Source organism: Pezoporus occidentalis, unplaced genomic scaffold (assembly GCF_034315485.1).
Source record: "Pezoporus occidentalis ecotype Australia unplaced genomic scaffold, CSIRO_AGI_Poc_V1 ctg63, whole genome shotgun sequence".
NCBI classification, from domain to species: Eukaryota; Metazoa; Chordata; class Aves; order Psittaciformes; family Psittacidae; genus Pezoporus; species Pezoporus occidentalis.
In genome coordinates this window covers 3,270,383-3,412,619 of record NW_026915977.1, presented here as the reverse complement: position 1 = coordinate 3,412,619, position 142,237 = coordinate 3,270,383, and the positions used below count along the sequence as shown (strand labels likewise).

The following is a 142,237-nucleotide window of genomic DNA, read 5'->3' as shown; positions in this document are numbered from 1 at the left end:
GCAGATTTTTTCCCTGTCCCTATAACAAGGAGCAGCAGCCCCTGCTTGGGAGCAGAGGGGCAGAGGACACCTTACCTTGGCAGTGGTAGCAGGGTGTCTGAAGCAGAGTCTTAGAGCCTTAAAAGTGAAGCCAGTCTCCTGCCCTGTTCTACTCCCTGTGAAGTTTTTGCTTTCGCATTGCTGAGTGCTAAACACACATGAACCTGGGCCCCACTTGTTTACAGGCTGCTGTGACCGGCTTCCAGAGTGCGTTTATAGAGAGCCCTGTACGTGCTGCATGCGGGTGAACTTTTCCCTCCCCCCCAACTCTCCCATTCTCCCTGCCACGTCTCTCCACCATACGGACACAGCTGAGCAGCTACTAGATATTCAGAGCCGTGAAGGTTGATAAACAAAAGTGAGATAGGACATGGCACCAGAAAGACCTCAGCTAATGGAATTTTTAAGCTACTTAATTTGGGGGCTTGTCAACCTTGACAGCAACCCTTTAATAAATGATGTGTTGTAATTCCCACCGAGCTCACTAGGTGTGGGGACCCGTGCTCTGCAGAGATGGATCCAGCCGCCGGAGACCCCCGCACACGCTGAGCCCAGCGGTGCTGTGCGGGGGTTCCTGGGCTGCGGCGGGTCTGGCTGAGGCTCAGCACCGCCCCAGCACTGGGACGGGGGAGCTCCATGGTGGGTCTGGTGGTTGGCAGCGAGGGTCTTGATGAAGCTCATCCCCGCAGCCTTTGGCAACGCTTCACAAGCGCAAAGCAAAGGAGACCCCGAGCGTCTGTGTGACTGCTCTGACTTCGCTCCCTGCTGCTCCTGCACCGGACACGGACCGGCGCCCCCCGGCTGAATCCCCCCCTCCAGATCCATGTGCTTTCCTCCGGAAAACAACCCCGATGTGCCAAGGAGTGCGAGTGCCATCCAGTGTCTGCCGGCGGGCAGCGGCCCCGGCCCCAAGCAGGGACAGCGAGGGGACAGCCCCGGCAGTGCTGCGTCTGCAGCTGAGGGCTGGGTAAAAGCGGGTCCCCAGCCCTGGGCTTCGCTTGGGTGAAGGCAGGGGTGGAAGTCACCTCTCTGTCTGTGGTATGATCCCCAGCCCCGGGGGATGTGGTCCCACCATGTCCCCACCGAGCCCAGGTAAACCAACAAGCAAACCCCCAGTCTGTGGTGTCCCCCAAAAGGGGCTACAGCCATCACCGGGGTGTCAGGGCTGCCCTGACAGGGAGACAGCAGCAGGGTGCTGGAGAAGGCTGTGGGCAGACCACCAATACTGCAGGGTGGAAGTGAACTCACACCCCAGTGGATGTAGTGAGGGTCCTGTGCCCTAGCATCTCTGTCCTGGCTTTCGGGGTTGCAGGGTGTCCCTCTGTAGAGCCAGAGGACCAGAGGGCTCAGATCTCTTGGATGTGCAGGATGTTTTACATCTCCCATCTGCTTCCCCCCCAGCACTGCCATCTGGCTCTTTCCCAGCCGGCATACTTTCTTCCTAATGCCTTGCATCTCCACCAGGCTCAGCAGCTCCAGCACAGGTGGAGCCCCATCTTCTGCTGTCATTTCCAAATCTTCAGCGGCCCAGGGCTCATCTCTGTGTTCTGGCTGGGACAGTGCTTGTGGCTACCATTCATGAGGGGTTAGTGTTATTTTCTACTTTTTTCTGCTTTCTGCCCCAAATGCTGCCACAGCATCCTCTCCCTCCTGGGAAACCCCTGAGCAATGTCCAGCAGGTCTGCTGGACCTCCTGCTTTACTCTATTAAACTGAGCTGTTCTGTGTTATTCCCCATGGAGCCTTTAGGGCCCATAAAAAGAGCAAGACTTCCAAAAGAGTTGATAGGGTTTGGAAGTGGAGAGTCTCATAGCATGACCATGTGTTCCTCTGCTTATCCCTTTCAGCTCGGTCTGGTGCAGCAAGGCCACAGAGCTGGGGAAGGGCAGGTTTGTGCATAACAGATGTGAGCCTGCATCCACTCTGTAGAATGTGGGCTGAGGGGTCCGGGCATGAGAGGACAAAAGGGCTTCCAGGGCTGGGTGCCACCAGGATGGAGATTAGAACAACTCTGAAACCAATTTTCAGTCACTTGCTGGAAGCATGTGCCACAACAAAATGATGAGGAGCAGGCCAGAACCCATTAAATCCCCACATTCAGCTGAACATGTGCCATGCCTGCATTTTGCCAGGAAAAAAGGCTCATGTGGAAGGGTTCAGAAAATCCTTGCCTTGTTTTCTCCCCAGATGCTGCCTTTGAAAAGACGGTCTCACCCCAAGGTGCCCACCAGCTTTGTTCCACCAAAACACAGCCATCACCTTGCAGAGCTCCACTCCCATAAGACATTGAGGATGGGCTGGAAAAGGGTCTCCTGTATCTTTGGGATTATACCCTATTCCCCAACCCCTGGGCTGCAGGGTGCAAAGCTGCCAACATCTCTAGGGTCACTCTGTGCCTTTAGCCCTGAAGCAAAAATGTCTCCAACTAGAAGTATTCAGCAGAATTAGCTGAAATTCCTGAGTAGGTGTGAGACGGCTGAAATCACATTTTAAAGCAAATTTCTCATTTCCCAAATCACTCTTGCCTGCATTTAGAAATGTGAGCAGGAGGCCCTCAGTTTTGTGGGAAGAGGGGAGTTGATGAAGAGCCAGAGGACTGGGCAGGATCAGCAGCATCAGGACCCATGCCGGGCTGGGGCTGGAGCTGCCGGGCCAGATGGCTCCAAAGGCTGCAGGGCTGCATGGTGCTGCAGTAGATCCTGCCCGGAGCCATGGCCAGCTGAGCCGAACACTGAATTGCACTTTCTGGGGCTTTATAGCTGGCAAAATTAATTTTTTAAAAGTCCCTCTATGATCTCCGGTATCAAGCGTTTGGCTGAGGAGTCAGATGGGCTCCAGCCACCTGGCCCCGCATCCAGATGGCAGGGAAAGGCAGGGAAACCAGAGCCCGCTCCAGCTGGGAGAGATGGGGGTGGCAGGGCCACAGTTACCAGTGTGTGCTGGCAACCCTCGTGAGAGTCCAAGTGGAGAGGGACAGGCAATGGTGGGGATGGATGGCAAACAGCTCGGAGAGCCCTGAGCCTGACCTGCCGCTTGGCTCTGCGCTTTCCAGCTGTCTGGAAATGGGTAAATCCCTTCCTCACTCTGGTCTGGCAGTGGGGATCTGCACATCCACCTCTCCAGTGTTTCTGTAGGAGTCTCAATGCCCGGGTGCTTGCTTTGCAATCTGCAGCAGCTTTTCTCCTCTTCCTGTTGTTTGACTTAAACTTTCTGGAGAGGCCTGATGGACGTTGCTCATCTTGCAGGAGGGGGGAAAGCGCGCATGAGCTTCCGTGATGTGCCAAGTTCCTCTCTTCTGTGGGTCCCTCCATGGCCTTCCATGGCTGCCCAGATGGATGGCATGCTCGCTGGGAAATGCCAGCCTCTGCTTTCCCAGCCAGGGTGGGTCAGAGCACAGGGGGAAGTAAAATTTCACCAGTCCAAGCAATTACTCAGGATTTTATCACTTGAAACTGAAAACAGAGTCTATAAATAACCAGGATCTCTGTCTTAATAGCTGTATTTCAGCGTATTTTTAATTACCATTTTATGAATGGGTGCATTAGAGTATATTTAAATACCAACTTAGCCATGCTGTTAATGAGGCAGGATTGTTAGAGGCCAGGTCTGGCTATATATTACTTTGGTATATACATATGCTTCGACATCACATTTAAAAATTAGCTATTTCAAGCGTAAAATTATAATTGGTTTGTCTAATAAAAGGATAAATAAATATCTATTTAACTTCATTACTGTCAAAAGCAGGAGGCTTTTCTCCATTGTCTCCTTAGGGTTTTATGGCAGAAAAGCTAATTAGCTGTAATTGGGTGGATCCGAGGCGAATGAGGCAGGCGCAGCAGTGGTGCTGGCTGGGAATGGGGCACCCGTGCCTTTCCAGGACCAGTGCCCCCATCTCTGTAGGCCAGCAGTCCCCCATACCACAGACAGGCTCTGCCCTGCATCCAGCTCTACTGTTCCACTGTGCCAGTGTCTGTGCAGCAAGGCAGGGCCAGGCACTGGTTTGCAAGGTTACTTTGGGGTCCATGTGCTGCCTTTTCTGCTTAGATGGCTGACAACAGCCACCTGGCCATGGATAAGGATGCAGCCAAGACCCTGTCAGCCAGCAGAACGGGTTAAAATGTCCTTTTCAGACAGCTTCTGACCCAAACAAGGGGTTGCCGTCATCCCTAATAAAACCCCAGGCTGAGCTGCTGAGCCCAGCTGGGTTGCAGTTCCTCTCTGATCCTGCTTTTACTCCTGCTTCTTTTGCTTCCCCTTTCCCCTGTGGCTCACAGCCCAGAAACCTCCCTCCTGGCCATCAGAAGATGGAAGAGTCTTGTCCCGAGGACCACTGTATACGGTGATGCTCGTGTGCGTGTGTATAAATTTCCTTTGCATATGTTGTTTGACATGAGGAGAGAGAAGCAGGCCTGACACCCATAGCAAATAACCAAGCTGCCAACAAAATCTTTCCTTTTTTTTAAGAAAGGGAGAAAGATGGAATGCTAATAATTGCACAGTCACCTCCTAATGATAAATGCTGGGCTGGGGGGAGAGTGCCTGCACGGGGGGCATTAGCATGGAGGATGTTGTCTGGGTTTTGCTTATCAGTTCTGCCTGTTGAGCACGTTCCAGGGATGGAAGAAACACCAACAGACAGCGTGGAAAATTAATTTTTAATGCAATTTATTAGTGCTTAAACCATTCCGAGAGGATGAAATAATCCCTGTTTAGGTAGAGTGGCAAAGGTCTTGGAGGGCTGTCAGGAGGCTGAGTCACTATACCAGCCAAAATTATCCGAATGCATCTTCCCAGTCCTCCACAGAGGCTGAGAAACTTGGGAGCCCAAACCCCACATATCCTGAGGTCCTGCAGAATCTTCCTGAACGGCCACTCGCAGCAGGCAGAAAGTTTTCCTCACGTGGAAGGAACAAAGAGCCTCCTGTCTCCCTTTTGCACCCTTTCACTGTGTGCCACTGCTGCCACTGCCCAGCATGGTGACAAGCAGTGGCACTGGTCCCTGGCAGGCTGAAGGAGCAGCTCTGCATCAGGATGATGCCAGAGAAACAAGCCCTGCCAGTGTTTCCCCATTCACCAGGCACTGGTGAGAGCCTCTTAATGAAGAAGGAAAACATAAATAAGTCCAGGCTCAAGGAAGGGAAGGTCTGAAGGGGGACAGGGCGAGCTGGCAATGGGCAGTGTGGGGCTGTTATAAACAGGTTCATTTGCCTGCAGACAGCACTCCCTGCGTGATCACAGTGATGCCATCTGGCTTCACGCTCATTACAGCATCCTGCTTAGCACGGCGGGTGCCTGTAAGGGCCAGGCTCTGAAGAGATGGCCATGCTTAGCTTTCCCAGACAGAGGCAGTGGCCACCCCCCTCATAGCGGTCCTCATCACCTTGGGCATCCAGACAGGGAGCAAGGCAGCTGGACCAGCTGAAACTCCTCAGGTACACTGCTTGCTCAGGGCTGAACTTCCACAGGAAAATTCCAGCCATTCCCCTGAGTGAATGGGAAACTTTTAATATGCCTCATGCTTGAAAGCTGAAGACTGCCGTGGCAGAAGGCTGCTCCCTTGTCAGAGATGTGACCCTGTGGGAAGGCCAGCATGGGTTAGGGTAATTAAAACCTGTATCATGACACATGCTTACAAGAGGGCCGAATTAGACCTTTACAAATGACCCCTTTTGTTCTTGTAATGCATTCTTTTCTGCCATCTACTTGCCTTTCAGTGCATGTATTAAGCACTAGTAATATATTCTCTGCCCGCTTCTAATGAATTTTATCTCTGTGAGTGCACATGTCTATGTATTACATATGCAGGCAAGTTTATCTTTATGTAACGTGCATGTGTGGATATATTACACACTTGCCCCAAATGCCTGAGTGATTCACCCAAGGCAGGAGAGGATCCAGCTGTGCCAGCTTGGTGGCCACCACAGGGCTGATGTCCTGGGAACAATGCTCCATGCCTGCTCCCTGCCTGCCTGTCCCCACATCCCTGGGAACTGTGCCAGGGTAAGAGCAACGTCCATGCCCACCACTGAGCTGCCACCTTCCCCAGCATCTCCTGGGCTTGGACATTCATTCTAGGATGCTGGAGGAGGTAGAGGTCTCTCCCCAGGAGAAAGGAAGCTCCAAAGACCCTCTTCACACAATGAATTTTAACATTTCTTTCCATATCCAGCGCAAGCACAAATCCCTTCAAAGCACCAGCCCAGTGCAGCAGAACTAATTTGAAATGTCACAAAGGTCAAGCCCGGCTTCCCCAGCCATTAACCTGCCTCCCTAGCTCCACACTTTGTATTTATTTACATAGTCACATATTTATATAAGCCTCAGATCCCATATATAAGAAGGGATGTGAGGTCTGTGGAGGGGAGGATGATCTCTGCTTGCTGGGACCTGAGCTGCTGCTTCCATGGGGAGCAATTCTGTGAGGCTCCGCATCTGGAGCATGATGGGGAGCATGAGGAAGGGGATCCTCAGAGCACTGATTGTTCCACCTTAGCTTTTCTGGTTGTGCTTTTCTTCATTTTGTTCCTGTCCAGAAACAGAAAACGCATCTTTTCCTTTCTGGACAGATCTTTCACAGGCATAAATCAGGGTAAATTTACTCCATTCAATGATGCTGATTTACAGGAGATTTGAGTCCCCCTGTATTTTCCAGCTTTTGCTTCTGCTGCCAGACAAGTGACAGAGTACAGGGACTGGGGGAATGCTTCTGCAAGTGCATTTGCTGCCAAAGGCTGGTAATTTCCCCATTTTGTGTCCTGTTTTTCAGCCACCATCATGGACTTGGAGAATGTCTGGAAGAAAACTCCACCAGACTCCACCTGATCTCAGTTCCTGTCCCCCTCACCACTGCCCTTGGCATTACTGCAGCTCTGTGCTACCTGTGGATAAAACCAGGATCCTATTTTCCCCACCCACTGCTGCTCATCCCTCTCAAAGCCCTTAACACCAGCCCTCAGGTGCCCTGTCCCCAGGGATCTGGGCCGTGCTGAGGACAAGCCCCACTGGCAGGGGTGCAGACAGCCGGATCCCCACTGCACAGATAGCGCAGCAACTGCCAGAACATGAACCTTCATGAACCCTTTCATAGAACAGATAGGGTTGGAAAGGACTTTAAGATCATCTAGTTCCAACCCCCTCATCTAGTTCCAGCTCCCTTCATGGGAGAAAACCCCCTGAGAGCACCAGTATCTTTCTAAATGCTTTTCCATAGGGATTTGCCAATTAGGAGATTAAAGCTTCCTGCTGAGACAAGCCTGGAACCAGCTGGGACTGTTAATGGGTGAGTGGGTGCAAATTGGGTCGCTGGGAAAAGGGAGACCCAGACAGATGCAACAGTTGCAGGAGAGAAGGGAGGCTGGGATCATTTAGTTATGCTGTCCTGGGTAGGACCGGTGCATAAGGATGGTTAAATATGGGAATAGGTTGCCCAAGTGGATGTGCCATCCCTGGAGATATTCAAGGCCAGGTTAGGTGTGGTTCTGAACAATCAGCTATAGTTGAAGGTGACCCCTGAAGGTCCCTTCTAACCCAAATGATTCTATGATCTCTGATGCTGAGCTGCATTGCACTGGAGCTGTTTCCCCCTCCCTCACTGTGCCAAGCAGGTGCTGTGATGGGGAGGATAGATGAGGTGGGCTTTTCACCACTTATTCCACATGTGCTCCCATGTCCTGTTGTCCCATGCCACATGGCTTGGGTGGCTGTGGCAAGGCTCCCACTAAGGCGACTGTCTCCCCTCTGCCTTCCTGCTGAGCAGTAGTTTTGTGCATTGTGAAACACAGCCTGACCCTCCTTTTTTAACATTTCTGTTCTCATTGCTCGCTTGCATGTTTAATTCAAGGCTGTGGAGCTGGCTAGCCTGTGGTTTAAAAAAAAATATGAATTTGAAAGCTCTGGCAGGGAATTAAAGGAGTTTGTAGTAACTTGAAATTAGCAGGACGATCTGAGACAGATGTTGTGAACAAGATGTCTCCTCTCTGCTGTTGTTTGAAAGATACTAATTTGATGCTTTTCTTTTATTCTTAAAAGCAGGCATCTCTACATTAGGCTAATGAAAACCCGTTGTCCTCTTCTGATATTCCAGCACCTTCTTCTTTTCTTGCTTTCTTCCTCCTCCAGCCTTCCCCACCCCTGACCCACGGAGCCGCTGGTGCAGGCATGCGTGGCACCAGCTGCCACAGCTTCATCTCCTTGCAGTGCCCCAAGCTGCTCCCTGTCGTCCCCAGGAATCCAGGCAACACGGTGGACTTGCCACTACCAGCAAAGCATTGCACTGTGGTTTTGCTTTTGCTTGTGGGCAGGAGGGTGCAGCTCCCAGGGGAAGCTTGTTCCTTTGCTGAGTTATTAACAGCAGCATGGTGGGGGGGGAAGCAAAAGGGGGAAAAAATAGGCAATGAATTTGGGGCAATTCCATCTCTTGGCTGATCCCTCTGGTGTGGTCAGAGGGAGGATGGAAGGGTGGATTCTCACCAGGGATATGGATACTCTGTCTTCAGCACCAGCATCTTTGGGAGATTCGTGCTCAGAGGGATGCACAGAGCATCTACCTCTTCTCAGAGCTGTATTAGTTCACCTTTCAAGGGTGCCCTGTAATCATAGCCTGGCTTCAGAATAGCTGCAGAAAGGAGGGAGGTGTGAGTCTCTTAACGATGTTAACCTGCTACTGCTCCTCTTAATGAGGTTAACCTGCTGCTGCTGCTCCTCCTCCTCTTGACGGAGGCTGTGACTGGGCAGGTGGAGAGCAGCCTGGAGCAGCTGTGACAGCGTGGAGAGGGATATCAAACCCTAACAGAACAAAAGACAAGACAAAGGGTTTTGAAGTAGAAAGCTTCTTGTCAGCAGTGCTGTCAGTGGGCGAGATGAAAGAGCCCCTGCCAGGCTCCCCAAAGGTTGTGTTGTGGCTCTTGGAGGTGAGGCAGGAGGGAGCTGTGCAGCAGAGCTGGAAATAGCCTCTTGTGCTGGCCATGTGCTGGGGCTGAAGCAGGGGTGCTCTTCCCTGCACACTCAGCCATGGCCTTGTGCACACCAAGCCTGTGCTCCCGCATCCTGCTCTGCTTGTGATGCCTCCTCCATGCTCTAACACCCCCTCTCATTTGAGTGCCATAGCCCTGAGCTCTGCCTTCGCAGCTGTGGGGTGGGCTTGAAAGGATGCACCAGCTCACAGCCAGCCAGGAAGGATCTGGACAGAGAAACCTGTGGGTTTGGACACTGTAAGTGTCCACAGGCTCAGGCCCGTAGATGGGAAGCTGTGTGGAAGCCTGGCAACACACATCCTCAGCACCCTTCTGCTCGGGTGTGTATCACCAGCACTACCCCTGCAGCAGGGTGGTCATGCAGAAGGCACGGCTGTCTGTGGGTGTTTTACGCATTACTTCAGTAATACTTCCAGTGTGTCCAGAAAGGTCATGCCTTGGAGATCGTCCACCAGCTGTGTGCAAATTCAGCCTGACATCATCGTCAGGACAGCTGGGTTTGGGCTGCCTCTGCTTTTCCAGCTGCTCAGAGGGAAACGTTTCCTGAGGGTGGGGGGGGAGAGCATCCTTTTCCTGGTGCTATGGAGAGCAGGGCACAGGGGGAGGCATGGATCTGCAGTGCTGCAGTGCTGTTCAGGTGTGCTCCAGGGCTGGATGCTGTGATGGGAGCCTGGTGCAGATGGGTCAGAGCTGCCGCGCTGGTAATGTTGTGTGTTATTAAGTAAACAGGGGCTGGAAAGGACCCATGGTCACAGGCTGGAAATGTGCAAAGATAATCCAAAAAGGCAAGTGTCTGTCAGCCGCTCAGGTGTTAGCAGAAGCTAATGAGAGTCTCGGTGTCTGATCTCTTGCAATCAATTCCACTTCCTATCACTCTGCAAGAGGTGAATAACCATGCTGCTGTGATGTTGTTAACTCTGGGTGACGTGCCCGCTTTCAACTTTGATGCCAAAGGAAATTGCTGGATAGCATTGCTGTGCTGCTCGAGGCAGGGCTGCGGCAGTAAGATTATTCTTGTGGATGGCCCAGCTCAAAGGGAAGATTTCTATTTGAGGTACAATCACCTAAGAAAACTGTTCCCTCTCCTTCCACAAAATCAAATCGCCCCTTGGTTAGGAGAAAATGTGCCAAGCAATCAGGGAAGATGGATACAGTGAGGAGCATATGTGGTGGGGGACATGGGGAGCTGCCGGCTTGCTTACTAAAAGCAGGAGACCTGCCAATTTTTCTTCTCTGAAGTGCAGGCTTGTTTACAATGCCTTAATGCAGGGTGAGGGATCCCTGGACCTGTGCTCTGCCGCTGTGGCCCTGGCACTGTAGAGGCTGTGCTGGGCGAAGACCAGTGTCGGGTGGGATGCTCCTGCCTGGGGAAGGAGCTGCTGGGGGAGGTGGGAGGCATTAAAGCCTCTAGAAACGTTCCCTTGCAGAAAAAGCAACAGGACAAGGAGAAGCACATGCCCAAGTTTGTGCTTCAGCTGTTTTCCACCAGTAAAACTCTGGGATGGATTTTCATTGCTCACCATCAATTATTGCTTTGCCAGCCTTAAATGGTACCTGCAGGCACTGAGATGAATATGCTGCCGTGGAGGTGCTCTGTCACATTCAGTTCCTATTGCCTGCTACCAAAGATGGACCCAGCGGTTAAACTGCAAGTTTGCATGAAGCCATGGAGGGGTTACTTTCCCCTCCCTTGCTGCTCAATGGCATTGGGAAATGAGGTGAGGGAGCAGTGAGGCACCAGCACAGCACAAAGAGACAAGGCCAAGACGGCCAAGCCCACCAGGCAGGAGGGATGGGGATGATGCTCCTTGCAGTGAGCTGGATGCAAATGTGACAAGCGGAGACGTGCAACATCGCACCCGGCTGCGGGCTCCTTCTGAAATGCAAATCCTGACAAGGGGCCCGCCGGAGCCGACTGCAGCGGTGGTGTCTGCCGGTACAAGACAGCCGTTCTGTATACAAGCCAGCGCCAATTTGCTACTGGTTACGGCTGCAGGTGACGCTTGTAGCTTTGATCAGAGGAGGGAAAAGCAGGCAGGTGGCTCCTAGAGCCCAGATCTGCTCAGCCAACTGCAGCAAGAGGCTGCTTGGGCATGGAGGAGCTGGCAGAGACCAAAAGAACTTGTTTGTGAAAAAGAATCATTCTTTGGATCCTCACTGCAATGTAAAACTCATGCTCTGAAAGAGATGTCCCATCCCCAGTCAGTCTCATTGCCTGAGTTGTCACCATATGACCCCATCAGGTTTTAGCAACCTGTTTTTGAGCAGTGTTTCACTTTAGCTGTTGAGACACATTCCTTCTAGAAAATCAGCTGAGGTGAGAAGCTTCTTCTGAAGGCGGGTGACTTAGGGTCCTCAGGACATGCCCAGTGAAAGGTTAAATGCCGCTGGCACAAACATGCCCAGTGATGGATGACTGCTCCCCACCTCTAAGGTGAGCAAAGACATCTCCCTCTGTCCCTGGGGTTCTGCAGCCTCCCCTTGGTTTGTGCAGTGTAAGAAGCTGCAAAATCCTCGTTTTTACATGCATTTGCAGACCTGCCCTGCAGAGCCCCAGCTGCCTCCCAGCGCCCTGCAACTGGCTCTGGATGGCCCCAGATCAGTCACTCTTGCTTGTTGACTGGTTTATTGGAAACCCAGCCAAGATCATTTTTCTGTAGCCACGGGGTAGGCAGTACTACCTTAGATGGCACATTTAGTTTCAGCAGGATCCAGCGAAGTCAAACAGCCCTCTGTCAGCTTTAGGAATTTATGAGATGGTTTTGTGCCTTAGGGAGCCCAGGGCCAAGCTAACACAAGAGGAAGGGCCAGTGGATATAAATTACCAGGAGCTCCACTGGCTCCGTTTTACCAGCAGAGAAACCAGTCCCTTGGCTTTGTGATCTTCCAACTGGCCACGATTTAGCAGCATTGGGTCCCTGAGTACTGGTTCTGTGTTGAGCCCATTCTGGGCTGGAAAGTAAGTCTGGAAAGTGTGTTTGTGCGCTGAAAGATCTCTTCCTATATTTGTGTAATGACACATAGTTAAGTGTTTATAAAAATGTTTTGCAGAAGCCAATACTTGATCCAGCACAACCTCCAAGTGTTAATCATAATAAATGGGAAAAGGAAATAATTGCTGTTAATAAAGGGGGAGGTGTTGCTGTGCTGGTGGGGTGTGTGAGGTGGTGCTCAAGCTGCCTCCTCTCCACTCTCTCCTGGCCCAAAGAGCTCCTGGGCTGCTCTGCTGCAGCCCTTGCAGCCCATTCAACCTCCTGCCCCAGTCTGAGCTGGAGCACTGGTGGTGAATGGGTTGTGCCATCCCAGTACAAGCAGTGCATGAGCAGGGAGCTGTCGCTGCCCACTGCCTGCCATCCTTCCCTATCGACATGGCAGTGAGGGGAAGCATGACCAAGCACTGCCAAAGAGGGCTTAAACATCTCAGTAATTACATGAGCTCCCCTAAGACCATGCTCTCTTGAACTATAGCCATTTCCCGATGATTCGTAAAGACTCTTTGGGGACTTGGAGAGGACCGTTCAGCCGTAATTACCTTGGCCGCCTGCCACTGCCGGCCCGCCATCAGGTGCCAGGGGACCATGCGGCATCGCTCCAATTAAACAATGGGGAAGCGCGTGGTGTTTGCTGCTCTTCCGGTGCCACGATGGGGAGGGAAACACAGCCCCCCTGGCTGTGCTGTGCTGTGGGGAATGGGGGACCTGCGGAGGAGATGCATGGTCTCATTAACACAGAATAGAAGTGAGTTGTAAAACGGCTCATACCTATTCATCGCTAATGAAATGCAAAGAGCACCTTTCACTTTTCCCCTTTTTGGGCCCATAAAACAGGCGCTGACAGAATTATTTGGCAGGAAGCAGGCAGCAGCCTGGGGCTGACTAGGTGGCCCTGTGATGCTGGGCTGTCCTGCCTTGTATTCCCTACAGCTCCCCTGGCTGTGGGAGCATGGAATGGGAGGGAAGGGTGTCTTGCCCTGCAGTAACATCCATGCTGTTTTCAGCACAACCCCAAAACACTGTCCCATACTAGCTACTATGATGAAAATGAGCTCCATCCCAGCCAAAATAGGAAGTGTGTCATTGATTGCTTTGATACTACAGTGTTTGCTGCTTTAGAAAACCTCACTGAGAGATACAGCGGTAGCACCATGACACATTAACCATACAGACAGTAGCAGCAGCACAGGGACATGGTTATGGGGCATTCAGGGGCAGCAGCAAGACAGACAGACAGATAAAACACAGTGCATTCCTCCCCACCGTTAAGAAGGGGCATCAGTAAGACAGCCAAGTGAAACAGCATTGAAAGGGAGAGAGATCCTCTTGGAGATCTTGGAGAATAAATCAGGAACAAAAGGCACTTGTGGAAATTCAGAGTGCTGTTTCATATATTTGACCACACCAATTCTTAACAAAAGAAAACCCAGGCTCATTACATAGAAACATCAAACCAGCCAAGATAATTATCTCTAATTAGTGCTAATTTAAAAGTGAGGTCTGTTCTATAGCTGAATTGTTGCATATTTCATTAGTTCATTAGATGCTGAGCAGACAACGAAGATAAGAGCATCAGTTCATTGGGATGATATGAATTTCATCCTCCCTTCACCAGAAACAGCTTGGGGGTCCATCTTCACAGCACAAATCACGTGCTGGGCCACACAGCCCAAACAGTCCCACCCCAGATGACTCAATGGTTCATCCTCTGGGGAAAGTTCACTGAATACTGTATTAACTTTGAAGAAAACAAAAGAAGAGGGAGAGAAAAAGGTTTTTGTCAGTCAATGTTGTTGTCTTGCTATCTGTGCAAATACCATTCAATTAATTGTAGGTCTCCTTCAGTGCCTGGATGAGGAAGAAAAAGTTTGTGCACTTCAGGTTTACTCCTGTGAAAGCAAAAAGTCACCAAAGCAGGGAGTGGGCTCCAGGTGAGGGTGCACTCTCGGCTTCATCCATCTTCCCATGGGATTTTGTCCGGAGCCCTGGTCTCAAGGGGAGAAGACTTTGACTCATGGGTGGCTGTCTGGGTTCCGGCACAACCCACGTCTCTATGAAAGGGGGATTTCATTACCATAAGCAGTCTTCTTCATCCTCTTTCCTATCTCTTGCCAGACTGCTTTGCTTTGAATTGGGTCCTTCCTCTGTCCACCACTAAATCACATGCTTCAGCTGTGCCTGGGAAGCCTCTCTGTGATGGGCAGGGTCTCTCCCCATGAAGAGAGGATGGGCAGGCATGAGCTCACCTTTATAGGTTCACTTCATCCCCTGCTTCCTTCCCCAGGACAGAGCTTGGCAGTTACTACTGTTACTGGGGAAGCAAACAGCTGGTTTGGGAAAAGTTGGATTTTCAAACCTCCGCTCTGGCTCACTGTGGAGCTGGATGCCGAGGGACTTGCAGTCAGCTGGAGGAACAGCTCTGAATGATACACGTAATGATACCTATAAAGGACCATATAACAAGGGGGATTTCTAACTCAATGAAGCTGTGCCTCACTCAGACAGATCAGTGGCATCCTCTTTTGTAATAAACATGAATGCCAACTCTTCCCTGAAGAGCATCTGGAGGAGACTGTGCCGTGATGCTGATGTGTTGTGCACCTTTCCCTATCAACATCCAGTGCAGAAGCCCCCAGACTGACTTTCACATTCTTGAACCATTTACCTCCTGCCACAATCCTGTCTGGCCCAAGGAGGCTGTGACTTATGGGATGAAGAGCAAAATTTGGCACTTAAGTGATGATGTGCGAGCAGGAATAAAGCACTTGACTTTCAGATCCACTTTGAGATTGCAGGACAATTACCCTTTCATACACAGGCTAGGACCCTTGCAAGACAATAAAATACCCCTTCTCTTCACAGTGCAGGCTTTTAATCAGATTAACCTGACTTTATGATGCTTTCAGCTGCAACTGCCGGTGGAATGAGGGCCTAGCTCAATGCAAGCAAAAGGCAGGGGAACTTTTAATCCTCAAGAAGTTACTGAGCAGGAATACAGTAATTGAAGAAAGTTACTGCAGGTGTTTGAAGTTATAATTAATCTCTGAGAAGAAAGCTTCAAGTTCTTTGAAGGAGCAAACTTTGGAGCTTTAAAGCATTTCAGAAGAGTAAATTGAAGGGGGATGAAATATGCAAAGGAAGAAGTGCTGCCACGAGGTGCAGTTACAGGTGGCAGGTTTGGGAAATCTGAACAGGAGAGAATCTGGGACCAGGGGGCTGGTGGGAAAACCCATCCCAGCACCCTGGAGTGAAGGAGCCCAGTAGTGAGCACAGTGATGAGAAGGTGAGGTAATGACCTGGGGGGCTAATTGACTCATCTGAAAGTGCCATTTATCAGCATGTTCCTGGAGTCAGACCCAAATCCCAGTCTTGATTAGCTGTGAGGTTCCTGATGGGGAAATGTATTTTCAGAAGTGCTGCTGAAGAGGCCAGGCATGGCTAAATGAGTGCACACAAGACAGGCAACAGAAGATAGCAAGTGTGTAACTGAGAACAGAGAGGAAGAGCCCCAGGTACAGTACCCAGAAGAATCAATTAGGTGATGTCTGCCATTACAGACTGACAAGAATTGTGGAGATTTAATGAACGGTAATTTAACTTATTGATTATTCCGAAACCTTTCAGCTCTCATTGATGCTCACCTTATTAAGCAGGCATCTCCTTCCCGACAGGTCCCTGCTTTCCCTCACTGTCAACTGGTGCAAAGAGCAGGAATTTGGAGAGCAAGAGCTCAGGGGACCAAGCATCCGCTCAGTCCCATTCCCACAACACTGTCCCCAGGGCTGCCTCATTCCTTCTGCCTCCGAGTTCCCCATACTCCCCAGCAGATTACCCAGAAAATTGCTGCCTCCTATGCAGCAGTGTCCTTTACAGCACTGCCTGGTCTCACATAGAGTCTTGCCCTTTCCCTCACATCTCGGAGCCTTCCAGTAGCTGATTAAGCAAAGCTCTACACATGCTCCCTCATCTCCACCCTACAAGAAGATTCACGTGTACCATAACAATTGATTTCATGTAATTCTTCTTTGAACGTGTGTGTGCGTCTGTGTGTGTTCAGAGAATGTTGTTAGAGAAGTTGCACTCTGAGAAGCCACCACTGCTAAGAAGGTGCTCAGGTTTCTGATGGGCTCTTAGATTTTGGGGGTGTTCTTTCCACAGGCTGGAAACACTCTCCAAAACTATTCTCTACCAGCAGCCCTCTTGCCTCAGCTGGTAGCACAGCCCAGGACTTGGGCCTCTGATGTTTGCAACCCCAATAATGTGAAAAAAGACAACCTCAGAGATAGTTCCAAATGTGGATCTGGTTGATGCTGTGCTCCCCCCAATTGTACCCACAGCTCTGTGTCTCCCTGGTCCCCATGCTGCTGTTCTTCGTGCAGGAGCTGCTGCTCTCCCTGGGGTATGGTACGGGTTCCCTTCATGCCCCCCATTATCCCTCACTCTGTGTCTCCATCAGCTGTCACCAGAAGTAATGTTTAGATTTCATGCTCAATATTCTCGATGCAATTCAAACATCAAAACCTCAGCAGGGTGCCTGGGAAAATCTAAGAGAGAATATCAGAGGAATCTGTTTCTACAAAGGAAAAGAAATCAACAAAGGCTGTGTTTGGGCTTTTTCTTTTTTTTTTTTCATCCTGGACTATACATACAATTAATAAGTTTAGACTCGTGGGTTGGTTTCTTTTTGTTATTATCACCCTTCCTGATATCAGTTTTTCCGTTTCATTATAATAAACACTTATTTGTGCATTTAGAAAACAACTTCTCCTATCTGCTGCTCATCTTTCTGCTGGGGTGGCACTGGGAACATGGACAGCGGGACTTCTTGTCCCCAGGAACAACCACCCTGCTCATCCCCACCTATCTGGGTTCAACTCTATGGAGCTGGGCTGCTGAATATAGCTGTGATCCTGAGTATCTGATAGGATGGTTAAAAGAGTTCCTTGTAATATTGCTTCTTCCCTTCCTCCTGCCACAAAGCAGGACAAATGCCTTTATAAACTGCTGATGATGGTTTTTCTTGTCAGTGAACATTTTCCTACTCTGAGGTGTCTTCAGGGCAATGGCCTCATTCCTTTGGTGTGAGCGTACGGTTCCTGGCACAGCTCTTGTGCCACATTAATCATCTTCCACGTGGAATTTGTTTCATGCCTGCAGAAATGAGCTCAGGTTGGTATAAGTGAAATAAAAATTGCTCCTTTCCCCAGAATAGCTCCCTGGTTATACAAGATGAATAAAAACCCAGAGAGAGGAAAGGTTAATGCCACAGGCTGGTTTGTAAAGCAGCTCTTGGTGAGCAACCCAGAAGAAGTTCAGTTGTAAAGAGTGTAGGTATGGAAAAGGGGACAGCTGGGAGAGCCTGGAGAAAAGAGCAGTGGTTGGGAAGAAAACTGCAGGCAGCTGGGAAGAGGAAGAGGAGGGAGAAGAGAAGGGGATGAAGAGCTGTGTATCACCACTGAGCTCTGGGTTCAATCTGCAGCCAGGAGGAGCCCGTTCCCCGTTCCCATGGGAGATCCATAGCTGCCAGGTTGTCAGCATCCTGCACCGCAAGGCAGAGCACCCACAGAGCTGCTATTAACGTGGAGCACCTCAGCCATGGACCCCCATCACCAGGGTGGGAGTGTCCTCCCTTCTACCCCGTCAAAGCCCTGCTGGGCTGGAGATGCTGATCACAGTATCACAGTATCACAGTATGCTGGAGATTGGAAGGGACCTCAAAAGATCATCTAGTCCAATCCCCCTGCCAGAGCAGGAACACCTAGATAACGTTACACAGGAATGTGTCCAGGCGGGCTTTGAATGTCTCCAGGGAAGGAGACTCCACAACCTCCCTGGGCAGCCTGTTCCAGTGTTCCGTCACCCTCACTGAGAAGAAGTTCCTTCTCAAGTTTAAGTGGAACCTCTTGTGTTCCAGTTTGCACCCATTACCCCTTGTCCTATCATTGTTTGCCACTGAGTAGAGCCTGGCTCCATCCTCGTGACACTCCCCCTTTATATATTTATAGACACTTATAAGGTCACCCCTCAGTCTCCTCTTCTCTAAACTATAAAGACCCAGCTCCCTCAGTCTTTCCTCATAAGGGAGATGCTCCACTCCCTTAATCATCTTGGTTGCCCTGCGCTGGACTCTCTCCAGCAGGTCCCTGTCCTTCTTGAACTGAGGGGCCCAGAACTGGACACAATATTCCAGATGGGGTCTCACCAGGGCAGAGTAGAGGGGAAGGAGGACCTCTCTCGACCTACTAACCACCCCCCTTCTAATACATCCCAGGATGCCATTGGCCTTCTTAGCCACAAGGGCACAGTGTTGGCTCATGGTCATCCTGTCGTCCACTAGGACCCCCAGGTCCCTCTCCCCTACACTGCTCTCTAGCAGGTCGTTCCCCAACCTATACTGGAACCTGGGGTTGTTCCTGCCCAGATGCAGGACTCTACACTTTCCCTTGTTATATTTCATCCCGTTATTCCCTGCCCAACTCTCCAGCCTGTCCAGGTCTCGCTGGATGGCAGCACAGCCTTCTGGCGTGTCAGCCACTCCTCCCAGCTTAGTGTCATCAGCAAACTTGCTGATAGTACACTCAATTCCCTCATCTAAATCATTGATGAATATATTAAATAATACCGGTCCCAGTACTGACCCTTGAGGCACTCCACTAGTTACAGGCCTCCAACTAGACTCAGCCCCATAGACTACAACTCTCTGGCTTCTCTCCTTCAGCCAGTTCGCAGTCCACCTCACTACCTGGTCATCCAGTCCACACTTCCTCAATTTAGCCGTGAGGATGCTGTGGGAGACTGTGTCAAAGGCTTTGCTGAAGTCAAGGTAGACCACATCCACCGCTCTGCCATCATCCATCCACCGTGTTATTTCCTCATAAAAGGCTAAGAGATTGGTCAAACATGATTTCCCCCTGGTGAAGCCATGTTGACTGCCCCTCATAACCCTCTTATCCTTGATATGCCTTAAGATGGCACCAAGGATAAGGTGTTCCATCACTTTCCCAGGGATGGAGGTGAGGCTGACCGGTCTATAGTTACCCGGGTCCTCCTTCTTGCCCTTTTTGAAGACCGGAGTGACATTTGCCTTCCTCCAGTCCTCAGGCACCTCTCCCGTTTCCCAGGACTTGGTAAAGATGATGGCGAGTGGTCTAGCAATGACTTCCGCCAGTTCCCTCAGCACCCGCGGGTGCATCCCATCCGGACCCATGGATTTATGGACGTCCAGATTGCTCAACTGATCTCTAACCCATTCCTCATCGACTAAGGCAAGTCGCTCCGTCGACCTGACTTCATCTAAGGTCTCAGGGGTATAGGGCTCTTCAGGACTGCCTGCAGCAGAGTAGACAGAGACAAAGAAGGCATTCAGTAACTCTGCCATCTCTGCATCTTCTGTCACCAGGGCACCCATCCCGTTCATCAGTGGGCCTACATTGCCTCTGGTGTTAGTTTTGTCTGCCATGTATTTGAAAAAGCTCTTTTTGCTGTCCTTGACCCTTCTTGCCAGGTTTAATTCTAAGGAAGCCTTAGTCCTCCTAGCTGCCTTCCTACATCCCCTAGCAGCAGCCTTATATTCCTCCCAAGTGGCCAGCCCCTCCTTCCATGACCTGTAAACTCTCCTCTTCCACTTGAGCATACCCAGCAATTCCCTATTTAGCCACACAGGTCTCTTGGCCCTCTTCCTTGACTTCCTACGTGTCGGGATGCTCCGATCTTGAGCACGGAAAAAGCAGTCCTTGAATGTCAACCAACTATCCTGGGCCCCTTTTCCTTCAAGCAGCCTTGCCCATGGGATTTCCCCTAGCAATTGCTTGAAAAGGCCAAAGTTTGCCCTGCTAAAGTCCAGGGTTGCAATTCTACTTGGTATTCTACTAGTCCTACCACACAAGATCCTGAACTTCACCATCTCGTGGTCGCTGCAACCAAGGCAGCCCTCTACCCTTACTGCTTCAACCAGACCCTCCTTGTTAGTGAGGATGAGATCCAGCAGCGCTCCTCTCCTGGTCGGCTCATCCACCATTTGCAGGAGGAAGTTATCATCCACACACTGGAGGAACCTCCTGGACTGCGGCTGGGTTGCCGAGTGGTCCTTCCAGCAGACATCAGGGAAGTTAAAATCCCCCATGACGACCACGGCCTGTGACTGTGAGGCCGCTCTCAGCTGCCTGTAGAAGGCCTCGTCAACTTCCTCACCCTGATCTGGTGGTCTGTAACAGACACCTACAACAGTATCGCCCCTGCCAGCCTGCCCCTTAATTCTCACCCACAGACTCTCAACTCGCTCATCATCTGTCCCCAGACAGAACTCGGTGCATTGTAGTTCCTCCCGCACATAAAGAGCAACCCCACCACCCCTCCTGGCTGGCCTGTCTTTCCTGAAAAGGACATAGCCCTCCATGACTAAATTCCAGTCATGTGAGCTGTCCCACCACGTCTCTGTAATTGCCACCAGATCATAGTCTCCTGACTTAACACAGGTTTCCAACTCCTCCTGCTTATTTCCCATGCTGCGCGCATTGGTGTACAGACATTTCAGGGAGCGAGCTGAGCACACCGATTTCGCCCTAGGATTATAGGAGGCCTCCCAGTCTTCATTAATTCTGAAGCGCTGCCCCACTGGGGCAAGCCCAGCAACAACCCCATCCCCCTTCGAATCTAGTTTAAAGCTCTCCAAATGAGCTCTGCTAATTCGTGCCCCAGCATCCTTTTGCCTCTGTGAGACAAACCTTTCTCACTTGACATTGTCCAGACTGGTGCCCTATAAAACCAGCCATTATCAAAGAATCCAAAGCCCTGCCTGTAGCACCAGTCTCGTAGCCAATTGTTCATGAACTGAATCTTCCCATTCCTTCCCACATCATCAGTGGAAGATGGAAGGAGTGCGGAGAAGATCACTTGAGCCCCAGACTCTTTCGCCATCCTCCCCAAGGCCCTGTAGTCTTTCTTCATCCCCCTCAGACTGCTGATGTGGAAAACACAATTCCCACCTGGCAAACCTCTGCACTGCCTTTGGCAGAGGCTGGGGATAAGGGAGCACAGAGATGGGGTTGGCAGGCCAAAGATTACCAGTCTTCTCTTGGCATGAGAAAAGCATTTGCCCTCATGTATCAGTACTTCCAGGCTTAACCATGAGTACAGCCAAAATAATTTTCATGAAATATCAACAAGATCTACATGAATAAAGCATAACAGTGTTTTCTTCAAATCCAGGGAATCTTTTTTAAAGGCAGAACCTCCGTTCAGAGCACCTGCCAGCCTCAGAGCAAATCACAGGCAATTTCTGCTGCGGGAAAAACCAACAAACCCACTCGTTTCATTACCTATCTATGCCCTCAGGCACTCTCAGGCTACACCTGAGCCTGGGGGCCACAGGGAGGGAGGGAAAACAATTGTGTTGCATTTAAAATAAGTGATTTTTATCAGACAGCTTTTATTTATCAGCTTTGTTAAAGTGCCATCTCCCAGAGCCATGGGGTCATGGGTTATTCTCAGCTTTCAATTAACTGAAAAGACACATTTCTCACTGTTGGAGCTGAGAAGTTAGCACAAGTGAGGAGGACCTGGCAACGTTTCCTGCTTCCCAAGGCCCCAGTTTGGGGGAGGCTGGCTTTGGAGGCCTTGCAGCTGGTGGTGCACGATTAGGCAATTGGCTTTAGCTCTCAAGAAAGCTTTCAGCTGTGGTTCTGGGTGCGGGTTCATGCTTGCTCCTGCTGTACCCAAAATGATAGCATCTCCCCATCCCCGGGCTCAGACCAGCACCAGCCCTCAGTGTTGCTCCCAGCAGCCTGGGCATCGCGGATCAGGCTGTTAATAGAGATAACTGGGGGAGTGTTTCTCCCTGAAGGGTGTTAACAAAGTGAATTTGAGGAGATTTACCCCCTGAAGGGCACCCTTTGCCAACGCATCTGACCAGCCATCCCAGCAGGGAAGGCAGCCCCGTCCAGGGGCCCCTGAGCCCAGCCCCTCGCTTCCCGGTCCGGCGCAGGAGCAGGATTTGTAAGCTGTTGACATGGACATCCTGTGTAGGCGATGGAGGCTTTTCTATCAGAGAGCAGACACCTCCAGCAGACGCTTTCACTAACAGATTTATTATTGCTGGTGAGGAAAACGAAACCATGTGGAGCTGGTGCGCAGAGCCCAGGAAAGAAGCTGCCCACTTGGAGGCAGACGGAAATTTCCTGAAAGGTAAATATGGCAGAGCATTAAAAGACAAATAAACAACAAAAGCCTTGCTTAATTCCTTTGTCTCAGCTGTGCTTCAACTTGCCTCAAAGCCCAGGTAATGTAAGAGCCAAAGAGCTGCCATAAAGGCCAGAGCAGAGCTCCACTTAGTCCAAACTCCTGTCTCTCCTCATGCCGGCTAAGAGATGCTGCAGGAAAGGCCTGAGAGATCCCATAAAGAACATTGATGGGGCAACCTGCACAGAGAAGGGATTTGTTCCCAGCTCCAGGGAGCTGGAGGATGCTTTAGGGGCTAAGACAGGGAAGTTAATCTCCCCCATATTTTTCTCCTGTTTGCCTACCCGGTGGTAATACAAATGTCCCCAGTGAACCCACAGCACAGCGATTCATAAGAACCATTAGGGGTTTTTATCTCTGAAGCATTTTCATCTGGAAGCCACAGAGAAGCAGGATCTCACCTCCCTGCAGCAGAACAGGGGGCAAGACCCCTGGCTAAAGGAGCCTGGGACACAGAAGGCCGGGAGGTGGGCATGCCCAGTGCCAGGTCTGAGACTTGCAACAGATGCTGCCTTGGCGAAGAGGAGAGATGTCTCCTCAATTCCCCACAGTGACAGTGTTTTTCCTGTGCATACTTCTCCCTGTGATCATCTCTGCTCCTGCTGCCTCTTCCCTGCCTGCCACATTGAGCCCAGATGTCTCCTTTAAAGGGGAACTGCAGAGTTTTGTTTAAAATAACACTATTTAAAAAAAAAAAAAACAACAACCCTTCCAAGATCCTCAGCAATTAATCACCCTACGTGCAGGCTCCAAACTTGCAAACACATTTGAAAGCAAACTACTTGAAGTTTAGCTTCCCCCCCTTCACCTGCCAAGCCCCAGCACTACAATTTTGGGTATTCCCTGCCAGAAGCTGATTGTGCCTCACTGAAAGCAGTGAGTCAGACCCGTGTCCTGGGCCCAGCACTGCTCCAAGTAGATACAGAGGGAGGATTGCGAGGCAGGGGATAGTCTGGTCCTGCATTCCTTCAGCACAGAGCTTTAGATGGGCAATGGGGAGAGATGAATATCAGGAGTGACAGAACCAGAACCCTGTTTGCAGCATGCCACTGTGCTTGACTGCAGGATGGATTTGAGGTCTGAACAATGAGGATTAGGTCTTTTTCCCTTATGCACCCCTAAGTCTGAAGAAAAGCAGTGAAGGGAGGAGGGGGATCAGCAAGCTGGTCCGTGGTTGCCAGTCAGCTCATGCTTCTGCTCTTCTCCTGCCATTTCTTGCCTGCTCTGCCCCCACCTCTCACGTCCTCCCTAAAATCAGCCCTTGCGCACACTGTGACCATGGGAAACAGCAGAGTCAGCCTGGTGCCCAGCTCCTGCAGGGCTGCCCTGGGATCCCTGTAGGCAAGAAGCACTTTGCTCCTCATCCTTGGCCACAAGGGCAAAAGCCTGGGCTTGCTGGCGGCAGCCCCATCTCAGCCCAGGATGGCTTCTCAAGCCCTGAATCTCTAAACAACTCCCTCCTTCCCCTGACCTGCTCCCCACCCCCCCGCCCTAAGTTTTAATTTATCAGGAGAATTATTAAAACAGCCATTTCTCAGCTGTCTAACGTTTCAAACCCCTGCTCTCATTCATCTGATAAATATTTACAGAGCTTGACATTGTCTTCAGCCCATTCCCTTCTGCGCCAAACAATTCCAAACACTCGCTTCCCTTCTCCTGCAACTCCAGGAGCAGGACTGCGTGCCCCAGTATGTCCAGGCCCATGCGCCTCCACCTGCATCCCTCCTCAGGGATACAAGAACAGGAGGAATTACCCATCCCTCCTTCAGACTTGCCTCCCCTCCTGGTGATGGGGCTGCAGGGGTGCCAGTTGCTTATAGCACAGGTCCCTTTCATGACCCATCCATCCCCATCAGCATCACCAGCTTCGCACCACCCACCCACCCTGCCCTAGCCATCGCCCTGACTTGCTCTTGCCACATCCTCTGATGGGGTGAAGGAGCAAGTGCCATTCAGTACCAATGGCCCCAAGGGTCCTCTTTGCTCACGGCTGCTCTTTGTCACAGCCAGTTCCCTGGGGAGCATGAAGCACTGTCAGAAAGTGCACATGCACAGCAGCACTCGTGCACGCTGATGCAGGCCCATGTCCATGCTCATAGTGAGCCCCATGGGGCAGAGATTTGTCCTTCCTGCCTGCCCTAGCACAAGGAAACCAAAATCATCCCTTCGCCCGTTAGAATGGGATGTCACATCCTTGCTCCTCTGTGGTCTTTCAGTTGCCTCAGCAGGGCTGGAAGAGCAGACAAACTGGTGGGAGCATTTCTTGATCAAGTCTATTTTTGTCTAAACACAGGATTTCAAGAGAAGTGAGCACTCTGGTGAAGGCACATTGATTTCAGTGCTGTTTTCAATAGGTTAGGTCAAGGACTCTGCAGTCACCTCTGAACAGAGAGTGGGAGGCAGATGCTCTCAAATCAAAACCCCAATTTTTCTGATTTGGAAATGGATGTTTCAACATCATGCCATTCAGTAAGGCCTTCCAGGAGGTCAGATTTTGTTTCCAGCAGAAAAAACAATCAATTTCAAGCTCTTGAAATTGTCAAGAAGCAGAATTGCCATCCCCTGCCAGTTTGATCATAACAATAATTTCTTTCCATGTATTTTTGGGGTTAGAAAAATGAAGTCTCTTGCTGCTGCTTCTCGAAACATTTTCACAGGGACACATCACATATGGGAAGCGCCAAGTGGTTGCCTAAGGAGCCTGAGGTCCCAGACAAGGGGAACATCTCCTTCGAGCTGCACAATGGACTTCTCAGGCAGGCCCGAAAGTCCTTCAAGAATCCTGCCAAAGCAATCAGCTGGTTCTAAGAAATGCACTCATTGTTTAGCACAGGGTTTTGGGGGTTTGGGTGTTTTTCTGGCCAGCACATTTGCTGAATTTCCACTCCTTTCATTCCTGGGACTGTGCAGTGACATCTCTGAAAAATAGGCAATAAATCTTTTCCAGCAGTGACAAATGGATGTGCCAGCCTGGAACTGCCCCCGGGGCCAGGGCCTGCCAAGCTGCCCGTGGAATTTGTGCTCTGAGCATGGGGCTGGCCACGGCAGGAGGCAGCACCAGAGGCTCCGGCTGGGCACCTCACAGGAATCATCCCACCTCTGCGTGTGCAAACCCAGGGATGAGAGAGCAGAGCTGGAGGAAGACTTATTCCATCCCATAGACTCTCTTCTGCAGATGTTTACTGGGGCTGGCTGGACAACGCAGCCACCCTCCTGCACACTGAACACACATAGTTGCTTTCAGAAGCACAGCCATCAGCTCATGCATAGGATCCACCGTCAGGTCATCAGTAGCATCCACCTTCAATTCAGCCCTAGGATCCATCGTCTGGTCATCCACAGGATTTTCCAGCCCTACACCAAAGCTCTTTTCACTGTGTTAGGGAAAAAGTAGGAGAAGGAAGAAGGTGGAGGGGAAAAAGGAAAAGCAAAGGGAAAAGTAGAAGGAGAAGGAGAAGGGGAAGGAAAAGTAGAAGGGGAAGGAAAAGGAGAAGGAGGAGAAGGAGAAGGAGAAGGAGAAGGAGAAGGAGAAGGAAAAAGGAAGAAAGAAGAAAAAGAAGGAAGAGAAAGAGGAGAGACCACATTTGACTTTTCCCACATGTGTCTACCCAAAAGTCAGTCAAGATCTGCAGCAGCACTTAGGTCAAGAGAGCTGGTGCAGGAGACAAAGTGCTCAGTAGGAGCATTTATGTGCGATATTTTTGTTAAATGCTGGAGGGCTTCAGGAGTTTGTGTTCACTGAGCAGCCTGAAGAACTGCAGCTCAAAACCCTTGTGATGCAGCCTCGCTCCAAGGGCTCTTCCGGCTGAGTGCAGGGCAGGGCTCTTGGACTACATTTTCCAGACTTCTGAATGGGAAGTTGGGCTGGATTTTTTTCCAGGCATTCATGCGTGGTGAATTGTTAGCAGCAAACCTTAAATTCCCTGCCTTCCCTTACAATAACTAAATAAATGCCACATGTCCACGGTTCCCCACAGCCTGGGCAAGACTTGTTACAGATTACCTGGTCCTCCTAAGTCACTGAAAGTTGGGGAATGTTGAGGAAACCGGTGATGTGTCACCCCACTTGAGGAATGTGTTCCGCTAGTAGAAAAGCAGTGCATATTTCACGGGAATGTATTTCCATTTTGAGATCAGCCTTAGCTGTGCCCTTTTCCTTGGGGAAGGCTGGTGCAGAGCATCCACAAGCCCCCTGAGTTCCCCCCATGGGAGTCCATTTGTGGCTCTTCTTGCCCCACCACCATTTAGTGGTGAGCTAAAGCCTCTCTATTGCCTTGAATTGCACTCCTGCCTCGTCCCTATATCCCTTCCCTGCCTCATCCCCAGACCTTCGGCACACCCAGCACTCAGTCGTCATACAACACAGTGCTAAAAGGATGTCTGCTGAAATGGGCTTGGATAAGAAAGGTAAGCCCCATCTATCAGGCTATCACCAGCCTTTCCACCAGCTTGGCAAGGTCAAACATTCGCCAGCATCCTATGTGTGGCATTGCTCCTCTCCATCTGCCCTGGGGTTTGCAGTTACCCCTCTCAGAGCCCATTGTCTGCAGGGCACAAGGGTTTCATTCCTTCATGGCTACTTTTGCCACCCAGTACCTGATTACTTCTGCAGGCGAGGGAGAAGTTAAGAGAAGAAGAGGATTCACTCATTAGACACCGTGCAGAAGCCAAACCTCATGAGGTTTATCTGACCGGCTCCAAGGAGCAAAGTGCAACTTGGTGGAGCCCAGCCAGGACCCGAGGAACCCCACGGGGCCCAGGTCTGTGTCTCCTGTCCCCAGCCAGCCTTCACTCAGGAGGTTTGCCCAGATCTGCCCTTTGGCTTCCGATGGCTCCTGAGGGGTTCACTCTTAGGCATGTTCTCCAACACCAGCTCCTGTCATTCTCCTGCTGTTATTAACTTCAAATAACACACATAACCCACTCACTCACACTTACACCCCTCACACTAACATCTATCTGTTTGAAAGGCTTGCTTAGCCCTGTGATTGACATCTAACAAGACAACTGTGGAAACAAAGCCATCAATTGACACGTGAAGTTTTTAGCTGCAGATTGGTATTTGTAGCACTAAAGTGATGTCTCATTAATCTGCTGTAGTGATATTGTTAAATGCCAATTTAAACCCTGATCACAAAAGAGTGGAGCACCAGATTCCAGCCTGAGGAGCAATGTATCACAGGGAAGAGCAATCTGCAGCCTTCTCTGTAGTCCTTCACTGCAATGCCATGGAGAGAAATGAAAAAAGGCCTTTTTATCTTCTCACTTACCCTCCATGGGCAAATACAGCCTGTGCATTAACCTCCAGGGCTTCCTTCAGTCTAAATTTACACAGCTCAGGGTTTCCATCGCTCCCTTTAGGACACTGTTCTGAAGTCTATGAAGTTGCTCTGCTCTGTGAAGTTTCCCTGGAAGTCAGCCTAAATACTTTACTTCTTTCTCCTTTGTCCTAATTACAGCTAGAAAAATAATGAGAACATTATTTACAAATTATTCAAAGCTAAGATTTGCACACAAAAAATCTGTATAGATGGAGAACGTGTATGGGGACCACGTGTGTGCTGTACACAATGCGTATGACCCTCACATCACTCTATTATTCAGCTGGCCCTGTTTGAGTTCACTCCCCAAAGAACTTCCTGGACCATTTGATGCTTACACCCTTCCAACCCTCAGACAAACTCTTCTGAAGGGGTGTTCAGCCCTCTGGAGGCTTATACAGTGGCTAGCATGCTGTTTCCTGATGCTCCATGGTACCATCACAGCCAGCTGCAGGGCACACAGGCTCCTTTCCCACACCCCAGGCACAGGTCTTGCTTGGAGCCGGTCTGTCCTGGCATGTGTCTGGGGCTCTGTCTCCTCTGTCATGGTCCTTCGAGGCTGCCACAGGGAGGAAGGGTCCCTGCCTGCTTAGGAACCCACCACAGCACCTCCCAGCACGATGCAATTGGTGCAAGCAGAGCTGTGATGCCACAGGAACCACTGTGAGTGTCTAGAGGGTAATTTTGTCCCTGTCGTGGAAAATTCCCTTCAGAAGAGGACTGAGCAGGATATGAGCACATAACAATCTACCATGTGCTGCCCTTGAGTGGAGAAGGTCTGTGGAGACTTGGGTTATAAGCCCCTCTTTCAAAGGGTTTTATTACATACTTAGTCATAAAACCTCGCCTGGGGCTGATTTGGCAAACAGGGCCTCGGCCCGGAAGCCAAACCCTTTTTATTTTTTAATAACATTTCATGAAAATCCATTTGGCCCTTTGTAACTCGGACAGGTGGGAAAACAATAGAGCTTTCTGTTTCCAGCCCCTGTCGTGGGCTGGGCAGCATTCCCATGGGCTGCTCCACGCATGCAGGGACCCCGGGTCTCCCCGCAGCCACAGGCAATGATGTGACCACGCTGGCTCCAGTCACCAGGACCGCTTGGCAAAGTCCCATGTTACTGAGAAGAAGGTGAGAAAGGCACATTGCATCCCAGCCCCCGTTCAGTCAGCGGGAAGCTGGGGCTGTTCCAGCCTAGCCTAGAGCTAAGTGCATGGGGAAGGATGGTGCTGCAAGCCCATGGTGCCCAGGCACTGCCTGCACCACCTCACTGCAGGAGGAGCTCCTGGCACCACTGGCAAGCATGAAGCCCCGGGCTTGTCCACTGGCAGATGTCCACATTTTCCCCCCAAGCTGTGACCAGGACACTCACACTAACCATCACAAACACATCAGGTGCTGCCAGCACTGTCAGGAGCCTGTTCTAGGGAGAGAGGTAAAACCTGATCCCCCACCTACTGCACTTTCCCCACCCATCCATCACAGGAGAGAGGGCCCCTGTTGATATGGTGAAAGCCATGCTGTTTGCTGGAGCATCCATGCAACCAGCTTTTGCTCAGTCCCAGCCCTCCTGTAACCTACTTCCCCAGACATCCTCCCTTCCCTCCTGCCCCAAATCTGGCCTGAAACCAGCTCCTGGATATGGGAAGGATGCCCTGTGCTGTGCTCACCTTCACCTGCCTCTCTTTGAGGTGCGTTGCAAGCTGCAGATGCCTGAACCCATGTCCCCATCCTGACATGTCCTGCTGAGCCCCCACTCCCCATGCTGGCTGGGTCACTGGGGATGGAGCTGCTCTGGGAAGCAACAGAGGGGGGGACCTGCAGCTGCCGGCACGCTGACATAAAGTTCAAAGACGTGTTAGATGGGTCTCTTGGCATCAGGCTCTATTTTTACAGCTTGTACGTTAATGCTACCAAAGTTTAAACAATTGCAAGGGACCAGCAGCTTTGAAGGGAAACAGCAAGTCAGGTTTAGTGCAGTCAGCACGTGCTGAGCCCTGCACACCCAGTGCTGCGGGATCAGAGCATGCAAAGAAGCAGCCCTGTGCTGGAGAAGGAGCAGGCGGTGGCCCAGAATGGGCAGAGGGGGTGAGCTTCCCCCCCAGCTCCACACTGCTCTGCCCGCACCTCCTTCAGCGCATGCAAAATGCTGTCACCAGAGCACTGCTCCTTCGAGGGCTGTAGGGGCAGTTTAATACCAGATCTGTGTTTGAAAGGTTGGAGTTATGAGTCTGTCAGCATTTCCATTACAGGGCCTGATTAATTGGGGGGGTATGGGATAGGGTTAGTAGTTGTCATTCCAGATGTGAATTTTTGTTTTAATTCCTCTGGAAAAAAAAAAAAAAAAGGAAAAAAAAGGAAAAAAAAAAAAAAAGAAAAGGGATTTAAATCCTTTAACTTTGTGTTTTCCCTTTCAAAGGAAAGAAAATATGTGCCGTCTGGGTCTGTTTTGTTTTTGCTCCAGAGTTCCAAATGCTGTTTGCCAGGTTCATGGCCATAAGCTCTTTCATTTGAACTGGGTTCACTCTCAGTGCTTCTTTATCGCATCACCCCACTTTCAGCGTGGGGATGCTAACCAGCTTACCAGAAGATGGATCTGCCTGGAAATAACCAAGGCTCGTGGGAAGGAGCTGCTCCGGCACCTGGGAGCAGTGCTGTGATGCTGCAGCAGAGTTGTGGGTACCTTTTCCCAGAGGATGACCTGTGAGAGAGGGATGCCAGGTTTGTGGAACCACGGCCCAGCCATGCTATAAGCAGAGAGTGGGGTCAGTCTCTTGCATCTGACTGAGCTACCTGACCAGGATCAGCTCGCTCAGTAACAGCACAGAAAGGCCTGTATTAAAGCAGCACCATGCCAGCATCTCTGACCACACCAGGCAACAGAGGAAGAACTAAACAAACTAAAACTCTGTGCTAGAGGAATGCTGAAGTGTCCTCACTGATGCTTTAGTGTTTCTGAAAAGCAACTTCCCAGCACACCATATTCAAGACAAAACCAGAAGCTAAAATAATGGAGTTTCCCCACCAGAGAAAGGCAGGTTCCCCCTCCTGCACACCCTCTCATCACCCCTGTAAGCCACTCATGCCCCCATGATTTCTGCTGTGCTCCCCATCTTGCTCACACACCAAGCTGCCCATGTAAATTCTGTCCTATACAGGAAGTGTTTTCTGTTAGCACGTATGTCTTTCACCCTCCTAAATGCTCCCCGGACACCCTTCCCTTGTTTTTACATCACAATGAAAGATAAGGACTGGTGCACTTAAGTATTTATATTTTCTGAAGCCTCCAGGACATTGCATGCGTGTGCTGTGTTCCCCTCACCGAGCACATTGTGGCAGGTTGCAAACAGTCCCTGAAGAGCAGGTCTTGTCAGGTAAATGCTGCAACTGAGGTGAGCAGCCCAGCTCACACCAGGGATGCAAAGGGGCACTACAGGCAGGGGAGTGCTCTCCTGGAAACCAGAGGAGTTTCCCCAGCTGCCCTCTTCCACTGGTGACTGGTACCACCATCTGAGCAAAGCACTGGAGGCCTCATTGCATAGTTACTCAAGCAAACTTGTCCCTTTATGAGTTTTCCTGGGAAAACAACCTGTCCCAAGGAAGGAAAGGGGCTGTGCTGCACCTGGCAGTGTCCTTCCCATTCCCATTCCTCCCTCCCTGGGATTTGCCTTCCCCAGGGGACACCTTACTTGCCTGTGGGAGCAGATAGTATCCTTCTGCTTTCCCATAAGAGACAGAGGTAAAACCATACTTCAATCCCACCCACTGCTCTTAAGCATGTCTAATTTATTAACTGTTCTCCTCTTACTTCAGTGGGAGGGCTTGTTAGTTTTCACGATTCAATCACTGCAAGGACCTTAACGCTCGATGAAAGCAGTGCGTTAGAGAGATGAGAACATGTTTACTCTGACAATAAAGCAAAGGCAGAGCTTTTCACGCACATAGGAAGAGGGGTCTAATGCCTGTGGTGAGCGGGTTTGCTCCGATCTCCTCCACTCTCTGCGGCTCTCGTCACATCCGATTCTGCTCCCCAGCCACGTGCTGGAACATGACTCGGAGGAGGGATCCCAGCTGCTGTCCCTCCCCACTGCTGCAGCTTTGAAGGATAATTAAGAGGTGGTGGACGCAGGATACAAGAAACGGGCACAGAGCTCTGCAAAGATAAAAGCAAGAGCACCAGGATTCACTGCAGCTGCTTGGTGAGACACAGAGGGGGCCGTGAAATGGTGAATTTCCTTTTATTGGCATCTTTTCACTTGAAAATCTGCCTGGCAGCTTTTCAGCTCTTTGCAGAGAGGCTGTTGTTGTTGCTACTGCTGCTGCTGTTGTTGCTGCCAGGAGGAGACTTGCAAATAATCTTCCCATTAAAGCCGACTTGGTATCAGACTTGGTATCAGCATTTTTCAGTGAGGGTTTGCGCGGCGGCTGAAAGAGCTGGGTTTCGTGTGTCAAGTGGCTGCATCTGCTTCTCACAGCCCAGCACTGCCTGGGCAGGCAGGGATGCCAGGAAGCTGGCAGGCGAGCCCACACCAGCACATGGTTTCCTTGTTCCAATCCCCCTCTGCTTGAGGCCTTCTTGAGTCCGTGGAGATGTAACGTGTTCACTCTTGGGGAGGGAAGGACAGGGAAGTCTGCTGTCCTCACTGAGCGCTCACTGTGTGTCTTCTACCTTTGTGAGGATCTCAGTGATGGGAATTTTTCACTTAAGCAAAGGCTGAGTTCTGATTTCCAGAGCTTCTCTGTAACGGGGCTAATTTTATTCAAGCACCATGTCTCTAAGCACCACACTCTCTCCTCATCCAAGGCGTCTTCCATGTGCAGCCACCAGAGCTTTCCTTTCCATGCAGCAGAGCTCATCCCAGGTGAGGCTCTCAGGGCTGTACTGAACACATGTACCTCCACAGAAGCGTTCAGGAGGGAGGCAAGGGAAGCCCTTCCCCATCAGCAGTCACAGATTTGAGCTCTTGCAAACCAGCCACACTCTGCCCCCTCTTTAACCCACCTCCGTGCTGGGGTGGATAGCTTAGGCAACTCAGAGCTGGAAAGCCAAGGTCTGCCAAGGGAGACAAAACCAGGCAGAGATAAGACTAGAAAGGAAGAGGAAGGAGGTGTGGACAGCACAGGTAAATCTATCTGCTCAATGATAGAGATGAGAATGGCTGAGTCTCTCTGGGCTGGGCAGCTGAGAGGTTTTGTCATGCTGTCCTTCGCTGCCCTGTGACTGACTGCCGGGGTGGGAACTGCAGGGATGAAACAGATAAAGCAGAGAGTTCCCTGCTGCCCTCCATCAAACTTTGCTTAAGGGCAACTAAAATTGGTTTTTTAAACTGTAAAGAAAGCAGCTGGAGAGGCCCAGACACCGCAGCAGCCTTCCCTACCAGGGCATTCTGCAAATGTGTCTGCACAGGGTGACAGTGGCTGCCAGGAGTCCTAAAACTTCTCTGTCTGTAGTGGCCTGTTTAATAAATAGCTACAAATATACATTAACATAATGGCACTAAGAGGTGTGCAACTATGTAGGTAGCTAGCTGCATTCCTAAAAACCTGCTGCATAATGCCAACTCACAACCGCTGTGGTCACATCCATCCCACAAGTGCTCTGTGGGCATCCTCCCTGTGTGCCCAGCAAAGCTCCAGCCTACCAGCCCCTTGCATCCCACGTGTGCTCCTGACCAATTTGCTTTCAACATAACCTATTAACTTTCTTCCCAAGGAAAGTCATACTTCTTTATTAGGAGCAATAGATTAATTGCTGTCATAAAGAAAAACTGCAGGAAGAACACAGTTAAAGAATCAAAGTATGACCAAGGGAAAGGAAACCATATCCAAACACAGGGTATCTTTGGCAGGGATCTGACATTGCCCCTCATCTTGATGGCTGCACCTCTGCCTTTATTTACTGAAAGTCCCAGGAGCAGCCAGCCTCAGGGAGGCTGTGTTCCAGAAATGACTGCTGATGGATGGGGAGCTGCCGGAGTGCAGGGAGGAGAAGGAGGAAACCTCACCCTGACATGGAGCCCTGGGCTGGGGCATGATTGTGCTTGAGCATGCCCATGCCTGCATGTGGCTGTAATGCAGGGGCTGTCCATTGCCTTGCTCCCATTCCTGGTCCTTGTCCCAGCCTTCATCCCTAGTCCCTGAGGCAAAGCACTCATCTGAGCCCATCAATGGGCAGATGCCCAGCAGCCTGTGCCCTGATAGTCCACCCCTGCTCCCTTTCAAATGCAACAGCAATTCACAGGGCCATTTCACAGCTTTTTAAGAATAATTCTGTTCGTCTATATTATTTTATACAATTTAGGAGCTTACTAAGGGAATTAAATGTTTCCAGTACCCCTCCTTCCTGAGCATCTTGCCAACACAGTGGGATGTGGTTATAGCTAATGAAGTACATGCCTGGAAGAGAGGTTTAGTGGAGACATGCAGATGGCTCTCAGGATCAGCCCAGGGAGGGCAGAGGGCAAAGTGAAGGCTGGGGCAAAGGATGTGTGCTCTTCATTGTGAAAATTAATACCTGGGCTCTTCATGGAAGAGCAAGGATGCGAGCAGGGAACCTCCTCATTTTTGGGCCAATCACAATGGAAAGCGAGTGAAGATTAGACAGGACACCGAGGGCTTCCAGGGTTTCGCTGTCTTCCATTGCCCTCTAGGACCGAGGCATGAAAACAGACCCGTGTGGGATCAGGGCTTGGCAAACTGGGATGAAAGGTGGTGCTGAGGGCAGGGACTGCTGGTGGCAGTACCTCCCATGGCACAGAGCAAGGCAATGGACTGGGCACAGGCTTCATCAGCTTCTATGGCACGTTTTTCCAGTCAAACCCCAGAGGAGCAACAAGGAGATGCTCTGTGCACTACCCCAGCACCCAGCATTCAAGGCTAAGACGTGAATTTGGAAGACCATGGCAGAGTAAGGTGCTGAGGTGGTGGCTGGGGGCAGTCCAGCAAGGCTCGGGCCAGCTCCAGCACACCAGAGCTGTTAAGCCCGGCTTTGCAGAGCTGGGTTGACACTCGGAGGTGACAGAGCCTCAGCTAGAAAATGAAATTTCCAACACCCATCACACATTTTTTTCCACAGTTTTTGTGTATTTCCCCATAATTCTCTCTTTTTTTTTTTTTTTTCTGGCTGTTTTTCCCTGCTTTTTCTGGCCAGGCCCGGAGTGTGGGGAACAGATGTAGGTGGGAAAGAGTAAAGAGGAGGGGGCTTCTGTGTGCAGATGAAATCAGTCATGGAAACGCAGACAGCATGTGCATTCACACGTCAGCCTGAAAAAAAAAGTGTGCATTTTTATGTTTCCCAAGTGAGGCTGGGAAGTGGACAAATAGTTGTGTCAGGGTTTGGTTTAGTTAATTGATTTCATTTTTTAGGTTTTCTTTTCCCCGGCAAATTCTCACCATGTGGGAAGCTGGAGCAGCCAGCCAGCTGAGAGGATGCTCATTCAAGAGCAGCACCCCAACCCAGGATGGGTGAAACCTCAGACCAGGGTCTTCTGCAAGCCAATCTCTCATGTCTCCTCCATTGCTGTGGTCCCCATGGGATGGGCAGGACAGCACAGGTCCCTCCACCATCCCCAGCTGCCCCACACCACAGCGATGCCCCAGGGATCACAGTATGCTCTAGCGTGAGCAGGACCATCTGTCACCCCCACCTGCCCCCCGGGGATGTAGTTGTGACTTCCCCTGAGAAGCACCATTAATTACCAGCAGCCCTCGCTGTCAGAGCATTGCCCGGTGGCCGCGGGCAGCACAGGGATGAGGAGGAGGAATCCAAGGAGGGAGAGAAACCGGGTCATTTTTCAAAGTGATGAATGGAAGGAAAAGAGAGTGGAAAGGCAGACAAGGGGAAGAGAAGGGAACTGATTTCCAGATAAAGTTTTCAGGACACTTAAATAAACATCTCAGCCAGCAGAGCAATGGGCGGGCAGCAGGAGGGAGGTGTGTGAGCTGGGCAATGCTGGAAGCATTTCAGCAGGACACTTCAAATAAACAACATTTAAAACAACATGCGTGCTCTCCATCCCACGGGGTTTCCTCTGAGATTCCCCCTCCACAATTCCCACCATGCCTTCAGCCTGGCCTGAAGCTTGCAAGCATTTCCAACACCGTTTTGCTCCATTAGCAAGGGGGGGGGGCAGCCGAGGGGACCCTTGCCGCTGCTGCAGGGTCCTTCCCCTCACCCAGCCCTTCTTCCCGGTGTGAGAGAGTGGCTGTGGGACCCCAAGGCCCTTTGTCCCTGGAAGAGGAGCCATCCTGTCCCGTCATACCCTGCCGCATGCTGCCTTTTCTTCTTCCTTTCAAGAACAAAAGAGCAAAGGGAGAGAGCAGAAATTGACGAGCCATTAAAAACAAAAATGAAAGCCTATCAATGGATTAACACAGCATTAAATGTTAATAATTAGGGGATCATAAACATTTATGGGAACAGATTAAAGCCAAGTTCTGCTCCATTAAGTTGCTCATGTGGCCTCTGCTTTCCACTCACCTCAAGGGAGGAGAACAAATGGGAGAGGTTTGCTCATGAAGGGCTTTTGCTCCCTTCAGTCACATCTGCTGCCCTCAAGGTGCTTGGTGCTCCATGTCCCCATCAGCCCCATCCCTGCCAGTACCTCTGGGACATCCCTGTGAGTGGGAATGGCAGCTCCCACACATGATGCTCTGGGGTGGGATTAGCTCTGAGAGACAGAGCCTGCACCCACTGAGAACCCTCAGCATCTGCAGTGGGCAAGCTGGGATGTGGCAGCCGTTCCCTGCCATGGCCATGGGGAAGCTCACATTGGACATGGCATGCTTTGAGCTTCTAAGCAGTGTTAATGCTATAACTCATCATCCACATTGAGCCCAGTGATCCTTTGTATTTATTTGGGTTATTTAGGAAGTATTTGAAGTCAGGTGGTCTGAGATGACGTGGTTAAATAGGTAAGCTTATAGCAGGGCAGAGGAAAAGAAGTTACCTGGGGCAAAACCCTGCCCCAGTTGTCTTCTGTGTCTGCAGCATTCCTGTCCCCACTTTACAGAGGCAGATGGGCCAGCAGCGTGCACCTGGATGGCATCTCAGGGAGGTTTACAGCAGCCCTCAGCAAGCAGCCTGAAGAGCTGTTAATGCTGGGCATAAGGGCTGTTTTTTTCCCACCCCATAGAGAATAAAAATGTGTGTGTGTGTGTATTATTTAAGTAATTGTTTCTTGGGAAAAAGCTTCTATTGCTTTCAGTGAAGATATTGTTCATTATCATGTTTTTCTAACCAGGTGTTTTAAAATGCCAAAGCTTTTCTCAAAATATGTTTTTTCATGAACTTGCTTTCATTTACTAAAAAGCACACTGAAATTTTTGGCAACATAAAAGTAAATAAAAAACAACTTTCTTTTTTCAGTAAAATACTTTTTGAATAAGAAACGTAAGTAGATCTTATACCTCTTCTTGGGATGCCTGGCCCCGAGCCTGCCTCCTTAAGAACTGATTTGCCTATCCACCACTCACTGCTTCTACAAAACCAACCATTTTCTGCAGCTTGTGATGGGATCACCAGGAACCTGTCAAGCATCATCGTGATGCTGGGAACATGTAGCAGCAGTTCTCGCTCATCGTAGTGCCACCAGACCCAGCCAGGGAATCAGTGAGAGCATCCATAGCTCCATGATGGGGGCAGGTCACCTCTGCTGGGACCCATTGTTATAGGGAGGCAGCTAGTGAAGGAGGAAAGCTCCCCACACTGACACAGCTGGAAAAATCCCATTCTGGGGCCATGCTGTTGGGAAGCTGCCTGCCAGCCGATGGGATGCATAGGGAGATGGGTGGCTAATGGCTATTTCCCTGGAGCTTGGTCCTGCCCTTGGTACCACAGCCCTGACATCCTCCTGGCAGGCAGGGGACAAGAGCTGGCAGCCAGACCGGCCCTTTGCTTTAGCTTTAGCCTTAGCTGGATCTGCAGCTTCCATCGCTCACTGGTGCACCCCAGAACAATGCAGGGCAGTGCAATCATGGGCAGGCAGTGGGCAAGAACACAGGCAAGACCCACAGCGGCCCCAAAGCCCAACCCAGTGGGATCATGTTGTTGTTGGCTGCCCCGCATGGCTCTGGCCATGCCACAGGCTGGGGCTGGGGGTCTGAGGCAACGGGGGCCCTTCGCAATCGAAAGCTTCCTGCTGGGGACCCTTCAAGGGCAGCCCTTGTAGCAGATCTAATTATACAAACAATTTTGTTCTGCTTCTCCAAATAAACACAGCGAGGTCTGCGGGACACGGCACGATGGGAAATTAGAAACGAGAACACTTGCTAATGGGCTCCTTAGCTGCAGGGGTAAACAGATTATTTGAAAAGGCTCCGGCTGCCCCTCAGACAGATCCACTCGCTCCTCTCCCCTTTTCCCTCCCCACCTCCTGTCTCTCCCCCCTGTTGCACCAAATATTAGCAAAGCTTGCAATTTAATCAAATCTCTGAACTGTGAAAGGAGACTTCTGCAGATTCGATTTCAAGGTTTTTCCCTGTTAAGATTTGCATTGAGAAAATTAGATTAAAATTCTGCATGTAAAAAAGAAAGGGTTTGGGGGGTGGGGGGGGTGCAGAACAGGCATGGAGGGGAACCAAGAGAGGAGGACAGGGACTAAGAGGGGCCCTGAAGTCTGGCTGTCAATGGGCTGAGTGAAGTGGCTGGCTATGCAGGGAGATGGGGACCCCCTTCCCTCCCCAGCACCCAAAGACCAGGACTGGGCTGGGACACCCCAGCTGCACCGCTCCCCATGTGAGAGCTGCTCTGATCAATACCTGGGTTGGAGGAGCCTCTGCAGACAAGTGGCTTGGGGTGGGTGACACCAGGATGTCTCCACTGGCATCAAGCTGGTGCTTTGGGTACGGGGAAATACATGTACCATCAGTCAGCAAGCCCTAGGGATAGCCAGAGAGAGATGTCACAACCCCACCTCGCTGCAGTAACCCAGAGATCTGAATTGTCCTCTCCCAGGCTCTGCCTAGCTCCTCACTGGAGCCACACTGGTTGTATTCAAGGACAGCATGCCCGAAAATGCACTCACACCAAGAAGCTGGTCCATTTGCATGGGACCCTGAATCAAGCCTGGAAGGGTCCGTGTGTAAATCATAGCACGAAGGGTTTGATCTTGCACTCCAGGCTACCTATAGAGCCTTCACATGCATTTTATCAGAGGTTTCCCACAGGTGATAAGCCGTGACCTGCAGCAGTGACACCTTTTGAGGCATTTTGGAATACCAGGCACCGACGAAGCTCTGAGGATGAGGAGGGTGTGGGAGCTGGAGCAGGGTTTGTCTTCCAGTGAATTGTGTCACCATGCAGCATGAGGCTAGTGTTTGAGTCAAGCTATCTGGCTCAAATGCGTGTCCTGGGACTCGCCAGCGCTACTGCATCCTCGTGCCCGGGACGTTGTGGCTGAGCTGGAGAGACCCCGGCGCAATCCCGCCGTGCTGCTGGCTCGTGCAGGTTCTCTGTAGCCCTCCCATCGTGTACACACACAAACGGGGTCTATCAACACCCTGTCACCAGAGGAAATCTAATTCGAGCCGGAGCCCCTCAGTGACGGCTTGGCAGGAACAGGCTGTTGGCCAGGACTTTGTTTTCATTACTACTCCATGTAATTTATAATTGTATCAAAACTGAAGAACTAATTGCAGTTGCTGTCCTGGTCTGTGCCTGCCCACTGCTACCCCAGTCCCTGGCAGCGGCGGGATTCCAGAGGGCTCATCCCAAAACACTGCACTACACCAGCTACCAAGAAGGGGAAAAATGACTGCTACTGCTGAACCCAGGACAGGTGTAGATAGAACATCATGCCTGGGGCAGGGATGGGGTCTCTCTGCCCACCAGGGTTGGACGTGCTTTGGGATCTTGAGGTGACACAGACCTTGAGCTGAGGGTGAAGCCCCTGAAATGTGACATTATTCTGACTGAGTACAAGTTTTTCTCAGCCAAACACACCAGTTCTGCACTTTCTGAATTCATTTTGGCCACCCTGAGATCTTGAAATTAAATTTTCTTTTCTCCGGTTAAGAACCTTCCTTTGACATTTCAACAATGAAATGTGTCGATTTTTCCCTCCAAAATCCTTCACTTTTAAAACACCCTTCAATTTTACTTTTGAAAACTTAATGCTCTAGAACAAAACAAATTATTTCCCTGCAAGCAAAATGTAACATTTCATTAAACCTGGATCAATTCCTTTTTCACTTTCTGATTCCCTAAGACTGAGTCTTTTCCAGCAGCAGCTTTCACTGAGGCTCCTCTGCCCTGCCTGAAACATCCCAGCATGAGGAAGCTCCGGGGAGCCAAGTTATTTGGCATCTCAGGCAATGTGGCTTGAGCCTGGGAAGCCAAGCCCTGAGCATCTAGGTTTGCTGTTGAAAGATGAAGTTGCACACTAAAATCACAGCTCGCTGATGGAAGCTGGACCCTAGCTCAGGGTTCTTGATGGCAGGACAGCGCCTCAGCAGGGTACCCATCTCCACAGGCAGCCTCTGTTTAAAGTTTTAAACCTCTTGTCACATTAATTCATTTTTTCCCCTCGTTTCTTGGCCTTTATTGCAGCTAGTGCATCTCCCCTCTCCAATTTTGCAGAGCATGGTATTACACTGATGCAGCCCATTCACTGCCACACTGATGACATGTCTGAGCTGGTCAGCAGCGACTTGCTGACGGTGCCCTCAGCACCTCTTCATACATGAGATCCCGCTGCTCCCAGGGCTGCTACACTTCCTGCCTGGTGCAGCTCCCTTTCACACAGCCCATAGAGGGAGAAAACCTGCCCGTGCCCTTGGCATTGTTCCTCCCTCATATCAGGGTAGGGCAGGAAACAGCCCCACAGCTCAGGAACCCGCTCTATGCCAAGGTCCCTCATTCCATCCCTGGTGACCAGGCATCAGCTGGAGGGAAGTAGAGGTTGGGTACCACCACCACACATCACCCAGGGCATTTCTCACAACCCAGAGGGATGGTTTCTGGTCTCATCTGCTGTCCTGCAGCAAACAACTGCCTGAAAGCAGCTGGGGGAAACGCACGGCTTCCCGGACACACGTGCTAGCAAAAATCACTGGGGAAAAGAAGGGGGGCTGATAGAAGGAAAGAAGAGCAGTAGAAGCTGTTAAAGGAAATCCAATCTGCCGACCACACCAGGGCGGGCGGCAGGACCCGCCTGCATCTGGGGCTATTGAATCACAGAGCTAAGTGGTTTCCTCTCCACCTCACCGGGGAGCGGCTTTTATGTTCCGTTGAAAAGGTACCCTGCTCAAACAAGCGGAGACATAATGGGGAGAGCATCCATTAAACAGAAGGAAACGAGGGCATGTTAAACATGAAATATTCATGGGGGCTCTTGCCAGCTTGTTAATGCATTTGTGTTTGCAAAATACCTCTGGCTCATGAGCAGGGAGGAAGGGATGTGCGGCTGGTCAGAGGGACCCCGGGCATGGTGTGGGCAGGAGGGAGCTGTGGAGAGGGGGGCTGAGAAGGGACAAAGGCAATTTGTGCCTGGGAGGAGAATGGTTTGCTCATAAAAGACCTGCTCAATATTGCAGAGGTAAATAAGAGCAGGTAGCAGCTTCTGCTCAGGGTGACCCATCGCCATCACAGGGATCTGTAGTCTTGGGTGCCCTCTGCCCAGCTCAAGCACCAGTCCCGAGGGGCTCAGGCACTGTCACCCACCCCAAAGACTTCTCAGCATTTCTTAAGCTTCATATTAGATACCGCATTACTTCTACAAATCTCACTTCCATATATTTACTGGACATTATGAGATAGCATCAATAATTAAAAATAAACCACAATTGTCAAAATGGGTAAAAAAAAGTGCATCTGGTGATGAATTACCCTGGCTATGCAAAATGGTATTTGTTCCATTGGTTGCTAAGCTGTAGATTTCATTAACTGGCAATGGGTCTCGCAGTCATTTAGTGTAAATTAGGGAAGCTCTATTGTATTATTCCTGTTAGTATTATTAGTAGTATTGTTTTGTAACACAGTCTCATGGGTGAGTGTCACTAGCTTGAGCATTCTGAACAAAGGGCTGCCTGGAGGCAGCATAGTGCCACCAGGAACCAGGACGGTCCCACCAGGGCCAACTCTGGGATGACTCTGAGCACTGAGGGGGATAACAGGATGTGAATCTGCCTCTTCACAGCTCGGGCAGAGTTTTTCAGATATACATCCTTTCCTTGTTCTTTCTACTGCCATCCCTCCAACCCACTCTATAGAAAGGGGCTTACGCTCCAGCCAAGACTAGGAGGATTATGCTGCTGTGCCAAGGGTGCACACCTTTGATATTAAACTGGAAACAGAATCAGCACTCAGCAAAGCCAATCTCAGCTCCCCAGAGGGGCCTGACTGCTGGGTACATTCCTGTCATGCCTGGCTGCTCAGCCCTACTTCCACCTGATTTTGGTGATTGTGTTTGGAGCTGGGCAAACCCCCGTGTCCCCTGCTCTGCTGCAGGGAGAGGACCTGGTCAGGGGTTTGAGGTCGGAGGGATGCAAAGGGACTCTTCATGCAAAAGATGGAGTGGTAATAGACAAGAAGGACAGATGGAAAAAGTATAGTTAGATGAAGAACAGTTTTAATGATTGCTATTGTTCACTCCTAATTCATGAAAGCAGGCTTGGGATAGACAAGCAGGAGCAAGGCAGAAAGAAGGATTAAAGTGGTTTTGTCGCTGGTGTTGCTGGAATTGGCTGGTGTCTCAGCCCTGCAGTGAAGAGGAAGCAACATCCAATGGGCCTGAGCTGAGAGGAGTGCTTTGTGGTGGGAAAAATCACCATGTAATAGAGCTGTAAAAATGTTGTTTGTGCCTTTGTAAAGATCTCTTGCTCAGAGGAAGAGGCTGGGAAAGGAGAAGACCTCACTGAGGAGCAGGAAGGATGAGGCTCCCCTGACTAAAAGGCAGGGATCGGCAGACAGAGAGCTGGAGGTTTTGCCCAGGGTGGAGACAAAGCCTTCTCAGGTGTGAACTTTTCAAACCTCAAGTCCTGGGGAAATGGGACCAAAACGTAAAGGAGAAAATGTCAATACAGATCAGGTTTATGCTGTGCAAATACAGTCTTACATTGGCATTTGGGAAACACAATCACAGACTTGGCCGAGGAGTAATTAACAGCAGGTTCAAAGGCAGCTTGGGTTGAATAATATTTTATCAGAAATTGTCTGTTTCTGTAATGGCCACCTGATTTATGTTGCAGCTTTTGCCTTCTAGCTCTCTGCTAGGGGGCAATCCATCAGAGCCCAATGCCATGCACCAGAAGATTTTCCCAGGCTCATATGGGGTTCGTTCTGCCAAAATCCAACTGGAATAAAACCCAGTGATGTAAATGGCCCGGGGGGGGGGGGTTGCCCTGAATGGGTGAAAGCATTCCCTCTCCCTGTGAGGGATTTAGGTGGTCCAGCTGTGCAGCCTGAGCTGCAGCACTCAAGGACCCACAGTCCAGCGCTGAGCATCTCCAGCAATGCTGGGGGCTCTTTGGGAAACCCAGCCTCGGTCACTGCTCCTGAGTTTGGCCTTTACTTCAGACAGAGCAACATGCTTGGCCCGACATATAGTTCTGGGCTATTAATCCATCTCCCTGTTGCAAACCTCCCAGGACCTTGTTTTCTGAGGGGGAAGTGAGTTGATTATTTCAAATTGATGTTCAGGGTCATCAGCAGAGCTCCTTCCCACAGACAGTAATTCCAGACAGCTCCCTGCTCACTTCGTGGTCTCAAATCCCATCAGCAGGATGGGGTCATGTTTAGAGCTTTGACATCATCAGGATGGTTTATCCCTACCCTCCATGATCTTGTGCAGCTCCCCACACTACAAATGAAGTTTGCTGGAACATCGATTTAAAATCTCTTTCCCTTTTTGATTTCAGGTCAAATTAGCCACAGCCGCCCACTGACCTGCTCTGTCGCAGCTTACCTCCTCTACTTGCACAGGTTTATCCCTAGAAAAAGTAAGTTCAGCAACCTCCATGTGTCTATGGGATTTGTTTCAGCTTTTCCTTACTCTTCATGGGAAAGAGAGGGAGATGAAACAGTCTTTCCCCATGTTTTTAAGAGAATCATTTTTTTTCCACTTGAAATGGTCATGCCTTCTGCTCTCCCTTCTATTTTATTTTATCCTTCAAATTATAACAGCAATAATATTCAAAGTCAGAAGGAACTTCTTACTTGCTGTTGGAATAGTGTTCAATCGTGCCTGAACGACACACGATGCAAATCATGAAACAAACACCTCCTTGGTCACTGCCTGGGGAAGACCCAGGCTTTTGGCCTGGGTATTCATTGCAATAGGAAAGCAGGCAGCTGAGCTGCAGCAGTAGCAGCAGGCATAGCAGGAAGGGATGCCTCTCTGTGCATTCCAAAACCAGGGCCAGCCCCAGTTGGGAGAGAGCTGCTTGCAGGTCCCCTTGGTTTTGTAGTGCCAGCAACATGCCTGCCCTGCCAAAAGCGGGGACAAGCTATCCCTGCTGTTAACTGTCTTAGTATAAGTGAAAAAAAATCTCCCTTTCAGACTCTGCTGCCTCTGGAGGGGAGCACCTGGGCTGGGACCTGCCCTTACAAGGGCCTTTCAAGCAGGAGGTAACCACACACTGCGGCCAGATGTGAATCTGCTCTAATTATCTCCGGCTCATTAGCACAAAGGCAAAGGCAGGGAGGTTCCTCTAGTGAATAGCTCTGCATCAGGAGCTCACTGTAAGGCTTTGCCTCTCTGGACGTCCCTTATTCTTCCTGAGTTGTGCTTCTCTTGCCACCTCTATCCTGGAGCTCCCCTTGGCGACAGCAGCTTCTTTGCCATGGAGGCATGGACCAGGACTGGGAGGATGAGGAGCAGGACAGCCCACCTGTGGGATGTGAGGCAGGACTTGTGTAATGGGAGGGCAGCAGAGGACAGGCAGGCTGCAGTACCCATGCACCCTGAGTGTCCAGCATGAATAATGGGGTTGCATCCAGGCCATCACTGAGCTTGAGTTCCTGTGTGACACTAGTGTATGCTTCCATGGGCTGGACACTTCCAAGCACTCCAGTTACTCACCTAGCCCTGAGACATGTCCCAAGCCCTACCCTGTGAGAGGAACCAGCCTGAGACTTGGGTGCGTGCACCCCCATGGCTGGACCTCAGATGGGAGTTCACCAGGGAGAGCAGGTCCAGATGTGCCCTCACAGCTCACCCTAGTCCCACCCAGGCCCAGGTTATTCACTGTGAGGTATATACTTCCTTCTTCTTTCTTCTCCTCCTTTTTCTTTCCCTGCACTGGTATTAAGAGACTAAAAATATCCATGCTTCCCATCTCAGCCGGTAATGTAAAACCAGGTTAACATAGCAGTGCTGTGTAACAGCAGCCATCTCATTTGCTCTGAAATCAAATTTATTAAGGCACCAGTCTCTTTCTCTCTCTTTCTCCCTTCTCTCCCCTCACCACAGCACAGCTTTCCATGCAGCCACGGCTGCAGCTCAGCTCTGAGAAGAAAGCAAAAGGTGATGTGAGGTTGTGGAGCTGGAGCAAGGGACAGCTACTGCAGAGGACTCAGCAGTGTTCCCCCTGGGGAAACCAAGTCTCATCACTCCGGTTGTGCAGGAGAGAGGAATGGCTTAAAACCAGGCAACCTTCAGGCTGGGCAGAGGCAGAAGGCAGCGGGACCCTCTGAGGGATGGAAGAGGCTGCAACAGAAACTTGCTGCGTCCTCCGACTGCAGGTCGTTACAGACCAGTGGGATCCTTTATAAATAATGAACCAATATTGATTGCCTTTGCCAGTAAACACAGAGTGACCTTTATTAAAAATACAAGAAAAACTCACTTAGGGAAACTCGCTGACTTCTTGCTACAGATTTACACAAAAAGCTGATTTGTCCCCCCACAGTCGGAAATGCGGTAAGTGAGGCAGGCAAGGGCACCAAGGCACCGGCACTGCCTGCTCCTGCTAGCAGCTACAGACCCGGGGCAACCTCACCATCCCCTGGCAGAGGTGGAGGACCCACCACCGCCCTGTCAGTGCCTCAGGGAGAAGGTGCAGGTCTCTGACTGGAGGAACCTGCAGACATGGGGTTGGAACTAGATGATCTTTCCAACTCAGACCATTCTGTGATTCTATGACATGAAATACTGGGCCCTGATGCAGTTATTTGGGAAAGACGAGATGTGGAACCCCCCTTCAGGGTATATCACACAATAACCCTCCCAGGCACTTTTGATGTAGTGGTTTGGAGCTGGCCCTTGGACCTTGCAATTTGCCTTAAATTGCCCACTCAGCACACAGCACCATGCACACTGAGCACCAGAGCTGGACACAGCTCTGTCGGCCAGTGGCGATGGAGGTGGCTCAAGGCACTGTGGAAATCTGGCAAGTCACCTCAGAGTTGCCCTCTGTTTGATCTCTCAAGGGTTTGGTAACAATTATCTGCTATACAATAGCAAGATCATTCCTCCTGGCCAAGGTTAAACATCCCAGTGCTGCACAACAGCATTCCTATTAGCCCAAAATAAATCTCGCTTATTCCCCAGGCACTGCTGCTGCTCTGGATTCTTTGTGCATAGATTAGAGAAATGGGCAACAGTGCTGCTGTAGACACTGGCAGGGAAATTAAGAGCTCCTCACCCCTTGGCCACCACTTGAGCAGTGAATTACCGCTTGGAAACCTCCTGCAGGCAAATTGCTCATGACCCCACAGTGATTTTTGCCAGGTTGTGGCTTGGTTTGCAGCCATTCAGAGCCCCATGGTGAGCTTTGCCATGGGTGGCCTTCAAGTGCTGGGTGTCGGGGCAGTGTAGCCTGGGACGCGGATGCTGCTCCTGAGCAGATGCTGTGAGGATGTTAACATGGAGGATAAGGGGCTGTGAAGCCCCAGATGGCTCAGGCTGTCCTTTGTCAGCAGGGGAGTGATCCTGGCTCTGGGCTAAAATAAGCCTCTGAGGTCTAGAGGCTGCACAAAGAAAAACAAGTAGAAATGGCACTAAAAACTCAGATCCCCAGACTTAAAAGCATCTGGTTCTCTTCCCAGAGGATCAGACATATTCACTGTCTAGTAGGTGGTACATCCCATTAGCTCTCTTACGTGGCTGCTTGTGCAAAGTGACTGCGAGATATTTCTCTCTTTGAAAGTTATTTACACACAACACTTTTGCACATGGGAATGTGACCACATGTGCACAACTCCAGGTATCTCCATGGATAAAAGCATTTTGAGTAAAACATCTGCTTTAAGAGGTGCGCGTGGGACGCTGCAGTGGTTGGGCAGCCTTCCCAGTGCTCTTCCACCAGTGCACCTCCTGAGCCACCCGTGTGGACATGTGGGCTCCCCAGGAGCCAAGGAAGAGCAAGAGAAAGTCTCCCTCCATGCCCTCTGATCCCAGTGAGGACCTACTAAGAGTGCAGGCTGCTCTGACACAGGTTGCTGTGGAGCAGTCAGGGCTGTAGTGATGTACTGGGCTGGGAAAGTACAATGCTAAAAAGCCAGCATGGACCAGAGCCAAGTGACCAAATGTCTGATTAATTGCAGTGTGGGTAAGTAGCATTGATCACTAGAGTCTAGGGGAGTACATTACTTACAGCTTTTGAACAAATGCTCTTGAAGCAAATGTGTCTGGCTGCTTAGTTGATTTGGGGGGTTATTTCATTTATTTTTTCCCTCCACTCTTTTTGGAGAGGCATGGCGAGGCTGAGCATCCAGCCCCTGCACGGTGTGCTTTGCAGGTTTCTCGTACCAGAGCATCTCATTTCACATTCTCATTTCCACCTCCCTTACCACCCCCTAGCTCCAAGGAAGAGATGTGTAAGCAAAAGCCACTCTGGTATCATATTTTGTCCCCAGACTGTCTTTTAGACTCTCCTGGAAGGGTAGTAGATCCTCCACTCCTCCTTTATCTTTCATGTATTTCAGTTGAGCTGAATCACAGAGCAGAGCAGCCTTCCCTGGCATCACCCTCTTGACCAGCACTATTTTATATTTAACATTGGCACTGCCCAAGCAACATGGCAACACAAGAGATATGCTCTGGGGCATGTTCTGAGAGCAGCCTGGCTGAGTCCTGCAGTAGTCAACTGCATTTTCCCCGGGCAGGCAGAGCAGAGGAGCTTCTCACCAAGTTCTCAGAGGTCCAGCAGCTTGGCAAGCACTGCAACATCCTCCATTACTGCCCTAGACAAGAGACCACTCCAGCCCATGCTTGTACCACAGCCCCACAGTCCTATTAGCAGCAAAACCCATTGCACCGACTGTCGATAATCTATGCCAGCAAGCTGACTCTGCTTGCTGCTACAGCCCAGACTGCCAGGAGAGCCCCAAAAGGGCAAAGGCATCTTCTCACACTGTTGCGGATGGGACAGAGCTCCTCTGGCTGCCTTGCCACCCTGTCCTGCTGCTCGCCCAGCCAGGACTGTCAGCTCTGTGCTCACTAATGCTCACTTGTCCCTGCACAACCCTGCCTGGAGCCCGAGCAGTGGTCAGTGAGCTCTCTGCTCCCAGCAGCTGGATCCTGCTGCTACCCAAGGGAAAGCAGGTTAACCTGCTGGGTAAGGATGTTACTGCACCAAGCCAAACAAGTCGGGATTTGCAGTAGGTTGTCTGCTGTAGTGAGGCACCGTCTAAACCAGACTGACCTAAAAACATCACTGTGCTCAGTTAAGATACTGAAAGCACAGGTTTGGAGAGCGGCCGTGCTTCTTCAAACTGCAGACAGCCTTCATGTAGCTCCTTCTCTGAATCTGACCACCCAAAAGAAACATTAGATAAAGGCCAGTGTTGACTCCAGGTCTCCTCCAGGCTTCTTTCCCTGTATGCACTCCTGTAGTGCTGAGGATCAGAAACTGGGGGGTTTCTAACCAGCGGTGCCTTGGCACAGCTTCCCCAGACAGGCAGTGAGCACACAAAATCCTCAAGTGGATCTAATATGAAATGTAATTAATTTATAAATGGAAACACATGGCTGCACTGCCCGAGGGAGCAGAGGGCTGCAGCTGATCCAGGTGTCCTAGGACACCGCTCCTGCCCCAGGCATCCTCGGCTGTGGGTCAGGACTGGGGAGCAGGGACTGGTCCCACAAACAGATCCACACGCATTCCTTGCTTCTTATTTTAACTCTATTATCCAGGCATCAGAGAGAAGATGGGGTTAAGGGCTTGTGGTTTTCTTCCATAGATATAAATGAAATGGAGCATGGTTTTAATGATCAATCATTCATTCAATTTGCACTTGTTTTTCCAGCCAACACACTAAGGAGAGATGATCTTAATAAATATGTAACGACATGATCAGTCTGCTCCCAAAGCAGCTCAGGTGTTTGGGAAGGTGCAGATACATGGGGCTGCATTTGCCTCTTCACCTCTGTGACCTGCACTGCATTGGTGTTTAACATTGGGGTGCTGGAGGGACGATACTTGCATTTTGAGAAGATTTCCCAACTTCGCATGTTGACTGTCCTCAACTTCCTGCAGAAGGCTCTTGACAGAATGGCACTGACGGAAGAAAAAACCAACATTTTTCTCTAGAACCCTCGAAATGTTCCATTTTGGAGAAGTTGAAGCAGATTATGAAAGAAAACAGACTCTCCAATCAGAGCCCAGGCAGGAAGGCTGGAAACGAGCGGATGCAAGCATGAAATGTGATGTGCAGGGGGATGAGATAAACTCCCTATCTTGTTTTGGCCCATTATGGCATATTATTCATCAAAACACTTTGTTGAAATCAGCTAGCTCCGGGTTTTGTTAATTTTCTCTGTTTCAAAGAAATCAGGCTTTGGGGAAAAAAGTGCCAAAAATAGATGTTTAACTAGCTGCAGCCAAATGGTCCTTGAGTTTAGCCTGTCATCCTGGGTTATTACTTCACTTATATCCCCATGATAATTTGGGAATGGCTTCTCTGAGCCGAGAGGGGAGGGAGGCGGGGAGGGGCGGATAACATACCGCCTTGTTAAAACATTTGGGATATTTTCCTGGATGGCAAGAAGCAGCTGGGATTAAGTCCTTATCCCGTGTTACTGCAGTATGCCTGGGTGAACTCTTTGCATAGACAGAGGTGATCTGTGTGTCCTGTGGGAGAGAGTCCCTCACCCTGTGGCAGAACTGCCAGAGAGAAATGAATGAACCCATAGGAGCAAACCTCAGGTGTCTTTGGGTGCCAAGTCCTCCTCGTATGGTGACACAGAGATGCTTTCCAGGTGAGGAGGGCTGGGGTCCCAGCACCGGCCACCCTCTCACTGCCACTCCCAAGCATTTCAATGTGCAATCAGAGGCAGAGGCAGGTGTGTGATGTTTGAAGGCACTCTTGATTTTCAAGTACCAGCCACAGGCTTGTTTTGTTTGGGTGAGCTGGGTGATCGCTAGAGTTTCTTAGCAACCCTAATGGGCTGCTGCTTTCCATTCCTGGAATTGCATGCGGGAGATGATACCCTGGTGTTCCTGTTAAAGCATCCTTTGCATGCCTGCCCTGGCAGTAGCACCCGTAGGGGTGCATGAGGGGTGTCCTCGAATGACATGGGACCCTCTGCCTGCAGTGACTTGTAGGGTCCCACTATGATCTCCCAACCCCTATCTCCCACTCCTTTTGCTACATTCAAGCTTGGCGTCTGGAGCAAGGCCAGCCAGGCAAGGATGTGCTTTATTTCTCACATGTATTTATTTAAATTCTATAAATCGGTCAAAGCCACACTTACTGTTGTTCACATTTCTTTACATCAGCCTCAGGGCAAGGAAGGGCAACTCAGCAGTGCCCTAAAGCAGCTTAGTGGTTTTTACACCGTGGTGAAGCAGGATGAGACCAGCAGTGAAGGACATTATAAAGGCCAGGCCATGCTCATCTTGGTGCAGCTCTGGACTTCAGAGGGTTTATACAAAATCACATTTTGCTTTTGTATGATTCAATATCCTTTCAGTAAGATTGTGAAATGAAAACACCACCCTACAAGTAGCATTTTGAAACAAAAGCATATATGTTGCTTAATCATCTCACATGTTTAGGGTTTTGCTCTTCCCCCATTTAGGACAGTGACTCCAGGCCAGCTGGTTTCATGTTCCATCTTTTGTTATTTTCATTGTCTGTTTCTCCCCTCAGAAGTCAGCAGATCTCTGTGAAACAAGCACTGAGGGATGACCTTTAAGGTGAGAAGGAACCAGCCACTCACCTCCCTCCATATGTGGAGGTAGAGGAGCCACCTCAGGGACCCCAGGAAATCCCTCTGGATACCCTGACTCCTCATTGAGCAAATCAAGGCTCAAACACAAGGCCAGATTTTTGACATTTGGGAAGAAATCATGTCTTTACCATTAAGACTTTTCAGCAACAGCAGCAAGGGTGCTGCAACACGTAACACCTGGTGAAAATCACTAAGACTCCGTGCTGAACCACTCATGTCCCTCATTAGCTTGCTAGCACTTAGTCACTGACTAAAAGGTCCAAAATCTTGGGGCTATGAAGCATCGCTGGTAGAAATTTGGTCTTGCCCCTTTATGGTCTCTCAGCCCAGGGATGCTCTAGTGCCAACCACATCCCCCTGTGCCACCGCAACAGAGATCAGCATTTCCAGGCTTGATACAGCAGTGTTGGTTATTTTTGCTCATGAAATCATTGTGGACCCATTTCAGTTGTGACCTCGAGGATAAAGTTGGGCTTCCATGGAGGACATGGGAACAACAGTGACAATTTTGGCTGGTTTGCTGAGACCCGCAGCTATTCCTGATCACAGGAACTGCAGTTGCCAGCCAAGCCTGGATTTGGGGGTTGAAACCTTTCCTGCCCAGCAGGTCACAGGAGCTGGACCAGCACTGGCCAGGACATGGGCATTGGTCTGGGCTGAGCCTTGGGCGCACTGGCACTTCCCACACCCCACACCACCCAGGAAAGGGGGTTCCAGCCCCCTTCTTTGCAAAAAAAAGCATCCAGAGAAACATAAAAAGAAAGGCTCGACTGGAATATTACAGGGAAAAGGACAAGCCAAAGGGTGAAAGTATGGCGGGCAGGACTTCAGGGGAGCCATGCAGCCTCCAAGGCAGCCCCTCCAGATCTTGGCAATGCCTTGATGCACCTTTTTCAGAAACAAATGTGTACATGTTGGGAGCGTGGGCAAGGCTGTGGTGGGGGAACTCGGCCAGCCTGCATCTCTTCTGTCATCTTCTCCTGCTCCCCTCGTAGTGCCGGGCAGCTCCCGAGGGCTGCTGGACGTGACAAACTGGCTGAAGCAGCAACTGCGGGATGAAGCCAGCGATCTGGTTTCAATAAAATCAGCAGATTGTTTCATGGCTGGATGGGAAAGTTGTGAGGCTCCAGGATTTGCTCCTCTGGCAGCTGGATCCTGTTTGTCCATCGCCGTCTCCCTGGACTGCAGCTCCCACCCCGCATCTCTGGAATAAGCTTTCTGGAGAGGCAGTCAATGCCCCACGCTTGTCAGGGTTTAAGAGGCATTTGGACAATGCTTGTAATAACATGCTTTAAGTTTTGGTCAGTCAGTTGGGCTGTTGGAGGCTTCCTCCAATTGAAAATGTTCTGCTCTGTTCTGTTCCGTTCCGTTCCATTCCATTCTATCATTGTGCTGATCAGAGCACAGTGCCTGTTTCAGGACCCAGTGTACCCACAGCCCTGATCTACTCTGCAGAAGCAAGAGAAGACTGTAAAGCAGAAAATAGTAGTCCAAATTATCATAAAATTCTGCTGCTGATTAGCAGCTTTCTAAGTCTTTGGAAACACAGGCAGATTGGGTGGATGTGAGGGTTTCCAGGGAGAGCTTGGCTGGCTTCTGGGGCTACAGGAAGCCTCCAGCTCACGGTGCATCATCCTCTCAGGACATCCAGCTGACCCAGCAGAGTGGTGGTGTATCCTCTGCTTCCCAAGAGGGCACATCTGGAAAGCGCTGCAGTTACAAATGGTGGAGAGGGCTGAGCTCTGGGATGAATTCACAGCAGTTGTGGAGTGCAGGAGGCGGATACGGGAGCATCTCCCGACTCCAACTCAGCGCAGCGCTTTGGTATGCAGCTTTGATGGGGATGTTAAGTGTATGCTTAAAGCTGAGCCTGTGCTCCGAGGTGCTGCTCAGCCAGGACCTGGGTTCATCCAGGCGGGGGCAGATGAGCACTTTGAAATACTGGGTAGTTTGCTGCCCTATAGCTTACACGTACCCCATGTTACAACCTAGGTTACATGTAGCCTTTCTCTGTACCTTTAAATTCCAAGAGAATTGTGACTTCTAAGGGAAAAAACAAGCCTCTAAAGCAGTAAACAGCTGTTTTCCCTCTTTCTATATAAGAGCAATCTTAAAAAAAACACTAAAAAATTTAACAACCTAATTTTTTTGAGGGTTTTGTTGTTTTGTTTTTTTTTTAAACAAAGCCATTTCAGGGGTCTGTCAAGCATACTTGGGAACAGTGTGACGTATCCAGTAATGGCATCACCAATAATCTTCTTGGCCTTCCTCCCTAGCTTGGCTTTATTAAAGTCCCTAAACTGGCCCAATAGGAATTTCTGCTCCATATTTAAATGAACTTGCAGGCAATAAAGGACTGTGCATAAAGAAAGGGGTGAGTATTGTGTCAGTTTTGTGTGTTGTAACCCCTTTACTTACAGCCCCTATATCTTCTAAGTTCTGGCAGGGGCAGAAGCACTAACTTACTCACTCCCACTGTCTCCATCCCCAAAGTGTGCAGTTAATCCCAAATCTGAGGCTGCAATATCAGCTTGCTGTTCTAGCCAGGACAGAAAAAAAACAGAGCAGGACAGACCAGCTGCATTTAGCGCCCCATCAGCTAAATTTCAATGAAATCATTTTGATGAATTGTTTAGGAAGGGAAAAAAAGCCCCATTAACTGTACATTTGCTGTTAATTAATCGTCTGCTTTTTTTCTCCTCCTGAAACAGCACTTCCGAGCTGTTTCAGGCTCTGCTGTGAGCACAGCATCTTTGATAGGCGCAGCAGCAGTGGGTGCTGGGGTGGGCGATCCAGCCAGGCATGAGCTGTGACACTGGAGTGAGTTGCTCCACTGTTACTCCAGTGAGGATGATTCCTCTGAGCACCATGCCCTGCTTGGAGAGACAACACCGAAGTCATACCAATGCTTGAGGCATGCTAAAAGCTAATGGCTCCATTCTGCTCCCAAAACCTCTGCAGGGCTGCTCCATCCATCCGGATGCAGCCCCTAGGGCAGCTGCACAGCATCAGCAGGGCAGGCAAGGCATTCCTCAGCTCCTTGGTTTTATTACTTTTAATAAATTCTCTTTTTGTGTATTTATTTTCTGTACATATCTTGTAAATATCTCTGGAATGTTATTTGAGAGGAATGTTGGCTGATATCCCCCAGAAAAACAGATGCCAGAGTTGCTGGGGGACGGGAGCAGAGCAGTCCCCTGCCTCAGGGGTGGTGAGTGCCCCAGCTCCTGGCCAGGGCTTACAACCAGCGGCAAGCACACACAGCAGGCAATTGCAGTGAAGGAGAAGTCTTTTCATTCATAAATGAGCAGAGAAGCTCTTACATGGTACAATTCCTTGGGCTACCCAGGTCTGTGTGAGCTCAGATGTCCTTCCCCCATTGCAGCCTCCCAGGATAAGTCACCCTGTGTGGAAAATATAAAATACCCAGAGGGTGCTGGTGCTGGGCATTCAGTCCTGACCAACCTTCCAGCTTTCTTCCAAACCCTTCATGTAATTCTCTGAGTATTTAATTCCCCCCCCCCCGTAATTAATCCATAAACTGTCATTCCGGTTGAATTTGAATTTAGGAGAAACCAAAGGCTGTAAACATGGTTTCTTTCAACCCGCCTGCATCACCTGGACTCCAGCTCTGCTAGAGAAGGAGACAAAACCTCAGGAACATGGTTTGTGTTTTACTAATTGCTTTCCCTGCTTATTGGAGAGTGCACTACCAGCTCCAGCACCTCCAAATGGGGCACAGGGCAACAGGAGAGGATCAGATGCCCAAGGGCAGAAGTGCTTGTGAGCCTGCAAGTTTTCTTCTTTTCCAGCTGCGCTGACTCTTCCGACAGGTGCCATCATCCAGGACCTTGTCTCATGGCCATCCTCTGCTGTGATACAGGCACTAAAACTTGCTGCTTGACCTAGCAGCTCCACACGGGGCACGGAATCCCAAATCTGCCCACAACAAGCAGCTGACCATGGTGGAAGAGCAGCCCCACAGAGCTTGCCGCCTGTAACCCTTCAGCTCCAGATGCAGGAAAAACTCCTGCTCTCCTTCCCTCCTGCTGCACTACACCCCATTCCCTCGGCCAGTGAGGTCCCCACACACAGCTCCTGCACCCCTTTGGTGGCACCCACCATCTCAGGGGGGGTGGCCCTTGTTGGGCCATTGCTTAGCAAACACATCCACTCACCATCCCGGCCCAGGACTGGGGGTGCAAGGTGATGAGTGCTCAGAGCCAGCAGCCTCCAAAGATGCTGCATTGTCCAGCACATCGAACCCAGAGTGATGCAAGGGAAAAATGGAAGCTGGGCTGGAAACGCAGGCTGTGCTCTGCTCTAGGTGCATGAACGGAGGTGAACACACTCCCAGGTCCCATCCTCCAAGTCTTTAGCGAAAGAGAGGGAAGGAGCGGTGTGCAGGCAGGGGCTGGAGGGAGGCAGATCGCTCAGCTTCAGCAGTGCCTTTCCATTCTTCCTAGTGTTTGGGTTTCCTGCAAATAAGCTCTGGATTTCCTGGGGCTTTTTTATTCTTCTCAAACTACTGTGGCCTCCAGCTTGTGCTGGCAGATCCTTGTGCCTGCACAGAACACCACTGCTGTCAGCCAGATCTCCAAGTCTGTGCAGGAATCATTACTGGTTTGGGTCTGAAAGCTTCCCTGGGGGATTTCTCGTCCTTAATTTTGGATGTGCATGCTCAGCGCAGGCATCACCTCTGGGATACCTTTTCTCTAGGGTACCCCACAGCAGCCATGAGCTCTGGTGCCAGCAGACGAGAGGGGGTGCATCACCCCACTCTCGGGGCTACAAGATACATTGCAATGAGCTGCTCCAAACCCCAGGCTCCACATCCCTCTGAGTCACCACCTCAGCCCAGAGGAAAAAGCTAATCTGGGCCTTCACCACCATGCCACATGTTTAATTATCCCGACTAGAAAGAAGAGCCCTAGTAACATTTGGTCCATATTAATGATGGTTTGTTTTGAAATGCAAATAGTTTTTAATCAGAGAGGGAAAGGTGGAAATAGACACTACTTAGTTTCTACATTTTAATTTTTTTAATGAAGCCATGCATTTGTGGGGGGATTTTTTTTTTTAATATATATTTCTTTTAATAAGGAGAATAACTTTTGTGTGGGCTGAATTAGCTCTAAATGAAAGCAAACAAGGCATAATTAGAAACCGGTTCACTTTTCTTCTGCTGCTGCTTTTCCTCTGTAAGGGCAGCATTATAATAAGGTGTGCATCTGGGAGGGGAGGGAAAGCACCCAGCCAAGAGCATGCCCAGCTGCAGGGGGCCTGGAGGGACTGCTGTGGAGGAGGAGGACAAGGAGGGAGAGGTGCTGCGAAGCACAGATGGAAGCAGGAGCTGGGCAAAGGCAAGGACTCATCCCAGCTGCTTGGAGGCTCCCAGAGGAGTGGGGTTTTGGTGCCCCCCATTTGGCAGCCCCACCAGCAGTGGTATCACCCCATGCCCAGACACCCCTGGCTACTGGAACCTGCTTCTGCCGGGAAGAAGGAGAGAGGCTGTGTCACCAAAGGTGGCTCCACGTGTGAATCTGGGAAGCTCCCATTTGGGAAGTGCATGAGTTTCTCATTTAAGATGCTGCATTTGTTCTCTATAAAGAGACCTCATTTAACTTTAGGCATGTTTATACATCTAATTAAAAATTGGTCATATTTAATTGATTGCATGTATCATTACCGCTGCCTCATTGCATCCGCGAGCACGGTCTAGCAGCAGTCGCCAAGCCGCTTCCCCATGCTGTGGCGCAGACACAGAACACTGCCAGGGCCTGGACAGTTTCTTTCTGCTTTATCCTCATTTTTCAGCAGTGTTCGCATGCTGCCTGGCGTTCCCTGACTTTGGAGCTCCCACTACCCGGCTGCGGCATCTGCTGCTGTCCACGGAGCATCCAGGAACAGCAGGAGGGAGGTGTTTGGCCAGGTGCTCTGTGGCTTCTCTCTCATGATCATGCACATACAAAATACCACTCTGGGATGGTGGTTTCCAAAACCCTAGGGGCTGGGGAGGAGAAAGCCATTTTTAAGGCAAGGCAGAAGCTGGAGAGCCCTCTCCCGTGTCCCTGCCACCACTGCATCGGCATTGAGCTGGGTGCTGGGACTGGGTTGGGGCTGTGGCACTCCCTGTATCCCTTTGCGGGGTGCCCTGCACATCCCCTGCTCCCACAAGCTCCACAGCACATCTCCTGCTGCAGGAACAGGGTGAGCATGGGCAGACAGCAGAAAGCATTGCTGGAGAACAGCCACCACCCCAGCCATTGATGGAGAGCCCAAGCCTTGCCTGGCATATGGAATCATAGAATCATAGAACAGTTAGGGTTGGAAAGGACCTTAAGATCATCCAGTTCCAACCCCCTGGCATGGGCAAGGACACCTTGCACTAAACCATGTCACCCAAGGCTCTGTCCAGCCGGGCCTTGAACACTGCCAGGGATGGAGCATTCACAACATCCCTGGGCAACTCATTCCAGTGCCTCACCACCCTCACAGGAAAGAACTTCTTCCTTATATCCAATCTAAACCTCCCCTGTTTCAGTTTTAACCCATTACCCCTTATCCCATCACTACAGTCCCTAGTGAATAGCTCATCCCCACCATCCCTATAGCCTCCTTTCAGATACTGGAAGGCTGCTCTGAGGTCTCCACGCAGCCTTCTCTTCTCCAGGCTGAACAGCCCCAACTTTCTCAGCCTATCTTCATACAGGAGGTGCTCCAGCCCCTGATCATCCTCGTGGCCTCCTCTGGACTTGTTCCAACAGTTCCATGTCCTTTTTATGTTGAGGACACCAGAACTGCACACAACGCTCCAAGCGAGGTCTCACGAGAGCAGAGCAGAGTAGAGGGGCAGGATCACCTCCTTCGACCTGCTGGTCACGCTCCTTTTGATGCAGCCCAGGATACGGTTGGTTTCTGGGCTGCAAGCGCACACTGAAGCCGGCTCATGTTCATTTTCTCATCAACCAACACCCCCAAGTCCTTCTCTACAGGGCTGCTCTGAATCTCTTCTCTGCCCAACCTGTAGCTGTGCCTGGGATTGCTCCGGCCCAGGTGTGTAGGACCTTGCACTTGGCATGGTTAAACCCCATGAGGTTGGCATCAGCCCACCTCACAAGCGTGTCAAGGTCCCTCTGGATGCCATTCCTTACCTCCAGGGTATCAACCGAACCACACAGCTCGGTGTCATGGGCAAACTTGCTGAGGGCGCACTCAATCCCACTGTCCGTGTCAGCGACGAAGATGTTGAACAAGTCTGGTCCCAACACCGATCCCTGAGGGACACCACTCGTTACTGGTCTCCAGCTGGACATGGAGCCATTGACCACAACTCTTTGTGTGCGGCCATCCAGCCAGTTCTTTATCCACCGAGTGGTCCATCCATCAAATTGATGTCTCTCCAATTTAGAGACAAGGATGTTGTGTGGGACAGGGTCGAACGCTTTGCACAAGTCCAGATAGATGACATCAGCTGCTCTACCCCTGTCCATCAGTTCCGCAGCCCCATCACAGAAGGCCACCAAATTGGTCAGGCAGGATTTCCCCTTAGTGAAGCCATGCTGGCTGTCACCAAGCACCTTGTTGATTTTCATGTGCCTTAGCATGCCATCCAGGAGAATCTGCTCCAAGAGTTTGCCAGGCCCAGAGGTGAGACTGACTCGTCTGTAAATCCCTGGGTGATCCATTTTCCCCTTCTTGAAAATGGGGGTTATATTTCCCTTTTTCCAGTTGTCAGGAACTTCACCTGACTGACATAATTTTTCAAATATGATGGCCAGTGGCTTAGCAGCTTCGTTTGCCCGTTTCTTCAGGACTTGCAAATGGATTTCATCAGATCCTGTGGACTTGTGTACATTCAGGTTCTTAAGACGGTTTCAGACCAGATCCTCTCCTACAGTGGGCCCAAGGTCTTCATTCTAACAGTCCCTGCAGCTGCCTTCCAAGACTTGGGTGGTGTGGTCAGAGCATTTGCCAATGCAAAATGAGGCAAAGAAGTCACTAAGAACCTCAGCCTTCTCCAAATCCTGCGTAGCCAGCTCTCCCAAGAGCTTCCGGAGGGGGCCTACATTGTCACTAGCCTGTCTTTTATTCACTACGTACATATAGAATCCCTTCCTGTTATCCTTAACATCCCTAGCCAAGTTTAATTCTAACTGGGCCTTAGGTTTCCTAACCTGGTCCCTAGCTTCCGGACAACATCCCTGTACTATTCCCATGCCACCTGTCCTTGCTTCCACCTTTTATAAGCCTCTTTTTTCCTTCAAATTTTCCTCAGCAGCTCCTTATCCATCCAAGGAGGTCTCCTGGCCCTCCTGCTGCACTTCCTTCTGGTTGGGATGCAACACTCCTGAGCTTGTAGTAGGTGATCCTTGAATATCAACCAACAGTCTTGGGCCCCCTGCCCTCTAGGGCTATGTCCCATGGAACCTTACTAAGGAGGTTCCTGAAGAGGCCAAAGTCTGCTCTGTTGAAGTCCAGGGCAGTGAGCTTGCTGCACGCTCTCCTCACTGTCCTGAGGATCTCGAATCCGACCATCTCATGATCGCTGCATCCAAGGCTGCCCTGGAACATCACATTTCCAATGAGCCCTTCCCTGTTGGTGAGCACGAGGTCAAGCATGGCACCTCTCCTTGTCGGCTCCTCTATTGCTTGCAGAAGGAAGTTGTCTTCCACACAATCAAGGAACCTCCTGGATTGCTTGTGCAATCCAGGGCTGTACTGTCCCTCCAACAGAAGTCAGGGTGGTTGAAGTCCCCTGGCACTGAGCACTGCAGCAGCGATGGGCACTGCATGTCCTCCTCCCCTGTCACACCTCTCCTGAGTAATTGAATCAAACTGTCAGCAGAGAGGGGATGATGATTCAGCTCCTACCACAGGCTAGACTATTACCTAGCAGCTTAATAATGAAAACTGTCATCATTCCTGCAATAAAGAAAGATAAATAAGTTATTAAATGCAAGAGCCTGCCACCCTCCCCGGGCAGGGCACCACGCCAGAGGAATATTAACTTCTGGCCACAGCCTATCAGTTCAAGGGATGGAGCAGGATACCCTGAGCACTCAGAGAATCAGCTCTTTCTCCTCTAGCCGGCTTTGAAAGGGCTTCTGCTTGCTTTGTGCCACTGCCATGTGCTTGGCAAACCAAGAACCACTGCTCTCTGCTCCTTCTCAAAGGCTGAACAATAAACACAGTCCCAGAAATGGAGACCACTGGGGAAGACTGAGCCTGAGGAGGGGCCAGAATGGGGCCTGAAGATGTACATTACTCATGCAGGTCTGTTGAGCCCTAATATGGAGTGAGGAGTGTGTTATCCAGAGCTCAGCTGAGCAGCATTGGTGAGACCTTCTACTGCAAGACAACCAAGGGGTGACCGATGCAGTGGTGACAAATGTGCCCCGTGGTGGAGGGGCCGGCTCAGCATGCACACCAGACCAGAATGGCTTTCCTCTCCCTGGCTGTGCCTCGACTTCAGTGCCTCTCAATACATTACAAAATGAAAGGCGCATCTAATGTGGAGAGGAAAAGGTGAGAAACAGGAATTAAAGGCATTAAGAAGCGGCCTTTCTTGCCCAGCTGTATTTTACTGGGAAAAAATCCATGTGCTGTTAAAAAACCTGCCGGGAATAGAAGGGAGTGAGCCCCAGTGCTGCTTTGGCTGCAGCTGTGTGCTGCAGAGACCCGTAGGTGCTGTTCTGCAGAGCTAGCCATAACAAATGACCTTCATAACGCTTTCCCTCTAAAATCCTCCAACTTTCCCACTAATAAACAATGTGGTTGTCTGGGTCGTCCTATCGTTTTATCTAAAATTTGCTCCTTCCTTCCCTTCTGAACAATCAAAGCATCTTCCACAGAGCCAGCAGCAATACATTCCACTCTCCTACCTTCTTCTGGGGGTGAGTCGTTCCTGGACTTCACCCGCTTCCCAGGCTGTGACCCCTTCCCCATTGCTGGTAGCTCCCAGGAGATTCAAAAGGAAAGTATTTGCTGATGCGGCACCTCTCTCTTTGTCTCCCAGCTACCTCAATGCCATTTTTAGCCTCAATGCAGCCCCTGGAACCGTATTTTTTAATCACCGTGTTTACATGCACCTTCTGGAGGCTGCTGAAGTGTCCTGACAAGCCTCTTGAAATCAAAGGCTTGGAGCAGCCCCAGGGGCAGGGACCAAAGGGAACCATCACCTGGGCTCCCGCCGGGATCGCCCAGCAAGGGCTGCAGGAACATGCCTGGCGCAGGCAGGTGGGCACCCTTCCATGCAACCCGCAGCTACCACCCGCCTTCCCACCCAGCCACCCACGGTGGTGCAGGCCCTGGCATGCCGTGCTCCATCCCCACCCCGGCAGCCCGAGCCCACAGACGCCGCCAGAGACCACAGGCAAGTTTCCACGCTTGGCCAGAAAGGAATCCATAAAGTTAGCGAACATCTTAAAAATTAAGCATCTAATGAGCCCCCTCCTGAAGCCAAGGGCTTGGTTCCAGTTTGGCACAGGCTCTGTACGGTGCCCTTCCCATAACGGCAGACAGCTCTGCTTGGCTTGTCTGCTGAATCCCATAACACACTCTCCTTGGTGGGAATGGAGCAGGTCCCAGGACACTGCCATGGGTTGGATGGCAAATGAATGCATGAGGACACTGCAGAGAACTTGGGACCTGAGAAGATGTGACCTGTAGGGAGAAGATGTGACCTGTAGGGAGAAGATGTGACCTGAGCCCTCATACTGTGCTTCACTCAGCAGATCCCCTTGCTCTTTTATCCCAGAAACATTTTATTCCCTGAACATCCATTTTCATGTCTTGTGCTGTCAATGGCTTACCTTCCCTCTCACCACTACCTGAGAGAAGGGGTAGCTCCCTGGTAAGACCATTCGCCTGCACCCCCAGACTAAAGCTCAGGACTTGCCCGTGTTGTAGACACCTTCGTGTCCTGCATCCTCACCGCCGCAGAGCCAGGCCAGCCCCTCTCCGAAATGTAGCAGCAGCAGAACCTGCAGGCAGCACAGAGGGGACCCCAGGGCCTGGCTGAAAGCGGTTTGCAAAATGCTTCATAACTCTATGCTTCTCTTGCTCTTAACAATGCAGCATGCAATGAGTGGACAAAAAAGACCTCAGATGTATTTGGTCTTGCTGCAGGAGGGGACTGCCTTTTCCAGACCCACAGCACAGGGATTTCCTTCACACATCCCTCCTGGGCAAATCTAATTGGGGCAGTTCGTCTGCTTCAGTTGCCCCCCTTTTCCCCCATGTCTGCTCTGGTGCTCTTCACCCTGACTCATCCCTCTTGCAGACGTCTGGGTGCTTCACCCACTCCTGCCCCACTCAGCACCAGGCTGAACCCTGGTCCCAGGGTACCTGCTGCCTGAGGATGCTCCTCTGGAGACTCCTTCCCTACTCCTTCCCTGCTGCTGGCCAGCCTTCTGCCTCTCCCTGCCCTCTACTGCTCTCCTGCTGGCCATAAAAATATATAGAATATAGAACATTATTTTATGACGCACTATAAAAAAAATAAAATCCTGGAACGACAAGACACGTGCCAAACCTCAACAGCACATGCAGGAATGCCTTTGTTCCAGCTGTTGCTAGACTGCCTGAGTTCCTCCCAGCATAGTTTGAAGGCTTTTCAGGACAGGAACCTTGTTTTCTTGATGTATTTTTTTCCCAGCATCAGGAAGCAGAAGCAGTCATGGCTATCCATAGCCAGTGATGCAATCTGTCATTTACATGCACCTTGTTGGTGTCCTGTCTCCTGCACCGCTGCCCAGGACTCCTCAGACCAGAGGCACACATGAGGACTGAAGTGTGTGTACAGACTGAGCCCAAAGGTGTGACGAGGGCTGTGGGGCAAGGCCCTCCTTTTTCACACCAAAGATGCTGTCTACTCTTACTGCTCCTCAGATCTTGTCCCTTCCTCCTGTAAGAGCCCTCTACTTCCTTCCCCAGGGCAGATCATCCCCACAAGAGCCCTCCTGCACCCCTCAGTGCAATGCAGCCCTTGGCTGTTCTCAGGCCACTTTCCAAGCCATTTTGGGAATAGAAGAGCAGTCTGTGTTTCTTATCATGTCCCATGACAGATGCACAGATCTCCAGGGGATAACCTCCTGTACTAGGACCCATGTCTCAAGGTGCCAGCCGGCCACCTCGAGCTGCCAGCCCCTGGTCCTCATTTCTCTTCTCCTTCTGGGCTGGTGAAACTTTCTTACAAGACCTGCAAACCAAGCTCCATAAAGCTCCCGATTCATTCTGCAGATATTTCCTGTGCTGGGTCTTTCAGCAGCATCTGCTGGTTTGAAGTACGCTTTTTATTCGTCCTAGGGGCACCATTACTTTCTGCTTTAGCAGTTTTGCCTGCTCTGTAGTCTCTGCCAGGCTCCATCCACGGAAGAGAAAATTGGTGAAAGAATAATAATTATGATTGTTATAAATATATATTTCATTGCGGTGGCCCTTTGTGCATGTGTTCGCCACTGATGAGGAGAGCAGAGGGGAGAGCGGGTGATGCTCAGCCTCTAACAGGCTCTGGATTGCCAATGCCACGTCCTCCCCAGGCCTGGCAAGCAACAGCCCTCCTTTTCCTCATCTTCCTCCTCCTTCTCCCAAGGCACCTAACCCTAACCCAAGACACCCTCATCTCTTCTCCCTCGAGGGCCTGTAATGTGTCAGGGGCAGAAGAGCTGGACAGAGGCTGGAGCCCACCAGACATGCCCTGCGGCAGGGATGAGCCACTTCCATGCTCATCCATCCATTAAGATGGGGTGCAGGGGGGGAAAGAACAACTGGGTTTGGAATACTAGGGGAAAAGATGTATAAAGTGGGGTAGAGGGAAACAGTGCATAATCATGTCTTCTGCACTCTTCCTCAGTTTCTCAATGGATGTCTGGTCCCTTCCAGATGAGCTGAAACACAGAGGACTGATAATTTCATCTGTAAATGATTCACATCCGCAACTAGCAGCAAGTTCCTCCTCTCATCAGGGATTTATTTGAACAGGCATTTTGTGAGTGCGTGTAGAGGATCTTTTCCCATGTCTTAAAGGGAAATCTTTTTCCCTTCTTCCACGAGCTGTGGATGATCACCTTCCCTTTGTGTCCAGCCCGTTCAGACAGAGGTTGCTCCCTGGGTGAGTGTCCCAGCCCCTCGCTGCTACTCAACCTTCTCCACTTTCATTTCCTGCTGCAGAAAGCTTCAGGTATTTCCTGCAGCCACTTCAAATTTCCTTGAGGGTTTCTTCATTTCACCCTCAGTGGGATGGCCTGAGAACAAGATAGTAGGAACCGTGCAGAACAGGGTACGAGGGAAGGCTTTGCACTAATCAGCATTTCTCGGCTAATTTTTCCACTGGCCTTTCCACTGTGAGCAGCCCTCCCTGCCCTGCAGATCAGACTAGATAATTATATACGGTCCCTCCTGGTTTTGAAAATCAGTAAATGCAATTCCATCTGCAGGCAAGTCTAATATTACCTTTGTTAGATCCTCCCCACTCCTGAGCTGCAGCTCCTGCCGGAGGCTGCCCGCTGCCGCTGGGGCTCCGATGGAATGTGCAGAGGGAAGGGGCCCGCGGTGGATACTTATAGCTATAGATGGAAATTCATCTCAGAGGTACTTGCTCTTCTGTAAACTCATTTGCCAGGCCTCTTCCAGAGGAACTGGAGCAGATTGCTCTGGTTTGCCTTTGCAGCAAGCATTTTGCCCTCACCTGCTCCTGACCTAGAGGGGTCTTCACTGGAGCTATAGGGCAGCCTTGTCACTGAGCACCACAACCCGGCCAGCAGCACCCCAAAGACAGACAGTGCAGGCAAGGAAGGAGGGGAAGGGATGATGCAAGGGGGAAGCAAGATGCCTGATGAATGCTAAGGCAAATTTTGGACCTTTTCTGAGAGCCTGCTCATGTTCAGTTCAGTCAGGGGATACAGCCCTTTCCTGTTCCTCCATGGGGTCACTGACTCCTTCCCTACCTCCATGAAGCTCCGGTCAGGGTGCCCTGAAGAGGACGGATGTCTGCCTACACAGGTTGAGCATCCTGCTGTGGTCACCTCCATACTACACTTGCCAAAAGAGCCTTCCCAAACACCTTAATAGCTGTCTCCAAATGTAAACAGACATTTCCATGGAAAACCCACAGCTCAGTTCAGACAGCAGGGCAGGGATGGTTTCTGAAAGTCTGTTTTCTGAGCCCAGAGAGAACCCATGCAGCCAAAGGGTCTCAGTTTCCCTTGTTTGCACACGAGGAAGTTGTTCCTTATGGTAATTTGTGCTTCAATGAAAGTGAAATAAAATTCACTCTGCCCTTTCCCAGCTGGCGTCATCACCATTTCCCTCTGTTTATCACATCAGAACCATCGCCCCGGCAACCATGGTGAGTCCCAGGCAGGGATGTGGCTGCAGGTGGGGTGAGCCCCAGAACAAAGACCCCACTCCAGTGAGTGCCTCCTGTGGCACAGACAGGAGGGAGAGAGGGAAGAGGGTGAGAAGCAAATGCGAGATGGGAGCAAAGCGGCTTCCAAAGAGGATGCCCTTGGCATCCGCAGGCACTGAACCCAGGCAGCACCAATGAGTCTGAGCTCTGGAGGTGCCTGCCCCACCAACCCGCAACCATGGGCAGCCCCACTCTAGCTCTGGGTATCACAGAATAACAGAATCAAGCAGGTTGGAAAAGACCTTTAAGATCAACAAGTCCAACCTTTACCCTAGGACTGCCAAGTCCACCACTAAACCATGTCACTAAGGGCATCTACAGTGTGTGAACACTTCCAGGGACAGTGACTCCACCACTGTCCCGGGCATCCTATTCCAATTCCTGAGCACCCTTTCGATGAATAAATTTTTCCTCATATGCAATTTAAAAGGAAGGAGCCAAGCAGAGAAGCTCTAAAGAGAGGGATTTGGGGTATGGTTTGGTGACCTGCTGCAGGTTCACCTCTGCACCCTCTCCTGCTCTCCCATCCTGATGTGCCCATCCTCCCCTTGGGCCTCCCTCACCAAGCCCTGCGTTCACCCCTTTGAAATCAGTCAGGAGTCCATCCATCCGCGGTGGGGGTTGTCCCTTCTCACCCTGTACCGGTTTGATTTCAGAACCCACTTTCGATCCCCGAGACCTCCCCTCCCGAGCGGCGCTGACCCCTCTCTTCCCCATCCCCGGCCGCGGAGCTGCCGCGGAGCCGGAGCGCTGCGAACCCCTCCGGACCGTGCACCCGCCTCCCGCGGTCTGCGCCTGCCCCCGCGCGGCAGCAGCGGGCATCCACGCCGGGACCCGCACCCGGACCCGCATCCTCCCGAGGAGCCGGGGAGGTGACCTCGGCCAGGGCAGTTCCCCGCTTCTGCAGCAGCAGCCGGGGGCCCTAACGGAGAGCTCCTTTGGCTTTGCATCCAGTGGTTCCAGTGCCATTAACACATACACACACACACACACACACACACACACACACACACGGAGGTGTGCGGGTGGTCCCCAAGCCTCCCTCAACACCCCTAGGAAGGTGTTGGCACTGCACAAGGGGTGAGGCGGTGGTGAGGATCCTGGCTGGACAAGCCGTTATGGGAAAACACAGGGACGTGTTCTCCCGACAGCTTGTAAGCAGTGAGAAGGTAACCAGGCAAGGAAAGCAGTCAGCATGTTCTCAAGAACAAATCGTGTCAAACCGAACCAGTGCTTCTTTTTATGACAGAGTAACAGCCTCATGGATAGAGAGAAGCAGGAGTTGTCCTATATTTTGCCTTTCGTGCCTTTTGATGTTGTCTCTGGTGACACACTTGTAAGCAAGGGGGAGAAAAACTGAAATGATTAGGAACTGGGTGCTCCCTGCCTGAAACTTGCAGTAGCAGAGAAGTTACTCAGTGCTCACTGTGAGCATGCATGGAGCAGGATTCCAGAAGGGCTGTCTCTGGGCTCATGCATTCATTAATGGGTTGGTTGATAGAATGTCTGCCTATTCTGCATATGTGATGGAGCAAGAAGGACACAGGAACAGGATTTGAATTTGAAATTATCTTAAGAAATAGGAGAAATGGTCTTGGGGGGAAAGTGAAGCACGGTTCAACAAGACTAGATGAGATGTTCTGCCCTTAGCACTGATCAAACGCACAGAAATGGGAGGCGGTCTGGCTGGCAAGGCAGGCTTCAGGGATTGCAGTGGACCTAAAGCTGATCACGAGCCACCACACCACCCTGGAAGTCAAACATTGCCCTGGGTTCCTAGAGAGCAGCAGCATTTCTGAGATATGCGGGGTATAGGCTCCCCTCCACTTCACCCTGGAAATATGTCAGGAAGAGCAGTTTGGAGCACAGCAGTCTGAGAAAGATGGAGAGAAGGCCAGAGGTGAAGGGTAAGAGGGATCTGAAGGAAATGCTGAACTGTTAGGGGAGATTAACTCAAAGGAGAAGACTGCAGAGGAAACTTAATCATCTTAGACACAAGCTCTGGGGCTCATACCACCCTGACATCAGCCCAGGTCCTTTAACTTTCTGACTTCGGCTCTTCATGCCAGTATGGATGAGATGGGTCTGACCTATGGTGAGAACAGAACCAGATTTGGCCTTGGCCGGGCCCAGCCCTGCAGGGCACTGTCATCTCTGCCTGCCCCTCACCCTGAGAAGCCTGTGAGCACCAGAACCCCACTGCATGCTCCAGAAAGGACACAAAGACTGGCCCAGCAGCCCAGGGAGGGGTTTGCATGCCGGGGTCCCCAGGGGACCCTTGTGCAAGGCACTCAACTGGCAGAGTCAGAGAACGAAGATTAAAGAGCCAAGTAAAGTTGCTTTGCCTCTTATCAAAGAGCTCTTGCTCTCCCCTCCACTTGCAATGACTCATGCTCTGCTAGAGCACTTTCCCCAGCCTCATCTGGGATGTATTACAGCCTTGGACCCCACTCCGTTTCCTCACAGATGTGGATTCTCCTGGAATGTCTGCCTCCTCCTCCTCCTCCTTTCTAGTGTTTCTGCTTCTCAGGTGTCCCTTGCCCAGGAAACAATGCAGTCCCCAAATTGGGGCTCCCTTGGCTCATGCCCAGCTCCAGATGTCCACCTGTAACACGTGCCCCAGCACTGGCTCTGCTGCCCTCTGTCACACGGGCTGCAGGAACTGTGTCCCTTCCCTGGACACGTCCCTAGGCGTGAGCTCACACCCCTCGGGGAGAATATAGATGGGATCATACTGGACCACACTGTCAGCCCACCCGGAGGCTGCACCTGCAGAGAGGGGTCTCAGCTCTACCTGGAAGAGGGCCTTCATCCCATTGACAGCAGAGCTGGAGTGGAAAGCCAAACCACCTTGGCAGGAGTAAGCAGCAGTGAGGAAACAGCTTGGGATGTGACGAACCTCGGTCATCATTTGAGATGTGAAAGGAGAGAGCTGCTGGCCCCAGCTCTGCCTGCAAAGGGCTTGCTGCAGGCACCAGAGCCACCATCCTCTCCAGGGCCCGTCTACTGCTGACCTGCAGAGAGGAGGGAGAAAGACATTCAGATTCAAGGCAGCGAGCACAGATTCATTGGATCTTCATTACGAGCTGCCAGCTGACATTTCAGACGGGGTGATCACATACCCCTCTGTTTAGTGAGGTTTAATTTAACCATCTCAGAAGCCCATACATCTTTCAGTGCCTGGGACAGTGGTGACTCAAGGAGGCAGCAGAGCTAAATCAGATGCCAAATACCGATTCCTCTGCACATCCCCAGGGACTGACAACTGGAGTTACTCTTACCATCTGTCTTCCCACATACAACCCCTGGAGAAGACGCACGCTCCTTCAGCTAACAGTGAAGACAGCAAAAGGACAAATGCTTTCATTTCCAAGCGTATGGATTTTCTGTTCAGGTGTTTCGGGAATGCGCTACATTAGGGGAATATGGTTTGTTCGTCTCCATAATGGGATGTAGCTGCTGCACTTTGCTGTGGTTACAGGTGCCCATGGGCCCATGCTTTGCTGCACGCCACAGACAGCTGGACGATCCTCCACATTCACTGCCCGGGGCATCTGTCAAGGAGGGGTATGTGTGCTTTGAGATCCTCGGGGGAAAAAATACATAAATTAGGGTATTTATTGTTCCTTGTGCTCTCACACTTTCAAACTTAGAGGTTGAATGGGTTGGCCAGAACCCTGGGACATATGATAAAAACATATTCTTTCTAGATAGAGCACATCTTCATGGGAACAAGTCCAGCATTAATAAACCATCAACTAGCAGCCAAGTTTGTTGTGTTAACTCGAAAGTAATGAGGTCGCTGGGAATCGCTGGGAGTCTGGGATGTGGGGGTAGAAACCAGCTTGGAAAAATACTAGATAAGGCCAAAACCTGGAACTGAACCCTTTTTTTTTTTATCTTTAGGGTCGAAACTGTTTAGCAGTTTATATTCTTCACATTAGTTTTCCATTTCAAGCTTCCAAGAAAATGCAACGGGAAACCCCAGGTACAGCAGAATCCACCCCAGCCCAGGGGATATAGGAGCTCAGTAGGGACCTGTCCTGAGCCACCAGCAGCATCACCAGCTGGCAGGGGCTGGAGGAGGAAGAGGCTGGGGCCCTATTCTCCTCCGCCACTCACCTCTGCAGCATCAGTTCTCAAAGGCTTTTTGCTCCTCAAGGGGCAGTCAGTGGGCAGGGAACTCCTGAAACACAGGGAAAACATCCACTTGCAGAAGGTTTCCACGTTACAGGTGTCTGGGGACTTTGGGGAAACAGCTCAGTGGAAGGGTGACACCTGAGTCAGAGGGGTTCTGACAGAGAAAGACAGTTACAGAGGGAAAAACCCTCCTCCACAGCTTTGCATATTCATTATTACGATGAACAGGCTAATCCAGTGCTGCTCCCTATGCTCTGACAACATCAATCTGCACTTCAAATTACCTTTTTCCCCTGCAAAGTCTGGCTCTTCGGACCACCCACAGTATTGCCAGTTTCCTCTTATCCCCCTGCCCTCCCTGTCTCCCACGAGCTGCCTTCCTTCGCACATTACCCCAGGGTGCCAAATTCATCTGGGAGCAAAACCCCAGCTCCAAACACTCGGCTGCTTGGGGAAACTCATCCTCAAATCCAGACAACCCAGTGTAGGCTTCTCTCTGCTCTTTTGTCTCCGCACAGTTGCGCCCTTGCCACATTCTTCCTCAGTTCTTCCCATGCCCCCTATCTGGCAAGTTGTCCACATCTTCCTCGTCCAAGCACCCTTCTTCCCCAGCCCCTAGAGATGTGCAAAAGCATCTCTGTTTGCATGGGCATGCCAGGCAAAATAGCATCTCATCTTCCTCTCATCCTCCCTGCAAGGAGCCACCTCTTGCCCCTTGGCTGTGCCATGAGGGGCAGCCACGAGTTGCATGGGCACTGCTCAGTGTGCCAGCAGCAGCTTGAGCATCCCAAGGGGCTGGTTCCAGTTAGCGAAAGGTGCTGTAAGGGCATTGCCCACTGCCCTCTAGCCCCAGGAATTCCCTATCTTTGCTTCAGAAATATTCTCTGGCAATCCCAGAGCTGTGGGGGTTAATCCATCTTCTTGTAAGTGAAAACTGAAATGAGAGAAGGAATATATAAGCTCTTCAAGACTGTGAGATGCAGCAAGCCCATTGGATTGAGGATTCAGAAATGCCCCACTTGGGCCATCAATGTTTTATTCAGCACTAATTTGCAAGTCTTTGCATTCAAAATTATACTGAAATTACTCTAGTTTCCAGCAATGGTAAAACCAGAGCTTAGGCAGACCTGGAGGAAACTCGTCTGCTTCCTGGCCAGATAGGCTCCCATGACATTTCTGAGAAGAGCAAAGCAAATTCTGCAAAGAACCAGCTGAGAAGTGACATGTTCACCCTCCTTTGTTTTCACTTCCATTAGCTGAAATCTTCCTCTTCCCTGTGTCCTGAAAGACCCTTCTTTTTGCAATTAACTTCACAGGAACAAGTGAGCAACATGATACTGCAAGCTGCTCAGCAGAGGAGGCAACAACCAGACCAGCCTGCAGGAAACAGGGACCACGCTGCAACAACACCTGAGCAATGGCAAGAGCCCAGGCATGGGGTGATGCTGCTTCCCTCTTCCCAGTGTCTCCCTGCTTTTGTGTCCAGCAGGACATAGGTAGGCTGTCAGGAGAGAGCAGGAGCCAGCATACACAGACACTGAGGCACATGGAGCCCCCGGCTGCATCCACTGCCACCCTGTCCCAAGGGTGTTGTTCATTCCAGGGTACACTTTTTATTGAATTTTGATAAATTAAACATATGATCCCATATTATCTGACCCAGCTCTGAAATCTCCCAGGCACAAAAAGCTCTGCTGTCTCAGCTTTTCATTTGTGTGTTTATTTACTGCCTTTCAGATCACCCAGTTTGCACTGTGCAGCCTCTGATGAATAAATAACCAGTGCCCTTGTAGGCCAGATTGATTAAATGCATTTAATTAATGAGCCCAACTCCCCTTGAGGACTCTCCCCACTGAAACACTGAAACCAGCCTTTTGTATATGACAGCACCAGGACCTATTGATTTGCAGCAATATGAAAGTGGAATAATTCAGTAACTTCATTGATGCCTGAACAAGGACATCCCTGATGGTGGGAAAGGCTGCTAGGGAGTGGGTCACAGGCTCAAAGCCCAATCCAGCCTGGTCTTGAACACTTCCAGGGATGGGGTATCCACAACTTCTCTGGGCAACCTGTTCCAGGACCTCACCACCCTCACAGTGAAGGACTTCTTCATAATGTCTAATTGAAATTTCTTCCTAATATCAAACCAAAATCTACCCACTTCTAGTTTAAAGCCACTGGCTTGCTCCCAGCAGGTATCAGGGTACACTGGCCCTGGAAACAACAGGAAAGAACAATTGTCCTCCAAGGGGAAAAAATGAGCACCTGTGGTTTGGAAGGTGCTTACTGCTTTGCTCAGGTCAGTAAAGAGCAGTCCAGGAGAACTGCTGTGTGAAAGCAGCACAGAGGCATTGCTGGAAGCCAGGGGAGACATGTTGAAAGGAGGCTCGCAGCCCACCTGAAATAACCACAGGAAAAGGAATGGAGGAAAGACTTCAGCATGGGCTCGCCACTGGAATCGTGCAAAGCAAGGTGTGCCAGGAAGGAGCCACAGAGCCATGCATGCAAACATAGCAGTGTGACGGTGCGTGAGGACCAAGGGGAAGGGGAACCATAGGTAGTCCCAGTGCAGGGACAGCGCTGGGGTGGCAGCAGAGACTGGGCAAGGACTCAGCTCTCTGTTCCCATGGCACATATCTGCACCCACAGACACCATCTCCCCAAAGGGGAAAGCCCAGCCTGGAACAGATCAACACTGCTCCCTGGTACCTGCCCGCTGAGCTCGAAGGATGACCGCTTTCCAGGCAGCAGGCAGGGAAGGCAGACAGAGCCCTAAACCCCAGACCTGGGGACTCATCTCCCCACTGCGAGCAAAAACGCAAAAGCTGCAATGCAGGCAGAGGCAGCACTGGTTTAAAGGAGAGGGCTTCAAGGAGCCAGTGCTGCCTGTGGTCGGTGATGCAGTTCTGGGTCTCATCCTGCCCAGCCCTGGGCACCAGGGAGGGAGGTGGCAGTGGGCAGAAGGAAATGGGTGCAGGAATGGTTCTGGCCCTGTGCTTTCACACTGACAGATGCCTGACCTGCAAAGCCTCCTGAGCAGCCTTTCCATAACCCACCCTGAACCCTCTGCCCTAATTTTCCGTTAGCAAATACAATGACAAGCAGACGTTAAGGCTCCCCTGGGCCACTCCTCACCAGGCAGGTTGCTGAGACATCGTAATCCAGGGCTCAAAGCCTGCTTCTGTGGGAGGCAATGCTCAGGTGCTGCAGGCTGGGGACCAGGGGAGCATAGGGGATGCTGCAGCAGGACCAGAGGACCACAGGGGATGCTGCAACTGGACCAGGAGACCGCAGGGGATGCTGCAGCCAGGTTGTCAGCGCTTTGCCAAGGGGTGAATGACATTTCCCAAGAGGAGACAGCTGAGGTCGCTCCTCACTGAGGTCAAACCCAGAGGAGTTTGAGAGGAGAAGCTGCGGCAGGGCTGAGGAGCCATGCATGGAGAGCTGCCCAGGGCCAGCCTAAGCAGCACATGTTGAGTACCACGCAGCTTCTGCTCGCAGCCATGCACTCAGGGCGTCCAAAGGAGCTGCCTTCATACTCCCCAGCTTTCCTTGCCCAAAGGCAGATGGCAGATCCTGCCTGCACCTCTCCCTGCCCAGACCAGCATCATCCTAGAGAATATGCCGCATGGGTTTATTAATTAGTCCATTAAATTATTGTTGCAGCTAATTGAGACCCACACGTTCCCCCTCCAGCTCCCTCCCCACCGGCCGTAGCACGGGCAGGAGGATGCAGCGTTACAAAGGATCAGGAGCATGCACTAATTAGCTGCTGTCGGGATCCAGTGCCAAGTGTGCCACGCGTCCTCCGCGCCGCCCCGCACAGCCGCCTGCCAGGCTCATCTCGGCGACGATCATCAGGTTTTAATTAGTCTCAAACACGATTCCTGTCACAAACACTCTGCTGGGGGTTGTTTGTTTTAATTTGATCAGGGACGAGCGCAGAGAGGGGAGAGGAGGAAGGTAATTAAATTTGACTAAAAATCTTGGAATGCCATTAAAGCGGATGGCCTCATTTGCATAATGTGCTACCCGCAGTGCCCAAATACTTCCACCAGCTGATTTTGGGTACCATTCCCCCAGGCAGAGCCAAGCCAAGGCTGGAGCCCCGCAGAGCTGGGTGTGTGCAGGGAGGGAGGGTGGCAGATCGGTGGGGAAGGGGAGAAAAGGTCCTGGCTTTCTTTCTGCAAGCTGGGGGAGACTGCAGGTGAAGTGAATAAAATACCATCACCTGGGTTAGATGGTGAACGTATCAGCACCAGGCCACTCCTCGTCTGGAGCCTGGGGCTTGCTGGGGGCACATGCTACAGAAGGCCCTAGGAGCAGCCCGGTGTCAGTGTCATGCTTATGAGTAAAGATCTAGGAGTAATATGGTCCTGGGCTGTGGGTAAGACCCCAGGAAAAGAGCAGGGTGACCCAGCAGGGTGGCTCTGCATCCCTGACGTTAGGGATGCTGAGGTGCCTGGAGATGGATTTCAGCTCACAGCACAAAGTCAACCAAGCAGCAGGTTATTTGGGTTCAGATCAGACTGTACATTTCTCTTCCTCTGTGTGGCCTTAACCAACTCCTTTTGTCCTTTGGTGCTTCTGTTTCCCTAGTTGTGCCTCCCTGTTTAACAGAGAAAATACTATTCCTAATTTCCCTGCTTGGCTGTCCATAAAGCAATTATCTGATAATTATTTTTACTCATTGGCAAGTTAGTTCTAATGAAGTTTGCTAAACATTTGACTATTATTGCAAGCGCTGCTTCTGTATGTGGAGTCAGGGCTGTGGTTGCTGAATATAGTTTCTGGGAGAAGCAGGTTATACAAGCAAGTACTTTTTTCTGCAGAGATACGGCAGCCAGAGATGATGTTTGCAACACTGTTAGATTTTTCTGGTCATATAGGTAAAATAATTAAGGTGATAAGCTTATGCCAGGTGATAAATAGAGGTTTAATGATTGACAGAATTGGACAGCAAAAACCCTGAGCAGTTTGGGAAGAAACACGGAAAAGAAGAGGGGTGTTGGGGGAACAGAGGCAAGGAAGAACATCTCTCCATCCCTAGGATGTTCGTTTACAGCCAAACAGACTCCTCTGGCTGTTTAAAGCAGGAGTAGCTGCCCTGTTGACTGAGAAGCAAAGACCTGAATATTTACCTGTGACTTTTTCTGCAGTGATCTGCAGAAGTAAAAAGCGTGCAAGTTTGCAGAATATGAAAGAAACTGCTGAGTATGACAGCTGAAAGAGCTTCAACAATTTGTTCCACTTCTCCTTCCAAACCATGGCATAGCCCAGTGTGGTTACAGGCTACTGCACCCTGCCCTGCTTGGTCACTGGTGAAACTGGTTCTGTTCCTCCCAGGGTTCAAAATGTAAATGAGTGGGGTAATTATTTCACTCCAATATTTATAGCTTTGTTGCCTGTGACCATGTTTCTGCCCAGCTCTGGGAACACCAGTCTGATGGTGGTAGGTTCTTGTGCTTCCTCCTGGCTTCAAAGGAAGCCCCCAGGCTTGAGGGACAGCTAGTGGTAGGCAGGTGAGGCAAATTCAGCTGTGCCAGGCATGCCATGGTTAGGAAAGAAAGTCCAGGGCATGGCATCTTTTTGGGGTCAGGAGGGAGCAGGAGCCATTTACAGGTGAATCACAGTAACTGCAGGTTGCAGTATTTCATCACAGACCAGCTTTTCAGAGACAGGAGTGGCGACCTCCCTGCTGCCCCTGTTCCTTGGGGGGATTGGATGCTGCCCCTGGTTCTCCCTTTGCAGCTTCATCTGAAGCCCTTAATTTCCAGTTCTCTGACCCAGAGTTTTTTGTGGGAGCTGTTACCTGTTCATCCTAGAGAAGCAGACAAGGTGATGTGTGTGTGGATGGACTGCACGGGGGGGGATTGTGTACAAGTGTGTGCATTGATAATTATTACAGTTTTCATATAGCTCAGTAGGAAAAGGTTTCTCCTGCCCATTTGCATGTTACTTGGCAGGATCTCAGATCTGTGACCTTCTTCTTCCCTGTCCTTTCCTGCTGGATAATAAATGAACTTTTTGGAGGAAGGTGTTTTCAAGTTCACTGCTTCTAGCTCCTCTTCACTGTGAATATGGTTGATAAAGGGATGAACTTCGCTCAGGTGTATGTTTTACCTTTCAAAGCCCCAGCTGAAGTTGTATTTTCTCTGATTTGCGCTCTTTGTCTCCTTTCTGCCTTGGAGGGTCAGATCTGAGTGTAGAAGAGGAATGCAGAGACCCACCAAGGTGCTGCCCTACTGGAACCTGCAGATGGATAATCTGTGTTTTTAAGTGGGCTGATCCTCAGGACACTGCTGCCTGCTGGGACCACTCACTGTCCTACGGGGCGTGCAGCAAGCCCTTCTCCAAGCTGGGTGCAGTAGCCCAGCTTGGAGGAGAGGTGTCCGTTAAGGGCATTGATGCAGTGCTGGTGGGTCAGGGAGCACCACCGAGTTCACAGCACTTTTGTCTGTAAAAGAACACATTCAGCAATAACACCCTGCAGCTGGGGTCAGGAGTTAAAGATGCCTGAATTTCCTTCTTGTCTGTGAACAGGATGATGTCAGTTCAGTAGGGATGCTGAAACCATCCTGCCTGTTGATGTGACTGCTGCGCTGGGTGGGAGGACCACAGAGGGCTGTGCCATTTAATCAGGACATAAATGCACACTTCATTTCCTTCAGGTCTTGCCAGCCCTACCTCATTCCTGCAGGTGTTTTGGTCTGTCTGAGGTCAGTTGTGCAGAACGGCTGTCAGCACAAGCTGGCATTGCGGATGGTCCATCCTCCAAAGGTGGGAGCAAAGCCTGTACCTGTTCCTGGCTGGTAGGAGAGGGAGAGAGTGAGATGCTGGGCAGCACCAGACATTATACCCACAGACTGATGACTGCTCAGCAGCTATTCACCTGTGGTTCAGGCACAGAGCTACTGCTGGCTCTGGTGTGCTGAGGTTTGGATGGGAGGGGAAGACCTGCCTGCCCCTTCAGCAGGAGGGTGAGCATGGGCACAAGGATGAGAAGAGTCTGCTGACTTCAGGAAAGATGGATCAGCTTCACATCTGCCTCAACCCTGTCCTCCAGAGGCAACTTCTCCAGCTGCTGAGTGTATTTCTCTTGCAACACTGAACCACGCCTGTTCTGCTGAGCTCAGCACCCTGCTTCTCGGGCTGGGAGCAAGGTGGCAGGCTGTGACTGCCGTTAGATGGGTGAACAAACCCAGTAATGGCTCCAAACTAACAATCTCACCTGAGCAATCCGGACTGACTGTTGTGACAAAGGCAGATGCTGCCGTGCACCCCTGTTGCAGGAGAGGCCCGTGGCTGTGGAGGAGGTGAGTGGGTGAGAGAAGGCGCAGCGGCACCATGTCCATGGCACCAGGGCTATGCTTGGAGCAGGAGGGAGATGCTACGTGCCCTCCTGCAAAGCAAGTAAAGAGAGCTTTTTCTATATGTACACCTGGCTGTAACGAGCTGCATCCCCTCCTGTGCCTCTGAATCAAGGTGGGCACAGTGACAGTGGTGGGACCGTGAGTCCCCACTCTGCTCTCACCTGCCCATCCATCGCTCTGTGCTGAGCCTCAGCTGCTTGCTGCAGCCCTCCCCCAGCAGCGCTGAGCTGGGAGCAAGAACACGTGGATGTGGACCAGGGTTGGGACTGGGGAGGCTGCCTTCAAGCCGAGCCTTCAGGTGCATGGTGTAGGAGGCTGTCAGAAGGGTTGAAGCCTTGGATGCCTTTGCATGCACAGAGCAAGGGCTGAGGAGGGAGGAAGGTGCAGAAACCCTCATCTGCAGCAAACAATGCTTGCAGATTGGGAGGGTGATTAACAATGTAGTGGTACTGAAGAGCAGCTGCCTTGCATTTTGTTCGTGTTGCACAAGAAGTGGAGGTTTAGTCTTCACTGTTGTGCTTTGATAAAGGCTCCTCCTCTGCCCTAGTTTGCCAGCCCTAGGTTTGATCATTTTTTTCCCTTTTGTTTTCCTTTTAGGAACCTAAAGAAAATCTGTTTTCTGCCAAACAGTTTGCCAGGCATAGGAGTCTGGAGAAGTTGTGAGTATCACCACCTTTATCCTGTTCTGCCTTGCTTGCAATGGAAGGGGAGAGTGGTGGATGCACAGGTCTGCAGCGGTGGGGCCAGGCTGTAGGAGATGGTGTTACTGACCATAGGCAGCCTGGGAAAAACAGCTTCAACAAAAGCAGGTTTAATGTGCAGGGGTGCCTGAAGATCATTCTCTGTGCTGGTTCCAAGTTCCTCAGCCACAAGAGGACAGCATAGCTGAATCCCCAGGGTTTTGAGGACCTGCATTGCCTCAAGTGGCTGTGGGTTCCTCCTCCAGTCTCAGATGTGACTGACCCTGACTCTTCCTCACATTTACCATAATGTCATTTCCTTGAAGGGGTGTCGGGAGGGAAGTGAGCATGGTGTTTGCAGGGTGTCTGTGCTAGCATGGCTGTTGTACCAATGGGCATAATGCCTGACTGCTGTCACCTCCCCACCAGCTGACTGCTGTCATCTTCCCCACCAGCCCTGGGGACTAGGGCACAACTGGCTTCTGCTGCACTTCTTCTATGAAGCTTCTTTTTGAGCTTCCTTCCTCTGTTACTGAGACCAGGTTTAGCACAGACCATCAGTGGTCTTGTCTGAACTCTCATTATGGTCTCACTATGCCATGCCCCACTTGCTGGTGGTGATGGCAGGGTGCAGTGATGGGCTTCATGTGGAGACATCCTCTGTTCCTGGGCTGGAACACTGAGCCCTGTGTATAACAGGCTTTAACAGGCATTATTAAACACAAAGACTTTCAGCTCCATCACCTTGAAAAATGCATGCTCAAGCTAATATCCTTCCCTTCTGTTTATCCTCAAAGGTTCTGTTTGATGTGGGCCCATGTGGTACATGGTTTTACACATGGCGCTTATAAGTGTATCGCTACAGAAGAGAAACCATAAAGGCCACTTTAGGATGTGCTTCATTCTCCTTCTGCATTTGCAGGAGCAGCTTGGGCAGGTCTGCCACCCCCAAGCTTCCCTCCTCTTAGTTGCTGTAGGACCAGTGCAGTTATTCCTTAAAGAGGGCAAACAGAGGATGAGCAGCTCACAGAGGGTGGTCTGCACTGCAAACGAGCTAGGGGACATCTGAGAAGCCAAGCAGAGCCCTGAATTCCACAAGTAGTTTCTAATTTATCTTTATTTCACAGTAGAAGAGAGGAAAGAACCAACAGACTCTGGCTGTGAAGGACTCCAGACTCTGCAGTGGGATGTAATGCCTCAGCTGCCTCAGGATGGGTGTCCATGGAAGCTTGCAGAGAGGAAGGGACGGAGCCAGGACAGATGGAGTGCTTAATGCAGGGGCTTTACTGCTGGGAGAATCCTGCTACCTCCTCACCCCCTCTGGGTGCCCTACTCTCACTTTTCTCCCCTTCTCCTTCCACGATGCTGGACAGCAGCAGGATTGCCCAGATTGTCCTGACATCTGCAGGGCTGAAGTTGCTGTATTTCCTGTAAGTGGGAGCAGGGGCAGCCCTCCCATGGGGTTTGGGAGCCCTCGCTGATGAGCAGGATGAGTAGCAGTGCCTGTAGTTTGCATCACCAACTGCTTTCCTCAAGTCAGTGACCGCAAATGGGATCTGGTGCTTTCTCCTCTGGGTATCATCACACCAGCTCACCTTGAGCCAAGGAGTTTTTAAGGTCCAGCCATTTCCAAGATGGAAGCACAGGGTAATGAATTTGTTTTAACTACCATGAAGAGAATTTTGTAATCACTGTAAGATGACTTTAGCACCTTCTCTGCAGTCCAGAATACAGATCCGAAACCTTGGCAGCATCTTGGAGTCAGCATTAGGGGAGAAGTTTTGCCTGTTACGGCGGAAAACCCTGTACGTGCGTGACTACATTTTTAGCTATATTCCCTGGCTGTACACCTGCAATGGCCATGGCCTGGGCCTAGGATTTTGCTCCTCTGCAAAGCACAGGTAGCATTTAGTGTCCACAGCAGTGTCCCTGGAGGAGGAGCCGTTGAGGCTGTGGTGGGATGGAAGTCCCTCAGCCACACATTCCCACGTTGCAGCAGCAGTGTGCTCTGCTCAGTGACACACTCCTATCCCTTGCAAGGTTGTTTATTTTCCCTTTTAGCAAACCAAATAAGCAGAACCTGTGGTTGTGAAACGCGCAGTGAGGAGCGCTGCGCACAGGCACGGGCAGAACTGCTGGCAAAAACACCAGCAGGAGTTCAGGCTATAAATTTGCCTTTACTGTTTGTCACTCCAGAGCCGCTTGCTGCTGCTTTCATGCACCAGTCTCCTGGTGATGTGCCTGTCACAGCCCACTGGAGAGCATCTCCTATAGCCACTAAATGCGCCCTGTATCATTACTTCTATGTCTGTCCCAAAGAAGGTGAATGAAGCTCCTCACAGCCTCATGTGCCAGACCCTTGTCTGTGCTGGTGGCAGCTGAACTTGCTCTCTGGCTTCATGCTGCTGGGATGTGCTGGTGCAGCTACAGCCTGGTGGCACCATGAGCATCCCTTACATGTCGTCCCCCCCCCGCAGGTGAGGCTCTTGTGAAACACTGCATGCTGCAGGAGCAGCAGCAGGACCACATCTATGCACAGGGCTGTGTCCTGGGCAGATATACAGCACTGTGACCTTGTTCTTTCCTTATTGCCTGCCAACCAGGTACATGCTCCTTCTGCAGAGATGCTGAAGCTCAGCAGGCTGTGAGTATCCTGGCTGCCTGGGGGGCTGCTGCAAGTGCTGCCCCCACTTCTAGATGGGCTCCTGGAGCAGAGAAAGGGCTGGAATCATCCCACAGCAGATGGGAATGGGGGCAAGCAGGAGGTGAGGGGTCACACTTGGCAGACCCCAAACACAGTGGGGATGTAGGGGTGAGCCTGGGGAAGCAGTAGTCATGATTGCCTTTCTATAGGGAGCTGGAAGGAAGTAGGATACGGGTGGTGGATGGGGCTGTCTTCCAGGAGGGCTATGAGTACATCAGGGGTCCGGTGGTGGTCTCTGCTTGCTGGTGTAGACCTGGTTCCACTGTGGGAGGGAGGAGGGGAGAGAGTCAGCACTTGGTTGGTCCCCCTATTTCCTGCTGCTCTGGGCCAGGTAAGGGGCTGCTGTCTCACATTTAATGCTTTCAGCCCATGTTTGCACACATCAGTAATAGAGCAGTCAACTTCATGAATTTTATATGTATTTGTAGGGACTTGCTCAGGGCCACCAGAGCCTTTTCCAGCAACTCTTGGCTGGAGAATGGATAACCCTGCTGATGGGCTTATCCCTGTCACTTGCCCATGGGAGCTGCCCGAATTGAATGGGGACCCTCTTGAGGAGGTACACAGAGGCAGGACAGAGGATGGATAAAGCTCCCCATGGTCTGTGAGTACCAGAGCTTGCAGCCAATCCAGACCCTTCTGCTGGCATCCCAACTCCCTAAAATATCCCCGAGGAAGACCAAAGCTTGTGAGCTGGCTCTCTTCATGTCAAGCTCCATCTACTCCACTCCTGCTTGGAGCCAGCTCCTGCCCCATTCCCACCTGACTCCAAGGCTGAGCTCTTGCGCCTGTGCTCTTGCAAAGCTAACAAAGGATTTGCTAGAATGCACAGGTCTCTTCCAGGGTCTGTTTTTTCTGCATGTACATGTAGATACACACACCCCCTTGGGCCCCAGGAGACAAGGACAGGACAGCTGGGCTCCACAGAGCGTTATCCCTGATCACAAGGCTATCCACTGCCACAGGGTGATGGTAAGTGAGCAGGAGTGGGACAGAGATCCAAGCCACTCTCCCAGGGGGTCGCACCCTGTGAAGCTGTGTGCTGAAAACTGTGGTTGAGTAATGCCATTAGAGATCCTTTAGCTTGGATTTAAGATAATGATCAGAGATGTGTGGATAGGCTGGACACACATCGCACATGGGTGGAAATGGGACCGTGCAGGCAGCTGTGAGTGCTTCAGCTGCTCTTTGGAAGGAGAAAAAAAGTCATTAATTTTCTCCAAATGCACATTTTAAAGTATCTGTAATGAAAGACAACTGTACATCTTCCTTTCGTAATTGGTCTGTTTGCACCATCAATATGGTACATTTTCTACCTGACTTGCTAATAAGCAATCATTTTCTCTCCTTTTATCTATAATTAAGCAGAAGTGAGCCTCACGCAGCAGTTTTGTAGCCATTTTCTAATGTAGAATTCTGCTAAGCTTATACGGGTTGGCTTTCATAAGACTTGAAAAGATTAATCTGAAATAATATGCAGCGGAAAAATGTGAATCCCTGCTAATGGAACTTGAAGGATTTGAATAACGGATTGATTTTTAAATGTTCAAGAGAATGATGGGCTGGAAGAAAAGACGCTCCTGGTTTTATCTCTTGATGGTGCTGAATAGTGGCAGATTTAAGAGTGTGGCTGTGCTACATGATCCAAAAGCTTCTGGGCTTTTCCCTCAGCACTGTCCCAGATGGTGTAAGGAGTTGGGAACTACTATGGGGGGAGCAGGTGTGCTTCCCACTGCAGTCCAACTGGGGCTGTTCTACTACCATCTACCTTGCTATGGCCACCTCGGGATTTGGGACCCAGGAATGGGGACAGTGGGGCAGGATAGGCTTTGCTCTGAGTGCTTTGAAAGCCCACCCTGCCTGCATTAGCAGGGTATAGAATCATAGAATAGTTTGGGTTGGAAAGGACCTTAACATCATCCAGTTCCAACCGCCCCTGCCATGAGCAGGGACACCTCACCCTAAACCATGTCACCCAAGGCTCTGCCCAACCTGGCCTTGAACACTGCCAGGGATGGAGCATTCACAGCTTCCCTGGGCAGCCTGTGCCAGTGCCTCACCACTCTAACAGGAAAGAATTTCCTCCTTATAGCCAATCTAAACCTCCCCTGTTTCAGCTTGAACCCATTACCCCTTGTCCTGTCACTACAGTCCCTAATGAAGAGTCCCTCCCCAGCATCCCTATAGGCCCCCTTCAGATACTGGAAGGCTGCTATGAGGTCTCCACGCAGCCTTCTCTTCTCCAGGCTGAACAGCCCCAACTTTCTCAGCCTATCTTCATACAGGAGGTGCTCCAGTCCCTGATCATCCTCGTGGCCTCCTCTGGACTTGTTCCAACAGTTCCATGTCCTTTTTATGTTGAGGACACCAGAACTGCACACAATGCTCCAGGTGAGGTCTCACAAGAGCAGAGCAGAGGGGCAGGATCACCTCTTTCCACCTGCTGGTCACGCTCCTTTGGATGCAGCCCAGGATACAGTTGGTTTCTGGGCTGCAAGCGCACACTGAAGCCGGCTCATGTTCATTTTCTCATCAACCAACACCCCCAAGTCCTTCTGCACAGGGCTGCTCTGAATCTCTTCTCTGCCCAGCCTGTAGCTGTGCCTGGGATTGCTCCGACCCAGGTGTAGGACCTTGCACTTGGCATGGTTAAACCCCATGAGGTTGGCATCAGCCCACCTCACAAGCGTGTCGAGGTCCCTCTGAATGGCATTCCTTCCCTCCAGGGTATCAACCGAACCACACAGCTTGGTGTCATGGGCAAACTTGCTGAGGGCGCACTCAATCCCACTGTCCATGGCAGCGACGAAGATGTTGAACAAAAATCTGACTTAATGGGTGCTGCCATCCTGCTGGGACCCTGTAGGATGGAGTGTGTCAGCACTGCCCCCCGTCCTGGTGTGGTGAAGGTCCCTCCTCCAGCCTGGTGCTGTTCCCAGACTCACCCCAGAGCTGGCCATAGCCATTGGCACCACTGGGCTAGGGCTGGGTGGGTTCAGATCCAGCCAGGGCTCCCGAGATGTCTTTGCCCACTCTAGTGATAAAAGCAGTTCTGCTGCCGTGGGATGCTGATCCTGGCTCACCATATATCGGCGCTTCAGCTATGCTCAGAGTGAGAGTTCTTCCTCTCCAGGCTTGAATCTCGCAGCCTTCATCACCATCATCTTCACCTATCCTGGTTCTATTCTATCCACGTCACTGCATCCACAATGGAAGAGCAAGGCGTCTTCTCTTGGGAAGCTGCCATCACAAAGCAGCTGTTCTTCATCATCTTCACCAATGATCTCTGCTGGATACACACATTTCCTCCCCAAGCTGCATTCCCTGCTGCGGGTGGAAATACCAGGTGAAGCTACAGCCCAGGCAAGGCCTTGAAACAGAGCCCACTGTGAGTCCCTGGGTGGGGAGCACCTTGATGTAGGGGTATTGCTCTGGGATGCTCCTGTGTTGGAGAACCACTAAGCATGAAGGTTTCCTCATCAGCCAGCAGAAACTGTTAGTACTTTATTAATTACACAGATGGGAAGAGCAGTCCCCATCCAAGTCAAACAATCTGCTGCAGTTGCATATGATACAAAACAACAGTCCTTTAAATACAAAATACATGTCTTTTAAGTGAGCATCACCTGGCACTGAGCTCTTCTGCCATAGTTATATATTAATATTCCAACTGTACAAGTATTTATAGATAGAAAAAAAAATCCTAAAAATATTAGGAGAAAAATCATTCCCCCAAATGTTAGTTATTTTTTTATATATATATATATAAAAATTATATATATATATAAAAACACAGACTAGAGGCCCAGTTATTTGTTTGTTTCACCAAAAGAGAGACAGATAAGATGGGTTACGTCAAAACTGACACTGGGAATCACCCCCGTGCATGGGTCATGTTGCCTTCCAGTTGGAACGATGTCTGGTTAATTTGGGTCCCTGCCTGAATGGAGAAACCAGGTCAGCTCCTGGGTGCTGTTAGCTATGGTGGCCAGTTCCTCCATGGAGGAAAGGAAGGGGAACGGTTGTGACTGCAGGGAGTAGGAGTAGGGAGATGGCTCAGCACCCAGGAGGGGCATGGGCTCTGGCACATATAGCTGTCCAAAGAAGGGTGAATCCAAGCTATCACCAGCTCCCAGCTGCCACCTCACTTTACTGCAGCAGCCAGGATGGGGCAGAGCTTGGTGCATGTTTGGCCCATGCTTTGCACGTATTGTCCCCTTGTTAGCTGGGATGAGCACAGCCCTTCAGTATGCTCTTGCTGCCCTGGTCAAAGCCTTCAGCTGGTGCTACTGTGGCTGCTCGGCTTCCTCCTGCTCCTCATGCCTCCTTGTAGTTTGTAGGGGATATTACCCCTTCCCAGCCTGCAGCCAACTACAGGGGCAGCAGTTCTGCTGCTCTAGACATTCTGTCCTCTCCAAATAGGTAGGCTGGCTTCAAAGGATAGACTGGCTTGGAACATAATCCATGCAGTCATGCAATCCCCATTGAAACCTAGTGCACAAGGGAGGACTTTTAGCTGTGTAAGAGCAAGGCACAGGACTAAAGGGCTTTGTCATCTATGAAATTCAGCACCAAAGGTGCAACAGGTTCCTTCTGCACTCAAGGGCTGGCCCTTGAGGCATACCTCTATACCTCCTCCTAGCACAGCAGCCTCTTCCACTACCAAACAGGTTCCCACAGTGACTCCCTGGCTGTCCCCACCGGGTGACACCACACACACAACCCACCCCTTGCCGCCCTCCCTTCACTTCCCAACACAGCGCTGCGACCTACGGATGCGGCAGCATCCTCCCCGCTCACTTGTGCTTTGTTCCATACACCTTCACCACTGTGGCTGCTCCTGGCTCACAGGGGGGACCCTGCTGCTCACCAGCCCTGGCCATGGATCTGCCACAGCCCCTCTCTTGCCCTCTGCTCACCAACCATTCCTGTGGAGACCATGGGCCACACAGCTTCATCTCTGCTTGGGAGGCTGCCAAAGCAGCAGCAGGACAGGGGGATGGGGAATGCCCAGCACAGGATAAAAGGATGCTTATAAATATGTTCCCGTGAGCATGCCAACCTTTGGCTGCCCATCCCATGCTCCCTCTGCAAGCCCCAGCCCGGATCCACTGGCAAGTCCACATCACACAGGACAGAGCATCTTCCTGGTGCCTCAGATCTTCGTCTCGGGGCCACTGGGACTCAGGACTGGGAAGGAGTCTCGGATCCTCACCAGCTCCATGGCACAGAGGTGGCCAAAGACCTTGTTGTACCACTCGGGAGACCGGCCCCTGAAGAAGGGAAGAGGCAGGAGGAGGTGAGCAGGCAAAAGTGCCAAGAAGCAGCACATTGTTTCTTGCTTGGGGACTGGCACTCAGTGTAGCTCTGGCTGTGATCAACTAAGGGACAATGACCAGCACTGCATGACAAAAAAGGCAACCTGCCTCCCTCACTCCCCACCATGCAGCAAAACGGGGGAGTATCTGTGACCAAGCTGGGCTTGCAGCAGCTCATCAGCCCACCCTTACACCACTACACCCCAGCACAGCTTACCAGAGTGAGGAGAGCACCAGTGCTGTGTTTCAGACCCACCAGGGACCTCATGGTTTCTGCAGAAGATTTAAGGGACTTGCTGCTACACTCAGAGCCACCAGAGGACCTGCCAGCACTGCAACACCAAGCTGATGGCTCCTTTCCCAGTAATCATCTGGCAGCTAAAAACAGGTCCTAGGCAGGCACCATGGTGCATGAGCTGCAGCACTGCCAGGCTGGGCAACCAGGGGGACAAGCAGCTTCTGCACTAGACCCCTACCTGCTGCCCCATCAACCTCCCCAGCAGCTGATGCAGCGGCACCAAGGGCCCCCGTTACCTGAGGTCAGCTCTGCAGATGTGGGTCACCCTGGAGCGGCCCATGGCACTGGGCTCGATGAGGTACTGGGATGAAAGCACAATGGCTTTGACGCCTCCCTCCACGGGCAGCTTGTCGTGTTCCACCGAGATGGAGATGAGCAGGCAGGCACCACGCGGCAGGTCCGTGCACCAGCGCCTGCAGGACAGAGCGGATCAGCTCCTGTCACTGTGAGCCCACTCATAGGCAGCCCCTGCCTGGACCTCAGGGTCCCCATCAGGAGCCTGCACAGCCCAGAGGGGAGCAGCCAGGGCTGGGGGCAGATGGGTTCCACCAAACTGAAACCAAACCCTTCGCTGCTCTCACCGGAGCACCATGCAGTCCCTGTGCGGATGGGGTGCCATGCTGTCCGTGACGTAGTGGTAGACCTCCATGTTCTTGTCCAGGGCTTCCACCACTTTGCTCTGCAGCAGATCCTCGTCCCAGAGGTGACGTTCCCGAAGCACCCGGTGCAGCACTGTGGCAGGAGGGGCCTCGACGTCCGTGGAGACCTTCCACAAGCGCAGAGGGTGCCCGTCCCCAACCTGATGGGCCGAGGCAAGGGTTAGGCAAGCTATGGGATCCCCACAGTGCTCATCCCCAGACAGCTTCACTGATGGTTCCCACTGCCATGGGGCAGCCAGCGACATCTGCTGTCTAGTGTGGGATGGGGTGGGACAGGAACTGCTCTGGCTGCTAGAGAGGCACTGGACACCGGCAGCCAGCTCCTCTGCTAACAACAAAGTGATGGGCTCTCTGCTGGGCACAGAGCACCCTCCATCCCGGAGCTGCCCATCTCTCGGCCCCTGCTCTGGCCAGGGAAGCAGTTGCTGATCCCTCCTTGCATAACAGAACAAGCACCGAAGGGTTGGTAGCAGATGCCCGCAAGACCCAGCATTCATCCTGTACGGATTTCCCCACGTGACCCCAAGCTCCCCTCCACACACTGGCTCTTACCTTTTTGCAGGAGAGCTCTGTGTTCAGGGGCCCTGGGGTGCTCAGCCACCCCTTGAATTTCTCTGACGACTCTTTGAGCAGGTTCTGGACACTCTGCTCAAAGAAGGAGTGTAAATCCTTGCTTTTTCCCTGACACACAAAGTCGGTCAGGGGATGGGGGTAAGCATCTGCTGCCATATAGGAGCTGCTCAGCTGCAGTAAGATGTCATGGGAGACCTACAAGGCAAGAGCATACAGATCTTCAGAAAGACAGAGAGAACCTATGTGGATCTTGTGAGTGGTGCTTGGCAGCTAGAAAGCCATAACTCCTCATCCCACCAAGGCAGAGAAGGACAGACACAGCCTCCCTGGACATAAGCCCTGCAGCTTGCAACCTGCAGTTGCCCAAGATGCAGCTGCGCTTTGCTCCCCGGGCTGACTGACCAGTGGCAGCTGCCCTGCTGATGGATGGGTGCCCTTGTATCACCCCTCACTGCCACAGACCAGCACCTGCTGGTGAGGCCCCATCTCCTGCTGTAGCATCATGGAAGGGCAATGCTGGGCTGGACATGCTGCAGCCACTCACCTGGAAGAGCTTCTTGCAGTCAGTGATCATGTGGGACAGTCCTTGTGTTGCAGCCATGTTCTCATTGAGGTCCTTCTGGTCAGGCTTCCCCATGGTGCCCCTCTTGTGGATCACCCTGTGGGAATGCAGGTATTGCTGGGACTGGGCTGGCATCCCACTCACCCCTATCCTCCCCATTGCTCTGCTTTGTGTCACAGAGCAACAGACCCCTCCTTCACAAAGCTGTGCTGAGAATATACATGTTCCCACTACTCGTTACCCTAGACCACTGGTCTCCCATGATGGACAGGGAAGGGATGATGGGGGCATGAGGGCTGCAGGAAGGCTGGGGAGGCCAGAGCTAGTCCAACTCTTACCTTGGGGAGGTGCTTTCCTTCTTGGACACGTTGAGGTGGAAGATGGAGGGAGCGAGGCACACGGCCAGGTTCCCAGCCGTCATCTGGTTCTCCTCCGCAGAGGCGATGTCGCTCAGGAAGTAGAGGAGGGTCTGCAGCACCTCCCGGTTCTCATCGGGCATGAGGATAACAGCCGCCTGCACCGCCTGCAGCCGCTGCTCCTTCGACACGACTGCGAGCACAGGGCACAGCTGATGGTCAGCAGGTCCATCCCTGCAGGCCACCACCTCTGTCCTAAGGAGCAGAGAGATGCCTCCCCCCTTGGATACCCCAACTTTCATCCCCGTCCCAGTGCTTACACTGGTAGATCTGCAGGAAGGTTTCCGTCAGCTTGCTGGTGAAGATGGGCTCCGGCAGGTCACGGAAATACTGCTTCAGCAGGTCAGCCACGTCGTACGCTGACTGCCCGTCGTAGTTGACGTGGTCAGGGCTGGTTTCATTCATGTGCCGGAGCGCCTGAATCCGGGACTTCACCCCTGACTTCCGGAAAATGCCAACCTGCCGGGGAACAGCAGGTCGGTGCTCGAGCACAGAGCAGGCACCATCCCAGTGGGCTCCCATGGGACAAGCAAGTAAAGCCTTTCCCCAAAGACCTCACTCCTGCAACCCAGAGAAGCCTGAGTGAGGGATGGCCAAAGAGGCACCAGAGGAGTCCCACGGTCTCACCCTCCCACTTCACCACAACCAAGCACCACAAAAGGTGACTGAAAAGGACCCTTGAAAGCTGGGTTTTCCCCCACATCACATGCTGGTGCAGAGCAGCAGGCTCAGAGCCACCCCACAGCCATTGCCAGTGGTCGCGGCATCACCTGGTCCAGGCACTGGCTGCGGATGTAGCGCATCGCCTGCTGGATGCTCTGTGGCAGGGGCTGCCCCGTCCGCTGCACGTTGATGATGGGTGGCACCCCAAAGACCATCTTGTCCCTGTAGTTGGGGACTTTACTCCTCTTCATGAACTTGGGCACAGTCCTGCAGGGTGGAACAGACAGACGTCAGTGCAACGAATAGGTCCCTTGGCACCACCTGACAGAGGGGAGTAGGACTACAAGTAGCACAAATACACAGGATTCTGCCATACAGAAGTGTGTTTAACATAAGCAAGGCAGCTTCTGGGGCACCTTTTATTGAGCCAGAAATGCTTCTATACCTGGCTACAAAACCGCTGTCACTCTCTTGTGTTGCTGCAGCCTTTTAATACCCCATAAATCTCTGCTGCCTTCCTGGATGCAGATGATGCTGGGATCCAGGTATTAACCCCCAGCTCATGCTTGAAAGGATGCCCATAGCCACACAGAGTAAAATCAGCTTTAGTTTCAGCTTTATCCCCTCCCTCTCCACCACTTTAACACACTGAAGCTGCTCTAGGCTGCACGACCTGTGCTGAGAAGCAGCACCCACAGAGCTACACCACATGCGCATCATCCCGGTACCCCTCCCCACCAGCTCACCATGTCCAGGCTTGTTTGTGGGGCACAGAGTACTTCTCCATGATGGCGGTGAGACGGAGCAGGGAGCACTTCTGGAGCAGGTTGAGCTGGGCAGAGGACTGACGGTTGATCTCCAGGGAGGCAGAGTTCAGGCTGGGCCGGTGTGAGTTCTGGAAACTGTGCCAGCGCAGCTTTCTGTGGGGAAAGGCTGGTGGTGAGAGCTGGAGATCCCGGGGAAGAGCCTGTCCCTGTCCCATGGCACCCACTGCTTCGGGGGAAGGTGAGGGCACAACAGGGCTGAGCCCAGGGATCCCAACACCAGCCCCAGTGCCACGAGTGGTGCTTTCTTGCCCCGGAAGAGGGTGCCAGGGAGAGCAGAAGAGACATCTGCTCTTGCCTCAAAGGTCTGCTCCCTCCCCCAGGCTCTCCTGAAGCGACCAGCATCCTCCCCCCTTGCACTCCAGGCTCACTGCACCAACACCCAAGGGCTGTGCTGCACTGCAGCTCTGCCAAGACACCTGGGGAGAGCTCGGTGCTCAGGACAACGCACACCACTCAACGGGGACAACTCCACACCCGCTTTCTCAAGACGAAAAGACTCCCCAAAGAGACAGTGCTCTCTTAGGAGCTGCTAAAACCCTTCCCAAACCCATGTTGCTCTGTCAAGTTGTTCTGGTGCATCCTCAAGCCCAGAAGGGCACAAGGACATTTTCCAGCTAAGAAAAAACCACATTCCTCTATTCTACTCAGAGCCTGCCCACAAGCACATGAGCCTACCAGGGGCTAGAAAAATCACTGAATTTGGCAGCTGCTGGAGCTTTCCTAGGGAAAGCACAAGGGATCACTAAGCACACTGGAAACAAGTTCCTCCTGTTGTTAGTAAATGAAAAACCATTTTATTACAGGTCTATGCAGGCAGACAGGTCGCTGCCTGTACCCAGCAGGCAGCAGGGCTGGCAGCCACGGCTTGCAGCCACCAGGGTGCACCAGCTACCCACGATGTGCTACAACAGCATCACCCTGCTTGCTCTCCTCTCGTGGGCATCCCAGTTTGCAAAAGCACCCATAAGATGGGAATGCGCTCGCAGTGGTCCAGGACAGAGTTTCCCAGGCACGATGGAGGAGAGAGGAGACGCAGCCTTAGCACCAGCCTGTGCTTACCTGCAAGGCCTGGTGAGCGATGCTCCCACCCCCGAGTCCCGGCGCTCCCGCATCTCAATCTCTTCAGCCTCATTGAGGGAGTTGCCCGTGCTATCAAAGTCACTGGCAGAGGTGCCAACATCCGACATGGACCGCTCTTCGAAGTGCAGGTTGGAGGGTTCCCCTCCTGAGTCCGACTCCTCTTCCTCATCCTCCTCCTCGCCCTCTTCCTCCCCAGCCAGGTCGCAGGAGATGGCTTTATACCAGAGCTCCACCTTCTGCTGCAGCCCCCACATGTGCTGTAATATGTCGTCGAGGTTCTCATAGGTCACCTCCCCGTCCCCCTTACAAAACTCCTCGCTGCTGCCGAACTCCGGCACGTTGTCGTACACACTGACCCTGCTGCCCAGGGAGCTGCAGGAGCCGCGCCGCCGGCGGCAGGCAAAGCCCCGCGGGGAGGATGCGCCCTCCATGCTGCTGCTGCTGCCGCCCCTGCCACCTCCCAGCAGCCCAACGGCGGCATTCCCGTGTTTCCAGTGGGTCAGGGAGCTGCCGCCCAAGGGACACAAGCTCTCAATAGAGAGGGATTTGGGGAAGGTGCCTGGTTTGTGGTCCTGGGGGATGTAGACCAGGCAGTTCCCCTGCACTGCCTGCCGGTGCTGGCACTCTCCAGCGGCCCAGTTGCTGCTGGCTGTCACAGCCATTTCATAGTCCTCCAGATAGACTCCACTGCGTTTTGGGTCAGAGCTCACCTTGCTCCCAGCTGAGCCTAGCAAGCGGTTAGTCCTGTACGATATGGAGAAGAAGCGTTTTTTGCCATGGAAAGAGGAAGACATCCCTCTTTTAGAGGAGTTGGCTTTGGCGGCCACAATGTCCCCATTACTCTTCAGGGAGCCCCATCCTGGTGCAGCCGTGATGCTGCCGTGTGGGGCCACCTTCTCGTCTGGGCTGGCTTTGTCTTTGTCCTTCCTTCGGAGAGACTCGATCCTCTTCAGGAAGCTGCGAGACCGTCGCTTCTTCAGCTTCTCCTTGGAACCCTCACCACGGCTCGAGGGCTGCTCGGGCAAGGAGCGCTCGCTCAGGCTGCGGCTGGAGGTGGCGAGGGTGGTGGCGGCATGGATAGGGGACGGGGGTTCAGGTGGCACAGCCCCAGTGCCCAGCGTGCCGCCTGCGCTGCCGCTGCTGTGCAGGGACACAGCCTCCAGGTTGGTGGTGCTGAGGTCCGTGAGGACGCTCTCGCGGCTGGATGCCAGCCGCATGGCAGAGCTCAGCACCTCGGAGCCCTGCGAGAGGACATCGACAGAGCCTACCCGGGACCACCTCTTGCTGTCCCTCTGAAAAGCCCACCGGTTGCTGATGGCACACAGGTCTTCTTCCTCAGAGTCTTCATTCTGTGTGGTCGAGAAAAGGGGATGATCAACTGTTTGGAACTGTGGAGGGTCAGCACACACCCCCACCTCTTTCTCCCAGGACAATCACCCAGAAGAGGGCACAGCCACCAGCACACACCTTTAAACCAGTTTTGGTCCCATTCGGCAACGGAGGGCTCCAGGAGACACAGGCATCATTTTGCCATGCCCGGGGGCCATGCTGCACTAGGGAAGGGAAGCTGCAGCTTCCAGGCTACCTCTGATGGCTCCCAGGCAGCTGGGACATCCCTGTGAAGCCTCCGCGCAAACCCTCAGCCACACACAGCAGTGCAGTAAGGGATGTGGGGTAGAATCCCTTCCCAGGCCAAAATCAGGACAGTCAGAACAACTAGGATACATCCAGAAATTATTTCCATATTCTTAACACCAACAAGGTGTGCATTTTACATGTATTATTCATTAAGGGAAATATAAAAGGTTTCACTATTAATATCCCAATATTTATCGTTGTTTGGGACACACAGACTGGTTTTACCCATCCCTCCAGGGTCAGGCTTCCTCCTTGAGATGCGCTGCTGGGGGGGGGGGGGATCAGTAGAGACCCCGAGGGCGATGCTGCAGGCACGCAGTCCTGCACAGACCACCACGGGTGTCCCAGCCTGTGGTTTGGCTGCTGTGCCAGCACCTCAGAATGGTGTGGGGACACCAGGCAAACACAGGTGCCTGCTAATCCAGCCAGGCACCCCCTGGCCCTGTCTGTCCTGGGAGACAGTGAAAGGAATGAATAGCGGTGCCCAGGGACAGTCCCAGCGCACACCCACATCAGCTCTGAACTCGGGGTCGCTGCCCCACCAGGGAGCACACATACCCCTCAGCCCATGCATGCCCAGGACTTACCTGTTTACGCTGAAAGTGAACTTCCAGCTTCATGGAGGCACATGTGTTCAGGGTCATCAGCCTCCTGCAAGAAACCAAGAGAGGTTTGACCCGGTCCTGGCTCCTGCTGGGGCTGCAGGGCTTGCTTTTCCGTTTTATGCTGCTTCTGTTTGAGAGCCCTTCTTGTGCACTGTCACCTGTCCCACAGCAACTGCGATTCCAGGGATTGCAGGGACACGCGGAGCCCAGCACAGTTCCAAGCCTGCTCCAGCCAAGGGGTGAAACTGCTCGAGTGCACAAGTGGCATAAGCCCTTGGTTGTGCGCCAGCAGGGATTTTGTGAGCATAGCCATCGGAGGGGCACTCTGCTCCCTCCATGAAGGTACTAGCATGTCCTGGCTGTACCTAAATGCCTGCAGATATCCCAGCACCCAGTGTTTGCTCTCACACAGCATTGAAGGATGCCCCTCTCCCACTGCTCCGAGCCATGCAGCAGGTGTTTCAGCTCCCTCTGCCTGTTGAGAGCTTGCTTTGGCCATGCCAGCAGGCACTTCACCTTTCTTTAGCCTACAGCTTCAAGTCCTGTTTCTTTTTCTTTACACAAGTGAATGAATCTCTAGTTAATTCACTTTAATTAGCACCTTTATGAATGCTACTACAAGCACTTCTGTTCCGGTGTGCAACTACCATGTCTGCAGAGCTGTAAAACAAACCTCAGGGACGTATTACCAAAAATCTGACTTAATACCCTTTTGAAACCCCACTGACCTGCTGAAAAACAACATGGCCCTGCCACATATCCTGTGGCAGGATTAAATGCATGAAGTCTGGCAGAGGGAGCAAGATGAGAAAACACATGTGCTGGGGGGAAAGAACACATCCAGAGGACTGATTGTGTTGGAAAAGCTGCATTTGCCAGTGTCCATCTAGACCTTTGGTAGGCAAATGTTGCATGAGGCCACCCCAGAGAGAGCCTGGGAGGGGCTCCACACATTCCTGCCCCGTATGGCCCACCCAGCCACACCAGTCCCACGCGTGGCAGGGATGACTGGCTCTGGGCTATCAGCAATTAGCAATCTCAGAAGCCAGGAAGCGACTAAGGGACTTGAAAGCTCAGACAGGGTTAATCAGCCAGAGACTTCTCACTGCCTCTTGCCCGGCTACCACCACCAGCAGGGAAAACCAGGAGCTCACCAGGAAGTGGCACTGGGGATCCCCTCCTGCCCAGCACAGCAGCCTCTTTGTTGGGAAAACAAATAACAGACCCTTTTCCCATTTTCCCCACTCCCATTTCCCTTTTCCTTCTCTGCTCTGCTGGGCAGCAGCGCATGTGGGAGGAACGGCAAGAGGCAGCTCTGGTTTCTCAGCATGGGTAGGATGATGTGGCCCGAAAGCCAAGGCAGGGCTGAGTCACCCACAGCATCAGATGACACACAGCCTGTCAGGACAGACAGCCAGCCCTTGGGGTAGGGGGGCCCTAGTTTCAGGCGTTAATTGGAATCACTGGGAGAGTTCCACCCCAAACACTGGCTGCCTCCCCACAGCAACACACTCGTGGCATGCCCCAGAGCTATTTTCAGCGCTGCTGCTGCAAGGGGTATCGTGTCCTGGTGGAAAATGTACAGCAGGGCTGTGTTGCCAAGCACCGGATGACTAACGTCACACGGGCACTTGTGAATGCAGAAACCCTGGGACAGAGCAGTTGTTCCAGGAAGAGGAGGGACCCGTCAGCACAGACCTCACCTACACAAATCACAGTGCAAACCAAGAGCTCCTGAACCCTGCAGTGAGCACCCACAGCTCCTAACAACTCGTGCCAGTGCTAACCAGCAGCATACGACTTCCATGGAGCCCCTCACACTGCACCTCTGCTCAGCAAATCTCTCACTGCCTGATGACCAAGTGAAACCTTATCCAAGGACACAATTTCTGGTGCAGACACATGGTTTCCAAACTGTATTTTGTTCTTGGAGATGTTATGGAGCATCCCTGCAAAATAAAGCAGCATCTAACACACTGGGCAGACACAGCTCCCTGCCCAAGGATCACAACCTGCGAGGCAGCAGGAGTGGGACAGGGAGACCACGAGCAGTGGGACAGCAAAACTGGGCGTTTCTTTGTGCCTATGTTCAATTTGAGAGTTCAGCTCTGACCAATCCATTTTTAATCAAGTTCTACAGGCTGGAGTTACCCAAGCTTGAAATTAAAACACAGCCTGGAAGCCACACAAAGAGAAGAATTATTCCTGGGGAATGTTTCTGTTCACCAGGAGCTCTGCATGTTCAAAATGAAACATGCTGTCTTGTTCTCTAGCACCACCCAGAAGCAGCCAACTCAAAAGACCAATGCATCCAGGCTCCTTCCTGCAGAGGGAGGGACGTGCTGCCATCAGGGAGTGAGGGAGTGTTACCTGCACAGGGATTTGAGGGAGTCCTGGTCCAGGAAGCTGTGGTCCTTCTTCACAGCACTGATGTCAAGGGGGAATAGTGAGTCTGGGGAGGAAAGCAAGAGGAAAATCAGTGCCTGTTCCCAAGCCAGCTGCTCTACCAGGCACAAATGCCAGCAGGGAGCCCAGGAGGAAGAGACACCAAGGATGGAGAGATGGCGAAGCAGAAGAGCAGCGAGGGGAAAGGTGTGGGAGCTCTGGGCCATGAGTTGGATGAAGGCAGGAAATGGCTGGGGCATCACACTGCACCGAGAGCTGCCACCCGTGACAGCCGTGGCTGCAGGAGGGGAAGCATCAGAGAGGGAAAACAGCTCCCTGCAAGCAGGACTTGACCCAGGCCCCTGGCAGCTGCTCCTCCCAAAGGACCACTCTTTGCCCACAGCTCCAGTAGGAAGCCAGCAAAGCACAAGACAGAGATGAAGCAGGTGTGGAAAGGCCTGGGATGCACTGGTGCCTTGGGAGTGAGCACAAGCCCCAAGTGGGGAGGTGGGAGGGATGAGTCAGGCAAAGGAGAGGGACAAAAACAAGCCCCACCAGCATATTGCTGCTTCCAGCTGAGCACATCTGGAGCCTGGGCTCCCCACAATGCGGGGGGGGATAAAGAGCTCTCAGCACCTCATGGTGTTTTTTAGAGAGGAGCCATCTCCCTAACTCTGCCCAAGACACATTCTGGCATTCCATTAGGCAATACATTACGCTTGCATTGAGCACTGATCAATGATTCCCTTCTCCCATTGATCCTCCAGGGTCAAGAAAGCCTCCCTGCTCCCCTAGGGAGGCTCAGAAGCTGCTAGGAGGTCCCCAAGGGACAAGAAAGCTGTACTGGTATGGTGGTACAGTAGATCTAGTAGTAGATCATTCAATCCCCACACACACCTCAAAGGCCATAGGCCAGCTCTCCACAGGCAGATAGGCTTGATGGTCTTGGGGCAGAAGCTGGAGGATGACCCAGAGGTAGTCCATGCCCTGGGACTTTGGGCAGTGTCCTGTCTAGGTAAATTAGCTGAGGGCAGTGAGGTGGCCAAACGCCTCCATCCAGCTCCCTGCTTCTCTCCATGCACTCAGAGACAACTCTGCTGGGATCAGCTATGTAGGACCTGGACCATTAACCACAAGTGTCTAAGCAGCTGTTAATGAAGCTATCAAGTACAATTACCAAGGGGATGCTGAGCCCTGCCAGCTGGGGAGAAAAACAGAATGAAACACTTGGAGGATGTGGAAAGTTTTGCTCAGAGAGGCTGGGGTTGTTTTATTCACAGCTCCAGCACCCAGCACCCACCGCCCCGGGCTGTAAGCATTACTTGGGGCTGACACCTGGGTCTGGGTCTCCCCTGCAGGAACCTGGCCAGTCCTTGCACGTGGCCATGCGAGGAGCCTGCCCCCTAAAATAGCAACCAGAAGCAAACAGGCAGCCAGCCATCACCAGGGGGGCAAGAGCGTGCACGTGTTGTGGGGGGCAGTGGAAGCGCTCGGCTGAACAATAGCCATGGCCACAGCCCCCCGGAGACCTGGCTTCCCACTATTGTCCCGGCCAGCAAGGCTGGCTGCAGCCACCACTCCTTGCACCGGCCCTCCTGGGCAGAGACCAGAGTCCCACCATGGGTTTGAAGTGAACACAGCTCAGACCCAGCACCCTGAACCCACCTGTGGTAGAGGAGGTGGGAGCTGGGCTGTTGGGGGGCTGCTCATCCCCTGCACCCTGGGGCCAAGGACCCACTCTGCTCCAAGCACGGGTTGCTGTAAGCTCAGCAAGTGCAGACCTTGCTGCCAAAGAGCGTACTGGGGCAGGGCAGGAGCCCGCAGGGTATGTCAATGGAGAGGAAGGGAGGAAATGCTCATCCTCCACATTACCTACCTTGGCTGCCTCTGTGCTCACACCCACTGCAAACACTCCCTGAACTACAGAAGAGCCGATGGCTCTCCACAGCCTGCCAGCCCTCAACCTCAGCAGCCACCCCGGGGACTCCTCGCAGCCCTGCCCAAAGGGGAAAAGCTTGGGAATGCAGGAAAGTGAACAGTGTGGCTTGTTCTCCAGGCCATGTCCACGTCTGGGGCTTAGAAGTTTTAACACTTGATCATTTAATTAGTAAACGATCCACTCCATCCTCCCCCAGAGCAATATGGGCTCTCCCCACAGCCACCTTTGGTACTTGGTTGTAGTACCAAGTAGTGGAGATACAGGATATGAGACCACATACAGAGCAGGGACTGGGATCAGCAGCTCTCACCTTCGTAAAGCTGGGCATACTGGGGGAACCCCGCCGCTCGCAGCCAGTCACAAGCTTTCTTGGCTTCAGTTTCTGAAAGAAAGCAAAGAGCCAGCCTGAGCATCCTGCCAGTGCTCCCCAGAGCAGCAACCACCTGCTCCTTCCAGCTCCCATGGTGCCCATCCCATGGTGTATGTGGGATATACCCACAGAGGAGGAAATACCCAGCACTAGTGGGTCCCAAGGGTCCCTATGTGGAGTGCAGGGGGGGCTCTGCCCAATGCATTAGATGCTGCTCAGCTTTAGACTTTCCACCAGCACAAGGCAAAGAGGAGGAGGTAAGAGGAGTGAGAGGATCACAGGACACAATTTTAACCTTTCCATGAAACATTTAATTTCTGAACCCACCAAACCAAGTACAGACCTTTGCCAAGCAAGAGAGGAAGATCTTTGTTTTTAATCATTAGTTCAGAGCTCATCAAAGCTTAGGGCTGGTCACCTCTGCAAACATCCTCCAGAAAACTTGCCAAAAAAGCCTTTCCTTCTCCCTCCTCCTTCCCACCACCCCAGACCACCCCACCTCTTCTTTCAAGCTGGTGTTCATTCTGGCAGGCACCAAACCCTGATGGTTTCCTGCATTCCCCCCGGTCAGTTCCCATTCCTCACACAAGGTTCAGCTATCGCTCAAACACATCCAACAGCCAGCACTATTTTCTGGGAAATTTCACTAATTTAAAGAACTTGAGGCAAAAACCAGCCCATAGCTCACGCAGCCAAAGCAAGCTGCTGCCTGGTGTCAGCAGTCCATCGCTCTGCTGAGATTTATACTTCTGAGGGTGACAAACATTTGACCTCAATTGCAGAAATTGCAACAGCAGCTTCAGGGTCTCACCCGTGCCTCTTGGAGGCACCACCCAGCACAGACTGGACTGAGGCCGCATCCACCCAGAGCAGACCGCAGTGAAACACCCCAATTTCATCACCGTCCACCAACAGCCTCAGCTGAGAGCTCTGGCTGCATTTCCAATTACAAAGCTACAGCAGAGGGAAGAAAAAAAGGCTCAAAACAAGCAGTTCAGTTAAGGATACGGCCAAGCCAAAGCCCTGGACCCAAATACTTCAGAAGTTTTGTGAAGACGTTTTGGAATAAGCGTCTGCATCTGGATCAAAACTGTGCAGCTGTCCTTAGCTGTGCCTTGAGCCCAGTGAAATCCTGAGGCTGACCCCCTGGCCCTCAACAGGGCTGAAACCCAAAAATACCAATGGAAACCTCAACCCTGGAGCTCAACTGGGTCAGCGCAGTCCCCACGGAGCACCACATCCCTCCAGTGCACCTCTGCAGGAGAACACGTCCAGCTGGGATGGCACCAACACTCATGGTCAGAAAGCTCTGCAGAGCACCTCTGGGACAAGGAGGGTTGAAGGATGGACATCTCCCTCAGCCGCCCCTGCTGATAGACCCTGCCAGACCCCCTCCTCCTCCTCTGTCACTCACAATGGAATCACTGACCATGGGGCTGCAGCTCAAGGGTGCCGCCAGCCAAGAACAGAAACACCAACCTCCCCCTAATACTGCCCCATGATGTCCTGACCCCCTGCTGCCCACCACCCCTAGGGAGGGACCAGTCTGGCATCTCCCTCACGGAGGGCAGCTGAGGGCAGCCAGAACCAGAGCCGTGTGCCAAGCTTACCCCTGACGGCGGAGGGGATGAAGTGGTAGAAGAGCAGGGCCGGGGGACGTGCGGCACCCCTGTGACACCCAGCGTGACCACAGCCACCGCGCCAGGCCGAGGAGCAGCCGGGAGCCAGGGCTGCAGTCGGCAGCAGGATGCTCCCGTGCGGGACTGAGCTCGGCTGCCCATGGCCCCGGTGGAAATGAGGAGTCAGAGCACGACATTTCCTTCCCCTCCACTGCCACCTCCTCCCGGTGCAGGGGCAGGCGGGGGGGGCTGAACCTCCCTCCTCACCCTGTTTTGGAGCTGGGTCCAAGGCTTTGACCGCGGCAGTGAGCCCTGCATCACCCTGGAGCCCTACAGAGCAGGGACAGAACCCACCGAGCGCAGGGGACTCTGCCCAGCCCAGGCAGGAGCCCTCCCTATGTCACAGCCCTGGCACAGAAAAGGTTTCCAAGTGTCCACGTCCTGGACAGAGCCATCAGCCAGCTTCCTCCTCCCACCGCCCTTCCCACAGACGTGCTTTCCCAGGGAAGCGCAGGAAAGGATGGGCAGGCAATACTCCCACTGAACACACCGATGAGTGGTGAAGCACACCAGGGCCATGTCCAGATGCTCTACATGGGGTCCCCAGACCTCTCTGCCACCTCTCTGGGAGCTCCATGGCCAGGAGTGGGCAATGGGGGGGCCAAACCCACACTGAACAGCCAGCAGCACAAGTGCCTGTGTGGAAATCCAGCCCAAGCCCCCAGGGCCATTGCCTGGAGACCCTCCACTGGCTCAAGAAACCACAAGCAGCAGCAACAGAGATGGGTTTCTAACTGGGAAACCCATATGTCCAACGGGAAAATGCATGTGTTTCCAGGCATACGGATTCTCTGGTGTCTAATAAAGGCTCATTGCATGCTACACCCACCCTCAGCCAGGCCAGGAAGAGGGTCTGGACAGCAAACAATTTTCACAAGCTTCTATCCTCAATATCTTTGAGATTTGTAGTTTAAACATGACGGAAATGATCCCGTTCCAGTTGTGTTGTGGGAGGAGCAGGCACACAGACACCAGCAGACAGGCACATAAACATGCACGGAGCCCACGCTTCCCTAAGAAACGAGAATAAATCCCACAAAGCCACCTTCTCACCACACACCAAACCCAAGCTCAGAGGAGCCCAAAGATCCCCTGTTCATGGGCAGCCATGGAGCCAGCCAGGAGCAGTGTGAGTCACCTGTGCCAGGCAGACAGGTTCTCATTTTGCCAGTGAAAGTGGAAGCAAAGGGTGAAACTCAACATGAAAGTGGAAAAAGAGGGCAAAATTCCCCCAGTCATCGCCCTGCACAGTCACTGAACCGTAACACATCAGTGAGGGGGGAAGTGAGATCTGCACCGGGTTTGCGGTGGCTCTGATGGGAATGGCTCCTGGCCATGGGATGTCTGGAGCCTGACATCCCTGCCTCAAATGCCTTTGGGGCTACATCTACCTCACCCCTGACCTGGAACAGGCGTGGATGGGGAAAAGCCCCAGAGAGGCAATAAAAGCTCTAAAATGAGCAAGCTGAACACCGGAGGCCAGCGCAGTTACAGGCAGGAAAGCCACTTCCCAGAACCCCGGCTCTGCACTTTTGTTTTAGAAACCAAGAATAAAAAAAGGAGCAGTCACACCCCAGGATCCCAGCTTCTCACAGCAAGCTTCCAAATTCCCCATTAAAAAGTCCCACACAGCCAATTAGTGTGAGAAAAGAAAACCACATCATAAAATCGCCCCTGCGTTACCTAATGGAAAGCCGTGATTCCAGCTGCCCGGCAGATGTGGGCGGGAGCTCCCAACCTCCAGCTGCCACAGGGAATGCTTTTTTTTTTTCTTTTCTTTTTGGTGTGTTTTCTTTCCATCCTGCCTTAAAATAAACTTGCTTACAGCAGTCACTATGCATAAGCGTGCCCCGCTTCCCTTCCCAGTCTGTAAACGGAAGGAGTTGCCTGCTTTTTACAGAAACGATAGAAAGTCCTGACACATCTCCCAAACCCAGGGGTCTGTGCCTTCATTGCTTGAAAAAGCGAGGAGCTGAAACAAGTTTCCATGGGAAACGCATATCCTACTACTGCTGAAGTTACTGGGGCCAGGGCATTGCCAGTGAAAGAGGAATAAGTTCTGCTTGCAATACAGGGTGCTTACAGAAATCAGGGTTGCCTCTCTGAAAGGGGCATCACCCAAATACATTGAGAGCCAAGTCTGGACCTGACTAAAGGCACCTCTCCCCTTCCAGGATGCTTAGCAGAGGCACCCAGAGGAAGCTCCCATGCTGTGCTGAAGCTGCTGCTTGCACCAACCTGGGCTTTCACAGCAGGAGAGGCACGCTGTGTTTCACACAGCCATGGGCATCCTCCATCCACACATGGTTTGGCACACAGCACCCATAAATACCAGTTATCTGCTTCCAGCCCTGCCAGCTCCCAGCACCATCCAGCAAACCGCAGAGATTTCAAACCCACCAGCATGGACAGGGCACACAGATAGGAATGAGAAATGCTGTTGGACACTCGCCCAGATGCAGTAGGTTTCCATAATTATCCTTCATGCAGTAAATAGGTATCACAAGTTTGGGGAACTGATACATCGCCAACAAGGAATTGTTCAAATGCCTTCACACCTCCAGCCCCAAAATGCCCTGCCTGCTCCCAAGGGCATCGCTTCCCTGGGACAGCACCATGCAGGGTGTGACAGCCCAGCCACCCTGTTCATGCCCCAGACAGCCAGTGTATGGTGTGGATGAAGGCAAGGGACATCTGAGGGTAAAATCCAGCCTACAGGTAGCACGCGAACTGTAGGCTAGTGTCTGTGTGGGTACCCAAGCACGGGCTGGTACAACCTGTGGAGGAAGCCATCTGGCCACCCATGGGGCAAGGAGACCAAAGCCATTGGGTTCCTGAATACCTCATGCACCACCCTCATATGTCACCGCAAGCTCCTCTGCTCCCAGACACCCTGTGGCCACCAGCCCAGTGACTTCCCCTCCTTCCCCTTCGTCCCTGGACAGTACCTGGCTGCGGCTGATGCTCAGTGTCCTGCTTGGTGTGCTGTGCCCCAGACGGCAGCAAGGCTGGAAACCTCAGCAACCCCTCAGTGTGGACAGCAGAGAGTAAGGAAGGGCCCTAGGATACTGGACAAGTTGCTGCTCTATTGCCCAAGTGAAGTTTCCAGGTAAAGAAAACAGGCTCCACTCCAGCGGATGGCCCCCTGTTTTGGAGCTGAGTCCCCTGCCTTATCTCTGCCCTGCTCACATCTCGGCTCAGCCCCAGGGCTGCATGTAACCACGGTTATCAACTGCAAGCAACAGCTTTGGTTTTCCTCTCCTGCAAACGAGCCTAACAGTAGTCTTGCATCTGTTCTAGTTTGTTCTAAATAAAGTTAAAACAGCTCTTTGCACCCAAAGCGAGCATAACCTTGTGTTTTGCAGTGCAGAAACATGACACAAGAGCACAATGAAGCCCAGGGCAATGCCAGAGCTTGGCAGTGCAGCCAGCCCTGCCAAAACGTTGCTTCTCCCTTTCCAGGCTGGACACAGGAGCTTCATCCCATCTGCACAGGGAACAGCACCACAGCCACAAACATTGCTTGGAACAACTTAAATTCATGTTTGCAACCTTTTCTGTCCTTAATAAAAGTTGCAAGATAGCACTGAAGTAACCACATCAGCCCCAAACGAATTAGGCTTCACTGTACCTTCGCAAAATGCAAACACATTTGTTACCTTCTTTACTTTGAAAGGGGAAAACGCTCCTCCTTTCCTTCCTCTGTGACAACAAAGCCTCACAGCCACCTCCAGAGAAGCCAGTGTCCACCTCCTGCAGCAGTGAAGGATCTCCTTCTCTCCTCCGTGGTGTTACTTTGGACCCAGTAAAGCAGCACTGAACAACTGACACCCATGCCCAAGAGCATGGGTGAACCTGCTGCTGGAGGGAAGAAACCAGCAGGGTTGCTGGGGACGGTGTCTGCTGGACATGGCTGCTTCCCAGAGTCTTGCAGCACCTTTGGCCACCTCGGGACCCCTCCTGCTGGCCCTCAGCTTCATGCTGCCCCAGGAACACGAGCATGGCGGTAGCTCAGGGGTTAAGTGTCCTGCATTTGAGCACTGCAGCTGCACAGCAGATGTCTGATGGGAACAAGAGGATGCAAAGGGCACCGATAGGAACAGAAACAAAGGACCAGGAAGGTGAAGACCCTGATCTGTGTTCCTAGCCTCCCCCACCTGCATTTCTGCATCTGCTCTGACCCCACAGGAACAACAGACAGGGCAGGAACTCATCCGCTCCTGTGACCCAGGAGCCCAGCAGCAAGCACGGTTTCCACAGCTGAAGAAGGCAATGGCAAAGCAAGCTCAGGGGAGAGAGGGCCTCCGGCTCCAGCCCTCCCTAAGCACCACCCTGAGAAGGTCTGTCAGTGCGGGCACTGCCTCTACCCAGACACAGACTTGGGGTGAAGTTACCATCTTTCTTTGGCACCAGTTATTCATTTCAGACATTTACCGTGCTGAGCTGCCTGTATCTCTATAAATGTCCATCTGTGTGCATGGGACAATGAGAAGCTTCCCAATGGAAATACCGGTTAAAAGAAGGAGATTGCATGATGAAGCGCCCAGCAGGAACAGTGAAGAACACCACAAAACCCCAGCACAACCCCAAACAGCTGAAAGAAAGAGATGGCACCCAACCATGGGATGGAAAGGCAGAGCTTTGCAGGTCCACCTGAGCTCCCCCTTCCCTGCACTCATGCTCCACCAGCCCTGTGCCTGCAGCCAGCGGGCAACTCACAGAGAAACAGGCAGCCTGCCCCAAACACAATTGCTGTGGGCACAAAGAGCACTGAATGTACGTTGGCAGATGTTACACGCATTTTCAGTGCTCAGGTGGCTGTGGTGGCATGGTGCTCTCATTTCTGCTACTGGAAACACAGAAGAGAAGTGTCGAGAAGCAAGATGCAAACAGCTGCTCAGATGCTGAAGAAAATTAATCCATCTTGCCCATGCTGTATCCCACCCTCTCTAAAGCTGCACTGCTGTTTTCCTGTTGATCATCCCCTGGATCTCACACACACACACTTTGTTTGGACTAGCAGACGCCGTCCTGCCGGGCCAGCCCAAGCTCTGCACCTGACCGCCCCGGTAGCGCTGGGGCACAGCATTCACCATCTGCCAATGGCACAGGCCAAAACCGCACCTCCCTCACGAGGAGGGATGACATTGTGCATTTCTTTACATGCACAACAACAGGAGCCCATTTTCTCATTGCTTGGAAGAGCGTTAGGCCCAGCACCAACAAAATGATGCCCAGTTAGCCTATTCTCGCCTCCAGCATGTTGCGAGGTTGAAGCCCAGAGAGCTGCATCGCAGTGCTGCTTCTGCCTCAGCACTTACACCACAAGCAATGAGAGACCCAACACAAGCCATCATTGAAGGGCAAAGAAGGTCAAGACAAGGGAAAATGGCAATAGTTTTGCTAAAAAGCCAGAATCAGCAGCAGCTCTCATGTTTGCAGAGAGCTCTGAATTCCATAAACCAACACTTGCAGCTGACAAATTCGCATCTCCAGTCAATTCAACCAGCTGCAGTTTCTCTCCTGTACTACATGCTGCACACTTAGGAGCTACCCTCAGCTCCTACTTTTAAATCTAGACTTGCTTAAATAATGACTTGCTTAATACATAAGGGAATTTCCTCCTACATTTATGCATTTACTTAGAATACACACAGGTGTATGTTAGCAGAGGAACTCCATGGGGCAGCCTTTCCTTGTGGTCTTTCTGCAGCTTTTTCCATGCTGTACAGAATTATAAACCCATCCAATTCCAGGACGGCATAGTGGCATTTGCTTTGGTCGGGCTCTATCTTGGTCCCTGCATCTGCAGCTGGTCAGGGGAGCTGTGCAAGCAAAGCACTTCTGCACTGACACCTGCACACACTCACCATCAAATGTGTGAAAATCCCATCCCATGTCAGAAAGACCTCTGCAAAACCCTGGTTCTTAACACCACAAAGTCCTGCATGTGCAGGTGACCACAGTACCTGCAAACAGCACACTGAGGGTACATTTATAGAACAGCCCTCGTGCTCTGCACAGAGCCTCCTACCCGATGGGGACATCTCCCTGCAGTCCTCCCGGAGATAACGACAAATCAAGGCATAAAACAACAACAAAAAAAAAAAAACAAAACCAAGTTTAAAAAACCAACAGTAATATTTCTCATGCAAACACAGGTCTGCGTACACGGGGACAGGATTTGCACCCTGCCCATGGGATCTCTCCCACCACTGAAGGGCTCAGTATGAAGCCACAAGTCCCTTCTGCTGCACCCATCAGCACTGCTCTCGCACTGCTCCCAGCGCAGCAGCCACAAGCTCCTGGGGAACATTGTCCTCCCCATCTAGCAGTTTGCCCTTCACAGCTCCCTCCCCTCCTCCCCATGCCCTCGTTTCCTCTCACTTATAACTGCTTTTAAGTAAATCAGCATCGGCAGGCAATGCCACATCCTGGGCATGGCTGGCACCAGCATCACCACGCTCCGTGACTCCCCACCAGCGCTGCCACCCCAGCCGCCCTTGCTGCCTGGCAGGAGGCAGGGGTCAGGCTCATGGAAAGGCATTTTGGCTTGGGCTCAGGAAACAACCAAAGCTTAGGAGGAGCTGGCATGCCGTGGGGCCACCACGCTTTCACCGGCTTGGCTGACTCTGTGAGAAATAAGCCCAAATATTAAAAAGGCTGCAGATCTCTTACACCTTCTGCATCTTAAGCGGGGAGCAGAGGGGCTTGAAAGAAAAGCCACACACAATGCGACTGAACCCAGCCTGTACTTTGTCGCATCCATTTCCCTTCTCCTTCCTACCACACACAGCCGCACACTCAATACCAGCAGTGCTGTACTGCAGCCGGGGCTCAGGGCTCACAGCGTGCCCCGCTGCAGCCCCTCTCCAAGCAGGCAATGCTTCTGTCAGGGCAGGAGCTACAGATCATTGCAAGGAAGTAAAAACAAAGGTAAAGGAAAGTCTGGTCTGTTTTTCAAGAAAAGGAAAAAAAACTTCGAACAAATTACACCCCCTAACCCTTCCTTCACCCTGCTGCACAAGAGCCAAAGCGAACTGAACTTGCTGCAAAGGAAACGCTGTTTTCAAGAAATCTCCAACAAGAAAAAAGAGGTCATTTTACAGACTTTTCCATCTCCCCTGAGAACGCGCTCGCTGGCTGAAGCCTCCTGATACAAATACAAAGCTGGGACACAAGCAGACTCACCATGGCAGAAGCTGTTAATCCTGGCTTTGTTCATTGGAAAACGTGGATTAAATGCAGAGAAAAATATCAGCATGACAACTGCCCTCCTCGATCCCCCACCCCAAGCACCATCCACGGAGGCGAGAGCGCTCCCGGCCAAAGACCTTCCCACAGGCAGTCAGCTTGAGATCGCTGATTTTTCCGCGCAGTCCGGCTGTACCCAGCTAATCAAACCTGCCCTCTCTGACCCTGCCTGCAGGGACAACCATCTAGCTTCTCATTCAGCAGCAAACAGGACATCCCGGCCGTGCAAAGGGCTGAACTGTCGGAACAGCAGGGGTGGGAGCTGGTGGGGAGCGCGGGAGGAAGCCCGAGAGCGCACAAGCACGCAGGCACGCTGCTTAACTGTTTCCAGCTCTCCGTAAGCCCTGCCCGAGAGGCAGGATGGGATTGAGTCCCCCTCCTGAGCAGCTGTGCCTGTGGTTGGGGCATTCCCATCCTTGTCCTGGCCCACGGCTTGCCGTGGCCACCACCAGGATGCCAGTTCCAGCCAGGTGGGTTGTGGCTTTCAACTGCAAGTGGGAAAATTATGTACTGAGATGCTCCAGTGTGAAACTTCCCACGAGGCTGCATTTTGCTGGCACAAGGAGCTGGAAGCAGGACCAATGGGAGGGGAGTGATGGATACCACCAAAACCCCCTTTCTCATCCAATCAGATGTCGTTAGCCAAAGCAGTGACCATAAACCTCAGCTTCAGGGCTCCTCTCGGTTGGCTGTTTGCGGAGTGCAGAGCTGACACCGCTCACAGCACACGTGAATGCAGCCTTTCCCATGCACAGGAAAGCAAAGGCTGAGCCACCAGGAATTTCTCAGTCCCTCAAAACACCAAAGAGGACCAAAAGCTTTGGCAGATGGCTCAGGGACAGCAACACGAGCACCTGGTATCCAAGATATCTAGACTTGGTTGCCTGACTTTCTACTAATTCATGCTCTTTCTACTTTCTAATGAATACTAATTCTAATGAATTAGCAGAAAGTAGAATCAGTGTTTTACCTTGCCTGGGAGTGCTCCTTCCCTCCACACAGGCAGGATTCGACTGACCTTTTCAGGCAGACCAAAGCAGAGGGAAACAGCATGGTCCAAATGAGAAGGTTCTGGTTGACATGGAATTAATCTCCGTAATGAAAAGCACATTCTGTGCAACTGCACTTCCGTGAGTCGATGCTTTTTGGCATAAATAGCTTACAGAATGAGCTGTGAGATCCCCTCAGCTGAGAGGGACCTGGCAGGGGAGATCCCAGGTCCAAAGTGCAGAGGGGGACAGCTGAGAGGAGAGGGCTGGTAAATACATCTGCAAGCAAACCTTGGAGAGGAGCAGCTTGAAAACACCCGCACGCGTGACAGCAAGTGCGTCCAGCTGCCAGCAGCCATCGCCTCGCAGATGGGGAGCGTCTCAGCGGCCATCCGCGTTACCAGCCACCATGTGCACCATTTCCACCAACGCAGGAGGAGTCGAGAGCCACTTCCAAATGTGATCTCACATCCCAGCAATGCAGGGAAGTGCCGGGCCTCAGAGACAACAGTGCTGCTGCCCGGCTGCGTGCCTCAGCTGAGGGTGCCTTGGCGGCTGCCCGGTCCAGCTCACAACACACACTCCACTAAAGCTGCTCAGGGATCCCAAAAAGCTATTTTGACATAGGAGGTTAATAAAATCCCTGAACCAAGAGGTCTTTGATCCTCTCGGGACTGAAAGAAAGCGCTTTCCTTGCAAAGAGGCTGAAAGCCAGCAGTGGATTTAGCCAACTGATAACAAATAATAACCACCACTGTATTATACAGTGAAAAAGACCTTTCCGTGCACACATGGCAGCAGACACCAAACCCCAGTGACGGTGCAGGTGGCTGCTGGAGGTGCTGGTGGGCGAGGCTGGCTCTCCAAGAGGACATGTGCCACCCATGCCCATGGCAGCATTGGAACCCAGTCATCCAGAAGTGTGCAGGGAGGCACAGGAGGGTGCCATACACACGTCCTGCCCACTGCAACGGGAATTTTGGTCCAGTTCTCCTCAGGAAAAGCCTCTTCCACCACTCCCCCTGGCCAGGCCTTTCTGTCATTAATGCTACCATGGCGTCACAGAAGGAAACCAGACTGTAATTTCCAGCTGCAGCAAAAGAGCAGCAGCTGCCTCCAGTGTCTCCAGTGAGCCAACATCTGTAGGTGGGTGAGAAGGGAGAAGAGCAGCTTTGCTGGCTCCAAAGCAACAGGAGAGGCAGCCAAGCGTCCTCTCATCCTGAAATGCTGCCCAGGGTAGGAGGCTGAGGGGGTCCCTGAACCTACAGCTCCTTCTGGGACACAGAGGAGATCCTGGTGCCATTGTCCCCTTCACCTGTGGGAGAAAGGGGGGAGCTGGCACAGCGCATCCGAGGGCTGCCTGCATGTCTTGGGGAGCTGCTGCCCAGAGAAGTGAGGGAAGGGGGCCCCAGCAGCAGGAGAACATCCAGCATGGGGACCTGTATGTTGGCTTGTTGCGTCTCCTTCTCCAGCTGGTCTTCTCCCAGTCTCTCTGACATCTGGCTAGAAGGAGGGCTAACGTGTTCATCCAACATATCCTGATGCCGCTGGTAAAAGCTGTACTGATTCCAGTCCATCCCTCCACTAGGTCACACCGTGGGCTTCAACACCAGGTTATTCCTTTCTCACTGTGTTACCAATTCATCGTGGGAAACATGATAGGTTTCTCATCCCCTACCAAGGGATTCAGCATTGCAAAATATCCCACCCAACCCTCAGCTTACCTCCGTACGTCCTGGTAGGTAGGACAGAAGAGGCCATTGCTAGAGGCAGGACACCAACCCAAAGACCACTGTGGTGGCTTCTGCCTTCTCCAAAGCTCTTCTCTGAACCCAGGACCCTCCAGACTGTGCTGTCCAGGCACAGCTAGTGAGCCCATAACCATCACAAAAACCTGGAGGTCAGAGCAAAACCTGAGAACAAGGGTGAAACCACATAGCATGGACCTGAGGCTTATGGAGGTGACCTGAGCAAAGCCTACGGCCCTTCCCCTCTCTCCTTTTCCCCTTCCCACTGGAAGGAGACAGTGTTGGGGCTGGAGTGGAAGCTCAAGGGTTCCTGTTCTTTATGAAGTTAACAGGAGCTGCTGGAGAGAGCAGGCCAACAGACTCTTTGAGAAGTGCTTTTAAAGGATGTCACACTTCTGCAAAGAGACAAAGGAACATTTCAAAAAAATACAGAAGTCTCCTTGCCAGGAATGTGGGGAACGTCAGGGAATATTACAAAACAGGATGCAAAACCTGGCCTCAAGCAATGTCACAGGCTCATATGCTGGCCTGACAGTCAAGATGCTGAATCCCAATGGAAGACGAACCATGGGAATGGCAGACTTGGTTTACCCGTCCTGGTCCCATCTGCTCTCTCCCACCAGAGCAGCCAGCACAGCCATCTTTGCCAGCCAGCCCCGCACTCCACACCCCCACAGACACAACCAAGACACAGCCTAAAACATGGCCCTTTATGTATAACATGGCATTTTCTGAGGAGCTGAAGCAAGCAAAGCCTCGTGGCACATGGCCGAAGAGCCTGTTCACATTTCAGCAGAGGGAGGATCTGAGGATGCACAGAGGGAACTGGATTGGTCCATAGCCAAAGGATAGCCCTGAAATTTAGACCTGTGCTGTAAGCATTGGAAAACACTTCTCTGAGATGGTTAAAATTGCTCTCTCTTCAGTTTTCTGTTAACAAACCAAGTACTTCCCAGCCTTCCTAGGGATGCACAAGCACATGAGCTCACACCCCCCTGCACAGCTATGCTGGCTCAAGGGAAGTTATAATACTGAACACACTGGAGTCAGTGCTGTGGCTGCAGACAGCAAGGTCAGAAGCAGAGGAAGACCTCCCTAGGGTCAGGGCAAGGAGAAGCCCATGGGTTAGAGGACAGCAGGAAGCTCTAATTCAACACACCAACTATTTACAGGAGCAGCACTAGAAAACAGAGGCCAGTTACTGGCAGAGCAGTGCTTTTTGGCAGGAACAGACATGTTTTTTTTCCAGTTTCCCTTTCTTGTGAAAGCCCCTGTGTAAGTAAAAGATTTGTCACAGCAAGACCTACTCAGGGTTTTCTTCCCTGCCTGAGTATTGCCCCAACAGCACAATGGTCTCACTTGTGCTCACAGCCAGACACAGTGAGGACGAGTCTGCTGCTACTGGGACACCATTTCCCCTCGTGACTGGCACAGGGCTGATGAAGACCCCAGCCTGCATCTGATGCTTTCCAGGTTACACTGAGAGAACTTTGTCCTGAAGACAGTCACACTGAAATATCCACCTGCGATCATACATGGAGGAAACTTCAACTCTGCTGCAGTGGCCACTGTTTTGGGGCAGAAGGACCAAAGCAAAGGCTGTCACAATGCTCAGCTGGGTCTCCTTGAACAGCAGGAAACCAGGCGGGAAGAGTCCTCCAAAGAGCTTGAAGCCCATACAACCACATATTGCAGCACCATCCCCTGTCGCTGCATCTCAGGGGCTGCCCACCCCATGGCTGGGCCCCATACTCAGATGCTTTGCAGAGCAGTATCTTACACAAGTAAACTTCCCCAGCAGTCATTTTTGCATGCTTCAGAACACACCTTTAAAGTGTTTGTCTCTTCTCAAGCAAGCATTACCCTTCAGCCTCACTAGTGTGCAGCAGTTCTCCTGTTGGTGTTTCTAAGGAAACCTTTGCCTCAGAAAACTTCTACCTTAGAGCTGCGGGCTAACGTCATCTGTGGTAAATCAATCAGCTCACATCCTTTTAAAACTCATCTGTGTCTATTTTTGAGTCACTAATTTTTGACTCACATGTGCATGTTTTCTGAAGGAACTTAAAGCCCTTAATTAACACTCAGCTTTCACAAGTGATTAGAATGAGCACTGAGCTGCCTGGAAATGGCAGGCTGTGAAAGCCTCTATTCCCTTCCCTTTGCAAAGGGCTAGCCTAGAGCACCAGCGGTCCTGGGCAACATCAGCATCTTCAAGGGGCGAGCAGCACCAGCCCTCCAGCCACCACAGCTGTTCCCTAGCCAGCCCCATCCCAGACAGGCTGTACCTTGCTTTAGTCCAAGAAAATAGCAACTTCAGTGCCCCAGGCAAAGCTGGAGATGGGCAAAAGGGGAGCAACATCAGCATGTCAAAGCCACCAGCACATCATTCAGTACCCAGAGGGGCTCAGAAGCCTGGCCAAGACACAAGAGTTCTTCAATAATCTGCAAAACACGGACTTGTGCAACATCAGGTTATCTATCTATCCATGCCATCCCCATGATGCCAGGAACCATTTAGGAGCACAGCTCCTGTTCAAGGAGCACATGCAGCACCACAGAGCAGGTAACTTCTCCAGGTGAAGCAGTTGGGCAGGTGACCGGCTCTGCCAGCACAGCCAAAGAGAATTCCAAGGACTGAATTCCAAGAGAATTCTACAGTAAGGGCATTGGGATCTCAAGAGGTTTCAGGTCCCATCCTGACGCAGAGCTGGGTACTCTGGTAGGGCTGGCCTCGCCAAGACAAGTTCTTAGTTGCGTTTTCCTCCTCTCCATTGAGATGAGATAAAATGCCAGTGAACCTCATCAGATACTAACCACAGAGACTTCATTACCCCCTGCCTCCTCTGACCACTGTGGCAAGCCATGGACTCCTTTCGCAGGACACCGCCTGTGGGACCTAAGCTCACCACCCCAAAACGAGCGGTGCCACCCCAAAATGCAGCTCCATGGGAGGAGGGCGGAAGAGGCTGAGTTAGGGGCTGCCATCGCAGAGGGAAGGGCTCGCTCGGGGAAGGGGGCAGGAAGGAAAAACGTCAGAGCGCAGAGCTCTGCCAAGCGTTCGGCGCCGCTTCCGGCAGCAGCTCTGCGGAACTCAATTAATGGGGAAAAATCTGCGGCTTCACATCCCATCAAAACACCAACAAAACCACGCTCCGCTTGTGCAAAACATAAAACCCTGAATGAATCCCTGCTTCTGGAGCAGGTGGGAATGCCATGGAGCAGAGGAGCAGGAGAGGCAAGGCACCACCAGCATGGGCTGCCGCAGGATGGCTGTGCCCGAGCTCCAGGGACAGTGTGACCCCCGCCACGGCTTCCTGCACTGGAGGAAGAGGTCTGGGGCACACCCAGCTCCTCCCCAAACAGGCTCCATTGACAGAGAAAGGCAGTCCACCAAAAACCCACCTTCAGTCAAGTCCCTGCCTGCACCGCTTTATAGCAAGGTCACAGCTAAGAGCATCCCTGTGGCCAGGGCATGGAGCGTGAGGCACAAAAGCTTCTGCTTACCAGCAAGCTCCAACCTTCCTCCTTCTTGATCACTCCTTTAATCCCACACTATGTGTCCTGCCACCACCACAGGGATCTCTCCCAGCAGCTGAGGATTGGTTAGGGAGGACACAACAGGGAACAACACACGCACCTCACAGACACAAACACATCATCACCCAAGCCCTTCAGATGCACGAAGAACTCCAGCTTCATCTCAGTGTCATTCAAGTTAAGGAGGCACCCAGAAGAGAGCCATGGAAGAGCAGAGGACCATGCAGACCAGGATTCACTCCCACCTGTGGCTGCAAGCAGACAGGGAGGAGCACTAGACCAGCACCTGCAGCTCTTCTCTCTCTAAAGCGCTCTATGATATGGTGCTCCCAGGGTCAAGCCATCCGCACAGGAACCAGATGGTTTTGGGAGACACCCCAGCCACCTCGCATGGACACCACTGTGCTGCCCCACAACCAGGGAGCCTGAACTAGGAAGGATGGAAAGGCACTTGCCTCCCAAGGCAGGTGTTCTCACGCTGGGGACCACTTCTCACATCTCCAAGAGGCAGAACAAAAAACATACTTCAGAGAATTAATAAACCCAGCAGTGCAGGTTTGTTTTCATAATGGGGTGATCTCAGAGAACAGCAAACACGGTGACTGTACCAGTGAAGGGGATGGGGGACAGATGCTTTCCCTGCCCCAGCATCCACATCTGTGCTGCAAAGCTTCCAGCTTTTCAAAATCAAAACAGATTCCACCCAGAACCCATCTTAGCAGGCAGGAGTGGGAAATAAGACCAGTCTCCTGTTTCACCAGTAAACACATCTGGCACATGTATAGCAGCCATTCAAGCAGCAGATCAGCCTTTTCTTCAGCCACATTTCCTATTTGCTATGAAAAATTAATGCATTCTTTATTTGCTTTCCAGATCAAAGGCTTAAAATCAGAGCTACCAATCAGCTGGCACTTTTCCAGTTACCAAAGAGACATGGTCCTGGTACGAGTGCTTGTAGAGCTATAAATCTGGCCAACAGCAGTCTGCAGCAGTTGTAGCCAAAGAAACCTGACAGATGCAGAGCCTAAGGGGAAAAAGGCTGGGGCACACACACTGCCAAAGCCAAATCCTTTTCAATCTGACACAGGGAAGGCTTTGGCATTGCTCATGCTGCCCCAGATTAAGTGGTTCTGAGCAAACACAGAGCATCATGTGCTCTGAAGGCTCTTCTTCCTCCTGTTCCTTCATGGCAGGTAACTGACCATGGGCTCGATAGCTTCCCAGCAAACACAGCTTCATGGCCCTGATTCCAGGTGATAAACAAACACCTTGTTTTAAAGAGGATAAATCTACCCTCTTTAAACTGAGAGAGGGGAGATTTAGGTTATACTTTAGGAAGAAATTCTTTACCATGAGCGTGCTGAGGCGCTGGCACAGGGTGCCCAGAGAAGCTGTGGCTGCCCCATCCCTGGCAGTGTTCAAGGCCAGGTTGGACACAGGGGCTTGGAGCAAGCTGCTCTAGTGGAAGGGGTCCCTGCCTGTGGCAGGGGTTGGAACTGGATGAGCTTTAAGGTCCCTTCCAACCCGAACCATTCTGTGATTCTATGATCTTTAAGCAAAATCACTTTAACCTTTTCCAATGTTTTCTGTATCACATTTGGCAGAAACATCCTGCACCACTGCAAGGAATACCCATGCCTGACAACAACACAAGTCCTGGCCAGGACATCGCAGCCGCAGCCACAGCTCTCTTCCTTGGCAGCACGCAAGGATGCATCTCCAAACCCCCCTTTCTCTGTGGTGCCTGAGAAAGGTTTAAAACTCACACAGCTTCTTTTGTGCTGGCAATAATCCTCATCACCACCTTGTTTTATTTACCCTCTCCTCCCTGGTTCCTTCCTCTTCTGCAATCTGGATGTCAACCATTCAACCGGTGGCTATCGCGGTACATCACCCAGCACATGACAAGCCTGGTTTGCACCCGAGCCCTGACAGAGCCGTGCTGATAACAGTTGCATTTTGTAGCTGCTCTCCATGCCATGCGTCAGCCCCATTTCAACAGCAGGCATCAGGCCACAGGCCCCATGGGCTGAATCCCATTCAACAAATGGCATCCCATGGGCAGCAGTCAGCAAGGAGGCTATGCGAGGCACACACTCAGGGTGTAATCAAGCAGAAATGGCACCAACTGGCCTCTTCAGACAGTCTTGTTGGAAGAGTGGACACATACTGGAAAACCCTGAGCATCCAGCGAGCCTCCCAAATGCTTTTGGAGGCTGCCTACGGAACACCAGTGCTCCCAGTTCAGCCTCTTCACATCACCTCACAGCCAGCAGCAAGTCGTGGCTGGGACCACCGCTCCCAGGGTTGCCAGAGCCGAGCAGCACTGCCCATGGCCCTGGTAGAAACAGGGCCAGGAGCCAATGCGAAACAATGAAAGCCATTTACAGAGCAGGAAGCTGCATCTGCTGGATGAAACGCTATCTTCAAACAAGACGTGTTTGGATAACTCCAGTTTCATAACTCGCCTCTTCCGATGTTAGGAAATCACACTAATAAAAAGAAAACAAAATGGGGGAGAAAAAACTTGGCGTGGGGAGCAAGGGAAGAATTGCCTGAGTGACAGCGGAGGTGAGCCCAGCCTGCTGCGTCTCACCCAGGGGCCTGCCGGCTCCAAGAACCTTGCACAAGAACTAAAGTCTGATGAAGTATCAACAGGAAAAGAGTTAAATCTGCACGATGGACATTGGGAGCACAATAAGTTTTGATGACCTCATATTTTACCATGTTTCCTTTATTGGGTTTGTTTTAAATGAAATAAAAGCTATCCTGGGGGAGAGAATAGATTTAGACAGAGGTCAGAATGTGGGGTCCAGCAGCACTTATCTTCATCACCTTAAAGGTAATGGAAGGAATGGCCTTGAAGAGCAGAAGGGGATGACAGATCACCTTCTCTTAGCATTGACTGCATCTTGGGCAAAGAAAGTCAGCTATTTTCTGATGTCTGCAGTGCAGAACTATGGTGATGATAAACCTGCCTGCTCCTTAAATTCCTAGTGCTAACCTGAAAACCCTACAGATATCAGAGAAGGACTTACTGGTGTCTTAGTGGGTCACTACTTGGCAAGGAGAAGCAACGAGAGGGAAGATCAGCTCCAAGCCCAAGGCAGCTGCTCTGACCCAGCACAATGTGAACTCCCACAGCAGTGAGGCTGACCCGAATCCTAACACCGACTCTTCTTCTAGAGCACTGACAGCTTCACACCCTCCTGCTTGCTCTGACCCACCTGTGCAAAGGGGTATTTGGGGTCCCCGACACCCATGCACACGGCTGAGCCCCTCAGGACCCTGCACCTCATCCCTCATCCGATCCCATGGCCACTGCTCCCGTAGCTGCCATCTCCAACAATTTAGGACAAGGAGCCAAAAGCTGAGGTCATTCGGCTCGGGCTGCTGGACCCCTCCCCAGAACCCACCTCCTCTCCCCACCCACCCCAGTCCAAATATAAACTTGCTTACAGGAAATGCCTTAAAGAAAAGGCACCTCCCTGAGTCCTGAAGAATGCCCAGAAAATAAACTGTCTCTGGACATGAAGGAAATGGTTTTTTTTTTTCCCCCTTTTTTTTTTCCTGTTAAATCACACTGCAAAGCAGCTTTAACCCTTTCAGTCCCTGCTGCAAACTGCCATGCACATGCCTCAGGCCCTCAGGGAATTCCAACAAGTTCCTATGCTCTGGACTGGTGATGCAAGAGAAGCCTCCTGCCAGAGGTCCCTGTGTCCTTGCAGCATCATCAGGTCTTGAGCAAAAATGGTCCAAAATCCATAATCCAAATGCAAACTCTCTGATAAGGAAAGCACCAGACCCTGACAACAGGCTCATAACCTGGTACCCGCTCTTAATTTTGCATAAATGCAGGCTCCATTCCCAACGCTGCTGGGCAGAGGAGGACTTCACACAGCTGTTTGCTTTACTAAAGGTCCTGCACCACTCCACACAGCTGGAGGGACCAGGACAGCAGCTGCACCTGCACCCACCTCCTACCGCAGCCTGTCTCCAAGAGCACGTTAGTCCTGCCTCCCCTACCATGCTCCCTAAGGAGCTGTGCCATGCCGCTCTGCAGCTAGAAATGCAGTTCCCAAGCTTCCTGCAAAGCGCAGGGACAGGGTTCCCGTGTGGAAACTGCCATTAGAAAGCAGCAATGAGGAAGGCAAAGCAGCGCGTCCCAAACTACACCCCCTACCCTGGCAATAGGACCCCTAACCCAGGAGCTCCCTGCACAGCACTGCCTCTGCTCCCACCAGGGAGTAAAGCGACACGCGGGCTTGGGAAGTACAAATGCTGGTTTCATACCAACGTCCCTACACAGCACACAAGAGAGGAGAAATCCAGGAACTCCCAGACACGGAGAGGCAGCTGCCTCAAAACAAGGTGGCTCCAATGCAAACCACCAAGCATAGCAAGAGGAGAGCTCTCCCTCGGCAGTCCTTCCCAGGACCTGAAGCAGCACCACAGTACATGGAGCACCATCAGAGAGCCCTCCACGGCACTGCCAAGAGCACAGGCACTGCTGGAGAGATCAGTAACGGGGCAGGACCATTAAACAAACTCGGTGTCAAGATTCAGCAGTGCCCCCCTGCAGTCACAGGTCACAATATATAACCTGTTATCTCTCTTCTACAGAGGAGAAAGCCTCTCCTGAAGCGGAGTCAGGAGCAAAGCCAAGAGCACAGCCCAGCTCCCTGCATTCACAAAAGCTCTTCCTTTGTCACCGGACAGCAATGCCTCCCTAACCATGCCCCTTAAAAAATGTATACTCAGGGCTTTAAGTCTCAGACACACAAAGTACCCTGATACAATGCAGCTGCTGCTGCAAAATGCCAAAAATACTTGTTACTGCTTTTTCTTGTTGACCAGCAGCAGCAATGGAAAAGCTGTGCTGCAGAGGTGTGCACAGGGCCCAGGCGTGGGGAAGGAAAGCAGCGGGCTCAGCTGCCACTTGGCTGGAAAGCAAGTGTCCATCCGGAGCATAGGTCAAGGGCTCAGCAGGAGATCACGCCTGCCTCCCGAAAACAGAGGCAATTTCTGCCCAGTCCGTGATGTTTTGCCTGGTGCATAGAGGTGCCCAGTGCAAACAGCCCTGGTCCCTGCAGGAGAAGAGCCTGCACAAGCTGGCACTTAATTCTGGAGAGCGGTAACAAGTCTTCAGAGAGCTCCAGAGCATAAGGATGCTTCTTCAGTAGCCAAGCAGGGCCCAAGAGGTTGGTTTGCTCCTCTGGCTCTGATGAGACAAGCTGTACAAGGAAATCCAGGGATCATTTTGGTCCCTAAAACCTGTGGAGACGACCACATGGAAAACTGCTAAGGAAGAGCAAGCCATGCAGCAGATCCATCAGTCAAGGATGGATGTTTCCAGCAGCTGAAGTCTGCAGTAATGTCTGCTGGACATTACTTGGTGCTCCCACCGCTGCACTGTGCCTGGGATACACATCACAACAGAGGTTTATGCACCACAGAAATTAATGAGGACGTTTAACTGCCTGTCAAGAAACATTCCCTGCTTCAGACTACCAACAAAAGATCAGAATAAGCAACATTTCTGACAGAAGACAAAGAGATTTAGAGATGGGCACAAAGATGCTGAATGAAGTAAAAGGGAGGGGACAAACCATGAGGGGCTTGCTGTGGCCCATGAAACCAGCACTCATAAGGAAGGTGTCCAGCAACAACAGCGCAATTCTCTGCATGGGAAAACGCAGCTGGAACGCCAGCCCTGACAGCCCATCATCCCGCTCTTGCCCAATGACACTGATGAAACGAGGTCGCGGCTCAGCGTCACCGTCCCACAGCCTCATGACACCACTGTCATGGCCATTTCCAGCTTCACTGCGAGCAGCAGAGGGAATGACACACCCCCCCCCGAGCTGCAGCTCAGTGGTCTGCAGCCCCAGAACCACTCCACCTCCCTCCCCAGCCTGACCCGCTGCCTCAAGCCCAGCCTTTAGCCTAGTGCTCGCAGCAGAGCATCCTCCTGTTTGGTCCTTTCCTTTTCTTCCTTCCTTTTTTCTTTAAACCCTTGCTCTCTTGTCCTCCTCCAGCCCCAGGCTGAGCCGCTGGCTGCCAGCCACCCAACTCGACAGGCATGGGTCCCTGGGTCCCTCCTGCACAGCCCGCAATCATAGGAGAGCCTTGCAGCTCAAAGACAGGTCCTTCCATGCATGCAGATTTATTGCCCTGGCTCTACCATCACCCTCTTTCCAGCTGGGGGCCGTTGATCTGACCTCATTCCCCCCCAGATCGTGCAGCAGCACCCAGCAAGGGGTGCAGCGGAAGCGTTTTGTTGCCATTCCTAGAAGGAATGGGAAGAGAATGTGACTCCTCTGTGCTGCACCAGACAAAAGAGCATTCAGACACTGAACTTGTGCCCTTGACAGCAGCAAAAATATCCCTGTAAAATTCATGGTGGGGAGAAAGAGAATAGAAACCCATCACGTAGCTTTGCAGATGGATTGTACTTGAGCAGCGACACAGCTATGGGACAGAAGCACCCTCTCCCGCTGCCACCAGCACATGCCTGCATGGACAGTGCTGGCAGCACAGAGTCCTTAACAGTTTTAATCATAGAATCCCAGAGTGGTTTGGGTTGGAAGGTACCTTAAAGCTCTTCCAGTCCCAACCCCCTGCCATGGGCAGGGACACCTTCCACTAGAGCAGGTTGCTCCAAGCCCCTGTGTTCAACCTGGCCTTGAACACTGCCAGGGATGGAGCAGCCACAGCTTCCCTGGGTAACTTCTGTGCCCCTGCAAGTTCTGAACACAGCCAGTCAGCCCCACTCCTGAAGGGCACAGTGAGGCTGTGCTGGCCTGGAAGGCACAGGCTCACTGTGAGTCCCATGTGCACGTGTTGCAGTCAGATGCTTTTCACTCCTAGATAAAGGGCAGGAAATCCCCCAGCACACCCAGCCTCCGGCGCACTGGGCCCCTTGGGTTCAGCAACATGCCATCCCAGGAGGAGCCACAAAGCAAACTCCTGCTCCCAATTAAGGAATGGGATGCCCAAGCCTTGGCTGAAGTGTCCAAGGAAATCCAGGTGTTCACCCCAGGACTGTGCTGCCCTCTGGCCTGCACCAGGAGCTGGCTGTCCTGGGAATGATGCTGACTGCTCTGTCAGCCCAGGCGCTCTCATCACATTGGACAGATGGGGGGCAAAGAAATGGCAGAGCACAAACACACCCCGCTGAAGGCTTGTTGCCTCCTGTGGTACCCTGGGCTGTGACACTGCACATCTCTGCCTGAGTTCGTCCAAGGCAGGTAGCATGGGGGGACAGAGCAGGGAACCCCTATTCTGCTGCTGCTGCCCCTTTGCTCTTCCCACACACACAGGTCATTGAGTGGTAGTCATTACATCCATCCTGATGACAGCCCCAAGATCCCACCACCTTCCCTGCTCCAAGCACCGCAATCACAGCCACAGCAGTGAGTAGCTTCTGCCTGGCTCAGGTTCCAAACCCCACACGATTGTTGGACCCAGCTCAAAGGGGGTCCAGGACCCAGCTGGCACCTCAGCTGCATCTCCCATGCATGGGGTATGCCACCAAAACGCAGCCTGGCCAAGGGGTTTTGGCAGCCCCCCGACCAGCAGCAGCAACCCATGACACAGACCACGACATCTCAGCAGAATGGACACTGGGGAAGCCACAGAAGGGGATGGCTGAGCACGGCCGTGGGACAGCACAGGGAACTCCATCTGCATATGTGGCTCCGTGCAGCAGGACACAAGATAGCTGAGTCCATGGGGAAGGTCCCCCAAGCTGCTGCACTTGCTAAGGCCCGTTCCCAGTGCCAGCCGTTAACATTAACTCCGCCTGTAACTGGCACTGGGTGACAAGTGCCCTTTTCTGATAAGGGATCCTCCACCAGCTCAACAAACAGCTCCGCCACTGCGCGCTGGGCCAGCGTGCCCATGTGGCACGGCAACCCTGTCAATGATTAACAGTGCAACAGAGGGAAGAGCAGCGGGCCGGGGAGACGGGCGTCACGGCCGAGCAACCAGAGATGGGAGCCGGACACCCCAGGACCCAGTGGGCTGGGGTCTAGCAGCCAGGATCACCCCCAGTGGGACAGTGGAGGAATGAGCATGTAGCAGAGCAGAGCGAGACCAGCACAGCTCCACACCGCTGACAATCCCTTGGGCAAGTAAAGTGCCAGTTTAATCAGAAAGCAAATGAAAACCTGCGAGCCGCCCTTCCTGCACCTAAGAAAGAATTTCTTGCTGGAAATGCAGGAACAGATCCTGTCTCTTCAAATTCCCACACCCGGCCCCGGCAGCCTGGAAAAGTTAATATAATTATGCAGAGGTGACTTTCAGAAAGGCTCACACAAGAAGGGTTATTGTGGCTCAATCATTAACTGGGTGAGAGACCCCCGGCCTTACTGGAATGTGCTGCCGGTCCTCTCTGGAGCACACGGGAGCTCTGCACAAAGGTTAACGGACGGCTCCTCTGCCATGGCCACCGGCCTCAGGAAGGCTCCAGCTGCTTTCCAGCACAGCCTCTCTTCCAGTGCTTAAGTCCAACCAAACACCTCCTTCAAACCTCGTGGTGGGGCTGGAGACGCATGCAGACGAAGGAAGGCTGAGGGATGAGAAGACCTGACTTCTACACAGACATTCCCCTGCTATGAGTGCCTCTGCTCCCACCTCAGCTCACCCCAAGCAGTGCCGACAGCACCCACGGTTCAGGGTGCTCCTCTTGGAGTGCCACAGCAGGACCGGCACAGCACCGCATGGGGTAGGAGGTTTGTCAAGAGCAACAGCATCCCTGCCTTTGCAGCCTGCATGCTGCCCCTGAAAGCCTTTTACAAGCAAAAAAACAGCTCAGCTGTCATGCCTGGGCTCTGGCCATCTGCTCCACCAATTCCAGTGGGCAGAGGGATGGAGCAATGTCTCGATCACCAGGCTGGTGGAGATAGAAGGAGGTGCCTGTGTTGTGGGATGCATGCTGTGCCAGGGAGGGGAGCCCAGGCCAGGGCTTCGGCAACAGCTCCAGAAAGCATTTCCTGCCTCCAGCACACTGCAAGAACTGGAGAATTAACCTCCCACATACATCTGAATGCAAGAGCCCTTCCAGAGCCATTCAAAGTGCAAACCAAATCTGCAAGCCCCTGCAACAGGCAATCAGTCTCAGGCTCTTAGGAATGAACAGTTTAGGGAAGGAGACCCGGTTCTCCTCTCCACTGGGGGATGATTTACCCTGTTCCCAGGAGGGCAGAGCCACGGCAGTGCTGGTGCCAGCAGCTCCCTCCTGCCAGGCTGCTGCAGCACAGAAGGACCAGTTGACCTGCCCTCAGTGCTCCCCACCACCAGAACCCGGTGCCAGCCAACTTGCCAGCCTGCTCCTTCGCTGCAAAGTCACGCAGCAAACTCTGCTATGCCCTCAGGGAGAGGGCAACCTTTCCTTCCCCTACCCGATTTCAATTGACTTTGAGAACCTTCAAATCTTTTTGAAATTAGTACAAAACCAAAAAGGAAGTACTGAAGTGCCCCAGGCACAACCATATTTTGTTCTCTTACGAAACTAAATTGCTGGCAGCCTGTTCCATGCATAGGCTCAGGTTTGGACATTTGAGGCAACGCAGACAAGGAATGCTTAACAGAAGTGCGATTGGATTTACTCAGTGGGTCTTTTATTAGAAAAGTATTTCTCAGAGGAAGCACGAGTACATTAATGAATGCGAGCACCTCCTCTGAAGCTAGGTTTGATACCTGCTCTGCACTAGGACTTGCTGTTTTTTCACATAAGGAAATTACTGATGAGGTTTTGGCATAAGAGTGGGAGCTGATTGTTGATGGGGGGGGGGGCACTGATGGGGTTTGAGCAGAGCGGTGCTCCCTGCACAGCTCTCAGAGAGGTGTGGAGCCCACTGGCACGCATGCAGCAAGGGGCTGCTGTGCCCGCTCCAGCAGCACTGCTACCACCCTGCGCTGTGTTCCAGGGAAAATGTAAACAGCAAAAAGCACATTCATTGATAAGAATTCAAGTATGCACGTGGAAAAGAATGTAGGCTCCTGCCAATAACATCACGATACGTGCTCTGACACCCTGGGACTGTACGAGGGTCTTGAAAAGAGGCGGCTCCCTGCCCTCTGCACCATGGAGCCGTTCCAAAATACAAACCACAAAACCAAACGCACAAAGAGCCGGTGTTTAAGTTAGGCACGATCAAACAACCCTTGAAAAAAACAGCCTCTCACCTTGGCAGCACGTTCAGACAGATTAGTGCTAGCTCACAGTGTGACAAACTACGCGCACACACCAAACCTGACCGTTTGTACCGAACACAGAGGTCTCCAAAAGAGACAATCAACTGGAAACACGTACCCACAGCACCAAAAGCCAGAATCCAAGCCCAGCCTTCCCCCGCGAGTGCCTGAGCCGAAGCCTCCTGACGTCAACGCAGCTTTTCCATGACCTCGACGACTCTCAGGATCGGGAGGCAAATCTGTGCTTCCTCATCCACCGGTTTAACTGTCAGCAATCCCAGCTAGAGGAAGGGTGAAGGGGAGCCCTGAGAAAACCTGGGCAGCCCCATCCTCACAGCCAAGCCGTTCACATCCCCCGTTAATTCAGCATCGGCCGTGCTGGCAGGGAGCGGCTCAGCCACGGGCCGCGATGGAAGCAGCAGATTCCTGCCCTATGCACGGCTGTGACAGCCCGGGAAGGACGGGGATCCAGCAGCAGCTCCGGCTGGGGTCCTCCTCCTCCTCCCCGGCTGCAGCTCGCAGCCCTCTGAAATCCGCCCTCCCACCCCCCCCCCCGCTGCTCCTTTACCTTCAGGCCGGGTGCGCCCCGTCACACCGCGCGTCCCGGCGCGGAGCAGCAGCAGGCGAGGGGGGGATGCAGGACCCTGGTTCGGGCGGGCTCGGGGCAGTGCCAGCCGCGGCTCCGGCTGTTGTCAGTGTGAGCGCGGCCGCGGCAGGTGCGGGGCTGCGCCGAGGAGCCCGCCCGCCCCCGGGGCCCGCCCCCCGGACCCGCCCGCCAGCGCCGGAGCCGAGCGGGAGCGGAGGGGTCGGTCCCCGCACGCCCCGGCCGCAGCCGGGGAAGGGGCTGCTCCTTGCCGCGGCCCCGCTCCCTTCAAGCACCCCTCTCCCTCCCTCCGCTCCCAGCCCGGCGGCAGCTCCGGGAGCTCCGGCACAGGGACGCCGAGCAGCTGCACGCCCCCCGCCGGGCTGCTCCCCGCAAAGAAGAGCCCCGGGACGCTGCAAGACATTCTCGCTGTCCCCAGCTCTCCCTGCCCGTCAAAACAAGCTGATGGCGAAAGGGGGGTGAGAGCCACTGCAAAGCGCACAGAGGTGCACAGAGGCTGCTCTCACCGGCCTCACTTCCCCAAAATCCCTCTGGCGCTGCAGGGGATTTTGCTTGCTCGGTTGTTACTGCTCTGACAACACAGGGTAAGGAAGATACTCCACAGCACACGCATCTCAAACCCGGCTTTTGGATCCCAAATCCGTGTCACACCAAAAGAGAGGGAGGCCACAAACTGTTTGCAGGAAGGAGAAGATAGGTTATAGGGTCTGGGATGCAGCAGCTAAGAGTAAAAAAAAAAAAACAATGTTTAAAGTGGATTTGAAGGAGCAAAGTTTATAGAGAAACGTGAGGCAAGAGGGCTGGAGGTCAGGAAGCACCAGCATGAGTGTGGAAGGAGAAGGAGAGGAGGCAGCAGAAGAGATGGAGGTTACAGAACACTGGGCAAGAGAGTTGATAGCAGACACAGAGCACAGATGCAGCACACGGGAACACAGGCAGTAATTTGGCATAGGATGACCAGAAAAGCAGGAGAGAGACCAGGTATGTTGCAGGAATTCCACAAACAAGCTTTTCTCTTGAAATTACTGTTTGGAGAGTTGTCCAAGCACCCTAACATGCAAGGAACAAGGAAAAAGCTCTGCCTTTTTCCATTGTTTTCACAGTCTGAGAGGCTTTTGATGCACATCTCCTTCCTTCCTTCCCTAGCCCCAGGCTTCTGACCCTCCTCCCACCAGCCTCCCTGCTCCCTCACCACAGCCCCACAGCAGCCCCCCATGTGCCACAGCCCTCACCCCAGGAGACAGGCTCTGAGCAACCGGCCCCTCAATGAGGCTGTTGTTGACTCGAAAGCCTTCACACAGCTTTGTGCGAAGGAGCCTCTTGCCAGATGGGGCCAGGGGTGGGCAGGGGCCCAGGGGTCCTGCTGCTGGAGAGCACAGAGCCAGTGCCACCCCTGCGGTCAGCCACAGAACAGGCAGAGGCTGCTCATCTGCAGTAGTGGAGACCAGTGAGCGGTGAAGGCTGTGAGCACTCCACTACAGAGGGCAGCTGGGGAGTCAAGGAACGAGGAGCCCAGCGAAGCCCTGACCCCCACGAAGTATCGCCATCCACAAAGCACAGCTCCTCAGCTCCTGGGAAGGGTGAAAGAAAGGGATGGAGAGTGACCAAACCCTCTGTGAACACAGGATGTGTGCAAAGCCTTGGGGTGCTGACTACCAGGGCACAGCCATGGCAGATGCTTCATTCTGGCCATGTAAGTGGGAAAGTGGCAGAAAGACACGGCACCATTCCCAGCGTGGGGAGCACAGCTGGGGCAGGGCAGGGCAGAGCTCACAGGCAGAGCTCTGTGGCTCAGCTCTCACCAGACACCATGCTGGGCCAGCCAGTCACCAGCAGCACATGGATGGCCACTGGAAAAAGCACTCAGCTCAGAGGAGGATTTCCACTCATTTCCTCGTGCTAAGCAGACCGGGGAGGGCGTGGGGGCAGAGAGGCAGGAAACCTCCCCGAGACACTGAGATATGAGCAGGCGGCACAGAGGGCAGGACCAAAGCAGCTGGTCCCAAACAGACCCCGCTTGCCCAGGGAAAGCTGAGGCAGATGCTGGGAGGAGCAGGGTTGGCACATACCGCACACTCCCCCCCCCACACCGCCCCGTGAATGGGCCGCATTCACACCCGGTGATATTAATAGTTCCCTGCATATGGCCAAGGAATGGTGGAGTGCCCGAGGGCCACCCCACCGCCCGCATGAGGCACTTGGTGTGCACATGTGCACACGCTTGAGCTCACGGGGGGCACGCAGCAAAGGGGTTAACACAGCCTGCAATGTACAGAGGAACAGAACAGCCCGGAGCAGGGCAAGGAGGAACACAGTGCAGCACACTGCCTAGCGCCCTGATAACCACCAGCAAGGGGAGAGTGGTCCAAAGGATGTTGCTGAGAAGGGATAGGAAAAATATCCTACAAAGGCCCTTTTAGGATGAATGGGTACTAGGAAAAAATGTCAGGAAGGGTGACCAGGCTGGGAAATTGCCATCTCCCTCTTCTTTCCAGCTGGGCACCCCCAGCTGCTTGGGACACACAGTGCTAAGCCCAGGAAAGCTCCAGTAACAGGCCCAAAGGGGACCACAGACCTTAGAGGGGACCATGGATGGAATCTCAGAAGAGCTGTGCTCACCTCAGCACAGCCCAAGCTCAGCAGGCAGCCAGGGCTGGGTAAGCAGGGCCACCTCAGACACACACACCTAAGGAGAAGCTGGGCTGAATGCTGACCCCCTCCCCTACACAGAGCAGCATGCGGCTGCAGCTCAGCACAAGCTGCACACATGAAATTGAGGCATTTTGGGGTAATCTGTCCATGCTGCCCACACTGCAGCCTGGCTCCTGCTGCCTCCTCACCTGCCAACACCCAGAACCCTTTCTGGCTCTGGGCAAGGTCCAGCAGGAAAACTGGCTGAGGCACACAGCAGCTATAGACAAAGGCGCATCCCAAGGGACAGATCACACCAACATGCACGCTGAACACCTCTTCCATGGCTGAGAAGCTCGGACAACACCGATGCTAAAAAGATGGATTATTTAGGTTGGATTCACAGTTGCATGGATCAGACATTCCCCAGCCTCTGAGGACTGAGCACCTCCAGATGTGACACAGGGGCACACAGCTGGAGGGGAAGGAGGTGCTTCCCCAGCCTCCAGCAGGACTCGCCACAGATCGGGGCTGGCAAGGGCACTCCGGGACACGCTGTGCTTTGCTGCTCTGCCTGCCCCGGTCTCACCAGACCCCCGGGGGCTCCATCCCGTGGCTCCCGTGGGATGAGCCGCGGATGCCGCCGGAGCGTTCGGGACGTCCCCACAGCGGCGGAGCGGGGCAGAGAGCCCCCCGCTGGCCACGGCGCGCAGCACCGAGCTCCGGGCACACGACAACGACCCCGAAAAACCAGAACAGGGGAAAGGGAAGGTGAAACAAATCCCACGAATTCCTGGGAAAACGATCTCTGCTCCAGCTGACCACCCAGCGCGAAAGGGAGACCCGTGCACCCGCAGGAACACACATCCCGAGCAGCCCCGCGATGGCCACTGCTTCTCTTCTGCTAACAACCAAAATAAACAGGGAAAGGAGGAAAAAGTTAACGTTTGCTCTCAGGTGTATAAATAAAAACTGACCACAGAAACAAACAAGCCAGGAGTGGGTGCCCTGGGGTGAACATATTCACAAGCGTGTGCTCGGGTCTTCTTGCTTTGCTAATGCCAGTGTTAGTCATGCTCCCTCCTCTTCAATGCGGAGAACAAAAGCTCAGGACACTCACATGAAGTAGCTTCACTCGGAGCTGACCTCATGCCAGAGCAGGGCCTGCACTTGCTGCCCTCACCCACCTCAGGGTGCCTGTTTTACTTCCCTGTCCAGCCACTCAATGCTTGTTCGCGTTTCCCGGTCCCTCGCTCTAGAAGCAGTCACCCCCACGCTGTCACTGCATCCCTTCAGATCCCCAAAAGAATCCCATGAGGAGCCCCAGGCCCAGCAGAACATCCCACCAACTACATGCAAGCATCAAACCCACCCACTGTCAATGCTGAGGTCTCACCAGGGTTGTGCCCATGCAGAGCAGATCCACATGGCAACCATCTGCCCACTGTAGGGCCTCTCTGCAGCACAGGTCACCCAGGAGGAGGATGGCTTTGATATCCTAGTTTGTGAGTGGAAAACCAGGGCAAAGAAGTTAACTGGCTTACATGAAATGGCAGATGGAGCCAGTATCACCAGCTGCATGAGAACAGCAGGCAGGATTCCATCAATACCAAATTCCCCAGCTTCCACGGGAGGAGGGCAAGAGGGAGGAAAAGAGAAACTCAGAGGCATAAGCACAACAGCATCATTCATGGGAGCTGATTTTGTGCAACAAGGGTCCTGTGTCTGGCCCAGAGCTCTAGGCAATTAAAACAGCAGCCACAGATCTCAGAGGAACAGCGGGAATTTATCTGAGGAATCTGGATTATGTGGCCACTGCTGAACCAGAGCAAAAAGCCTTTAGCTCCTGAAGGTAAACACATTGGCGAGCAACGAGAAGCAGCAATCAGCTCAATCACACCAACTGTTCTGCTTCACCCACTCATGCCTGAGCCATTCCTGTTACACTGGCGGGGGGGGGGATACTGCTGCTAGTCCTTGCTCCATGCAAACAGTACCACCAAGGTGACCGTGAAGAACCAGGTCCTCCAATCCAGGCATGGGTTTGCCATGGCAGGCAGAGAGGCGAGCAGCCTGGCAGAAGGGATGGCACTGTCCATGCCATCAGGGCTCACAGGCAATGCTAACCACTGCGGGTCTGTACTGGGAGTGCAACAAACAGGAAGGTTTGTGGTTCCAGAGATAACAGTGGTGGTCTGCAAGACTAAGAAAGTGGTTTCCATTCTGGTCCAACCTTAGGAAGCACATATAGGGTTTACCAAGACCAATAGAAAGAGGTAAGACACTAATTAACCTCTCGGAAGTCTTGCTGGCACAGTTGGCTCCCAGGAGTAGCTATGGACCCCCTGGGAGGCCCCCAGAAAGGATTTGTTGCTGTGCTCCCAGTCCTGTGTGGACCATCCCAAAACAGTGTCCTGCCCCCTCCATTCCCTGCCTCGCTGGGCCAAAAGCCCCTGGCTACACTCACCCAGGAAGGCAGTAGCGGAGTCTGGACATGGGAGCTCTTGGGAAAACCGTTTTCTCCTCATCTACACCAAACCAAGCTGACCTCCCCACCCCTGAGGAATAACCCATGTCCATCAGATACATTCTGGGCCATTCCCAAAGGGATTGCTTAACAGCAGGAATACCGAGTCTTCAACACAAATCTCAGGGGCAGGTAGATGTAATTCTTCACTGAGCATCGCAGCTGACCGAAAAACCAAGCCACAGTGGTTCCTCTTTCACACAACCCAAAATAAATTGCTTTCAAGATCATTACCACATGCTGCTAATCAAATTCATCTTTAAAAGCCACATCAAACTAGCTTTAGCACTCAAGCTCCAAGTGAACAAAAATTCTTAAGCATCTTAACAGTCTTAATACAAAGACTAATACAAGCATCATTTTGACATTATCAGATACAAAATAACGCGCTTTTTGTTTATGCAAACGGGGGGGTCTTTTCCCTCCATCACTCCCTGGTGTTTCCAGCTGCAAAGAGCCGCAGTAGCATCGTGGCATCCCCGCTGCCCCACCTGAGCGCGCAGACACGCAGTCCCTAGCGCGGTGCAGTGACAGGGCTCAAGGCTCTACCCGATGCAAACATCTTCCGAGCCATTGCTGACGCACCGACAGCCCCCAGCCCGCGCTGCAGCCTCCCTCGGCGGCACCAGCAGACACGACCCGTGCCGCCCCGCTCTAGGGGACACCGTGACCGCCGCGCCCGCTCCGTTCGGGACTGCAGGGCAGCATCGCCCTAGGGCTCCTCCGCCCTAGGGAAGCCCCCAGGTTCCCGCTGCCCCTCCACCCCCGGAGCCGGGGCAGAGCGCGGGGGGGAGCGGCCGAATGGCCCCGGTCCTGCCGGCACTCACCTGCCCGCCCGCGCCGTCCCCACCCGCAGGGACCCGGAGCCGCAGCCCGGCGGAGCCGCCGCCCAAGGGACCGCCCGGAGCCACAGCCCCCGACCGCGGCCCGGCGGCTGCCCATCGCTGCGCTCCGCGGAGGAACGGGCGAGCGGCCGCGGCTCCTCCCCCGCCGGCGGCCGCCTGCCCCCGGCCTCTCCCGCCCGCTTCCTTCCCCCGACGAGGCGCACAGGCCGCCTGGTTTCCTCGGAGGAAGCCGCTCGCCCCACGGAAGGCTCCTGCTCCCCTCTGGTGCTGCGCAGCGGCCGCGCTGCTCTGCTCAGGGACCGCAGCATCCCGGAGCGTGCTGCGTGCGAACCGGCCCCGCTCCCACCGTGCCGGGTCAATGAGGTGGCGATTCAGGTGTTCCTGAGGCATTTCAGCCTCATCAACTGAGCCACCCCGGCGCCGGTGCACTGGGGAATGCCCGCACCCCGCTCTCAAACGGGGCTGCTGTTCCAAGCGCCGCGGACATTTCGGGCAGGATTCAGTCTCTTCATTAAGAAGAGAAGGAGTTAACATGATCAGACTGGCCTGCAAACACCTCACACCTGCTTTTATTTTCCCCATCTGACCTCTCCTGCTTTGAAAAGAAAACCACAGGAGTGTTACAAAGCACCACAAAGGCCGTGTTTGCTCGCACAGCCCAGTCCCTCCTCCGTCTACAGCAAAGTCTCTCCAGAAATACAGACAGGTTATTTCCAACACAGGAAGCATCGCCTTTCTTTGCAGCAATGTTTCCTCTCTTTCTTTTTAATGCAGCTCAGATGTCAACCCTTTTACCAAAGAAAAAATACTACACTGCGAAACCTTTCCACCAGCCCTCAATGCATTTTCTCAACTCAAAACTTCCCTCTTGATCCTTTTGGTCTCATGCAAACCACACAGAGGATGCAGATATAAATGTACTTTCTTGCCTGAAGTTTCTCTCCACTATGCCTCAATTGTTCCTTGCTGTCATGGGAAACACTTGGCGACAGGATAGGCACAAAGCAGCCAAAGGGACCTTTTCCCAGCTCGTGCCTGGCACTTCCCAAGTGCCCCACAGCCCAGCCGACAATCCTGCGCTCTAACCAAGGCTCTTCCTTTTTGGCCTTCAAAGAAAATCGCCCTGTTCATGATAGGATCCTGCTGTTCGGGGGGGGGGGGGAATCTGCATTTTGTTAACTACAGGAAACAGAAAAACTTCCAGACCCTGAAATTAAAGCCTCAGAAGGAGCAGGGAGATGTGCTGGGGGATGGGGATCAGTCACGGCAGCAGCCGCCAGGTCTCAGAGTTACAGAGATTTTTATGGGGGGAACAAGGACAAGAAATGGCCTCGTTCTGTGGAGGGGCTGGAAGGGCCTCTTGCCTCTGACAAAGAGTTTCCCCACAATCGTTTACTGGAAAAACCAAAGAGGGGCCAAGTTGGTTTTGGTTTTCCTTTAAAGCATTTTTCCCCGTTTCACGTTTTCAGCACTCAGCCCGGGGAGGGGGTCTCACCCAGCAGCCTGCTTTTGTCCTGAAGAGCAGAAAGGTGACGTGAGAACAAGCCAAAAGTGTTTAAAATAGCTGTAAGCCAAGATATTAACAGGAGTCCTTTGCAAGCCAGTATCACCCCATGGTGGTTCGTGTTAATTAACCAAGGATGTAATTACATGCCTGGCTCTGTGGATTTCTACGGGAGCCACCTTCCCTGCAAGCAGCTCTCCGCGGCTTGCAGAGAAGCAGCAGCAGGAAGATAGCAGCTTGTAGAAAGCACTTGGGTGTTACGAGGCACTGATGGGGATGGCAGCACTTGGCACAGACAAAAGGGTTTATTGAAGCGCTGAAGGCACTGACCCACCCATAAATATCCCCAGGCAGTGACCCCAGGGACAGGCAGGAAAAGGCAGACAGTGCAACCTTGGCTCTGCCCAGAGGCCTCAGCAACAGCCTACCTTATTGGGGAAATTAAACCAGTATGGATAAACAGGTATCAAAGGGCTCAGTGGATCAAAAATAAGCTGAGAAGTCTGAAAAGGAAACGCTGGAGATTGTGCCTCAAGCCTCAGGAGATGCTGTCCCAGCTCCTGAGAAAACATATGACGGAAAGAAGCATAAACTGCTTGCTTTGAAGCTGCCTTGGCAGGGTGATTTTTAGTGTGTGAATTCTCATTTAACAATTATCTTTTTAGTTTTGTAAAAAGCTTTTTTACTACTAAGAGCTAATCACAGAGCATTTTACACTAGCCAGGCACAGGGTCAATCCTCAGTGACAAGAGAATGCCCAGCAGTAAGGCAACAGGGGCTTTAACAGAAGGAAAGAGTATTTGGGAATCGACCCTCTCCCTTCATGAAAAATACCCAAAAGCACATGACATCCAAGCATGGGCTGGGTGCCACTGCTCCCAGGCCAGCACCAGTGGGGCTCCGGGATGGGGCTGCTGCTGGCCCAGGTCCCAGGGGGACCTGAAGTTCATTTAGGAGGGAAATCAGCATATCAGCAAAATTCAGTAGCCAAACCCGAGACAGCCCATGGGTGGACAGAGAAGAGGAAGGAGTAGCACCGAGTCACTTCCATCACATGTCACACCAAATCCACTCATAATCACATTCAGTTCATCTTTTCTACTTCCCACCTCTTCAGTTGGGATCCAGACCCGTGACCACATTTTCCACCATGTAACAGGCAGCAATTTCTCAGGGAGTTGCAAAAGGCCCCAGAAACAGGTCACTGCAGCAACATCCAGCATCCCACTCACTCCTTCAAGCCATGGATCAGCTCCAGTTCCCTCCCTTACACTGGTGCTGCAACCAGAGCGCAGCCTGGTGCTCAGGGTACAGCAGCACCCCACCAGCCCTGACTCTCTCCCTTTCACCCAATTCAGGCAATGAGAGAAAACCAGATCCCAATCTCCATCTTTTCACCCCAAAACAGGGCACTGAACATACACACATGTGCCAGGCGAGGAACGAACGGCTCATGCTTCAAACCAGCAGAACCAGCACAAGAGATTTTCATGTAAAGAGAGAAGAAGAATAGCTCAGCTGTGACAACATATCAACAACAGCTAAATTTAGCAGGTTATTTTCAGAGATCCAGATGCTGGGTAAATACAACCTTATTATTTCATGCAGGGGCAAAAGTTCAGCAGAGTCCCTCACGCTTCTTTTCTCTATTATTTCACCACGTCCAGTCACAGAGGCCCACTTTTGAAATCCTGTAATGCCATCACTGCCTGGCTGCATGAAGGAAGCTGCAAGCACAATCCCCATCTCTCAGCAGTCAGAGGAGGCCACTGCATAATGACATTTGCAGAGTGTGCTCCCCATCCTACCTCTGGAGAGGCCCGATGCTGCTAGAGTCAGGAATTGATTTGGAGGATGAAGTTTTCACGTGATGGCTGGTCTGCGAGCGTTTCCTTTTAGCTTTGTCCAGAACAATACAAGGGAAGTGAATGTAGGAGGGGAAGCAGAGGGTTAGGAAATCCATGAGAGCCTGGCCCTGGTGGGCACAGCTCCAGCAGGATGGCTTGGGGCTGGGGACCCCATAGCCATGCGAGCTGGGGCTCTGCTGCTGGTCAGGGTAATGAGTGCCATGGCAGGGACACAGGCTACCTGCTTATGCCACAGGATGGGAGGACTCAGACCGGGCTCTTTCCCCCGGGTAGCACACCACATAGTTTGGGCTGGTCAATCAAAGTTCTGGGCCATTTGCCTTCAATCCAAACTGAGCCAGTGACTGCCTACGGAGGTGGCTATCTGTGATGACCGTTCACTGTCTTCCTCAGCACTCGATTCTGGCTCAAGCGCCAGCAATGTCCCCCCAGACCGAGTCCCTGCATGTTCCTGCTGAAAGGTTGCCCCTGAGACAGTGAAATCCAAGTTGTTTTCCACCACTGCTGCCGAGGGAGCTGAGCGCAGCATGCCCATCTATTTTAATGACAGTGGGAAGCAGCAGTGGGTTTGTACAGTCGGCATTCAAGGAAGGGACGATGGCAGCACAGCCTTGGCTCCCAGATGCTCACAGGCAGGGATGGGGCCTGGGAATCAGGAATGAGCCTGGCTGCACTTTGGGAAGCAGCTCGGGGAGTTTGCTGTGTGTGCTGGGAGAGCAGCAGTGCTGTATGCGGGGTCAGGGACAGCTCCAGAAAGCAATGGAAGAGCTACAGGAGACATGTTCCCAACCGTTCCCAGGACAAACGCAGAAGCAGCTCAACCCTGCCTCATGCTGTTGTCTCCAGAGCTTGGGTTCTCTTGGCCAGAAAATCATCAGGGAAGGGACACAGAGTCTCCTGAGACCATCATCTGAGTGCTTCCTTAAGTGACCCCATTTGTCCGAGCACCTTCTGGGGACTATCAGCTGAGAGGGCAGCAAAGCAACTGCACCAGCTTCTTCTCAGAGCTCTAAAAACCCCAGCGGAGGGTATGAACTGACTTCAGGCTTGCTCCAAGTCCATGAAAGGGAGAGCTTCAGCCATGCCCCCACTGGGCACCATGCTGCTGCAGGATGCAGTGATGCCACAACGGCTCCAGATGGTGCATAGAATCCAGGGGACAAATCCTTTGGTATGACACCATAGCTGCTCCTGTATGTGAGGGCTCCAGCCCTCAGATCCCTCCACAGACATGACACTGTGGTGGCTGAGCATCCCTCCAGCAGCATAGAGCTTGTCAGGGTGAGATGTGGACGTGCCCAGGGAGGTGTTGGCTGGGTTTGTCGTGAATGTTGCTGAGACTTGGATTTTACAGGCAGTTTTACCCAAAGGAAAATACCCTAGAAATATTCTTGCCCCCAAAGTCCTAGCCACAGATGTGTTCTGTAGGAGTCTTCTCTGCCCCTTCCCTTACCCGGGGCTCTTTAACCCTTCTTAACAAGCTCTTGATATTCATGTTCTTAATCTCTCCTGTGAAAGGGCAAGAAAGACCACCCAGGATTACCTCTGGAGCTCCATTCACAAAGCCCCTTTTGTTGTCCAGAGCTTTCCTTGCTCCTGGGCTCTTGCTCCCCTGGGTTTAGCGCTCACCTAACCCTTATGTGGATGGAAAACAAGAGGCCAGGTCATTGCCCTCCAGTTAGTGGAACTGCTGGGAGATCCCCAGGCACATCCCATGGACTCCCTGTAAGGCGGTGTTTCCCTCCCTGCAAAAAGCCTCCCTTGCACCAACCAGTGAAATGATAAGATTTTTACCCATCTTGCCCATGAGCTGGACCATGCTTGGCAGTGGGGCTGTTTCTCTGGGATGGAACATGAGGACAAAGTGAGATCAGAGCATTCCTTCACAGTCAGCAAAGCAGCAGCCAGGATCAGAACACTATTTCAGACAGTTCTGGCAGCAGGGACCTGTTCTTAGAACAAGCAGCTGGCCATGCTCCATCTAGGAGCCTATAACCCCATGATCACCATTCCCGAGGGGCACACCTCCTCCTCCTCCAGCCCACCACCAGCTTCTGGCCTCCCCAGCCCTCATGACCCCCTCAGTGGCAGAGTGGCTCTGACCCCAACCTCTCCCCCTGCCTTTGCAGAGGGACAGTTTGGGCAGAAGCAGCCCATGAACATGCACACAAGAGCCGTGGCTCAGTCAGAGCTGCACCGCGATTCCCTCCTGCCTGGCTGTCACTGGCGAGACATCTCAATCACACATAGCTGAGGGGCTGCAAGCTGGGGGCGACCCTCCTTCCTGTGGCACAGCAGCTTCAAGTCTGTGGAGGTCCTAATGAGCTTGTCTGCAAAGCACAAAGTCGTTCACCATAAAGAAGAGAGGGATCGAAAAGGAAACAGAAAGGAGCAGAGCTGCTGCCAGTCTGTGCCGGTTGACGGGCACAGCTACAGCAGCACACACACACCAAGAGGGGACTTGTGCCTCTGCAGGGGGGACTCTACACACACAGTGGCAGGATGTCACTGGTGATAACTGCAACACGCGGCCAAGCCATGCTTGCAGCCAGGGTGGGGAAAGGATGGAGCAAAGGATGGGGTGAAGGAGGGGCTGGACATGTCTTGGGGTCCCTCCTGTACTGCTGGGGCTCAGCCTGGCTGGCACTGCCTCATGCTGGTTGCCTTTGCTACCCCTTTGAACAATACAGTTGGGGGAACATCATACTGCTGGCAGAAGAAATCAGCAGCTCAGCAAGAGGAGGGTACTTGTAATCTCTGCCCATCCCACAGCAAGGGCATTCTTGCCCCAAAAACATTGTCACAGCTTACCTGCATCTTTTTTATCTTCTAGCAAAGTGAAGCGCTGTGAAAAGAAAGAAAAGAGAAATCATTTTGTTATCTTTGTGATTGTCATGCTCATGGACTCCTACTGCTTGTTTGAGCTCAGGCCCCAATTCAGCCCCCCCTCTTTGCCAGGAAAGGAGCTGGGACCAGCGCTGCCTGCTCCAGCTCTGAGCACAAGCATTGCTCTAGCAAAGGCTTGTCCCAAATGCATCAGCCCCCCTGGCTTTAAACCACCAAGCCAAACACAGCCCAGAGCACTGGGCAAGCACGGTGTGCCCAGCACGTGCCCAACACTGTGGCTCCCAGCCCGCTGGAAGCCATCAGAGGAGCAGCAGTAGCCAGGACCAGGGGCTCTGCATCCATAGTGCAGACAACAGAGCCAGGGAAAAAGGGATGTCTGGAGAGACTGGCCTTTCTGCTTGACAAGGATGCTGCAAAATTGCTAGAGAGGAGACAGCGAGGGAGGCAAGAGCTGACAGATCCACAGCAAGGGATCAAACCAGCAAGGGAACCAGGCTGAGGTCCCCCGAACACATCCCTTGGTACCTCTGTGGCTGCACAGATGGCAGTGATGTCCACATTTTAATTGCATTAGTAGGTCTGGAGGCAGAGCGTACAATGGTGGCTGCAGGCACGGAAAGCCGACAATAAAGAAAGGAAGAGAACAATAAAGGAAAGCTGAAAGCAGGCTGGACTGTAGCTCCCCAAGTCTCTCCACTGGCACAACACAGGGGATGGGGAAGGGGCCACTAGCACCATGCACAGGGTCTGATCCTTATCTATGGCTGGAATTCTGCAGGGATAAAGCAAGGGGATTTACAGACAGCAGAGCATGGAGGTGGAGAAGCAGGAGGGACCCAGCACTGCCTGGATCCTGTGGTGAGCACAGAGCACAGGAAACTCCCAGGTCCCTCTCCAGGCACAGGCAAGCCCCCCCCCAGTGCATCCCGGCCCCACTGAGCAGGGCCAGAGGTGCTGGAGAGGCTCACTGCAGGAATGCAGTGCGCTGCTGAGCCGGCCTTTCCCACGCGCCACCCGGGACCCCTCTTCCTGCCAGAGCCGCAGGGGCGGGGATGACCCAGGTGGAGATGGGTTTAACCATCTCCCTGCTGCTGGGCTTCTCATGGCAGCGCCTGCCCAAGAGATGCCCATCAGTGGGGCCGAAGTTCTCAGCCTCGCAGCGTGCCTGTGTTTGCGGTGGGAAGGTCGCCATGGTCCACTAGCGCATTTGGTACTGATGAATGTGTTGCACTGCAGGGAAGCCCTGGGAGCTGCTGCATGCTCAGCTCCTCAGGGAGAGCCTGCACGGATGCCCAGGCCCTGATCTGGCAGTGTGTGGGCAGCTGGAGAGCGTCAGAGCTGAAAGCATTTGGACAGGGAGATGATCACTGGGATGTGATCATGTCTGTTATCACAAGCTCTGCAGCCGTCAATCAGCCTTGCAGCTGGCACGTGTAGCAGATGCCCATAGAGTGGGCAATGAGGTAGGGCTGCTCTCCCAGGCCATGGCAAGGGCAGCGAAAGCTGGTCCTGGTGCTAAGGCAGCTCTGGGGAGCCTCCTCTCCCTGGCTGTCATGTCCTGGCCCTAGCACCTTCTTTTTTCCCCACAGATTTTTCCACCAGCCACAGCTCTATTTCATTTAACCCAGAAAGCGTTAATCCCACAGGCAGAGCCCGGCACATTTCTCCCTCTTCAAGAGATTCCTTTGCTGTTCATGATGAGTAACTGAGCAACACCGGCTCAGGGAGGAAAGCAGGAAACCAGGCAGAAGCCTCAGCCCCACATGAGGCCATCAGTGCTTGCCAAGCAGAAGGGTGATGTCCCCATGCCTTCAAGCCTCCCAGCACCTGGCTGGCACCAAAGCCCTTATCATGGGCCCATGCACAGGTCCCTGGCCATGACTCCTTAGGGCCCAGGGGTGACAATGGGGAGAAAGAGCCCCAGAACCAAGGAAAAGATTTACTCCCAGACCCATAAACAACTTTTCCCCGTGCTCAGTCGCCACACTGCTCCAGGCAGCCTGCAAAGCATTTCTTAGGCAAGAAGGAGACACAAATACTGGCATAATCAGTAAAACCGGTGGGTGTTGGGAAGGTGTCCTCAAACAGTGAGATGGGCCAGGAATGCACCAGGGTGAGAGAAGCCCTGCGCACTGCCTGGGGCCACAGCCAGAGGAGCAGCTGCTGCCGGGGGAGCTGGGGACAGTGAGGACAGGAGCCACCTTCTCCCACCCATGCCACTGGGGCCACCGGAGCCTTTGACGGGCTCGAGGTGATGGTGCCATTATCTACTGGTTGCTTTCAACTTTGCTGGAGTCCATGGCAGTAGGGCAAGAGGGGATGTGGGACCCAGCTTCCATCTCTGCACCACCTTGAGTACAATGGCGATGACAACACACAGCTCACAGGGACAAGGAGGGTTAACAAGGACGTGTTAAGCTCTCTGGAGACAGCAGGGACAAGACAGCTACTAATATTATTAATGAATTTCACAAATGTCATTTTTAGACTCAACTATTTTGAGCTTTCCATTGAAGCCCCGGGGGAACAGTGCGCATTCCGCATTCATTTCACCACGGCAGATCCACTCGCTTGACGCAGCTTGGTGAACAGCACTGGTTGTAAAGGGATTTTACTGCTTTTTCCAATCCAAAGCTCTTGAAATCCATACTGACAATACCTCCAAAACCTACCCAGCACACCTACCACCTCACAGTACAGGCTGTGGTACAATAAATCAAACAAACAGGCAGCCAGAGAGGGAGTTGCATGTTATTAAGGCAACAGATGAGGAATTAAACCCAAATGAAAAATACCAGATGCCATGAGAACCACTGCTGCAGGAAATTAAAAACTCAAGGCCTCCAGTCTCACTGTTCCTTTGTCATCCCACTTCCAGCTGCCACAGGTCGGCAAAGCCAAACGTGTCCCCATTGCCATGCCCTGATGTGCACAGGGGTCCCCAGGCCCGGTATGGGCAGACCGTGCTGGGGGGTGATAGTGCACGCACACACACACACACACACAAAGCCCACTGACTGCCCTGTTCACCAGTGCCACATCCATTATGCCCATGCTGCCTGCGTTCAGCCGAGCACAGCACCCTACCTGCCCTGGCTATGGGACGTGGGTACTTGGCTGATGCTGACTAACACACCCGCATGCAGCCCCTTCGCAATGAACCTTTCACATGTGTGTGGGGCACGGGCACGACATCCCTCCAGAGCAGATGTCAAGCACCATGAGCAAGCCCCAGCCCTGCTAAAAACGCCTCCCTCGCCACCCCTTGACAGCTTCTCCTGAAACCGGGAGGGTGTCAGAAGGACACACTATTAAACAGACAATCCCTTACCTTGGCTCTTTTGAAGCAAGCCCAGAAGAAATCCAGCAATGGCATGATGGACCGGGTGGGGGGGCAGGCATGGAGCCCCCCTAGACCGCAGTGTAAGCCCTGGGGAGGGCCCCCCCCGGCACCCCCATGGCTGCTGCCTGCGGCAGACAGCGCCGGGCAGAGCCCCAGTGCGGGCAGGAGCTCGGTACAGGCAGGGAGGACGGAGGGAGGAGGCAGCGCTGCCTGCGGAGGCGGGCCAGCGATTCAAACCCTGCACCGTTATTTAGTTGGTTGCGAACAGGCTTGGACGGCGACTGAAATTCCCTGAAGATTGCGAGTTTTAAACAGCTCCAGGCTTTCCTTCCTGCCTTGAAGACACTGAGCAGCGCTCCCCTCCTCGGTTCCCAGGCAGCGGGAAGGAGAAAGGGGAAAGAAACACCCCCTAGAGCAGAATAACTGTGAGTTTGGCTGTCAAAGGCACATGTAGGACATTGGAAACCCAAACCCCAGACAGTTTGGATTTCTGCTACAGTCCCTGCTCCAGCTCACCAGCAGCGGTCACAGATGCAATCGGGAGGGCTCCCAACGCTCTCACCTCTGAGGGACAAGCTGTGCTCACATAATCACATCGCTCTGCCTCCTCTGCCGCCAGCCTCATCCCAGAGCTGCGGGCAATCCTTCAGTGGGACCCCAGCAGAGAGAAAAAGAGGGGAAAAACACCCCTAGTCATCAGATGTGGCCCAGCCATTCACTCCAACTCCATTCACAGCTCCTTATCTTCCTTCCACAAACATTAGTGCAAGCTTAGCATTTGCTCACAAGAAGGACCATAATAAACAGCAATGCCACAACCTTTCGTGCAAGCCATTGGATGCGCAGGCCCACAGTCCTCCAGGCTAGAAGCCTTCCCTCAGGCACACAAGAAAACCTCATCAACTGGTCATTTATGTGATTATTTCAGAATAAGCAATGGCAAATTGATCAGCAACCACGCTCCCACAGGACACTTGATGGATGCCCAGCAAGCCAGCAGCACTGCTCCTGCCTACCCCGTGTGTCCCGGGGGACAATCCTTCCCACACAAAGCCCAGGGCCCCTTCAGGTGGGTGACATGTAGGAATGCAGTGGCTCTGCCCCAGGACAAGGTGCCATTTGTAGTGTGATACCCCAGCAGCTGGGGCATGCGGCAGCTGAGCCCGCTGCCAAATGTCAGCAAGGACAGACCACAACGCAGTGCTGGGCCCCCCAAAGCAGGACTGGTGTCTAAGCATAACACTGCTGCTGTCCTGGGGCCGCCTCTGCCACATTTCCCTGTCTACCCCAGTGCCAGGGAAGGCAGTAACAGCAGGGAGATGAGCAGAGTGAGCAAAGCACTAAGGGGACAGGGTGGGCAGGACCCTGGTCAGTAGCAGTGTAAGCACAGGACACCGCAGGGATGCGGTGCCTCTCCCAAGCCACCTCCACTGCTGAGCCAAAGGAGCACACTCGCATACCAAATCTCCAATACAGGGGGATCAGCGCCAGCCTCACTGGTGCTCTCTGAAGCAAAGCAGAGAGAGCAGTCACAGCTCGTGGGACGAGGCAAGGACAGGAGTGTGGAAGACCATGACACAGCAGAGCTGGAGAAGCTGCACCCGCGTGGAGATGATGGTGTCAGGCACCGCCACCCCTGCAGCATCCTGCACTCGGGCCCATGGATCCACAGGACGGCAGCGGCCCGGCCCCAGCAGCAGCACGCAGGCGGCGTCCGTCCCGGCGCCGGCTCCAGCTGCCTCCTTCCATCTCCCCCTCACTCATTCCTCAGAGAGTTTTGGCACCGCTCCTGGGCTTGGCACCAGCCGCAGCTCCTCCACCGTGTCCCCTGCATTACTGAGCCAGTGCAGTGGGGCTGGGGGCACCAAAGCACAGCACAAACTTTGTGAACCAGCCTCTTCTTGCCTCCTTTAAATGCCTGGGACCAGGAAGACAGTCTCACTTCTGTGGCACACGTGCCCGGGGTCACCTTTCCTAGCAAGCGTTTTACTCACAGGAGGGTGCACAGAGGAGTTAAGGCCAGATGCTGCTCACTGACAGTGAGCAACCCCCTCCATAAATCACTCACCACTGCCTTCAGGGCTGCATTTTTTTATTCCAAGGACTTGCAAATAATTCCCCTCCATGGACAGAGGCAGCTGGGATGAGTACCCATTTCCAGATGTCCCCATTCACCAAACACTGCTACCATCATGTTGAAACTGCCACCTCAAGGCATTGCCACTGCAGGATCCTGGCAGAAGATCCTCTCAGTCACTGCCACTGCTGGTTCTCAATGCAGAAGTGCAGGCATTTCCCTTGGAGCAGGACAGAGCTGGCTGTGGAGCCCCAGGAAGTGTGCAAGGGCACACCCGTGTGCATGAGGCAGAGCATACCCAGATCTCCTGCCCTCAGCCTGGTTTGGTGCGGGAGACACGCTCCTTCCTTGCCACCTCTGCCAGGGATGGGATGCTCTGAAGGCAGCTTTCACCAGAGGGACCATGCATAGGAAGCACATGAGGTGCAAACAGACCTCCACAGGGGGATCACAACAGACTGATGGAGATGGCTCTGTCCTGACAGAGCTGGGGAAGTTCTTGTGGAAAAGGGGCAGCCCCACAGCTTTAACTACAGCTGTACCAGAAAGGCGCCACCAGAGAAACAACCCCACCAGCACCTTGCTTCATGACTCACTCCGGCAGCATTCAGTCCTTCTCCCACTTCCTCCAAAAGCAAAAAATCCCAAAGTTAATGCAAATAGAAGAAAGCTGTCTCCTTCCCAGGGCCCGGGAGACAAACCACAGAGACATCTACATACTTGTGTAGCTTCTTCCTACCCAGTCATCCCAAAAGCATTCAAGTAATTTTAAATCTAGGATCCTTCTTCAGCAGACCAGGATACCATCCTCTGTAAGAAGAGGTCCTGGGGACTGGATCCACTGTGGAGTGGCTGACACACATGCCAACTGTGTATTGATGCCAAGTGATGGCAGAACACAGGTTCCACTGCTGCATTTGTCTGTTCCCAACATTTCTAACATACCTGCTCCACAGACATTTACAGGAAAAATAAAAGCAATTTCTATTAATTCCTTCCCTCTTTCTGTCTATAATACCTATCGCTATCACTTTCAGACTTACATGAGAACCCATCTTAAACTTCAGTTAATTTTAAAAGGCTGATTCTAAGGCAAAATCCCCACTGTACACACTCACTGACAGCTTTCCACATGGGGAGTGCCAGCGCTGCCCCATCTGCTGCCCTGGAGATGGGACAGACACCAGCCTGACCCAGCACTACGGCAAACATCATGCCTTCTCTGTAAGTCATGGGACAGGGCTGGTATTTTGGAGACAGGTACAG

The 142,237-nt window shown here is 52.4% G+C and overlaps 1 protein-coding gene and 1 long non-coding RNA gene across 6 annotated transcripts; both read right to left on the bottom strand.

Annotated features, from left to right (window-relative positions):
* Nucleotides 1-83,456: 83,456 nt before the first annotated feature.
* On the bottom strand, nt 83,457-139,230 carry STARD8 (StAR related lipid transfer domain containing 8). Of its 5 annotated transcripts, XM_062640030.1 has the most exons (15): nt 138,883-139,230; nt 135,516-135,549; nt 97,259-97,330; nt 94,995-95,076; nt 92,607-92,670; nt 90,361-91,730; nt 89,221-89,394; nt 88,582-88,741; nt 88,072-88,270; nt 87,734-87,944; nt 87,378-87,492; nt 86,813-87,028; nt 86,183-86,400; nt 85,838-86,014; nt 83,457-85,258 (listed from the first exon to the last, which is right to left on the bottom strand). In XM_062640030.1, exons 1-15 carry the CDS (start codon nt 138,925-138,927, stop codon nt 85,141-85,143), a joined length of 3,255 nt encoding a protein of 1,084 aa, XP_062496014.1. In that variant the 5' UTR covers nt 138,928-139,230; the 3' UTR covers nt 83,457-85,140. The 5 variants fall into 5 exon arrangements, with proteins under 5 accessions (XP_062496014.1, XP_062496013.1, XP_062496015.1 ...); XM_062640029.1 differs by lacking the exons at nt 135,516-135,549; nt 138,883-139,230 and adding an exon at nt 129,315-129,468; XM_062640031.1 differs by lacking the exons at nt 135,516-135,549; nt 138,883-139,230 and adding an exon at nt 106,189-106,467.
* LOC134174792 (uncharacterized) lies at nt 132,306-135,509 on the bottom strand. Its single transcript, XR_009968781.1, has 2 exons — nt 134,334-135,509; nt 132,306-134,213 (listed from the first exon to the last, which is right to left on the bottom strand). It is a non-coding gene; the product is annotated as an uncharacterized LOC134174792 (long non-coding RNA).
* Nucleotides 139,231-142,237: the final 3,007 nt, after the last annotated feature.

Excerpts from the sequence above, each read along its gene's own strand:
- STARD8 (XM_062640029.1), bottom strand. The coding sequence starts at position 129,429 with ATGGGCAGCCGCCGGGCCGCGGTCGGGGGCTGTGGCTCCGGGCGGTCC. Across the intron at positions 97,331-129,314 it reads GGGACGGCGCGGGCGGGCAG|AAACTGAAGCCAAGAAAGCT; the intron begins GTGAGTGCCGGC and ends GCTTTCTTTCAG. Across the intron at positions 86,015-86,182 it reads AGGGACTGCATGGTGCTCCG|GCGCTGGTGCACGGACCTGC; the intron begins GTGAGAGCAGCG and ends TCTGTCCTGCAG.